This window comes from Python bivittatus, unplaced genomic scaffold (assembly GCF_059951505.1).
Source record: "Python bivittatus isolate LINGU-HERP-01145 unplaced genomic scaffold, Pbiv_v1 ctg000480_np1212, whole genome shotgun sequence".
In the NCBI taxonomy this organism is placed as follows: Eukaryota; Metazoa; Chordata; class Lepidosauria; order Squamata; family Pythonidae; genus Python; species Python bivittatus.
The window spans coordinates 40,005,475-40,149,653 of record NW_028277075.1 but is presented as its reverse complement, the minus strand read 5'-3'; the positions used below and the strand labels follow the sequence as shown (position 1 = coordinate 40,149,653).

At 38.1% G+C, this 144,179-nt stretch overlaps 2 protein-coding genes across 5 annotated transcripts; one reads left to right on the top strand and one right to left on the bottom strand.

Moving 5' to 3' along the window:
- The first annotated feature begins 26,907 nt into the window (after positions 1–26,907).
- Positions 26,908–97,469, top strand: PRR5L (proline rich 5 like). Of its 3 annotated transcripts, XM_088145771.1 has the most exons (10): positions 27,009–27,145; positions 50,901–50,972; positions 51,076–51,353; positions 53,220–53,300; positions 56,899–56,947; positions 64,186–64,243; positions 70,976–71,067; positions 75,084–75,224; positions 76,429–76,555; positions 89,413–97,469. In XM_088145771.1, exons 3-10 carry the CDS (start codon positions 51,184–51,186, stop codon positions 89,793–89,795), a joined length of 1,101 nt encoding a protein of 366 aa, XP_088001897.1. In that variant the 5' UTR covers positions 27,009–27,145; positions 50,901–50,972; positions 51,076–51,183; the 3' UTR covers positions 89,796–97,469. The 3 variants fall into 3 exon arrangements, with proteins under 3 accessions (XP_025026834.1, XP_088001897.1, XP_025026836.1); XM_025171066.2 differs by lacking the exons at positions 27,009–27,145; positions 50,901–50,972 and adding an exon at positions 26,908–26,988; XM_025171068.2 differs by lacking the exons at positions 27,009–27,145; positions 50,901–50,972 and adding an exon at positions 39,323–39,403.
- Positions 97,470–100,648: 3,179 nt separating this feature from the next.
- Positions 100,649–127,932, bottom strand: TRAF6 (TNF receptor associated factor 6). Of its 2 annotated transcripts, XM_088145769.1 has the most exons (7): positions 127,491–127,932; positions 116,425–116,760; positions 113,976–114,126; positions 112,790–112,948; positions 111,470–111,541; positions 107,419–107,496; positions 100,649–103,549 (listed from the first exon to the last, which is right to left on the bottom strand). In XM_088145769.1, exons 2-7 carry the CDS (start codon positions 116,727–116,729, stop codon positions 102,668–102,670), a joined length of 1,647 nt encoding a protein of 548 aa, XP_088001895.1. In that variant the 5' UTR covers positions 116,730–116,760; positions 127,491–127,932; the 3' UTR covers positions 100,649–102,667. The 2 variants fall into 2 exon arrangements, with proteins under 2 accessions (XP_088001895.1, XP_007435082.1); XM_007435020.4 differs by lacking the exon at positions 127,491–127,932 and having other exon boundaries at positions 116,425–118,956.
- Positions 127,933–144,179: the final 16,247 nt, after the last annotated feature.

Genomic DNA, 144,179 nt, shown 5'->3' with positions numbered 1-144,179 from the left:
TAAAAGATATATGTATATAGAGAAGCTGGGAACAGGGAAGAACTCACCTCTTTGTAATTATTCCGTGGGCCCTGTGTCTCTTCTGGGTCATTTTACACCGTGTGGATGTAATATCTGAACAAGTCATTTCTGTTGAACAAATGTGGATAGTAACAAAAGAAAAAATCTTATTCACCATTTCACCATGTCTCCTGCCACTTACTGTGGTTGTGTATAGCCAACAAATAAATGTGCAGAATGTATCTTAATGTAACAATTTTAATCTATAGATTCTAAGATACAGAATAAGAATTTCCCAATGTAAGAGAAGCTTTGAAACTTATTTGTATGAGCAAAATCTTCTTATGTCATACTTACTTCATCATTTCACCATCATGGCACTGGTGTCTTATATTACATATTTCAAAGTTTTCCTTATCTATACAGTACGTAGTTTTGAAATTGTTGACATGCAGGTTTTATTTGTGCTCTCCCCTGAAACAAATCAAACATATAATTAGTTCAAAACCTACCTAAAGCAGTGAGCTTCCCTTTGTTAAACCACTGTTTTGAATTCCAACATTTAGATCCTTTGCAAGAAAAGAAGGAACACCCAAATTGTAATTCCCTTTTCACTTTTTTAAATGAGCAGTATAACGTGGGATTCTTTTTTATAATCTTTGGCATCTTGAAATTAATTAAGATTGATTAACTGTGAGAGATTACTTGTGTAGATTTCTTCAGGACATTAAACAGATTCCTAAGGAGATTTTGTAAAGAACATTTTTTTTGGCAATCTGACAAGAGTAAGGCAAGCATTTTTTTAGGGAGCCTCCCCACACTGAATTTGCTGGACACCAAATTGGGTTAAAATTGATTGGTGGATCTGCTAGCTTCTTCATTTCCAAATCAAAATAGCTTGGGTTGTATTCAATGGTGTCATTCTATTGGCAGAGGCAATTCTGCTGAGGGAATTATTTTTATTTTTTCACTCGGGGAACCATCTGCACTGGAAGGAGAGAGTTCCTCTGAAAAAGATCTGAGGCCCACGTGGCTGAGAAAAATGATGGGGAGCCCCACTGTGCTTGTGGAAGACCACCCTTATAACACTGGATGCCAGCTTTGATGCGGTAGCTCTTCATAGCTTAAATGCATGATTTATTAATTTTCTGAGCTAGAAGCTGTAGATTATTTCATGACTCTACATTGTTCTCTGTCTGGGAAAAAAAAAACAACAACCAAAAACCCTGGGGCTAAAAGATAAATTCCTTGATTGTATTCAGGCAGAACAAGAAAATACATATTTAATGCTTATAGCATATTTGTATTGGTTGTTCTGCCATGAAGGTTCAAAATGTCCTTCAGGGACCTAGTAGACATTCTGATAATTTCTTTTTTAAAACAGCTAACTAAAAACAGTTCCAAGGTGCTGAAATAAATCTTAAAAAAAAAAAAAAATTAGGGGCCACTAGATGCTTGTTGGATTTCAGGGTTCATTATACTTGTGCATATATATCAATCATATTTCTATAACACAAACACAGGATCTTTCTCTCCCTCTCCCCACATGAACTGCTCAGTATTATGACACTCTCACTTGGAAAAGAGTGCTTTTCAGCTCCCTTTTTTGAGAAGAAAAGGGAATCCATTAAACTTCCCTTCCTCTCCTTCAAAAGTGGTTCTGGTAACAAGCAGGATACAGGATTGTGAAAAGCACGCCAAACTTCATAGGTGGCTCAGCCATCTATGCCTTGTCCTTAGAGTAATGGCTCAAACATCTGATTATAATGTGGCTATTCTGAATTTATGAGTAGACTCTGGCCTTGAAGCAGGTCCCATGCAGGTAATTGAAGCTCAGTCTAGTTTGGTTATCTGGAAGGAGTTTGACCCTATTACTCCCAATGAAGTGGACAGGGTTCTCAGGGCTGCTAGATTTTCACATGAATGGGGATTTTCCATTTCTTTTTCTAGATGGAGTTGCACTACCCCCAAACAGAACCACAATTTGGGTGTCCTCCTTAACTTGCATCTCCAGTTCAAGGAACAAGTAGTGGCTGTGACCAGAAAAGATTTTGCACATGTCCATATGGTATGCCTATTTTGCCCTTTCCTGGACCAGGAGGCTCTGCTCACTGTTATTCACACCTTATTCACCTCCTGGATGGACTATCGCAATGTGCTATACATGGGGCTGCCCTTGAAGAGCATCCAGAAGCTGCAGTTGGTACAAAATGCAGCAAGATGGGCAGTTATGGGCACTCTATGCATGTTACACCTCTGCTTTGTGAGCTCCATTGGTTTCCAATATGCTTCTGGGTTCAATTCAAGGTGCTGGTTGTGACCTATAAAGCTCTCCATGGCATGGGGTCAGGTTATTTGCAGGACACTTCTCCCTGATCATGTCTACCTGTTCTATCAGATCTGACAGGAAAAGCATGTTTTTTTAATCAATCAATCAATCAATCAATCAATCAATCAATCAATCACTTTATCACATTTATATAGCTGCCATTACTGGTCCCGTCCATTGAATCAATGAGCTTGCAGAACTACCTTTGTATATAACTGTCTAATTCTTTCAAGGTGATTTAGACTTAGTGAAATGCCACAAAATGTGCAATATTCTTCCAGTAATTATCTGCATAATTAAATGATTATTTATTTATTCCACCCATTTGATGACAAGAGTATGGAAAGCAGGTATTGGTACTAAGACAGCTGTTTTATGATTGCTACTGCTAAACTTAAGTTACACTTCAGAAACAATAAGTAAACAGTGCTTCAGATCTCATGTAAGCACAGTACCTCTTGCTGTTCATTAAAGCAGCCCATCTTTTCCAGGCCTCTGTCCAAACCTGAGAGAAAGGTACAACTGCTTTAAGCACTCAGTTCTTCGTACAACTATTAAAGGAGCCACACTTTTTTTCAGGCTCACATGCTTGAACAAAGATTATTTATTTTAATGGAAAGTCCAAGGCACTGCTTCCAAATAACTTTTGAAGTGTGTGGACCCCTATTACATTGTACTAGGTTCCCAAGATCCAGTTGTTATATTCTTTTACTGCATAATCTTTGAAATGCATCATTTCATTGACTCTGGGTTCCTTTGTCCTCAAACACTTGATTTGTTCATCAAGGATATTGGCTGTCACCAGATTGCTCACCTCGTAATATGATATTAATACTATTATGAAGGGAACTATCTTTCCCTGCAGCCCTCAATGTTAGTGAGTAAGCCACAAGGATTTTCAAGCCATACAAAGAAGCCTACTTAAGAAACTGGCTTAAATGTGTATTGGATTAAAGTTTCCTGCAGCCATAAGAAGAGACTTTGCATTTAGCATTTTAGGATGAAGGATGGTGTCATCCCTGAGACAGATTCATTCATCAGGGTTGGATCATGATACTTCTTTAATCATTATGGTGGTTGATAGAGGGTTTGTGTGTGTGTGTGTGTGCGCATGCACACACACGTGTTTGCCTCAAGATTTTGGTTTTTCCTCCTGCCTCCCATTCTCTTCCTTTTTTCTTTCCTCTTTGCAAAGATAAGTACATTACATTCCTGGTGTTGGTTCATAGCATGTTTTACTTGTCTGATTGTATTTATTCCATGGATTCTTATCAAATGCACACATGAAATCCTGAGCCCCAAAGGCTCCATCTTTAAGGGAGGGGCAGGAGGAAGTGGAGGAGGCAACCACTTTAGATGCCTGATTTAAGGATAAAGGGTAGCAGATGGTTATATCTTCTTGGATATCTTCCATAAGATATAATTCCCATTGAAATTAATAGAATATATGAAGAACACAAGGTACTGTGCATCCTGCCAACCACCCATTTATGCATGCCAGTGGTGCATGTGTATGTGAGCTTTCCAGTGGATTATTAAAGCCAACATATCATTGTTGATCATCTTGTAAAAAGCAGCTATTTCGGGACACTTGTGGATAAAGAGTTGGGCTATTACTAAATACTTTCATTCACATAAATTTGTTCAAAATTGGTATATGAATGAATGAATGAACTCTATGCATATATCTGACAAATCCACAAATACAGATTTCTTTGAGAGAAATGTAGTGCACATAGTAGCTTTTAGGCGGCAATTCAATTTTTTTTTTAAAAAATGGGAAAATTAACTCAAATACACCGAAACACAGATATTTTATTTTATTATAAATGCCCTCCCCCATATTCTTCCTTAGTACAAACTACAGCACTGAATCAGAATACTGTTCCTCCAAATAACAACAGACCAAGAAGAGAAGGTACAGGGAATTACTTTTAGCCAAAAAATGTGCAGGGAGAATCCTAGGAAAAGGATGAGGTGGTGCTTGTAAACGTAGCAGGGTATTTGGGGATCTGGGGCAAAAACTATGCCACAGGAGAGGCAGAATGAGTTTCTTCATTTCATATCTAATACTCTCACCACTATGCAGTATGTAGAAGAGCCTTGAAAATAAATTTTAGGCATCTCTATTTTAATCTTTTTGAATCAAACCCCCATCATCCTTTGGATAAGAAAGTTGAATTAATACTTACAATTGTCATAACATCATGATTCTTTACTGAAAAGAAAGCCACTGCTAGGTTAATTAAGCCCTTAATTGTCTCTGAGTTGGGGAAAATGGGTGTAGCAGCCTCATATCAATGGAAATAGCATAGCTGAATACAAGGTGAATGGCAGTAGGCTTCTGTTTACCTTGGAACATATTCTATAACACCTTTTGCAACTGTGTTGCACTGGTTCTCTTCCCTCCTCTAGGGATGGTTCCAGTCGGTGCGCCCATTCCCAATCCCCAGAGCTGGTCCAGAAGGATACCATGATCGATTGTACACTGAGAGATCAAGGAGGGCAAGGATGGATGCACCACCTCCTCCAGAGGTCCCTCCAGAGGTCATCTACAAGTGTGATCAATGCCATTTCAGTCCCGTGCTCAAGTCTAAAACCTGATCAGATAATCTGCCTCATCTAAACTTCTTTGGAGTGGAAGTGCATCCACCTTCTCAACAACCTTCCGTAAAAAAGAAAGGTTGGAATCTGGACAAAATTGTTCAGCACAGTTGGGTCCAGCAATGGCTTCCTGAGGAACAGAGTGTATCACCATTTCCTTCAGGGATAGTGGGACCACCCCTTTGTTAAGGAAGAATTGACCACTGCCAGAACCGGATTGTAGAATGGAGCCAAGGCCTAAGAAAAGGGAAGGTGAACATTGACTCTGAATTCAAAGTAAAGTTTCTTGTTTGTTTCTTTTTTCTTTTGCAGTTTTGTGAGGTGAAAAAATAGAAAGATGAAGTCAATCAAATAATCTTAAGTTTAAAAAAAAACCAATTTGATACTCACTATAAAAGCTTTCTTAAGATTAAGTACTATTGCACTAGGTCAGTGTTTCTCAGCTTTAGCAACTTTAAGATGTCTGGACTTCAACTCCCAGAATTCCCCAGCCTGCATGCTGGCTGGGGAATTCTGGGAGTTCAAGTCCAGATATCTTAAAGTTGCCAAGGTTGAAAAACACTGCACTAGGATGTACATTCATCTCGTAGCCATGACTATCAATCTAGCCTTCCTGAAACTTCAGTAAAATTTCAAAATAGGAACTTATACTTATTTTCACCCCCAAATCTCAATTCTGAACCGCTGAGTTTCCAATAGTTTGATAGGCATATATGTACACTCTTCCCTTTTGGGTTATGCACCATTATGCAAAGTGCAAGTAGAAATGCTCTATGTATATTATTGTTATTATGTAAAACCTTCTTTTGGATGTTTGAGCTGGAATATGCAACATACAGTGGAAAAAGACCAGATCATGTCATTCCCCTCTATACAAAAATTAATCATATATACATTAAGTGGACAACCGACGCATTTCAATTAATGAGGGAATGAGATTAGCTCCATCCTTCTTAACATGCCACAAATCCCCCAAGACCTGGGTGTGCAATCAGGCCTGGGGGTCCCAGGGAACCAGGGAGATTTTGCGAGGGCTCCCTTGTTAATTTTATCCCCTCCTGTTTTGTGTGCTTTTATCGTTTTTTATTTATAATTGTTATGAATTTATTATTTTTAATTGTTGTATGCTGCCCAGAGTCACTTTGTGTGAGATTGGCAGCTATATAAATATGATAGACAAATAAATAAATAAACAAACAAATAAATAAATGTTCCTCAATTTGAACGGCTTCATAGCAAATAAAACCAAATATATGCAGATATGAGCAAATATGTGTTAGTTTTGTATATCAAACCAATTGTTTTACATTCATGTGTTTCAATAATTGATTCTGTTTTGTGCAAGAACGCAGAAGTTATTGTATAAATCTGTTATTGAATTGTTTGAAACAGGTACAGTATATTAAGAGAAATTAACTGTGAGAAATTGGCTATGATAGTGGATCTGGTTAGAAAAAGGATAAAATAGAAAAGCCTGCTGCCCCAGAATCACTTAAGGTCTTTGAAACAGATCTGAAATGAGCAATCTAAAATGTAGCCCTTGATTGACTGATTGTATTAGTATCCCTGTGTTCCAGATCACCCAAAATATTCAGACTGATTAAGAACTATTTTTGTAAAAACATTTTCAATCTGAAAAAAAAGTAGCCGAATAGATGAAAGCAATGTATGTTCATTCCTTAGAAGATGACCATGATGATGATGATGATGACAATAACAATAATAAGTACTTTGGTTCTACATTGGTTAGAATTTTATGTAATTATGAAAAGCAATAACTAGCCTGTTTCCCAGGCTAATATCTCATGCAGGGTTGCAGGGAAGATAAAGACCTGGTTATGTGCCCAGGCCCGGGGCCCCAAATGTGTTAAGGGCACCGTTTCCTTGCTATACTGATAATTACAGTATGGAATAAATTTTCTCAGCTGCCATATATATTTATTTTGTACTGTATTGTAATTGTTTTAATTGTTTTATGATTGTTTGCCACCCAGAGTCACTTGGTTGAGATGGGCAGCTATAGAAATTAAAATCAAACAAACAAGCAAACAAACAAATAAAAAAAGGAAAAAAATGATGTATGATATTCTAGTCCTCTTGGAAGAAAGGCAGGATAAAAATGTCGGCTATGAAAGTCATACTCATGTTAAACACTAAGGGAAATAAATGAATAATGCATTATACAGGCAGAACTAGATTATGCAATATACTGTAGCCTGCTTTTAAAAATGCTGCAGTTCTGAAAGTTTACCAAACTTATTAATCTCATCACCCCTAGCCTTCACCACTAGATGTCACTGGTTTCCTCCCCCATGGGCCATCCAACCCACATAATTTTGCTTTATAATTAAAAAGAAAATAAAACACATGATTAATCAAAATTGAACAGTATTACTTGGGATGACAAAATGTGGAAACAAACAGCTGGACTTATGAATGAAGGTGGCTGTGAAAGCCTGGGTTTTGAACTGGATGCAACCACACCAGTTGTTTTAATTGCTTTAATTCCCCTTTCTGAAAAATAGCTTTAAAATAGTGAAGTTAGCTGTAGATAACGTGTTTCAGGGCCTCCTGCATCAGTAGACAGCTGTCCCTGATGGAAAATTGGCCATTATTTCATTTGTTATTAGATTTTAAATTTTGATAAGTGCAGAAATTTTGATTCCCTGCTCCTGGCATCAAATTGCCACAGATCATTTAATTGCAGAGCTAGAGAATGAAGACCCCCCTCAGAGGATGTACTTTGCACTGTATACGTTGGACGGAACTGATGTTCTGCATCTGGACAGAAGCGAAAGTGCTCTTTTCAGTCCCTACAACTTTACTGATGAATCCACAACAGAGAATTAGATTCATATGAAGTTCATACTCTTCTAGGAGCATCTAGGAGCATACAGACAAGGGGGAGTGGGGAAGGAGAGCAGCAGACCAGAAACTGAATTACGTCTGTAAAATGTTGGTCAGCTGTTATGGTCTATCAGTACAATGCAGTCACAATTCAGTACTTTCAAGTCTTATGGGTGTCAGTGCGAGGTCATTAGTCACATGCTAAATCTTTTCACTGAAATATCAGTGCTTCTTTCCAGTGCTTAATTGTTTTGCAGGAATATTAACACTAGTAAAAGCTATGCTCCAATTTCCCCCAAGTTTTCTTCCCTTAAGAAAAAGGCTTTTGCTTTCCCCCGTTCTCAGTTTGCTTTAGAATTTCTAGGTGGTGTTTTTGCAAAGTTTTGATTATTTGCTTGCTTTGCTTTATTGTTTCTGCTCCTTGTATTTCCTTCACTCTATAGCCTCCTTATCTATCCATGCTTTCTGATCAGAAATACAAACCAAAAGCCCATTGGAATAGTTCCCCAAGATGCCTTCCTTTGGGATTTAATTGAAGAGTGAGAACCCAAGGAGGCCACCTCCCAATGAAAGAAGTACAGGAAGGAACCCTTGACTCCGGTCATCCAAATGTCATCACAATATTATTCTCTTCTGCCAAAACTGCCTGGACAAGTCCCTGCAGTTTTCTTGGCATGGTTTTTCCACCATAGTATTAATTTAAACAAACCCTGGGCACCAGTTGTTGATGTGTGTGAAAGTTGACCTCTATGGATGAACCAATGAAGTGCAGACTGTGGTTCCTCAGGTGAACTGTACTCCTGAGCTCTTATGTAACTTTGCGACTGAGTCTGGTCAGTGGCTAACAGGCTTCCTGTTTAAAGTAAGCTTTATTTGAGCAACAGGAACTTATATACATGGAATATTATACATGGAATATTACTTCTGTATAAACTTGGTTAATTTTTAGTCCACTGGTGTTGATCTTGGCCACACCCACACTGAATACATGTTGTGAATAAGTGAATCTACCCTTAGGGCAGCCATTCTGTCAGATTGTCTAAAACATATTCTAAAACTCCAAATGTGCCTATTGGTACAAAATGTTACGAATATGTAGATTACAGTATTTTCTATGAAATACTGGAATGAATAGGAGAGACCTAGTCATTCTAGCAAGTTAGTTAAAATTATTAACTAACTTAACTAACTTAACAGTTATAATATTAACTATAATATTAAATAAATTTTAACCTAAAATTAAAGTTAGTTACGTGATTTGTAATATTGAAATTAGGCTTAGCAGTAATAGTAACATTATTATTTTATTTACCTAGGTTTAATCTGTCTTCTGTGCAAACCTAAGGAGATCAGTGGTCCAAAAATCGTCTGGACCCTGACCAAACAGACATGTATAGAATGTGGCAGCAGATGAAACAATTGTCTGTTTTTCAAATGAGAATATGCCAGATGTTCAAATGGATGTTATATTCTAACCATAGATCATTATGCAGTTAATGGGGCTTGCTTAGCACAAATTTATACAGGCATTTTATTTAGTGTGAAAAGCAGTAAATAATTTATTTAGTGTGAAAAGCTGTAACCACCATGTAGCAATTCATTATCTTAATCCCTGTCCCCAAATCAGGAATTTATTATAGTTAGCAATAGCTTTGTCTAAGCTTTCTAAGCTTTTAAAACCTTGTATTGATTTTAAGGCTCGTTAGTGGCTCTGAATGATATATATGAATTAGAAAAATGGGATGATGCCAACTTTTATTTAACAATTAATAATAGGCTCTGGCTAGAGATGAAGAGTCATTGGCTGAGCTTATACCATATGCTTGACTCAATTAAAGTGGGTTGGTAGTTTTGGGTTCTCTGTGTGACGAGAAACAAGCCCTTTTTCTTTGCAGGTTCTGTGGACCAGGCTGCAATGTGGCTTGTTTGGAATTAGCAAGTTAGAATTTAATGTTTTGCCTGATCAAAATGTTAAAGTGGCATAAGAATTCCTGCTATGATTCCTTGACTGCTATATACAATGGAACACTGAAGATGCTGATTCTGAATTGTGTATCCCTTTTTTGGCAGATGAAAAAAAGACAACTCATGCACTGTGATGCAGGAGGTACAGAAGGAAAGAAGAGATCGCATCAGATTCAGGAAATGATGCATATACCATTTTATTCTACAACTTCCATCATTCCAGTTCACTGGCCATGCTGGCTGGGATTTTTGAGAGTTAGGCTCCAAAGCTCCACTTCTTAGTTGGAAGGATCTCTAGTGCAGTGTTTTTCAACCTTGGCAAATCTTAAGATGTGTGGACTTCAACTTCCAGAATTCCCCAGCCAGCATGGCTGGCTGGGGAATTCTGGGAGTTGAAGTCCACACATCTTAGAGTTGCTAAGGTTGAGAAACACTGCTTTAGTGCCTTCAGTAGATATGGGTAAAGAAAAACAGGGAAAACCTACCCCATTAAGATCAGGGAAGGTATTGTTGTTTTTTCTTTTTAAAACTGAGTTCCCATAGCTTACTTAAGTAAGGATTATTTTTATGCAGGAACCAATTACAACATACAAAAGAAGGTTAGCCTATGCACTTCCATTTTCTCTAGACTGCCATTGTCACTGTACAATTTCCACTGTTGGAAATTCCCCTTTTAAAATAGGACTTTTGGAAATACTCTTGAATTTGAGTCTTCCTCAATCTGAACCAGGCCAAAGAGCCTCCTTGGGATGTAGCATTTTTGTTTTTCTCTTGTTAGTACATTGAACAAAGAAGCTGATTTCATTTCTAGTTGTCACAATGAGGGTATTATACTCTGAATGTAATTCAAAACCTTATTCAATAAAAGGGATCTTGTCAAACAGCGCCAGGGCTCACGTCAGGGAAGATCTTAAAGCACAAGTAGTCCTAACGTACACATAATGCTAAGTACAAAATTGCTGTCTAACCATCACACCCCACTTAGGACCTCATTGCTTCTGGTAAAATTGTATGTCCCTCATACAGATTATATTAAAGGGTTCCGGTATATCACACGTATCCTCTAGGTCAACACAACATGAATTTCCCTTCAGTGCATTTGTTTTATGTATTAAATGAAATGGGATATTTCTTTGTGAATTCAGTCTAATCTTACTTGATTTTTTGTTCTTCCAGACAAAGAGGCACGCTAGGCTGTGAAAGTGGAACATGTTTCAAGTTAAAAGCAATATTTGCTTGTAGAGAAATTAGTAATTTATGCAAAGCAAATATTACTTTTACACCTTTGGGGAAAAATGCATTGCGCTGGTTATTGAAGAATGTGTACCCAGGAAATATATGCACCATTTTTGCTGATACGAGCATTTGTGGAAGCACAAATCTTTATGAAACAGCATTATGTGTTGTTTCGTTTAGCTCAGGAAAGCAGTCTCTGATCATTTTTCCTCTCTTTCTTCCTGCTCGGAAATATAAAAATAGCAGGCATCTTGCTCTGCTGCCTACAATGGAGGTGAGAATATGGTCCATCACTTTCCTTCCTCTCTGAACTGATTATATATTAATTCCACCAAAAGACGCCAGCATTGCTATGCAGAAAAAAAGGTGAACTCATTACTTACAGCAGAAGAATGCACTTCATTTAAACTGGCTGGCATGCAAACTAGACTAAATGATACTTTACGCTAGCAGGCTTCTCCTGTCTCACCTTTTTTTGTATTATATACTAAATACAACCATAGGTAGGCAGATAAGTTTGATAGGATATGGTCCATGGATGCCTAGTGCTTTTCTTCCCTGATCTAAATTACCCTGATCTTCTTTGTCTTCCTAGAGCGGCTGTGTCTTCTGTCATATCCATGTTTCCATTTTTGAAGCAAACGTCAGGTGGGAGAGGGAAAATAATGGTAGGTAATGAAAATAATATAGCGGAAATGTTGAAACAGCTACTTCTCCATCCAAATTATCAGCACTTCTGTGACTGAATTTCCACTATCTATAGTTATAAGTTATTTTAATGCTTCAGAAAAACAAATTAAATCCAGTCGATCTGCTGGAAATTGTTCCTAAATCACAGAAGATAGAAGGGAATCTTAATCTTTGCCTTTTATTTGATTATTAATATGGGTGAACATTATAAAATATCACAGAATCCTTCATCTGCAGCAACATGTGTCTTCCCATTACAGTATAGTGCTTGTAAGAACTGCTGAGCCTATGGGGTGGAGAGCTAAAGGCTTCAGACTTACTGTCCTAGAAGTCTTCTGTATATTCACATGCTGGCCTGCTTCTTGCTTTGGAATAGTGGTTTGGTAGTTCCTGCTTATCTTCCAGAGGCTGCTTCATCTGGCATACACTCCCTGACCCTGATGTGTGAGAGGGCTTGGGCTCCCACACCCTGTGCTGCCTAAAAAATAAAATTGCAAAAAGTTCAGTAGTGCATCCTCTGTGGGAAAAGGTACTCTTTCCCCCACAAATTAATATGCTTTTGTTACCAGCCACTGAAAATGATTACTTTTTAAAAAGATTAATTTAAGACTGTTTGGATTGCAAAGAGCATTCGTTTTCTGTTTATTTTTTTTCTTTGTTTCAATTTATATGGGTGCCCATTTCAACCTCATGACTCTGGGTGGCAAACAGAAATTAAAAACATTGCATAACAATATTACCATAAATACAAATTGGCAGCAAGATAAAAAACCATCATAACTATCACCACAGCTATCCCGTGGGCTCTGTCATATATTCCAACCCCTATGCCTGGTGGCATAACTAGGTCCTTAAAGCCATTAGAATGGCCACCAGGTCTGTATATTTACACACAACACTGCAATCTTTCTGGATAAAAGAATGATATAACACATTTAAAATAAATGAAATAAAAACATAGGAGTTGCTATGTATTGTGACAAACTTTACCTCTACAAAGGCTTTGTCTCATCTTCTTGAAGAGCACTATTTGATTTTGCTTATAGTTCTGTAAATTTGGAATAGTCGATAGCTAACATTGAGTCACTGAGTGATTGATAAAGTAAAATGAAAAGTCAAAAATCCACACATGATTATGGATTTAGCTCAACAGATAGAGTACGTATTTTGCATGTCGAAGTTTCTACATTCAATCCCCACAAGCACTTAGAAAAGATCTCTGCTGGAGAACCTGGAAAACCACTGTCAGTTTAGACAATAGGTGAAACACTCTTCTCTTTCAGTTTGAGACATCTTAAATTGGCCATGATGTCTCACATCCCAAATATTCATCTTGGAGTTCTTCTTTCTGTTTCCAGACCATGTAGAGGAGTCCTCAACTAAAGGACATTTCCTATTGTAACTGTTTGGTGTCTGCAGCCCACAACGTGTTCAGGAAAGAATGGTCAGCATGATTAGGTGGAACTGAACTGATGCCCTTAGACAGAGGACAGGATACAGGACAACTATATTATGTCTTGGGTTTCCTGAATGGAAGTCTGGTCAAAAGGGGCGGTGTGCATTCTTCTGGGGCTATTGTTCATTCTCAACCTTAAGCCCCAGCCTTTCTTATTTACTTATCCGGGCTGGCCATCTGCTGACATATTTGTTTTTGTTTGTTTTGTAAACAATGGTATTACATGCACAACTATTATGCATTTCCTTATCTTTCTAAGTTTATTTGGCATGCTGTATGATTTGTGCCATTGCTTTATTTAGTTATCTAGTTTCTGAGCCCTAGATTATGAAACATTATATAATCTGTCTTCTTTATACAATAGTAATAGGAATGTTTCCTAATAGAAAAACCATTTAGATGACGCAAGGATTCTAGAAGGGCCACTCAGTACAGTGTTGAAGCTGACCGTGGGATACCCAGTTCCGCCAGTTGTAGGCAAACTATTCATCAGTTGTACGCAAACTATACATCACTTAATCTATGGGCAGAAACTTGATGGGATAATGTCAGATTGTGTATTTAAATCTTTATATTGAAAGTGAAAAGTATTTAGCTTCTTTCAACGTGATCAAAAGTCTCAGAAGATACTTCCACAGTAAATCCATAACACTGAAACTATCGTGCTTAATAATTAACTATTCCTAATATTTAGCCAGTTATTTAAGGAACTTTCACAATCTGTTCATTTTTCTTTCTCTTCTCTTGTACTTCTCACAATGAAGAAAAAAAGGAAGTGGGGGGGGAGTCCATTTTTAACAGCAAAGTAGTACCTAGATAAAGGTTGTCATGGCTTACATTTCTGAAGACATTTGCTTGAGAAATTCTTCTCACAACAGGCTGGCTCCTAGTATATTGGATAAAAGGAGAAAAATCAATTTATGGACCAGAATTCTAGGATTTTAGAATTTTAGAACTTCCTTCCTGTTCTTAATTATACAATTTAAATTAGGCTGGTCTCTTCTTTTTCACTAAGTAATTGGGCAAATTTATATGTAAAAATGTCTACTATGGTCTTTAGTTTCTAATTTAAAATGAAAATGTGTTTTTTACTCTGAAATATTCTAAGTCTCCTTTAGAGCCACTATTTCAGTGTATTTTTGAAAACAGATATAATCTTGCAAATGCCAGACCATGTGATTTTTCTGTGTCTTATCCCTGAGGTAGCTCTGTAACTAAAACCCCAGAAGAACTATTCACTTGTTGCATGCATAAATTGTTGTACTGGTACTTTTTTTGTGCTATTATAAAGAGGAATATAGCTCTGTTATGAATAATTATAGGCAGCTCTCCAGAACTTCCTCACATCCCAGTCACCTCATGCTTGACTATTGCAATGTGCTGTATGCAATGGGGCTGCCCTGAAGACCACTTGGAAGCTGCAACTAGCTTAAATGTTGTGATGCAAGCAATGTGCCTGTCTTGGCATGCCCATGTGACAACCCAGCTTCGTGAGCTGACTGGTTGCCAGTACGCTTCTGGGAACAATTCAAGATGCTCATTATCACCTATAAAGCCCTACATGGCATGGGGCCAATTATTTGAGGGACCACCTGTCCCCTGAAGTTTCTGTCAGGCCAGTAAAAGATGGCAAGGTGGGTGAATTCTGAGTCCTCTCAATCAAACCATGTCATCTTTTAGGACCCAGGAAGAATGCCTTCTCTGTCACAATGCTTGCCGTCTGGAATGAGATCTCCCCTAAGATCCAGAGGGCTCCCACCCTGATGACATTTGGAAAGGCCTTAAAGACATGGCTATTCTCTCAAGCCTTGGGGTACAGTGAATGGAACCCCCCTTGTTAGAGGTGTTTGATATACGTGTTGATATTAGTTGTCCAGGTTACCATTTTCCCCTTATTCTATTATTTATTTATTTATTTGTATTTTGGTTTGTTTTTGTATTGTGAGCCTCTCAGAGTTGCTCTGGAGTTGGGCAATACCAAAATATTTTTATAGTAGTTTGATTAAAAATTACAATTTACAATAATAAAAACTAATGCAAACTGAAAAAAATAAAAGAAAAAGAAAAAATAGAAAGTGCAGAAAAAAATAGAAAAATAGAAGACAGAAAAAATAAAATATAGTAAAGAAAAAGAAATATATAAAGAAATGACTTCCCCCTTTATCACAAGTATAAACAATTTTAGTAACTTATCACCTTCTCTTAAAATACAACAAATGATCTCTTCTTCACATATCTCATCTCTTATCTATAAACAAACCCTTAAAGCCTTGTTATTTCAGTCCTGATCAGCAAAAGTCCATTAAGGGTTACCAGAGATAACAACATATCTATTTTAACCTTGATCAAATAAACCAACTATATCCCTTCCTTTTACTTCTAACAATCTTGATCTTTAGTCACTTCAAATAATGTCCTAGAACTTGATTTCTTTTCATTTTTTCTTCGTCCCTTCTCACCAAGTTCTTCAAAACTTTAATGAGCCTCTTTTGTAAACCCAATATAGGAAAATTATGCAGGTCACTTTCTTGGTTTGTTATTTGTATATCCCTTTTAATTATTAAGACATCAGCCAGTTTCTTTTGTATGTCCAGTGTAACATCTTTTTCTTTGTCATTCTTATAGCCTATCATTTTTAAATCCACTTTTAAATCAGTCTCAATCTTGTCAGATAAAACTTGTTCCTCTTCCATAGCATCTTTTAAACACAGTCTATCTATAGAGGAAGATGCTCTTAAAATTAAGTTCTGGGTCCATTGTTCAAAAATATTGTTCAGTATGTCCAATGTTAAAATATTTTGCTTCATTCTGTATTAGTATGTTGAGTTTGAATGTTCTTCTCCTTTAATTATAATCTTTAGTTCTTTCTAATTCCCTCTAGTGTCCAATTTTTAAAGTCTTACTTTTTTTTTTTTTTAAAGAATTCAAAACAGAAACATTTTCCCACAGGAAGGACTCTTTATAATTAATTCCAAAATCTTATTTCAAATATATCTGGCAGTCTGTAACTTTTTAAAATCAAAGTTTTAATCACCCTTTTGCTGTCTATTCCAGAAAAAAAATATTTTAAGTCCTTAAACTTGTACTTAAAACTTCTTTTGCTAAGGATTGAAGGAAACTCACCTTATGCTGTAAAACCTGTCAATCCAAAAGTTCCTAATAGTTGAAAAGCAGTTAACAAGCAACTTCTGAAAGTGATTAGAAAAGGAAGTATGCAAACTTAGTGTCCTTTTAAAGGCACTGACTGCAGTTTGAGCAAGATGCTCTAAACCAGCCAGAGACAGCTGTCTTATGATCTCCTTGTGAGGTGCAACTGTATGGAGCACTTGTGGGTGATCTCAAGTCCTCTCCTTGTCCGGAGAGGAATTACCAAGAGCCGGTCTACTCACTGGGTCTTATTTCTGCTGTGGTTGTTGGCTCCCCTTTTCACGGAGCCATCTTCAGTTCACCATTTCTTCCAGGGAAGTTGGCAGCACCAAAATCTAATGAAATTAAATGAGCAAGCAAACAAATAAAAGACAATTTTCTCAGGGGAATGCTTAGGACATTAAATTAAATGTACTAACCCTCACAAAGTTTGTAAAATTATAATAACATTTAATATTTAGTATATAGTATTCACACACTATGATTTAATTCAAAGACTGTTCAAACAAGCTGTGAGAAAACAAAAGGATTTTGAAAGCCAAATTTCCTGAAATCGTCTGTGAAGGTTAAGGGAAGGAGATGCTACCTCACCTGGAATGGCATCAGGTTGCTTTCTTTCCTTCCCTCAGAACAAGATGGTTCTTGGGTAACCTTAAGAAACCAGGAAGCTTCTAGGAAAGCATTTCAGGAAGCCACCTTCTATAGAGTATCTGTGTATGGGGTGAGGGGAAGAAGAGTGGCCTGGAAAATTTAATCTTCCATTCTGCATAGTTCTATATGAAGTTTTCAGTAGCAAAACAGTTACTTTCCAATGAAAATCACACCAGTCAAGGTATGAAAGGCAAACCAGAATTGCTTTCTTTTCATAGCCACTGAAAATATACAGAATGGAGCTCTGAAGTATCTTCTAGGGGATAATTGGAAAATGAACTCAGTTTGATCCTGCAAGTAAAGGCCAGGCTGCATAAGCAGTCATGCTCTCTATGTTGCTTGTACTGCTTCTGCTTTGAGACTACCATAGACTGTATGTTTTACAGTAGTCTTTCTTTACCTTCTGTATCCTTGTATCCCACCGATAACTTTATCAGAGAACCTGGCTTCCACCTTGTTAGAAACAAAACACCCAACATCCAAGAAGGACATATGTTTGCAGACATTGTTATTATGATTATCTTCCATCATCAAAACTGGAGCACAGCCAGCTAGGGAGCTTTAAAGACTTTCCCTGCATCCTACCCAGACAATGTTTGTGTCCCACCAGTGGTATCTATCTCACTGATTGTAAATATTGATCTACAACACCTATAAATGTGAGTTCTATTTTTTGTAAGACTTTGGTGCCCCATTTCCTTGGATGCTATTACAACATCAAGATTTCCAGTAGCTATATTGGCTGGGATGTAACTTAAGTTTTCAGACTTTTTGTTTGTTTTAGAGGAGTTGGATGGGTGTCTCAAGTTTCAATCACTCATAGCACCACTTATCATTCTCCCATAACAGAGCATTGGGGGAGTTTAACAATAACAGTCACGCCCCTTGTGGTCCTCATGTAGGGGAAAAAGAAAAACTGTGACCTCTAGGTAAAACAATGCCCTCCCATGGTCTGGAGGAAGTTGTCTGACAGAACCTAGAAGGTATCAGGTTCTGAAATGATGTATAAAGTGTTCTGAATGTTTTCACTACTGAGAAGTGAGCGATCCTCTCTCCCCACTTCCTATAGTATAGTCCTAAGCAAGGAGTGAATGTTTTGATAATGAACAGTAAAACAATACAAATATCTGAATTCCAGGATTCAGTATTGGCAACTGAAGCACCTAACAACAATGGAAGGAAGGAAGGAAGGAAGGAAGGAAGGAAGGAAGGAAGGAAGGAAGGAAGGAAGGAAGGAAGGAAGGAAGGAAGGAAGGAAGGAAGGAAGGAGGACATTATTACAAAAAAGGGCAGCCACAAAATCAACTTCAGAGGGAATGAACCATGCTTTACTAACTTCAAGAACGAGAATGCAATGGTACAAGGAGAAATCCTAAGTGGTTTCAAACACACTGATATGCAAAGCCCTGAAAAACAGCTGAGGCTGCTTGTAGAGGCTTTATGGTCTATCAACAAGGCTCATTTGCCAAGTAGCATTACTATATTTTCACAGTCATCTCTTGAATGCTACCCACAGAAGGAAAACTGACAAATGTATTTAGAAATTCAGTCCTGGGGTAACATAAATGATTATCCCCTCCTTACCTTCAAAATGTTAAGATCTGATGAAGAGCCACTTTTGATTTGTTTAGATGACTACGGATTATCTCATATGAATTCCCCTAGAGATGGTCATGCTGAATTTCCACTGCTATTTTCAAAAAACAGGTTAAAGAATTGCCCTTTTTTCTGAAGTCAGTGTTATGTAATTTGCCTGTATGTGTCCACATACATACATACATTTAGCTGCTTTTATGTTTATTGTTTCACAAATGTTGTATGTATTCTGTATAACATACAATTCAGTCAAAATCTCTGAGAAGCCAGAACTTCTAAGGTAAATTTCCTTGGAATGAGTTCACTGAAATCTCATAACAATTTTCAAATATAAGATTCATTTATATATAGAAACAAACTGAACATACATTGTAGTATCTACACTAGGGGTGTACATCAAAAAACCCATCAGATTTGGAGCCCCATCCAGAACTCTGATCAGTGCCCAATCCAGTTTAGTTGCTCTTAAGGTAATTCAATCAAACTTCATCCCTGGGTCTATAAAAATGGAGTTCCATTTCTCTATAGATCAGCCTGAAGGAAATCATAAACTTTGTTTTTTGCCAGAATGGAATAACATCAACAGAAAAGCTAATTACCTAAGGAGAAATGATGTGTGCCAAATTTAATAGAAATCTGTGCTGGGTGTTTCAAGCAATGCTGCTTTAAATTCTTTGTTTAAAGTGATAACTTCATTGTTTGGAGAAAGAATGATGAATCTTGCAGCAACAGTAGTCCCTAAAGTGGGGAACAAATTTCAGATTGATAAACTAAAGAGATTATATGTAGGGAGAATACACAAATTCTAGAAAGTATATGACTTAACAACTAAAGTAGTGCTTCTCAGCACAGTTTAAAGTGCTGGTTAAGCTCTATATGACCTGGGACCTGGCTACCTAAGAGGGTGTTTTTCCCTCACAACCCTATACAGGGTTTAAAATCTTAAGAAAACATTTCTTTTAATCACACCATCCTCAGAAAACTTCTAGGTGGCTGTTCCCAAGCTTTGGAACTCCTGATGAAAGCAGCTTAGCCTTCCCTCTTTCTGTTCTCCTTCTACCAGTAGCCCAAAATATTTTATTTAGAGATGCCTTTGATATATGAGCAAGTTTTGACTGCTAACTTGTCAGTGCAGGATGCTGATTATTTTTGTTTTAATTCTTCATTGTGATTTAATGGCATTTTAATTGGGCTTTCATTGCATTTTTAATTAAATTATTTTTATTGTTAATAAAAAAGACAAGAATGTGGAACATAAATCCAGTCAATAAATAAATAAATAAATACCTACTCTCATTATGTATATAATCAGCCAAGTAGACATTTTTGTTCTTATAACTACAAGCATTGCAATTCTTGCTGTCTTAAACCCTATCTCATCCTTCAATAGCTTGTACAGATTGAAATTTATGCCTTACATTTTCTTGGAAGATTGATTTTGCAGGCTGGGCCAGCTTCAATAATTTGATTAATTCCCACACTTTTGACATCATCTGTTTTGGGGTGAAGGTAGCTGTCTTCATGTCTTCTTACTTCTTATCATATTCTGGAGGTTTTATTACTTTTCATTTCTATGTATGGTGTTTATTATATGGTGTATTTGGGAAGATTTTTTAAATGGTGACAGTGGTGGTGATAGTGTCTAGTAATCATATGTCCAAATTTTGCCATAATAGCTGGCCATTGCCAAAAGGGGACAGGGCAGAACCCAAACTTCAAATATGCTATTTAAATGTTGCTTGTTTCATTTTAGGTTGGTTTTTAACATTCTTGTGAGGATTATTATTTTTTTTCATCATAAACTGGCTTGAAATTGATTTTATCAGCCAAAGAGCAGAGATAAATATCGGGAGAGACATGTACCAAAATAAATAATTTTTAAGGAAAAGCGTTTTATTTCTGACAGGCTTCTTGATTTTTATCCCTATAAAATGGAAAGGTTATGAGTGCAGAAGATGTGAATCCTCTTGGTACAGAAGAGAGGGAGTCTGTTGAAATGAGACTCATTTGTGGCCAGGATGACAGCCTACGTGTGCAACAAGATAATAAACAGGAAACCAGTTTAGAGAGAAGGAGGAATTCCCTCTGTTATTCTTCACATCTTGTACAGACCATTAGTTCACGTCTTGCTGAATATCAATCCAGGCTGTGTTGTCCTAACACTTTACAAGAAAGTTTGCATGTTTATGTAGCTTCTGAATGCATCAGCTGTTGAAATTGTTGAGTGAAGGAGGTGAATCAGTTCTACTGCTGCATGCGAATCACTGCTGCAGCTTCCATGCACAAGAAAATCCATGACTTGTCTTCTGCTGATTTTCATAAAAGGAAATGGAAAATAGGTAGAGGCCTTCCATAATGAGAGAAGGAAGAATTTGATATCAGCAAGACAGCCACTTTATATCCAAGTACTACTGCATCTGGCAAAGATGAAAATATCTTGTCCAGAACATAGCCAGAGAGCAAGAGAGAAAGAATGACTCAGGTCAAAGGTGAATATGAGTAAGGGAAGTTCAAGGTGTAATAATTTGTTTCAAATTTTCCTCATTATAGTTAATGTATTAATCACAGTTGTTTCATTCCTGGTGTTTGAATTATGACACTCAACCACAAAGAAATGTAGTGTTATTTATGTTGCTATATTTATATATGTGACATGCCTTTGACACATTAGTTAGATAGCCAGTTTCCCATATTCAAAGTCACAACGTATACTGGTGGACCAAGCAATCAAAAGTTAAAATCTGTTCTATTTAATGTACAATGCATTCGGAAAGTATTCAGACCCCCTTCACTTTTTTCAATTTTGTTATGTTGCAGCCTGATACTACAATCGCTCAAATTCATTTTTTTTCCTCATTAGTCTACACTCAGTACCCCATAATGACAAAGTGAAAACAGAATTTTAGAAATGTCTGTAAAATTATTAAAAAGCAGAAACTGAACTATCACATTGGCATAAGTATTCAGACCCTTTGCAACAACACTTGAAATTTAGCTCAGGTGCCTCCCATTTCTCTTGATTGTTGCTGAGCTGTTTCTACACCTGATTGAAGTCCACCTGTGATAAATTAAATTGATTGGACATGATTTGGAAAGGCACACACCTCTCTATAGAAGGCCTCACAGCTGACAATGCATACTGTATCAGAGCAAAAACCATGAGGTCAAAGGAACTGCCTGCAGAGCTCAGAGACAGGATTATTGCAAGGCACAGATCTGGGGAAGGCTACAAAAAAATTTTGTTCCCAAGAGCACAGTGGTCTCCGTAATTCTCAAATGGAAGAAGTTTGGCACAACCAGGACTCTTCCAAGAGCTAGTTGCCTGGACAAACTGAGCAACTGGGGGAGAAGAGCCTCAGTAAGAGAGGTGACCAAGAACCCAATGGTCACTCTGACTGAGCTCCAGAGATCCTGTGTGGAGATGGGACAAAGTTCCAGAAGGACAACCATCACTGCAGCCCTCCACCAATCTGGGCTTTCTGGCAGAGTAGCTAGATGGAAGCCTCTCCTCAGTGCAAAACACATGAAAGCCTGCTTGGAGTTTGCAAAAAAGCACCTGAAAGACTCTTAGACTGTGAGGAACAAGATTCTCTGGTCTGATAAAACCAAGATTGAACTGTTTGGCCTCAATTCTAAATGTTATGTCTCGAGGAAACCAGGCACTGCTCATCACCTGCCCAATACCATCCTAACAGTGAAGCATGGTGGTGTGGGGGTGTTTTTCAGCAGCAGGGACTGGGAGACTAGTCAGGCTTGAGGGAAAGCTGAATGGAGCAAAGGACAGAGATATCCTCAATGAAAACCTGTTCCACAGCGCTCAGGACCTCAGACTGGGCCAAAGGTTCACCCTCCAACATGACAATCCTAAGCACACAGCTAAAACAACACAGGAATGGGTTAGGGACAACTCTGTGAATGTCCTGGAGTGGCCCAGCCAGAGCCCTGACTTGAACCCTGTTGAACGTCTCTGGAGAGACCTGGAAATGGTTGTCCACCGATGGTCCCCATCCAACCTGATTGAGCTTGAGAGGATTTGCAAAGAAGAATGGCAGAAAATCCCTCAATCCAGCTGTGCAAAACTTGTCATGTCATACCAAAAAAAGTGGTTTGAGGCTGTAATTGCTGTAATTAAGGTGCTTCAACAAAGTACTGAGTAAAGGGTCTGAATACTTATGTACATGTGATATTTCAGTTTTTTCTTTTTAATAAATTTACAGACATTTCTAAAATTCTGTTTTCACTCTGTCAGTATGTACTGAGTGTAGATTAATGAGAAAAAAAATGAATTTGAGCGATTGTAGTATCAGGCTGCAACATAACAAAATTGAAGAAAGTGAAGGGGGTCTGAATACTTTCTGAATGCACTGTATATATTCCTTGCACAGCACCTCTCTCTACAATTTTGTTTTCACAGAGTAGTGTTTGTGTGAAATAAGAAATTTGTATAATATGTTATCAAAGTACATTACCAAAGAAATGTCAGTGAATTGAGCCTAATATTCAGGCTATAATGGATTAGATCAATGGCTGATTACAGCCAAAACACACAATTTCCTTGCAGCAATTCCCTGCCTGCCAGATTGCTGATAGACTTTTCACTGAAAACAGTTCAGTCATACTGTAATATTCCATTTCAGATACATCAAGAATTACCAAAACGGGCAGGAAAAGTGCTTTTACTAGAAAGCTATTAGATGCCACCACATGTGAAACTGGCCTTCTTGTATCACCTTTGCTCCAGTTAGCAGAGCACATAAGCTCAAGTAATAAATAAATCCTCTAATGAATAAGAAGGCACGCATGGCCTTATCTTTTCCTTAGGGTGGTCTTTGAATCGCCTTCACGAGCAACATGAACATTTATTTATTACTTGAGCTTGTATGCTGCTCCAGTGAAAGCAACTCTGGCCAGCTGACAGTTCCCCAGTAAAACATACAACATATAGTCCAACCAGCAACATAACCCAAGGGTGAAACTTCTACAATTACTTTACCCCCAAAGACTCTCCAGAAGAGGTATTTCTTAACATCTTTCTATAGGGATGGGGCCACCCTTATTTCTGAAAGTAAGCTTTTCCAGAGGAGGGGGATGCCACCAAGAAGGCTCTTCCCCAGAGTCCCCAGAGATGATGACATTCCCTACAGACTGGGACCCACAGCAAGCCCTCTCTCATAAATCTCACTGGGTCGGCAGATTCTGCTAAGAGAAGGCAGTCTCATAGATATCCAAGTCGTAAGCAATAATGGGCTTTCAAGGTAACAGTTGCTCCTGAAAGCCCACTGGAAACCAGTGTAACTCCTAATAGTAGAAATATAACTGCAGCAAACCCTTTACTACTCAGACCACTGCATTCCAGATAGGAGTGTCCCCAGCAATGGTCACTGGCTTCAAAATGATAGGTGCAACCAGGTGATTATGCCTGCCACTTTGAAGACAGGGATGGTAGCTGTGGATATCTCTGATTTTGCATCAGCCGCAGCATCCAAGTGGTCTCCAAGGACAGCAGTAGTTAATCAAGAGGTGAGAAAGACATGAGTGGCAGCAGTGCTTCTTGGTCTAGGAATGTCTAAAACTGGCACCCAAGATGGAGCTGTACAAGGCCTCTCCTGGCCATAGCTTTCATCTCCTCATTCAGCAGTGAGTCCAAGAGGACCCCCCCACAAAAAAATTGTGGACTTGTTCTGTGCAATGGAGAATAAACCAATCCAGGACCAAAAGTGGAAATTATTGGAACCCACTGGCTTCTGAATCAATGGCCACTCCATCTTGCTGGGACTGAATCTAAGCCTGTTTCTCTCCCCTCCAGAAAAAGCTATTCTGGTACATGATTCTTGCAGAAAAAGACATTAGAGTAGCTGGAACGGTCCAGCAATAGAACTGTAAGCCAAATTTTTAAAAAGTGGTATGTTTAATTAATCTTTGTCTCTTAATTGTGTTTGTCGACACATTTACCTCACCTTTCTTAAATTCTATAATGCTTCCAAAACTGTTTCAAATATTCAGCTTCAGTTTTGTTTAGATGACAATTTTGTGACGATGGTGTTGTTCTGGCAAGCAACACCGGATGAAGATCTCTTTCAGAGTTGTTTCATCTTAGCAGCTGCTCAGGCACTTGCAGAGGAGCAAGGAAGGACATTCTAAACACATTATACTTAATTCTTAAGAAATATATGCTGGTTTTCCAAAGCTGCTCTGTAGAATACTGGAAAGGGAACTTTGGTTACATGTTTCTTGCATTTCATAATTTGGGACCTGCAAGATTTATTGTGTGAAGCAAACTTCCCTCTTAAAGATTCAAAAGCCTATTTTCATGTATGCTTGTCTCGGTCACTGATAAATCTGTTGTATAACAATCATACTTTATTGCTGACTCCAACTCCAGCTTGTTCTGCTTTTTAATGGTAACATGTCCAAAAGCTGAGATTAAGAAGGATATGTTCAATAACCTTTATCAAGTACTGATAAACCAGCACAATTTGTTGTTTATAATCTTACAGCTAAGTCCTATGCAGGCAATTCTCATGGGGAAGTGAATTGGTTTTATATTCAAATCAGCATGTAAACAACTGTAACTGGAATGATCCTCTTGCCACACCATGTGTGGAATAGCCACAGCAGGACATCATTGAGCCAAGGAGCGATGGTGCTTTTATGCAAAAATATGCAAAAGTGGTGGTCAAGGGAGATGCAAACTTAAGAAGAACACTGAATGGACAAGCACGTCTCATTTCACAATGAGGAAGCAAAGCACCACTTTGGAAGTCTAGCTCAGTATCAGTTCATTGAAACCAGGTGCAAAGAGAGAGCACATTCCTGAGCCCATCATTGTCACTAAAATTCCAAACAGCCTCATAGATTTGGAGTGCTTGTATCAGTTGTACCAGCTCTGACTCTACCTGGACAGGGATAACTTGTGACAGTGACTCATAAACCTTGCATTGGGATTATTGCAATGCTGGACTTTATAAGCTGCCTTTGAAAAAAGTCAGTAAACTTCAATTACTTTAACACTGAGCAGTTAAACAGGAACTGGCTGAGATGATCACATTATGCTAGTGATTTGCCATTTATGCTGGCTGCCAGTTCATTTCCAGGCCAATTCAAAGTGCTGGGATTGAATATATGGACTGAGACCAAATCAACCTGGAAGTTTTCTTCCGTATTTAACTATCTGTCTAACATTTTCCTTTAGGTCTTTCTAATGGAGCCTTTTACAAATGAGACAGGCAGCCACAGTAAAGACCAAGTCCTTCAAATCAAGCTCAGGTCTTTGTGGCTTTATGAAATAGAGTTTTCTTGGCAACAATATAGAAGCAGCATGCTCTTGCTGTCTTCCACAAGTTTTTTTCAACTTCTCAATCCAGTTTACAGTTCTGGGATTAACTAGGCATCTCCATCCAAGTAGTAGCTAGGCCCAACCCAGTTTAGCTTTTTTCAAGATCAACCAAGGTTGGCTAAATCCAGCCATCTGCTATGACCTGATGCCACAACAGATGGTGCCACATTTATGGAATGCCCTCCACAAACACCTATATTGTCTTTCTGGCCTCAGGTAAAGACCTTTATTCTCCCAAATATTTAAGGGGGATAAAATTAAAAAAACAGAACAAAACGCACACATTTGCAGCAGTTTTAAAACCTCAGTTTTCTAGCTATTTTGAAATAATTATTGTATATGCTTCACATATTATTGCTGATTATGAGTATTATGCTATTTTCAATGGTGTCTTTATTATTGCGTTAAGTAATAATAAAGCCACCATTGAAATTAGCATAATGCTTTAACTGATGTTTGATGTTCAGAAAATGCAGTTGTTAGGTAGTTTAGAAGGATAAGAAGTGTAATTAAATTAAAAAAAAAACTGTAAGCAGACATAACTAATCTATATATTGTGAGCACACATTCACTTCCAGAGAACACGTACTGAACTAATTCCCTAGCATTCAACCATCTATTCAGCCCCAACCTCCACAATTCTCACCTACAGTGAGAACTACCTTCTTGTAAAATAAAACACAGTTGAGTGTAATATTCAGTAAATATATGCAGTATTGTTCTGTCAGCTTCTGAATAAACATAACTCACTACTGGGCCTGGTATCGGAAAGTTTTGGAAAAAATACAGAAAGTACTAATAATTTGAACTTTCTTCCTCTTACTACATCTTCTTGGTTTTTTTTTTTCTTTCATTTTTTCTGGTCTAAGGCAGCACGCTAAATAAAACCTTAGAATCCTGGACTGAAGCCATCAACACAACGTAAGACTAGCTTTTCCCTCGCCTAAAAGTGTCTGCCGTTGCGAGTAAAATGCGGGGAGGACCTTCTTCCTCCACGACCTATTAAAACTTCTTTAGTCATCTCTAATTTCCCATTCTTCCAAAAGTGGCGCTCTAGCTCCTTTTAAAGGGGGGTGCGTAAAGCGTAGGTTTCCTCGCGCTCGAGTTCGACTGATGGCACGGCGAAGTAAGGTGAGAACTTCCCCTAAAACTGGGAGTAGGAGGAGCGGCGGCGGCGGCGGCGGCGGCGGCGGGGGGGGGGCTTTGTAAAATTTAGGAACTGCAGCAGTTTCCCCAGCAACGGCTGTAGATTGATTCCGAATCCAGCCGTCAGCAGCATTCGTCTGGCGTAAGGGCAGAGACGCTTACAATTTACAAGGGATTTTTTTTTTCGCTTTACAAGCGGGTCTTTGGATGCGCTATCTTTACTACGGAGAACGCTGTTAGTTCCAGGAAAAAAAAAAAAAGCGTGAAAGGTGGAGAGGGAAATGGATTGGCGCTATGTTTGATTGTGGGGTGGTGGGGGGCAGAAAAAAGAGACTTCTTCTTTCTCTCGGGCTCGAAGCCTTGTTTACACTTTCTGGCGGCGCGAGACACGCGCTGGGTTCTCGCACGCCTGGAACGCCAGGCAGCTCCTCGGTCTTTCTTTGCAGCCCGATCCTGCGCCCGTTACCTCGGAAGTCAAGCCTTTAGAAGGGGAGAAAGAGGTGAGAGCGATTCGCTCTCAAACATCGATGCACAGGTTTGCACGGCGGCCGGGACAGACCGAGGAGTGTCTGCTCGGAAGCGATGGTGTGGGTGATTCTTGCTCCACGGTACGATTTTCACTCTTCAGCGCAACAAGACCAAACCTGCGGGTTTGCTTTCTGATTGTTCTCTCCTAAAAGTATTCTTGTGAGTGATTCGCCGACTTGCACGCTCCTTTCTGGTTTTTTTCCGGGAGGTGCTGCTGAGTTCCGAAACTCGAGTGGGCGGAGACGGCGGATAACTCTTTCTTTTTTTAACCCTTTTCATTTTTGCTAAATGACTTTAATTAAGAGCGTAATCGGCTATGCAGAGGCTGGAGACGTGCGGTTAGGGCGGAAAAATGGTCTGGCAGGCTTCCCCTGTTTAAATTCTCGTCTCAGGGACTGTGTGAATTTGGCTGAGTGATCTAGGGAAGAATGAAACGCTTTTTGTTAACTAATGAACAAGGCGTCCACGAGCTTGGGTGACTTGGATAATTGAGCGCGTTTATTCCGTAACAGGATGATTAATTTTTAAGAACAATCATTTTGCACTCCGATAATAGAGGGACAGATTCTGTCTCCCTTCTCCGATTTCTTTCATTTCTGCCTTGTTTCATGAAATTTCCCCTCCTGCCGCAACTCTCCTAGGGCCCGAATGACTAAACTGACGCTTGAGCCGGTCTCTCATGCATTTTTGTTGTTAGTAACAACTGTGGAGTGTATTTATAGCCAATGCTGCAATTTTGTGGTGCAGAGGGTTTCAATTTTGTTCAGCCAGCATCTCACCACAGAGCCAGGCACCCTATAATGTGCTGATAAGAATAGATGCAGGTTGGGGAGGATGAAGTGCTGGGAGGCCACGCAAAGTTGGATCCACGTTTTAGCGCCCATGCACTAGGTGCTTTCCATTTCATTGTATGGCCTGATTCGTGCTGAGGAGCTGCAAAGCCAGCTGTGCAACCAGCAAATGTGTGTTTTTACTGAACTGCCTGGGGAAGTGGGACAAATTGGAGGGATGTGTTGTGGCAAGCCACAGCAAGTAGAATGTGAATTGGTTGGACCAAACTGTGATGCATATAGTGGCTTGCGCTCTCCAGTAACATCAGCAGTTGTCAGATATGCTGATGTGATCCTTCTGTACTGTGCTGGACTGATTTGTAGGAAGGAACTGGCAGATAAAACTTTTTCCAGGACAGAGACAAGCATTAGTGCACCCTTCAGTAGCGGTGGACTGAAGTTGGAGAGATCCAGGTTCAAAGCCACCTTTGGTCATGCAACTCCTTAATAACTCTGGGCCAGTCCCTTTTTTTCAGACTTTTGGGGAAAAAATGATGAGTGACCTCATGGAACTCCTTGAAGGAAAGGGGGGGCCATCAAAGTGAAATTGCTGCACATCATTTGTTGTTAAAGACAAAACTAACTAGTGGCCTGCTAAAAGATGAGCAAAGCTATTAGTTCATCTGGGGTGTCACTACTGTCTTCATGCTGGCTCATCGTGCCCTGTACTGGATAGTTACACAGTAATGACTGGTGGAAGGCGGGTAGGTTCCTCCATTGCTATATGCAGGAGTTGCTGCCCGTTTGCATAGCTGTACTGTGGGAGCTGTTCAAAAATAGCATCTGATCCCTTCTTTAGCAAGACTTTTCAGGTTGAATGAGGGCTGATCTGCATGACAAGCCTGCTCCAGCGTGAGTATGAGCTATTGATACTCTTTATTTACTTCTATTTGTTCTGTGCCACCAAATCAATGCAGGCTCATGGAAGTTTACAAAACAGCCATAACAATTAAAATGGCCACAGTAAATGCTAATAAACAAAACAACCAGTAGCTAATCAGAGTTAAAATAATACATTATAGATGATGATGGTGGTAATGATAAATAAAGCAAATCATGCAAAAATTGGTAAATCAATGCAAGTAATTCAAGTCTTGAGGGCAGGGATGTTTGATGTTCTCTTCTACCTTCATCCAGCTCACTGGGAAGGTAACCCCAGCCCCTCTTTTTGTAAGCATCAAAAGGAGGTTTTCTAATTTGCCTGCTGTGTTTCATTTCATTGTAGACAAATAGTGTATTGTGGGCAAAAAAACTTCAGTTAGATATTGTGCACTGTGTCAGGAACACCCCTCCCCTCCAGTCACTAGTCGCTGCCCTCCATTGCCATATGAAACAGTGAAACATTACAGAACTGTCTCAACCACCTGTGTTGTAAGTTTAAGAATTTTATTTTACTCTCCATGCTTTTCAACATCTAGAGTCGTCTGGTTGTCTAGCCATGCAGGCTAAAATATCTTTATTATATGGATCTTATCCCACTCCTTTTTTTAATTAAATCAAGTGAGAGTGTGGATGCTGTGAATCACTTCTTGGTTAGAATTGGATGAAGGCCGATAAAGTGAGATTCAGTCAAGACAAAATAGAGATACTGATTAGAAGACTAGTTAGATGATGGTCAACCTTTTCCAGAAGAGATTGCAGTATTCCAAAAACATCAGATTGGTAGTTTAAGGATGCTCTTGGATCCATCATGGTCTACAGAGGCAGAGGTAGTCTCAATGGAATGTCTTGTAGCACATCAGGTTGATGCATGAACTGCCTGGGCAGAAATAGCTTATGCCAGTTAACTTCCAGGGTAAATTATTAGAATATGCTGTACAGAACATTGCCTCTAAAATGGCTTGAAATGTTAATTAGTCTAAAATAGGGTCATATCACCACTTCGGCAAATTATGTCTAGGTGTAGTTAAAAGTGCTGTTCTTAATCTTCAAAGCCCAAAGTGACTGGCAGCCAGATCCCCATATTTAACTCCCATGATCCTGTGGTAATTGGCCATATATTTCCATGTACCCCTATAAATGAGAGTGAAGGAGTAAGTACAAGAATTAAATCTTTTTTCAGTGCATCTAGAAAGGAAGGAGAGGGAAAAAAAGGGAAAGAAAACTAGATGGATATGAGGTGAAGGGAAGAGATAACAGGATAGGGAAGAAAAGGAAAAAAAAACAAAACTCATTAAAGCATTAACAAGGGCTTACTGTACTACAATAGTAAATGGCTCTTCCTAAGCAACAGCTAGACTTTAGGCTAACCTTCAAAAGTACCCATACTTTTTTCATTAGGGATGGTTGCATCCTTCTCCAGTTCCATTAATTTACACCGCTTCCCCTATTCCTAACAAATGTAAAACATCCCTTCCTCCAGGTCACAGTAATAACTGGGTGTGGGGAAACCCCTTTTTTTGTTATGGTAAATATAATCACATTATTTAAAGCCTGCAGTTTTAAAATCCACCACTTGGGAGGTCAGTATAAATTTAGAGTAAGGACTCTCCCTAAAGTTGAGCTTAGCTAAATTTTCAGCAAATCTTAAATGTTCCTGAAAATGTGAATTGCCTTGCAAATGTAGTTCTTCATGTGTATTATTATTTTGTCTTTATGTACATGTTTAAAAAAATCCACTAGTATCCTTAAAACCATTTTTTAAAAATATGTAAATAAGATGTGATGGTTGGAAATTTGACTTGCCAATGAGTGATCCAGCTGACCTGCTGACGCTCATTAATATGAAAAAGTAAGGAAGGAATTTTCATCTAATTTTAAGGGCTTTTTAAAATGTGATTAGCAATTTAGCAGGATGGAACTATATCACTGGTCTCTGACAGAATATCATTGCTCTGTGCATTCGAGTGGCCAACCCTAGGCTCATCCACAAAGTTCCTGAGAATGTTTTCGTCTCATTGATGAGATCAGAGGAAGGTATGTCAGTATCAGAATTGCTGTCCTCATAGCAGTCCTCTTACCCACAGGAACAAGGCTGGTCGAATTGCTGACCTTACAGAAGGATGGAGGTTACTGTGGTTGTCAGGGGAGCCAGGAGCAGGATAGGGGATTATTTTCCTTTTCTGACACCTGCTTTTCATCCTCTTTCGCCTGGCCCAACCAGGATCCTCCACCTTCCCTTGTCTTCTCCCCTTTATTGTACCTTCCTTACCTGCATCCTTTGCTCTTGGAAGGATCCATGCTTGGCGCAGATGCTGTGATCAAGTACTGGTGCTGCTGATGTTGGGACTGGTAATGGTGCTGTCTAGTACACATGAAGGTAAGGAAGGATGCAGTAAAGGAGAGAGGAGCAAGGAAGATAAAGAATTCACAGTTGGCACTGTGGGGAGAGGCAGATGCAGAAAAGGAAAGGAATCCTTTCCCTGTTCCTTGCTCTCCCAACAGCAGCAACCTTTCCTGGGTGCTTGGCATTGGGGAAGAGAGGCAGGCAGACTGGCTGAGTAGAGGCTACCAGTAGGAACAGCGATATTGTTGAAATTGTTCCATGAGGTCAGTATTCTCCTAAAGCAAGCAGGTTGCTTATTAGGGAGGTTCTGATCTCTCTGACGACACAGGCATAGGCTTCCCCCGTGCAACATAGAGTGTTCCTGTAGGAGATGGCTTGTTCGATTTTCTCAGCGTTAACATTAATTTCCTACTGGATCATCTTGCTCTGCAACTGGCTTCAGCAGCAGGCTGGCCTTGAAATGATCCCCTGATGTGAGGATATGTTCTCAATCAACTGTAAGCAGCTGCCTTAAGGCTGGGACAGGGGCTGTGTGAATGAGCAACTTGTCTGTGATTGGAAGCTAAGCAAATTGAGCCTGGTTAGTACTTGAATGGGAGACCACTGGGGAATAGTATGTCTGAAGGCTAGACTAGGAAGTTGAAAAACCGTCCCAGAAGAAAGTAATTATGAACCACTTCCATATAATTGTCTAGACTTAAGGGAAACTTTCTGAGTTAAGTCTAGACACACTTGGGTTAAAATCTCTCTCGTGTGTATATACACAAACATACATAAACACACATACACACACAAATATCTGTGTTGAAAGCCTTCATCAGGAGTATTCAGAGATAATACTTGGATCAAATTCTGCCACAAATCAGTCCTTCAATAAAATATGAATTCCAGGTATCTTCCACAACTTAACTGATTCACTTCATAAGAACATAACACAAAAATCATAACTTGTACTGTACTTGGAGAAAATTAGTTTTGCTTCTCACATGTGTGCGTAGGCAGTTCTCTCTCTCTCTCTCTCTCTCTCTTTTTGGTAGTATCTCTGATGGGAATGTATCAACCACCTCTAATTAATAGCTGTTCCATATATTGGTGCTGCACTCCTCAATGGTGAATGTTAGCATCTCAGAAACATCCTCTTTCATCCACTGCTACAGCAGGGTTATGAACAATCGAAATGCTATGTGGAATGAAGCTTTTCACATCCAAAAACTTTACTTCCCCTAGAGCACCAGAGGGTTTGAGTCTGAATTTGAATGTCAACAAAGCTCTTTCAGGTTTAATGTATAGGGTGCACTAAGTGTCCCATGACCAGAAACTGGACCTTTTTTCTTTTGTGATAAATCTAGAGATTTTAACCTTTACAGCTTCACTAGTTTGGGTTACGTTGAAGGCAGGGTGAGAAAGAAAAATACATTGAGAATACTGGTAAAAGTAAAATGATTCTCTGAAGCTATTGAAAGTGTTTCACTGTGACTACAGTGCAGTGTAATTAATCAAGAGACATATGGCAAGTTAATCATTTACACAGGAGTTCTAATTGTTGTTTTTATCTTAATAACATCCAGGCATTTGATATAACCCTTCTTCTAATCTGTTTCCTGAATTAATTTTATGAACTTCTCTGCATCAGTTCAAATCATTTTGAAATCTAGCTTACTAGTTAAACAATATCAAGAAACATGCTATAATGTAGGAAAATATTAGTAAGTTAGGAACTGGAATATTGGCGACCTACAGACATCTTGTATTCTACTAGACTTATTTTTTTCTCAATTTTTTCACATGAAATGCAACTATAGTGATGAAAATGGAGCTGTATAAATATCAACTGTGCAACTTTGGTTTAGTGGACTATTGAACAATGGATTTTGCACACAACAGATATTTTTGCAATATCATTTGCATAATGTCAAATGCAAATCATGTCTTTTGTGTGATGACATAATTATACAAATGTAAATTGACACATAATACAGTTGGCATCATTTGCATTAATGACATGCATTCCTCCTTGCATTTATTCTTTTAAAATAAGGGTTTGCTGTACTTAATCACTTATTCTGCAAACTGAACTCTGTTAAAGAAATAGGAATAATAAGAAGTTGGCAACTCGGGGAACTGCTGCGCTGAGACTTCTGTGTTCATTATGCCAGCTTCATAACTTATTTATGTTCTATACCTCTTAACAGAGATTTTATTTAGAGAAATCTCAGTGAAAAGTTAGCAAGGGATAACTTTTCTTGTATATATGTATTTGATTTATACTTTACAAGTATAAATATTAAGAGGTTCTGGAAAGCTTACAAAAATAATGATTATCTTTGCAGTGCACTGATTTCTTCAGAGAAAGTTCTGTTAAAGGCAGCAGGGCAAGCTAGATTATGCCACTCCCCCCCCCCCAGTCATCTGGCAGAGCAATCATTCATCCTGAAAATCCTGATTTTTTTTTTTTTTATTGGCTGATCTCTTAGCTGCAAATTTTACTTGACTTTAAGCTTAATTCTACCACAAAACACAGTGATTGCTCATTGTAGCTGGAAATTTTGGAAGTTGTAGCCCCAACCCATCTGGAGAGGACCAAGTGAGCAAAGGATAAACTGATTTCTAGTCCTGTCCAATCTGAAAATTATGGTTCACAGCTTCAAAGCAAGTGAGGATACTAGAGTAACTTGAGAATGTATTAAAATAGCCTTTCTTGTTCCGAGGTGATTGCCATAATTTACCGAATTGATTAAATTAGAAACTTTAGATAATTGAAAATTTCCTGGTTGGTTGTACCTGATGCAAAAGGATGTTATGTGGCCTGTAATCATCTAAGTGGAGACATTGTGAAATCAAGATAATACAGCTATAATTCATACTATATTTTGTGCTTATAGTGTACTGTATATGTATGTGCATGCCAATAGAAGAAAATATGTGTAGCTCAGGGTTGAACTGTGGAGTCCTTGGGGTTCTCTGAGCTTGGTTGTTTTCTTGCAAATGTTTCATTACCCAGCTAGATAACATCTTCAGTGCTAGAATGGGATGGGGTTTGCTCTCTGTTTGTACACAGTGGCATGCCCTGCCAGTGTTGGTGGGAGTGGGGGTTTTGTTTTGTTTTATTTTTTCCCTCTGGTAGTTCCTTGGTTAGGGTAAAACAAAAACAAAACCCCCACGAACACTGGCAGGGCATGCCACTGTGTATAAACAGAGAGCAAACCCCATCCCATTCTAGCACCTAAGATGTTACCTAGCCGGGCAACGAAACGTTTGTGAGAAAACAACCAAGCTCAGAGAACCCCAAGGACTCCACAGTATGTGCACACTGAAGACAATTTCTTGTATCAAACTCTTAGCTACCCTATATTTGCTGTGCTTTTCTTTTAACTGTGTGTGTGTGTGTGTGTGTGTGTATACACTCACACACACACTCTCACACTCACACACATACACACATACAGAGAGAAAGAAGAAGGCAGGAGAGAGCATTTTTTTCATTTAAATTAACAAAAACTGGTAACTTTACATCATATTATAAGTTAGCCCTGGTAATATATTTCACACATACACTGATGAAATCTGAGCAGTCAGAAAAATGACTTTGGGATTGTAATGAAAACATCAGTCTAGAATCTGGTCCTGTGAAAAAGACAAAATTAATGCTGGAGTTTTTTTTTTTTTAAACAAAGCTGCTAATTCCATAATGACTGCATATAAAGCTATGTGGTAACCATGTCTGGAATACTGTCTTGCTGTCTACACTTCAAAAAAGATACTGCAGATTACCAGAATAATGTATGCAATATCTACTTGAACCATGGATGTTGTGGTGCTGGAATTGGCACTAGCAATTTATCTTTCTTGCCTTATTTATAGAGTGGGTGGTGGGGTGAGGGACATTGTTTGCTTGGAGTGGGACACTGAGAGAATAACTTTATTGCATTCTCCTACTGGTCAGCTGGAAGGAGACTGTTAATTGGCCCAAGATGTTTACTACATGTTTTCTGCTGTTCACTTCTCAGCAGATATGAGAACCATTACAGTGAGCTTCAGACTAGTTTGTGAGGGACTGATGAATGGAAATGGGGCAGTATGGAGGGTTACTTGCTGTCCCTTCCCCTATGTTTCTGAACAGTAGTATATTTTCAAGGACCATAGCAAAACAAGTCTTGGACAAACAGTGCATTACAGTAATTTCCAAGTATGAATCAGACATCCCTGATTGTTTAATTAAAATAGTTCTTTCCTCCCACAAACTTCTACCTTAAGAAATCTGGCTGGGAGAGGTGCAGATTTCCAGCCAGAAAACAGATCCATCACCTTCAGCTTTCTGACAAAAGTAAAGGCACGTTTTTGCTCCTTTGGTAAAGATCTGCCATTACTTTGATGAATAATTCTGGAATCATCATTGCTAACACTTCAGGGAACTATGGCCATAAGAGAGCCCAAAATAGCACTCCCATACATCAGTCCTATGCTGGTTCAGTTGTGTAAGCTGATAATGGATGCTGCTGTGCATGAATAAGCCAATTAAGTGCAGATTTGGAAGGATGTATGTATATTACATATACAGTGGTACCTCGGGATACGAACTTAATCTGTTCCGTGACTCTGGGCGTATCCCGAGTTGGTTGTAACCTGACGCAAATTTCCCCATAGGGTTCAATGTAAATCCGGTTAATCCATTCCGCCCTCCGAATTTGGTCGCACCCTGAAGCAAATTTTCCCATAAGGTTCAATGTAATTACCGTTAATCCATTCTGGTGTCCGCGGACCACGTGTCGGGTGGAAAAATGGCCGCAGACCACGTGTCAGGGCGGAAAAATGACCGTACCTCGAGGCAGAGTTCTCACATCGAGGTAAATTTTTGCGGCCGGAGCTGGTCGTTACCCGAAAAGTTCGTTAGTAGAGGCTGTACAGTGGTACCTCTAGTTACAAATGCCCCTCCTTACGAATTTTTCAAGATACGACCAGCTCTGGCCCCAAAAATTTACCTCTACTTGCGAACTCCGCGTCTACTTACGAACCGGATCCGCGGCCATTTTCCCTGCTGCCACGCGGTCGCGGCTTCCTGTGGGCGAGATCGTGGTAGCAAGGAGACATTTGGTGAGGCTTGTGGTGTGTTTTGTGGCGTTTGGAAGGTTTTTGTGGTGTTTGGAAGGTTTTTGAGGTTCAAAAATAAAATAGATATGTTTCAGAACTGTTTAGCCGTATTTACATTGAACCTTATGGGGGAAATTTACCTCGGGGTGCGACCAAATTCAGAGGGCGGATTAGCTGTATTTACATTGAACCTTATGGGGAAACTTACCTTGTGGTGCGACCAAATTCGGAGGGCGGAACGGATTAACTGTATTTACATTTAACCTTATGGGAAACTTTACCTCGACTTGAGACCAACTCGAGTTGCAACCAGAGTCACAGAACGGATTAAGTTTGTAACTAGAGGTACCACTGTACATTTATAACTGCATCATGTATGCAGCATTGGGATTGAATACCAGATTCCATATCCATCTTCCAGTGTGCCAAAAAATATTTTCCTTTGTTTTTCTTTGCTTCTTGTGAGTAGCTTTCTTGCATGCATATGTAACTCTTCAATTCAGTGCCTTGTTTTTTATATGACTCTTGGCTCAAAGCCATAAGATACATTAAACTTACTGATTGGGATAAACAAAGTATCTTTTAATTAAGAAGAAGAGGAAGAATTTATTTTATAATTGATTGACATGCAGTATTATTATGAATGTGGTTTGTGATAAGAGTCCAGATTTTTTTTTCCAGGTAAGATGGTACCTGGTATGTAGAAAGGAGGGAAAAGAGGGCCAGTTGGGGTACTCAAGAAATTTTAGATGTCACTCTAAAGCAAGGGCGGGACAAAGTTTTGACAACAAAGGCTATACCTCTTATTTATTTAGGTACAAAAAGCTATTACAGACAGAGCAATGACGTATTGACTTCATCAAAGGGAGGGTTAGAATTTCTAGCCAATTACATTTCATGTGGGAATTGACATTGTGAAAATGTAAAATACACAGAAGGATGTGAACCTTAAACTGGGTTACTTGGAAGTAGTTCAGTGTGAATAGATGGCATAAGTGTGCTGTTAAATAGATTTAGGATTAAAATCAAATTATCTCAGATAGGCTGAAAAGCTGTTTGTATCTCCACAGGATTGCTTTCCAAACAGATACTTTCCTCTAGTTTCATTTTATATAGACTTCTTTTTTTCTTTGTCTTGGTTTGAGTCAGTCTAAGCAACTGAAAGTTAACCTTTAATATAGGATGGAAATTTTGTCCATCTGTCATAGTTATGTGTACTTCTCAGCTAAAGGGTGTTGATTTGGGGCATAACCAGACTTGAGCTTAGTCTTGCTTGTGGAACAAATTGAACTCTCCATAATTTCTTATCACTGTTCCAGCTCACTTACTGCTGTGCTTGGTCCTGGCTTCTTCCAGAGGCAGTTGTGAGAATAGGGAACTTCTGCTTACTAGCAACAAGTGCCTTTAGAGAAGTGGATCACAACATTGTCTTGCACGGGATGCCCTCCACAGCCATAGGAGGGAATGCCTGTCTCACTTTGTCTCACATCTCCTGTTGTCTTCCTATGGCAAGGAAATGGCATTGCTTCAAAAAAGATCCCAACACAGAGCTGTTAAGTCAGGGAGAAGTCAGCAGTAGGACAAAGCTCTCCATGCTTGCTGAAAGATGAGCACTGATTGGCTAGTAGCTGTGTTCTCTTTTATTGTCCAGGAAGGAGAGCCATGATTAGCTGTTGGTTCTCTGTAAATCAAAAACCCTTTTACAGTATATCAGATCAAGCACTGCACTGCCCCGTAATTGTATGTATTTGTTTAACACATGTGGATAACACATAAATTTAGTCTTGTTTAAAATGTCATTTAAAAATATTGTGTCTCCCTGATTTTTAAAGTAAAATAAAAATAAAATATCGTAAAGATGTGCTAATTGGAACAAAATAAAAACAAAAACAAACAGTGGTTTCAACAGTAATTATATAACTAGAGCTAAACTGGGAACTGAGCTTTACCCTAACATTTGTTTTAGAATAATGATTTGAATGATAGCAATTTGGCCCCTGCCTAAAAAAATAAGAAGAAAGCCAGCCAAAATACTGGAGATGACATTTACAAGGATCTTTACCTACCAGCATCCTGTAAGCCTCCCACAATCTTCAGATATTTTTGGACTGAACCTCAGTCGTTCCTAAATATAAACATCAGACCACATATGCTGATGTTGGTGGGATCTTACACAGCTTTCCTCTCCCAACTTGCTGAGGTTAGCAGCAATGGAGTTCAACCATAGGAGTCCAGATTTCCTCAGTTATCCTTGAGTACACCTTTAACACACTTGAACAGGTGAAGCTCCTTGCAGTATAAAGATGTTGTGATGGAAGAACTTTACCTGTTACCTGGTTGCCTGTCCTGTGTGACTGAAGAAATCCACTTGATTTCAAACAATGACAGTGATTTTGATTTTGCCCATTCCAGTGCAACTTCTTTTCATATTGTGAATATCATTTTTTTCTTGAATATCATAAGCCTGTCCAATTTCTGGGTGCCCCTTGTAGCATTCTTATTTGGAAGTCCAGCCAACTGTAATGTTCTCCTTGTGGCTGCTAGCGGGCATCCTGCTTCTGGTGGGTAACTGAAGAGGGAGGAGTTGTGGAAAGGAGGAACTTCCTCCTCCTGCCTCTTCTCCCTTGCAGCTGAGTGTCTGCCACAGTTGGCTCAGATTGCTCAAGGGCAGATGTTTGCTCTTCAGTATACCATGAAGGAAAGGAGCAGCATTCCCAGTCCTTTAATGGTGAGTGTTAAGAATAGTAAATATCTTGATTTGGGGAATTTTTGTGTGGTTGACTTTTTTTAAAGTTTAATTTTTTTAAAAAAAATTCATCTCTAGCTGATATGTAAATGAAAAAACTTTTTTACGTTCAACTTGGTTTTTTTTAAAAAAAATATTAGAAGTGTTACTTTAGCAGGAGTAAATGCTTTCAACATAAAGGAAGGGTTACATTTTTGAATTTGCCCTTTGAAGTGGAGATTGCAATCCTGTATTTACTTACCTGAAATGAGACATGTCGAACTCAGTGGGACGTCCACATAGACAAGTATAGGATTAGTCTTTTGCATGACAGGAGATTCCACAAATACAGCTTTGAAAAAAAAAATAGACATTTAAATTAATTACTAAGGCAGAGGTACCAAGGGGTAACATACTTAGTTTTGAATATGATAAATGTTTAGGAAGTTATTGTAAGTACAGTCTCCAGGACAGCCTTTCCCAAATGGATGCCTTCTGAATGCATTGAAATTATTATAGCTAATTCATCAAAAATTGTATTTATGATATATTGGACCCCCCCCCCAAAGAATGTATTTGAAAGGGTGGATATCACATTTTTTATGCTGGAGGTGTAAAAAATTTGAAAGCTCACATGATATGGTCATGTGATCATTTAGTCTGTTTTTGGAATTGTGCATTAATGTATATTAGTAGATTTATGGGAAAATCTTTAAATGTTAAATATGTTAATGTTGAATTATATATTAAAGCTCTGGAATTTGACTGGCAGGAATTGTAGTTGTATTGAATATGGGTGGTGGCAAAAAGAATTATATTAAGAAACTGGAAAAGTGATATTATTCCAGATGTCAAGGAATGGTTGGAAATGTGTGATCTGTCTGTTTTGGAAAAGGCAGTATTTTCTACACCTGCAGCAATATGTGTTATTATGGTAGAAATTTTGTGATATCTTACAGTAATATCTTGTATTGTTATAGTAGTGAATTCATTGGTAAACTAGTGACTACCGATAAGTATAAAGTGTAAGATTTTTTTTCCTTCTTAGTTTATATCTTTAGTTTGTATTTTTATTTTTTTAAGTTTCTTTTTTTTTTTAGAAGATTAAAGGTGGTATCGTTATGAAAAATAAAGATATTAAATTTAAAAAATAAAGAAATTAATGTAGCTTTTGGCTACTCCTGTGCTTTTAGTCTCAGTCCCAAAATAAACTGATAAATAATGTAATTGATATGGGAATACTGACGGACTTCTTTATCAGCTACTTTTTTAATTAGTTGCAGTTGCCCGAGCTATCTTTAAAGGCATAATAACATAGAGCACTGGAAATGATGGTGGCTCAACACACCTGGAAAGCAACAAGTTGGTGGAAACAATTTTGGGAAGCATTTTCTCTTGAGCATAGCAGTGCTTACTGTTGAGTTTAAAAAGTTGGGATTGGAACCCCCATTGCTTACTCTACTACTCCAACCTATTCAGTTAAGAAGATAATATTTAACATTTATTAAAGAATCAGCACGCAAAGTAGAACAATTCAAGACATGTTTTGAAGAAAAGACTGGTGGAAAATTAGAAAAAAGATTGTGATAGAGTTATATTAGTGGTTGTTCCTCTAAAATAGGTCATATTTCAAATTGTTATTTAGTAGGGTTCACTTGTACTATGCAGTAAGCCATGGTTTAAACTAATTCATTAATCTACAATTGCATGCGTTCTCTCAATGCTAAATAGTGAGTGAACCATGATGTAGAAACAGTGGCTAAGCCAAAACAAAATTAATTTCATGTGTTCTGTAAGCCCCACCCTGTGTACATATCCTGTGGTGAAATAGTAAGACTGGCAGAAATTATGCTTAAATTTGATGGCTGGCTAGAGAAGTATTGTTACTAATCAAATGGACACTTATTTAAAGAATGCAATTGTGGATTGTGGTGGAACACTTGAAAATAACAACATGGGATGTGGAATTAGATTATAACAAACATCCATGTTTCTTCGCTTCCTAAATGAGCCTAAACATACTCAAAAAGCGTTCTGATCTTTCATAAATAGAGAACGTACGAATCAACTGATTTTTAAATTAACCTTTATTTTTTAATATCCTTACTATATCTAAAGACTATGACTAGAAATATCTTTACGTGGTCTATTAAAAGCTGCATTTTTGCTATACAGTACAACCTGGGGTATTGTTATCTAGAGAGTAACTACAATTTATCTCATTATGGGGCCTCTCAAAATGTTACAGTTTGGGTGGCTTGAATTGCTTGGGGCTATGAAGGCATTCCAGAACATCCTGTGAAACGGACGTGGCAGTGGGATCAGGGTGAACAACAACAACAACAAACATTAATTGATGGCTTTTGGTACTACAAATAGTAATAGTGATTACAGTACTTTAAGGATTAAGCTACTACTCCAGGATAGATGCTCATTAGGGCATTGCTTCCTAATTTGTCGGGCAGATCTAGTTTTTTTTCCTACAAGTTCTAGCCATAAGGGGCTGACAGTGGTGGTCTGGATGAGTGCAAACAAACAATATAGATACAGTGAAGATGATGTTGGGACTTTAAAGATCTGGGTGGCTCCCACCCTTATAATGTTCTGAAAGTTGCTAAAAACCTGGTTCTCCCAAACTTTAGGGTGGCTCTTGAGCCCTGTTTGGTTTAGTTCAGTTTGGTCTGGCTTAAGATTGGCTGCTTGTTCTTTTTATGGTTGCATTGCCTTTTTATGTTTTTTCTTTTATTTGTAAGCTGGTCTTAATTATCAAGGAGTCAGGTGGCCTCAAAATTGGATTAAATAAATAAAGTCTGCTGGCCTGGTTGGAAATATGGTATGTATTTTGGTTGTATTTTTACTTGCTGAGTTCAGGAATTCTTTTCAACCTAACCTATCCTTGGTTGTCCAGATGATGTTAGTGATTAAGTTTTCCTGTTATTAGATCTACACTTGTCAATTATGCCCTGACCATATCTAGAGCAGGCAGAAAGCAGTGCTGAACCTGGAGCCAATTTTAAAGAAAGTTTGGAAATGAACCAGCCTTGCCATTTGGCGGAATGAAGGGCTGCCTCAGGCAACAGTTCTGAGGTGACCTGTAAAGGGAGCACATCATTCATTATGTAATATGTTATGCATTTTTGTTGTGGAAGATGGAGAGAGTCTTGTTTGTAGCATGCCCTGTCTCACATGGCAAAGGTTAATGCAAATGGTCTGGATGCATCAAAATCTATATTTATTGTTTCATGAAAGTAGTAAATTCCAAAATGGTTTAAGGTATGTATCTTTGTATAAATGTATGACAGGCTGTGTCATATGTTGCAAATCCTTTTAACAAGAACCTGGGCAACCTTTTGTGGATTTCACAGCTAAGCAGTGTCAGGCCTGGTTGATGTTTGGAAAAAGCAGGGCTGCAGATTGGGCTGAGAAATTGAAAGATGAAGGCAACAGCAAATCACTTCCGTAGCATTATCAAGAAAGCAGCATGGATGTGTTCATAGAGTTGCAGGAAGTCATTTCTTTATCTTTGCCTTTACTACTTTGTTACTATTTTCCCTTTACCATTAGGTTTGTTTTTCAGCCTTTAAACCTTTTATTTTGTACTTCATATACATTTGCTTTCATACAAATTGGAATGAAAACACAGAATAGCCATTGTATTCTGCTTATTTTAGACCTTTTAAATTATTAAGATATCTTGGCCAATAGCTCCAGTGGAAACGGATGCCACTCAATTGCTTTATCTAACTAGATGGAATTTAACAATCTAATTAATGCTGTTTAAGACTCCTGTTGTTGTTTATACATTGTGTAAGCTTTCCTCATCTGGGTGGTAAATATCTGGATGATTGCTAGGGAGTGACAAAGAGTTAGCTGTACATACAGTTTTATGGTAACTTTATATTCTTAGATACTGTGAATGATTTCATATTCCATATATCTTTAGTCTCTGAAAATCAGTAAGAATATAATGTAAATAGCAATAGCAAATGTAATTATTTGTTAAATAATTCTGACATGGATCAGTTTTCAGACATCCGATATAGGTATAAAAAAGTTGGGGGATGGGTTTGTGCCTTTTTAAAAAAAAAAACAGATCTGATTAAGCTCATTCAAAAACACACCTTTCTGCTCCTTAAGTACTGGACATCTACAGAGTAACCTATTAAATGTTCCCATTTCTAGCTCATTTTAGAATTATATTTAAACTATAGTGCAGTCACTTTGAGTGTTCTCCAGAATTCAGTGGGTGAGCATAATGCTGAATATAGATCTCTTTGCTCTTTCTGCTTTCCTTTTTTGTAACTAGAGAATTTGACCAGAAATATCCTTGTGCGGGAGGAGAAAATAAAAACAAAACTTGGCAATATGCACATTATTCTTGGAATAGATGGAAATGACTTCATGCACATGGTGATGTATAGAAGTGACTGATAGTAAATGTTTAAATCTTCTCATGTTTGCTCAGTGAACCCAAATGGAAAAGTATATATATTTTTAAACCTACATGTTTATTAACCCAACATGTAAATGGAGACTGGAAATTATCATCTATACCTGAAAACAAGGATTTCAATATCACATATCCAGTTAAAGATTGATTAGATTTGAAAAGGAAGCAAGTGGCAGATTATAGATTCTTAACTGTGCTAAATGGGTAGAAAGAATCTGCTATCTTACATTTAAAGATCTATATTGTTGACTGGTTCTTCTTTTTAGTGTTTTGTTCTTTTTTAAAAAAAATGGCTTCTAAATGCCTTTCAAACCTTTTTGAAAATTGTGTGGGAGAAGGACAATCCAGAGGCAGAAGAAAAGTGAAATAGCCATCTGGCTGGTTAAAAATCAAGAGCAGGTGGCCAGAAGATTAAAAGAAAAATGCTTAAAAATGAGAAGGGGATTTACAGTATATACTCAGTCTCATAAGTAAATTACATTAACTTAATTGGGATTAATTGGCATTTGTAGCCTGAATTAGTGAAACCTTGATAAAAATAGTAAGGTCCAGACATACCATTTAAGTATTTAGGGCCATCATGTTTCTAGAAGTCTTTGTAGGCCAATACCTCTCAAGATTTTATTTGCAAAGTTGTTCTAGCATTTTTAGTCATCAGCAAACAGGTCCACAGGCAAAATGACAAAAGCAATGTTACAATGCATGCTCTACTCCTTTCTTACATGCATTGTAACTTGCATGCATGCCTGAAAGGGGCAGAGCTTGGAGTATGATGTTGCAATTTTCTTTTCACCTTTCTAAGGAAAGCTTGAAGTCCTGTGGACACTGCTGATCAGCAGTATTACAAAACCATGATTCTACCTAAAGGATTTCACCTATGGATTTTTAAAAGATAAAAGACACTTCATGGACAGAAGTGCTGTCATTGCCTTTTCTTCAGGATGGTATTTTGAACTTCCCAGCCTTGTTTACAGCCCTGAGATTTCCTGGATGTGTCTCATCCAAGGACTGACCAGACCTGACTGTACATAATTTTGGGGTCCGGAGAAGGTCAGCTAAGTGCTGTGGCCTGCTGAAATAGGAAATGCTTGGCTTAATTAAAAATGTTAAATGTTTACATATTTGGGCAACATTTGAAGCATGACTCAGCATTCCACTGGGAATGCCCAAGGAGCTCTATGTGAGTAGTGAGACATATGACTTCCTTTTCCCTCTTTGTCATACCAAATTATATTGCAACATTGCAAGCATGTCTGAAACTTGATTGGTTCCATTGGTTTATTTTGGGATGATATTGGAAAGAAAAAAAGTTTTGCTATGCGAGGGAAGCTAATATTTCTTAGTTGCTAAAACCCTTTTATCTCTATCTGTAGACATCTCTGTGTCTACACAGAGGTTATAACTGTTATAACTGTTATAACAGGTTATAACTGCTGACTCTCAGCTGGGATCCCAGCTAATGATGAGATCTAACAAGGGCAGTTTCTTTTTAAGTGTCTTAATTCAGATTATATCTGAGATTAGCTAGCACAGGGACACTGTTCTAAATTTGAAGTGTAAGAAATAAAGTCTTGGTAATTTGTTAAGAGAAGGAGAATTTCTTATCAGGATTAGATGGGAAATGATGTGTCAGAAAAAAAGATTGCTTTCCTTTCTCAGCATCTGGTCTAGTCTTGGGAAATTCCTTATCTCTGCACCAAATGCTGTAAAGCTCTGTGAAATCTGATTTAGTTCTGCCTCTAATCTTCAATTTAGTTTTAATTTTTTGAATTCTACCCTTTTGGGTTCCTTGGAGATAACTGCACTGTTAGGCAGCATGTTCTACATACATATGGTTAGCTGTAGGTAGACCTTAGATACATTTTATTTGACCTTGGTAAATTCCAGAAGATAGAGACTTATCTTTATGGTCAATCTCGGATTTAACATTGTTTTCTGAATAAACTAGTTGTTGTTGTTGCTTTACTGTTGTAATGACAGAGTAAAGAAGAGGTTCTTTAAGGAGAAGGAAGTGTATTATCTAGATTTGGACAAATTATTCAAAAGCTTACAGTAGGACCGGCTGTTTGGTTTAGGTAAAAATATTTTTGATGGCTGGTTTATGCCTGTTCCAAATTTAAGGGGATGAGGTATCTGAAAAATAGCAGTGAAAAGTGTGTTATTTGGAAGCTTGTTTTCTGATTTGCTGATGATCAGATATTATAGATTACATATTTTGCCTCTGAAGCTTTTTAATATACTATAGTGCCATGACCGACTTACCCATTAGGCACAATAGGCATGGGGCCTAGGGCTCATGAAAATGTTTTCTGATTTTTTTTAAATCAGAAAGAATAAAAATGAAATAGAAACTATTTTCACGCCTTTAAATAAATAATTATTCTCATGCCTTCTAATTAAAAAACCAGCAAAAAACACACAAACTTTGAACATCAAACCAATGATCTTATTTGTAACCTATAGGCATAGTGTGAATACTAAAATTTAGTAACTTTGATGATTTGGGACAAACATAATTAATGTGCAAGAACTGATTATTACAAAAATGCATATCATGTATTATTTACTATTCCCTGTTTCTCTGTAAAAATAAGGAAATATTGAAAATCATGTGAAATACAATTTTTAATACTATTATTTTTATGGAGGGAGAGGTCCACAAAGGCAAAAGTGCCTAGGACCTACAAAAAGTCATAATGTGGCCCTGATTAGTGCTATGTGCATATCAGTGAAAAAGCGAAGCCTTCCTACAACAGGAACTGAATTAATGCTAATCATTAGAACCACTACCACCCTATCCAACCCAAATCAAAGCCTTCAAACTCAGGAAACCATGTTATTTGTAATTCCAGCATTCAGAGTGAGAAATAACTTTCATTATCCCACCCAATTCTTCTGAACTTAGTTAAACCTTCTAGCTGTATTTGCTTTGCATTCAGGATAATGCTGGTTTGTAAGTGATTTGGAAATTCTTTGTTTTGAACATCAGTATGTTTTCAGGATGATTTGTACTAGAGATGGGGAACCTGCAGGCTGAGCTTGGTCTCCCAGACTTTCCATGAAGTCTTCACCTGGACAGTTGCTGTTTTAAGAAGCCGAAATAAATAGTGCTTCTTTGGGGCCTCACTCATATTTCCATAGGAAAAAGAAAGGGTAAGCAAAGCCAGAGAGAATGAATGAATGAGATGTATGTTTAGGTAAGAAGCTGAAAAGATGGGTTGTGATTTTGCCCATCACTAGCATCAAGGGCACCTTCACCTCCTCCTTTTCTTCCTTCTATTTGTATTCTACCACTCTACTCAGTTATGTAAAATATAAATTGAAAACCAAAAGTAATGTTATAAAAGCCTCATGAAATATGTACATCTGGCTTGGCTGCTGTTCTAAAAGCAGAGAAAGTGGGAGTGTGTTGCCCTAGGCTGTGAGTAGTGGTAGGAGAAGATCATCTTCTTTGTGCTTGACATATGGGTCTCTAAAAACAGGGCATTTTCAGACTGGCTCTTGTATAGGCTTTCACAGTCAGAAAGCTTCAAAACAAGAGAGGCAGCTTGTCAAATAGTTACTGTCTAAATTGTTTATAGCTTTAACAGTTAATACCAAATCCTTACATTGGGCCTGGAAAACAGCTGACTACCAGTGCAGGCCTTTCAGCATGCTTGCCTACAGCCAGTTCAGTGTTTGGTCTCAAAAGAATTCTTCAATTATATTTTACGTTCATGCTTCCTAAATACTAATTCCTATTACCAAACTAGAATTCGTGTAAAGGGAGGGGGAGGAGGGATGTTGGTAAAATGGAGAATTAATTCAGTCTTTTTTTAAAGCATGGAAATACCTCTCGTACATTTTTGTACAGCATGAGAAAATGTTGGGGAATTCTGGGAGTTGAAGTCCATGCATCTTAAATTTGTTGAGGTTGAGAAACACTGTTCTACATATACTTGTTGGTATCATGTTTTAGCTCAAAAGCATTTGCCCCTGCTTCCTTTCTTGGTACCATCTTTGTGTGAATATTTCCCATGCTTGAGGCTGAATGTACTAAATGCATTCCTTCTCTGATAGATATTTTCTTTTTGTTTTTGAGTCAGTTTTTGACTCCTGGTGACTGCCTGGACAAGTCCCTGCAGTTTTCCTAGCAAGATTTTGGAAGTGGTTTGCCTTTGCCTCCTTCCTAGAGCTGAGAGAGAGTGACTGGCTCAAGGCCCCCCAGCTGGCTTCGTGCCTAAGGTGGGACTAGAACTCATGGTCGCCCGGTTTCTAGCCTGATGCCTTCACTACTACACCAAACTGGTTCTCCCTGATAGATATAACAAGTGCTTTTTTTTTTTTTTTTTTTTAAGTCCCTCTTCTCTGGTATCTAGTTGGGCAACTATGAACTATGAATAAATAAAATGATAAGATTCTGCCCATAACATTGTAATGGGCATGGCTAGCAAATTATGAGAAAACATTTTGTACCGAAAACATTCATCCAACTTGAAGGTGATCTGTGTACCAGTTCAAGTGTGGGAAAAAAAAAAAAGCTTGGGGGAATTTTGTCTACAGTTTGTACTTCAGAACAGTTCTGCAACTATTTAAAAGATAACCAGGCTTTCTCTGTAATAGCAGAGGATTCTAGTAACTCTATGGCCTCCAACAAGTTTTGTTTTCTTCTTTTTCTGAACTTGATGCTTAAACTTTGTCCACACCATCAGGAAATGTTTAATAGTCAAATCTTCATTGTACAGAGTGCTGTACCATTTTCACATGTGACACTTTCTTGCATTGTTGGTGTACACCTGTTTATTACCAAAGCTTAATGGGTTGTGAAAGACTGTCTTAAGATCTTCTGAAGTTGAATGCTCTAAACTCCGAGTCTAATCAATACCTGAAGAAAAACCTTGCCTAGAAATACATATTGCCGTGAGATTGACAGAGGGAGAAAAAGTAGCGTATGAATAATAGAAGTAACTAAGTAAGTAAAAATTGTGCGACTTGGTACAACTGATGCTAATTATAAGATTAGCAAGAACGTAGTTAAGGACCTTTTTTTTTTTTGGTTTGTTTTTACATATAGTAAAAGATACCTTCATGACAGTATAAATAGGAATAGCTTAAGCTTTTCTTTCTGCAGCCATGAACTCAGTAAAAAAGGAAAAAAGAAAGAAAACCACCCCCACAGTGATTAGTTGTAAGGGGAAAAAAAAAACAAAACCCTCCACTTGCACCAGGGAGAGGTTTTTCCCGAACTGGTGTGCAGAGGGGGAGAATTTGATTACAATCATGCTTGAAGGAGTAAGGCATAATTGTGTTCTGAAGTGCCAGTGACCAGTCTAGTTCTATTTTGCTGTTTAATTAAAAGAGGCTGGGGGCAGCACTTAACATTTTTATAAGATGGAGAGATTTATAGTTGAGCGAAGTTGTGTTCCCATACGGGTGCAGCCAGAATTGTCTGTTTTTGGTTTTTCTATTTTTGGTGGAGAATAAATGTAGGGTTTTCTTTATCTTTAAAGCTAAGTCAAGTCATTTCTGCAATTGGATTATGAGTTCATTTTCCTAAATTGTGGGAAACCGTGCGCGGAGAGGTCTGGGGAGAATGCAAAAATAGATATGAGAGCACGATGCCTATTCCTGAATTAACACAATATTGCGATGGCTAATTTGTCTTTAGAATAGGTGTTGTTGGATCCATTTCAAACTTCAGCTTTAATTGAACAAGTCAGTAGGAACACTTGTACCTTTTTGATTGCCAATTATGTAATTTTGTAGTATTAAAAATGCTGCATAGTTGTGTCTTTCTTTCTACCAGGATGAAGCAGGACATTTTCTAGTCAGTGAATGAGGAAGAGATTTAAACCGGATCTAGAGCCAACACTTCAGTCTGATGTACTGCATTAGCCTCTTAGTCTCATGAATTTTTGATGTGGTTCTTGAGGAAAAAAAAATGATCCCAGATAGTTTTTTTAAAAAAGGAATTTATCTAGTATATAATCTGTTTAATAATTCCCTAATATTTTGATTTGCAGTCTTTGGACTGGGCCCAAGCTTAGTCATATTTAGAACAAGAAATGGACCTCAAGTTGATCATGATCCACTGAAGCCTCTTTGATTTCAGCTTACTGTAATCCTGATTCTGAAATGTAAATTGTATATGCATGCTTGGCTATATATGTGGCCTGGTTTTGTCAAGATGAAAATTCTATAGAAATGTAAAATATTCCAATGGTTGGCATTAACATTAGGTATGATTATTATCGCTATGAAGTAATATGCGTTATTATCCACGTATTGCAAGATGAGGTAAGTGGAGAGAAACTGAGGTTGAAACAAGCTTCTTATAAGCTAAGGTGGAAACCAGGGATTTCAGCCCATGATCTTAAATACTACATTACTTATAAGACAACACAGAGAATTTTGCTGCTTCCTTTTAAGTCCCTGTCTACCACTGATGATTAAAAAAAAATGTACAGATCTAAAATTATGATTTTCTAGCTTTGGCCGCAGAACTACATTTGAAGTCAAAACAAAACCAGTTTGGATGACACAACAAATCCCCTTTGGGGTGGTGGCAGTCCTAACAAGGCGAGGCGTGTGTCTGAACTGTAAAGAAAATTTCCACTTGTAATGATCCAAAAGCTTGGTACAGTATTACCAGTCTCAGCTTCACTCATTGGTATGCAGTGATTTCACAAGAAATAGATTGCAACATTGCTTACAGTGAAAGAACTCTGAGCCTCTGACCTTTTTCAGCAATTCTCCATTAGATCCAGAGGGGCCTTAACGAAAGGCCTGGGTCTTCTCAATGCTTCTTTAATAATTTGGGATTCTTCCTAGGGGGCTTGGATGTGTTGCTAATGCATTGGTGAGAGAGTATGCCTGCTCTGCTTGGGTTAGGCACGTCGCAATGTAAGAAATCCTCCCCTTAAGAGGCAGCTTTTCTTTTTTATCTGTGGTGTTTCTAGACATTCTAAGCCAGGCTTCTTTCTGTATTTCCCAAAGGATTCTGAATTAATGTCTAAAAACCAGAACATTGTCTTAAGGCTGAAGTTGAAATGAAAGGGTTTTCTTTTTTAGTATGACAGGTTAAACCGTATCACAACAGCGGTGATGGGGAGGATCAGTTTGCATTGGTGCAGCAGAAGCCAAGTAAGCTTGCATTATGACCAGTCTATTTTATTGGATCATGTAGTTCATATAATATGATCACCCTCGATTTTAACCTATTCTTTTTGGTTTCCTCTTTGGACAGGTTGAATTCTGATTCCCGAGGAAACAGAAGCATCTTCTCTGCCAGTTAACCTCAATATCCTTGGCGGTTTTTGCAACTCCTTTTCCTCATCCCTTTCCACCTAAACTGATGACCAAGGATTCTACCATAGCTCTAGCTTTTGCTTGCCAATTTCAGAAGATGGGCTCATTCCGAAAGCCCCGGCCACGTTTCATGAGCTCCCCGGCGCTGAGCGATTTGCCGCGATTCCTGGCAGCTCGGCAGTCTCTGCAGTTCAGCTCTAATTCTGCCTGGAACAGGTGAGAAAAATCAAATGAATGTATATATGATGTCTTGGGGCTTGGATTCAGAGGGGAAAAAAGGTGCTTCAGTGTGTGCAGGGACACTGACATAGCACCCGTTGGCAGCTCCTTTAAGTAATGAGGTGTCCTTCAGGGATAGTGTGGCTGCTGTTTGCAGCTGCAGCAGATCCTGAGAAAAGATGCATTTGGTCTAAGGCAGTGTTTCTCAACCTTGGGAACTTGAAGATGTGTGGACTTCAACTCCTGGAATTCCCCAGCCAGCCTTGCTGGCTGGGGAATTCCAGGAGTTGAAGTCCACAGGTCTTCAAGCTGCCAAGGTTGAGAAACACTGGTCTAAGGAATTGCATGTACGTGTGCACTCAAGAACGCCTTTTTCCCCTTGTATCCAAAGCACCACAGAGCCCTATTGTGTCTTCTAATACTTCCCTTCCAACGTTATTGGACTTCTCTATGTGTTTGAATTCACAAACTATCTTTGCAGTTCTGTGGATATGTCATTAATTGTATGTATCTTGGGGGAGTGGAACATTTTTCCTCCCTTTCTTCTCCTTGGTGTGCAAAGGAAAAGATTTTGGATTAGATCTGGTTTAAACTTTTCCTGAATGCATCAAGGGTAAAGATTGGGTGAATAAAGTTGAGTAATACGTCTGTTTTTGTGAGATATCATTCTGTAAGAACTTGACAATATCCTGGCAGGGATTTGTCACACTAGAGAGATTTCCGTGTAGGTGTGTCTAGGTGATTTTAAAGTGTGGTTGCGGAAAATGCCTTGGACTGTTTATTGAAATTTTGATAGCTACAGTTGATTCTACTTTTATTGTTTGGTTAACCTGAAATGCCAAATCATGGTTTAAAATTCTGTTTAGCAGAAAAGTTCCAAATACAGTTTGTGATTCAGAGGCAGTGGTTATCAGTAAAGTGGCTTAGAGAAAAAACAAAGGGAACTCTCTCAAGGGCGTTTCTCATAGTATCAAACAATGATTCTATGTTGTACATGAATTGTCACTAGATCAGCAACTAGAAACACAGCCCTATTTAAATGGCTGCAGTTAATGGTGCAGAGAGCATTTACAAATTGGTGCAGACAGCAGTGATTGATTCTAGTTTCCTCTCCTCCTCAAACACATGTGGTCCTAGCTGACAACTCTGATTGGCTTAGAAGTGGATAGGTTTGTGCAAATATATGTGTAGATAACTGGATTAGTAAAAGAAAATGATAAATGTTTTCTTATTTTCCTGAATTCTGTTATCTTAGAAAACATTTTTTCATCTTTCGTGGGGAAAAACCCTGGGACAATTTAGAGACTGTTCCAATGATGATTTGACCATGCAGTACCACAGAGATAGAATTTTGTAGTTTGTGAAACATACACAGCACTCTGTCTCTTCTTTTAGATCGTATTCTTTTGTGGTATGCAATGAATCAAACTGTGTTTAATTTATGGCCTTTGTGTATGCCTGGAGAAGTCTGAATATATAATGGCCAAAATTTCCAGGGTGCTTTTTCCTTCCAAAGAAGATGATGCAACAGTCACAGCAGCGCTCTGAATAAGAGCCGCATAAAGGCAGAAGAATACAGTGGAGCTGTTAACTTTGGCTAGTGCCCGCCTGTATTAGTCTCTTGATATCTGTATAACTTCATTTCTCTCTACTGTTACTTCTTGACAGTCATGGGCAAAGGAGCCTGATGATTCCGGGGGGCAGGGGGGGCGGGAAGCAGAAGTCATTTAAGGGCAATTAATCTCCTTCTCTGCCCACCAATATATTTACATGGTTCTTGACTGCAGTTTCATTGCTTTGTGTAAATCAGGCTATGACATTCATTATTTATGACTGCCCTAACCCTCTCCTTCTGTTTGGCAGTGTTCAAACAGCAGTGATCAATGTGTTCAAAGGGGGAGGCTTACAAAACAATGAACTCTACATCCTCAACGAAAATGTCAGGTACGTTGGTTTAACTGAACTGGATTCAACAGCCTTCCCAGGCAGGGGCAAGTGAAATGCTGAGAGCTTTGTGCTGTGACAGTAGCTTGTGTCTTGGATTCATAATCTGCTTCTTTTATTGGCACAATCAAGGAGACTGACCCATGGACTCTTTTTATGATGCCAAGGTGCCAGAGCAGTGCAGCAATTTGCAAGAGAAAAAAAAATGGTCATATATTAATTATTTTACATGGGAAACAGGAAGGTGGATTTATGTTCTTCTTCTTGTTGCCAAGTGATTTGTGGTAGTAGCAGTAATGGAGGGTTGAAATCAGAATTTGGCCCTGCTCCTCCTCCAGCAAATTATTTACTTGCTACAATCACGGTTAAGAAATGGCTATCAAAAAGGGCATCTTTTCAGCTTCTTTCTGCCATCATATTACTAAAGGATGTTCAGGCTTGGGAAACTGCCACCCATAAGAATGACTTATTGGTGGTTGGCTGAGTTGGGCAGGGTTGCTGATGGTGGCAGGTAGATGTGCTTCACATTGTTAGTAGGCAGAATAATGATGCAATCTGGTGGAGCCGTGAGCATGTAAACAGGATTGAGATTTCCAGATTTTTTTTTCTCTTGAATTTTTGGGAAGAATTTGAGGGATTTTGAGTAAGTTTGCACCTTCTAGGGGTGAGAGTGAGAAAGGTTCTGTTTGTCACTGAGTTGGTTGAGTTGTAAGGTGCTGTGTGAATGTTGCTGCTTTGTAAGTTGATACTCTAAACAACTGGCATCATAGAAAGGAACTAGAACTGGGTTTCCTTTTCAAGATAGGTTTCTGTCTCTATATCCTTGTTTTTTTTAATTTTGTGAGGTATGTTACTGATGAATCTGCTTTGAAGGTTGGTTTTTTTTTAGAAGTGGGGTGCAGTAGGTCTGCTCTTTGGAATCTGAATGGAATTAATGTTTTGGTACTGAATTAGTATGTATGAGAGAAGGGGAGAAAAAGAATATGTGTGTAAGAGAGCTACATGCTCTGGGTGTAGTATATTTCAGATTTCAGTGTTCAGTTGTGAATATCTTTGTGACTTGTAGAAGTTTGGATAATTGTGAAAACATTCACTGAATCACACAAGTTTATTTGAACAAAGTCTGGTCAGATATATGTTTGATGTAGTGGTTAAGGCGCCAAGCTAGAAACTGGGAGTTTATGAATTCTTCATGCCTTAGGCACAAACCCAGCTGGGTGACCTGGGCTAGTTACTGTCGCTCAGCCCTAGGAAGAAGCAATGGCAAAACACTTTTGGAAATTTTGCCAAGAAAACTGCAGGAATTTGTCCAGGTAGTTGCTAGGAATCAACACTGATTCGAAGCCCCCCCCCCTTCCCCCCCTCAAGGCATGGCAATAGGTAAGAGTTTGCTCCAGGAAATGGGAACAAATAATGGTTTGATGGTGGCTCCAACTTTGATAAACACATAGAATGACCTCCTTTTCTTTTTTCTTCCTTCATGGCCTTTTCTCCTTTAACTCCATGAACTTGTTTAAACATTGTCAATACCAAGAAAGCTAAGATGTTTTGAAAAAAGGTTATCAGTATCCCTCATGCTTCTGTTTGAGATGTACTCAGTGAGTTAATTAAGAACAGCGGGGACATTTTTTCCAGTAGCACAGATCATTTTTATTTGTCTGATTTGAAAACAGATTTGTTTAAAGCATGCAATTTTGGCCATAAGATCTTGCTTTTAAAACAAATTCTTCATAAAGTTTGTTGCTTTTTATATCATCTCAGTAAGAAGTAGTTCTTCATGCTCTGACAAATGGCTTTATAAATTCCTTCTGGAATCAGACCCCCCCCCCCCCAATTTCACCCTTGTGGATGAAAAATCTTATTGTTTTAATGCATGCTTTAAATAAGGGGCTTGGAAAGGATAGTTGTCTTTCAATCTGTGCAGAGAAACAGCAATGCATTCATTTTGTTCTTTGTAATGGCAAGATGTGTTTCTCCAGCTGTGAAACTGGCTTGCGTGTATCTAAGCAAATCTATCAAAAGAGGCAGAAATTTCAGTAGGATTAGTCAGTTGTCAAAAAAGCCACCTATTCCACTTATTTTGGCATGATTTCCAGAAGTATAAATGTCTTGGTATATCACAGCAAAATGTTTGTAGTTCATTGTGAAAACAAATGAATTTTGTTATGTGGATTAAAGTTCACCTGACGCATTGAATAAATTGGGCTCCAGATCACAAAATCCTTTGTTTAATAAAGCTTGTTTCGGAAGGTTGCCTGATTAAGTTTGTTGAGTGGATTGGTTAATTGCTGGAGTGAGAAAATGAATAGCAAATATATTGGGGGAGTGCCTGGAGGGTTTTGATCAAACAGGATTAGGGAAAGAATTGGGGCTTTTAGTTTACATGTCAGAACATGAGCTCAGATAGCAAATTTGTTAGTCCAGTAAATGATGAGACTAAAAAAAGGAGGAAAGAAATAACATTGCTGGAGAATGGCTACCCATAATTTGAGAAGCACTATTGAATGGAAATTGAGGACAGGAATTCAGAATTCTTATAAATCTCCTGTATTGGATTAATGTTGGTACAACAAGGAGAAAAGTGATGTCAGAATAGAATCTCAGCTTCATGACAAGCTGTAATGGGGAGATTGTGTCATAGTAGTGATATACTGCAAAATCATGATTTTTTAAAATTATTATTATTATTTTGAAGTCATAGATGTCACTTATTTGAAGGTTCCATGGTTTTTGGTTCATGAGTATGCTACATCCTCAGTTTTGTTTTCAGGTATTCAAAACTCAAAATCAGTTACATTTCAATTCTGTTTGGAAATATGTGGATTTAAACTCTGATCTTGTAGTGATTTACTTGGGGTTAAGTTACTGAAATTGGCATTGTGTAATGTTTGTCATTGATCAGAAAGTGACAATGCTTTTCTGTACTGGAATATTGCTGAAAATATTTCTCTGCTAGCATTGTAACTGGACCTTGTCTTACAGATGTTTGTAAGGTTTGAAATGCTTTCCTCATGTCTAGTGTTATTGGACATTAAATGTGCGTGGGATGGAGCATCAAAGCATTATGAGTTAACCTGACTGAAAAGTAGAAAGCATGTTTGCTTTCCAGCCCACTCAAGAGTAATATATTGGAACATAGAAATGGCTAAGTTGGAAAAGTGATCTTGCCTTCTTTAGAAGTTGAACTAGCGCTTGCTTGCCAGTATAAGGAGTTACGTATGGAGACTAAGGCCTTTTGGTCAAATTCTTGCTGCAGAGTTTGTCTTGTACAAATCAGTATTTCTAATCCAGACTGTTACATGTCACAAGGAATGCGTTGTCAAAAGGTGATTCATGCAAGTGGGATAAGTCAAATAAAAAACAAATGAAACTGGCTTTGGTAAAACTTAATGTCCTGACTAACAGATGGTGTTCCACCAACTTAGGATTCTTTGTCTACTACCAGATGTCTCATGGGGAAGCATGAAAGGAATAAAAACATTTGCCTCAAAACACCTTATTAGTACACCTGTACATTGTACAGTTTAGTAAAAAATCTGTTCTTTTGATTAATATTTTCTGGAAGTGTTTTCATGATAAGTGATCCATTTCTTTCCAGGCAGTTGTTGAAGAGTGAGCTCGGATCCTTCATCACAGACTATTTTCAGGTAACATTTAGTCCTTAAGTGGATAGTTGAAACATAATGAAATTGGACTGTCTTTTAGTTCAATCTTTATGCTGGCTTTCCTTTTTCTTGTTGTTCTTTAAATAGCTGCAAGACCTTGGATTTTGAGTGGAAAGCTGGAAAGTGTTTTGAACAACATAGCATGATAATAAAGGTTAAAACAAAGCTGCACAAACGTATTCCCATTTGCTAAGAACTACAAATTGAGAGAGCCAAGGTTTCTTTTTTAAAATGGTAGCACTGTATAACATAAAAACACCTCATTTAAGCAGATAATGCTGATTTTTTTTTCTTTAAAAACTCATGAATAATTGGACAGTGGGTTTCAGAAAAAGGGTCACAGCTAGGGAATTTGAGATCCTCTGCTTCTGGCTTCAAAGCCCCTCTCTGCCCCCAGTAAATAGGACTGTGTGTTGCTTAAGTTGCAATGCTCACAACTAAAGTTTCACTTCTCCCCATTCCCCCCATTATTCTTATTTGCATAGCTTATAAGTGGAAGTGCACTTTACTTCTTTATGAACATTTAAGATAAATAATATACCCAGGATCTTCTCAGATAGTGGCTGGGTAGTTCTCCTGGCAGCCTCTGGAACACCCTTTGATCATTATTAATCCAGACACAGTAAGAAGATTTAATAATAAAGCATCATGAAGAAGTTTTCAAAAGCAGTCTTTGAAAATATTGCCACCATTCAGTAAATACTCAGCTGATCATTTAAGAATTCCTAATTGGTAATACATTATGTTGCTTCTTGCTCCATAGCGTTAATGCATCTCTGCCTAGTTGATTTAAGATGGCTTCAGTGGTCAGTGAGAAGAGACGATTCTTGAAAACACCTTCTTTTGATGAGTTTTCTTCCCTAGGAATTCGTGCTATGACACATAGCCTTCCCCACCTTTTTGAAAGAGCTACCTGAGCAATGACATGAGAAGTGCAGTGCAAGAATACACATTCTTGGCACTTAAATGTGGAATGCATGTTAGATAAGCTGTCAACTCACACAGTTGCAGCATGCACTAAAGTATGTTGTGGTTGTGGTTTTGAAACAGTGAACAAAAATCTCATTAAGCCTTTTAGGGAATTTAACACTGTTTTTTGAAATCTGAATAGTCTGCAGAGCAACAATAATTCAGACATTGGAGGGGAGGAAATGCATGAGTCAGAGTGAAATTATTATGTACCTTTTAACTGATAAACAGCCCTTAAAGATCTTGTATTTAACCACAGAAAAAGTTTGAGTCTTGTTATCTGCAAGAGTCCAAAAGGATGCATGCACGAATTCATTGTTATCATTATTGTAGAAAACAGCCTTGTTAGTGAAAATGGAACATCTGAAACCAGATTATGAACAGGATATTTCTTTACCCACCTCTATATCGGGGACCAGTTAGATTTTTCAGAAATAGCCAAAAGGATTTCTAAAAAGGCAGGCACACTCATAATTCATTCTTTATGCTCACTTCAGTGTATACCGTTATAATGTATTTCTTGTAACAGTAATAACCTGTAAATTTATATGTGTAATATATATTTACATTTCATACACATTTATGTTTGTAACATGTGATATAATTTTACCTATGTACATTTACATAACATGTAAAATATATCGAAGTTGCAGCCATCCCAGCATCCCTATGGTCACATGATTGTGATCTGGGTTCTTGGCAACCTTATGACCAGTTACCAAGCACCCCACAATCACATCTTTGCCATTTGTAACCTTCCATGCCAGTTTTCCCAGAGAGTCAAAGGGAAAGCCGGCAGGGGAGATTGCAAGTTGCTGGGGTGAGTCTCCCCCATCTGCGCGCCCCAGTGCACCCTCCCAGACCCACACACCCTCCCAGATTTGTGCGGCGCCTCTTGCACACCACCTTGCAGACCCTCCCTGTACCTTGCCTCTTGCGCACCTCCCTGACCCTTCCCCAGGCCCCTGCCTACCCCCTTACTCCCTCCCCCACCCGACCGCAGCCACTTATCTGCCTGCAGGCCTGGGACTTGTAACTTCCTACTGGCTTCCTCACTGACTTTGGATTTGGGAAGCTGGCAGGGAGTTGTCTCACCTAACAACCTCAGGATTCAGTTAACGATGGCAACTGGACTACAGGGATTGCTGTTGCTAACCGATACAGTCATGCTTTATGACCACATCACTTAGTGATGAAAATTTTGGTCCCAGTTGCTGTCATAAGTCGTGGACTAACTAGCTTTAATTCTAACCAGCTTCAGTTTGATTTGATTTGATTTGATTTAATTCTAACTAGCTTTAATTCTCTTTTAAACTTGGAAGTAAACTGTCAGCACACTATGGACAGTGTGTGCATTTTAAAGAAATGGTCCTAGTTCTATGAAAGAGGACTGTGGAAGACTTACAAAGAGAGTGGAAAATAGAGCAGTTGTTTTATCATTTCTGGAATTTTTGAGGACTCAACTAGTTGCTGCATTATTTACTAAAATATTTGGAACCAATATGCAATGGCAGTTCATGAGAACAGAACTAACCAGTCTATAATTTTTTTCTCTCAACAGCGAATGTTTTTATTTCTGTAAATAATCATATACTATAGTTCATAGAATAACTACAAACTTCCTGATCATTATTTACTTCTTTGGTTTTTTGGGGAAGCCAGTAGTACTGAACATGAGACCGTGTTCTCTATTTTAAGACAGTGCCAATTCCTCTTTGATAAAACCAGTATGCTCTATACAGATGTATCATTCCTTAAACACATACATATCCTTTTGACTAACTTGAATTGCAAATATGGAAATTGCGTGTTTGAAAGAGAACTTCCAGAAATACATAGATATCCCTGCTCCTTTCAGAGAATATATGAGATATATACAAAGACATGTACATGGAGTATTTGTTTTCATAAATGGAAAAGAGAAAGCTTCATGTTTCATATGAGCAGTCTGACTCAAAAAATACAAATAGAAATGTCTGGTGGGATGCATAATAATTGCTAGCAATCCAGTTTTGAGGAAACTATTCCAACAGACACTCGTCCATATGAAGGAAGCACACTTCTTGCCTTCAGTGTTTTGTTCTAGTATAGCTGGTTAGAACATGCCATTTTTTGAAAATATTTGAGGAGTCTTGTCGGTTGGGGAAGTTTGCAGGATTGATGCTGTTCAACCTACATTTCTAGTGGATTCATCTAGTTTTATTGGCATTTTACAGCTATCTGTGTATGCAGTTTTAAAAGTTCCTAGAATCCTCCCATCTCATTTACAAAGTGGTTTATCAGGTATCACAAGTTGAGGATGCCCACTAATTGTCCTAGATTTTCTTTGGATAAATGGTGGTAGTAGGAAAACATGTTTTTCTCCTTCTGTTGTTCAGAGTTGCACACAACTCTAATGTGCACAGACGTTTTCAACTAAGCCACTGACATCTGGAACATGATGTCCAGAAGAAATGTAAAGTGTTGTAAGTTACCAATTACTGTTCCTGATATGACTAGGATAATTTGCAAGAGTTCTCTAATATCTTGATATTTAGCAATCTAGAAAGAGTCTGGCTACTTAGTCCTTACCCACACCCACACCCACAGTTTCAAGTTTCATTTATTCTATTAAACTAGGAATGTTTAATCAAGTGGTCTACATTTCACACTAACCACCAAACAAACTTACAGTATTATAGTTTCAGAACTCAGCCAGTTAAGATTTATTCAATAAATCAGTTAAGCCACAAACTGTACTTAAAACACAGTTGTTGGATTCACAAATCAGATTTGGCCAAAACAAACAGGCAAATTTATGATTTAGCCTGATGTGTAAATCCAGCCACTGACTATTGTTTTATGGTTGAATTCTGACAGATGAGACCTTGTATTCCCTCCTACCTCCTTGAACTTTTCCTTTTCCTGTGATTCCTCCTTAGTTTTGATTTTTAATTCAAGATACTTTGTTTTCCAATATCTTTACCCCAAGTTCATAAGTCATTATGATGGGGAGAAGGGGGAGGAGGAAGAATACAGTACAGGACCACAATATATCTATGGCATAGATTGTGAGAATAACGTAAGTAACTGTTTATTCTGACATTTTGAGAAACATGATCGTTGACTTTTACCCAAACATATATTTATTGCATCATTGCTAAACTTAAGTAATACAGAGAAAGGCCCTGTCATTAAAAAGGGACACAGATGTCTATGCACCGCATAAAAACAAACCATGAATTATTTTAAACAAAGTCTCTCTTGAGTAATTTTTTTTTCAATTTCAAAATCTGTCCTTTAATTGGGTTGGCATAGTCTTTCTAGGCTTTCAAAATAAATGCAGCTTCTTGGGAAGAAAGTACTCCAAGGACATTGATGCATTTCTCAGAATAAGAATAGCTTCTTCCCCGTGATTGCTATGTATTTAGACTATTTGTACATATTCTTTCTTTTGGCTTCAGTCCTTTTCTTTTGGTTTGTTCTAAGATTGCAGGGAAGTGGTTGTTTAGGTAATTGAATATAATATTAATACTGCTGACGCATTTTTTGTTTTGTTCACTGTTCCTCTGTGTGCTTGCTTACACAAAGATCTTCCATCAGACAATTATTTTTCCATCTGACAAAGGAATTCATAATTATTCTGGACAGTTGTGAATTCTTCCATGTGCATACAGGTGCATACAGGTAGTACATTCAACTCTTGAAACCATGAACACTCCACATACAGGTAGTCCTTGCTTAATGACCACAATAGGGACTGGAAAATTGGTTGTTAAGTGGGGCGGTCATTAAGCGAGTCACCATGTGACCAGCCCCAATTTTACAACCATTTTTACGATGATAGTTAAGTGAATCACTGCAGTCGTTAAGCGGATCATGTGGCCTTTAAGCGAATCCAGCTTCCGCAGTGGATTTTTTTGCTGGAATTCGTTTAATGACTACATGATTTGCTTAACTATGTGATTCGCTTAATGACTGTCATAAGAAAGGTTTCAAATCATGATCACATGACTGCAGAGGGTAGTATGATCATCGTAAGTGTGAGTACAGATCATAAATCACTTTTTCTGAGACCATTGTAAGTTCAAACCATCATTAAATGAATGGTCATTAGGCGAGGACTATCTGTAACTGTTAGAGGAGTAGTTACTTATATGAATCACTTATATGATTCATCTGCCTCTTTTTCACAATGGAAGGATTGCTCATAACCACAGATATATTCTCTTACAGAAAATTCTGCCAGCATGCGTAACCACCAGGCTTAAGCAACTTTCCCAAACTGGTGCCATCCGGATGTACAGGATTTTAATTCCCAGAATTCTTATGACCACTTCGGCTGGGAATTCTGAGAGTCCGGAGGACACCTTGGAGATTAATATATAAAATAATACCACTATTAAATATCATCCTAGAGTGCAGGAAGGCAGATTCTAGCTGAATGTTAGGAAAAACTTCTTAATAGTAAGAATAATTTGACATTAGACCCAATTACGTGGAGAGATGTCTTTCTCATTAAACATTTCTGGTGGGCAGAAGCTGAGCAGTTATCTGTCAGGATGGTTTAACTTGGATTTTTTGCATTGAGTAGAGGGTTGGACTTGATGACCTGAGTTGTCCCCCAATTCCAGAATTATAAGTATTGTAATACAATACATGGACTGCATTTGCTGAGCTCAACCTTTCATTCCATCTTCCCACCATCAAACTTTAGGTTGCCAGTTCCCTGGGAGGCTTATGTGAGTGTACAACCATATTCTGCAGAATAACAGTATTACTGTTGAAGATGTTCTGTGAGTTGGTCCGTAATCAAAAAAAAAAGAAAGAAAAAAAAAATAATGGGCTTTAGATCAATGTCAGTAGTGAAAAATGAACAGGAAATGCCGGTAGATCTCTGCATAAGCATACATTAAAATAACTGAAAAAATGCACAAAATTTCAGTGAAAGTTCACAGGGAATATAGTCTTTGAAGTGAGAAAGAATTGGTGGTACAGCTTCTTTTTCCTTCAACACATCTTTGTGAAAGTGGATTTTCAGCATATTCTTCAACAAAGACTAAATATTGAAATAGGTTTAACGATCAGAATCTTATTGTAGATGAAATATGGCATATGCAAGTCCATACATCCAATTAAAATTTATAACTGTTGCATTAAATATAAAGAAAACGAAAGCTTGTTATTTAAACAGCTTTTTCATTTGTTTTCCTTTTTTTAAAGAAAAGATCTCAGGTGTTCCTCTTTAAAAAAAAAAAAAAAGTTTTGCAAAGTATGGCATGCACTGATATAAAGAGAGAATATTGACTCATTCCTTCTATTTCTGAAGTTCAGAAGTGAGTGACAGTTCTTATATAACACAATTGACACAAGAGGGAGTTGCATCTGGGGACAGCCCCAAGGTTGTAGTTGTACAAAACATCTTTAGGAAACTCCCTCCTTAAAGGGGGGATTCCAAAGTACAGGCAGATTTTATTCAGTGGGCAGATAATGCAATTGGATTGGGGTTGTTACCTGAAAAATGGTAGAAAAGTAAAATGGAATATCATAGAGGAGAAGTTGATATGACGGCTAGAATAGCAAATGATACTGCACTCCCTTAGTGCAGTATGTTGTTACAAGGCCTACTTGTGTTCTAGTTCTTAACACACTGGAAAACCAGTAGGTTATTTATAATATTGTGTTGTCCTTTTAAATTCTACATAGTGCAGACCCAGATAGAATAGTCCCTGCACTAATTTCTTAAGAATTCAGTTCAGTTGGTTTCCTCCAAATACATTCATGCCAGTGAATGTATTTATGGCATTGGACCATCAAGGTATTCACAGTTGAGATATGCAGAGCAGAGCAGAGACTGTTTTTAACTGATCATATGCAGGAATGCCTTTCTTTATATCTCTTTTCCACATTTATATGGCAACTCAGAAATATATGTTCTTTGAGAATTTCCAGAGCTGAGAATAAGATATAAATATAGTATTAAAATGCAATACAATGATTAAGGCACAATAATAGCAATAAAATCCAGCCTGAAGATCTTTTTGGCAGAAAAGAAATGAGTCTGATTAGGAATTCAGACATTGCAGCTACAGCATGTGAAACTTTCATTGGCCATGTATGTATCCATGCCCAGGATTTTGAAAAAAAACATTGCTTGTTCAGCAGGTTGAGTAAATCCATTGGAAATAGCATTTATAAAAATTGAAAGCATCTTTTTTATCTTTGGATTTGTGAGAAAATTCAACCTTATTTTCTTTTTTTCTTTTTGGCAGAACCAGCTTCTTGCAAAAGGCTTGCTGTACGTAGAAGAGAAAGTTAAGTTTTGTGAAGGCAAGTATAGAAATTGACAGCTGTGGGGAGGGCTCTGAGTTCCCAGAAGCTTTGTGAATCATCTTTTGAAGTTATTAAGATGAATTTGTGAAAAAACCAACATGTCTGAGTCACATGGCTAAATATCCCCAGGTCCTATTATGTATAAGCCACACAGTGAAGTCATAATAATAGCATTGAGTAGAGGTGATTTAGAACACAGGGGAAGCTACCTTTCTAATTGAAAAGCATGCTATAAACAGCTATTTATCAATACCATTTGTGAAAAAAAAGGATAGCTTGCCATATGATACATGCATCATAGTAAGTTGTCAGATGCCAATGTTGATCTGTATACTGTACCACTGACGACAAGGTGGTGAAGGGTGTCTAGCAAATGGCTGTACTCAACCTCATAATCAAATCAACATTGTTATGGGAGGCTGTTAAACATTATTCATATTTCTGCAGGGAAAGCATGGCTTACATTTGAGGATTATAGACTCAGATCAGTTATATTATGCCTATAATTCTCAATCTTCATCAGAAATCTTAAAATGTTCCACATGGTTTTTCCAGTTGGCACTGATGGGTACAACTTTAACATTTTGGATGCATTTTGGTGGCCCGTGATTCTCAGATTTTTGGTTACAGTGAAAAGTTTGGAAACTATGGGCAGCATTTGAAAGTGAATTTCCAAAAAGTTTGGGGCGGGGTCCTGGTAATCATGAAATATAGCCTTATTGTAGATTGACATACAGTGGGGCAAAAAAGTATTTAGTCAGCCACCAATTGTGCAAGTTCTCCCACTTAAAAAGATGAGAGAAGCCTGTAATTTTCATCATAGGTATACCTCAATTATGAGAGACAAAATGGGAAAAAAAATCCAGAAAATCACATTGTCTGATTTTGAAAGAATTTATTTGCAAATCATGGTGGAAAATAAGTATTTGGTCACCTACAAACAAGCGAGATGTCTGGCTCTCACAGACCTGTCACTACTTCTTTAAGAGGCTCCTCTGTCCTCCACTTGTTACCTGTAGTAATGACACCTGTTTGACCTTGTTATCAGTATAAAAGACACCTGTCCACAACCTCAAACAGTCACACTCCAAACTCCATTATGGCCAAGACCAATGAGTTGTTGAAGGACACCAGAAACAAAATTGTAGACCTGCACCAGGCTGGGAAGACTGAATCTGCAATAGGCAAGCAGCTTGGTGTGAAGAAATCAACTGTGGGAGCAATAATTAGAAAATGGAAGACATACAAGACCACTGATAATCTCCCTTGATCTGGGGCTCCGTGCAAGATCTTACCCCATGGGGTCAAAATGATCACAAGAACGGTGAGCAAAAATCCCAGAACCACATGGGGGGACTTAGTGAATGACCTGCAGAGAGCTGGGACCAAAGTAACAAAGGCTACGATCAGTAACACACTACGCTGCCAGGGACTCAAATTCTGCAGTGCCAGATGTGTCCCCCTGCTTAAGCCAGTACATGTCTGGGCCCATCTGAAGTTTGCTAGAGAACATTTGGATGATCCAGAAGAGGATTGGGAGAATGTCATATGGTCAGATGAAACCAAAGTAGAACGTTTTGGTCTAAACTCAACTCGTCGTGTTTGGAGGAGAGAGAATGCTGAGTTGCATCCAAAGAACACCATACCTCCTGTGAAGCATGAGGGTGGAAACATCATGCTTTGGGGCTGTTTTTCTGCAAAGGGACCAGGATGACTGATCCGTGTAAAGGAAAGAAAGAATGGGACCATGTATCGTGAGATTTTGAGTGAGCACCTCCTTCCATCAGCAAGGGCATTGAAGATGAAACGTGGCTGGGTCTTTCAGCATGACAATGATCCCAAACACACCGCCCGGGCAACGAAGGAGTGGCTTCGTAAGAAGCATTTCAAGGTCCTGGAGTGGCCTAGCCAGTCTCCAGATCTCAACCCCATGGAAAACCTTTGGAGGGAGTTGAAAGTCTGTGTTGCCCAGCGACAGCCCTAAAACATCACTGCTCTAGAGGAGATCTGCATGGAGGAATGGGCCAAAATGCCAGCAACAGTGTGTGAAAACCTTGTGAAGACTTACAGAAAATGTTTGACCTCTGTCATTGCCAACAAAGGATATATAACAAAATATTGAGATGAACTTTTGATATTGACCAAATACTTATTTTCCACCATGATTTGCAAATAAATTCTTTCAAAATCAGACAATGTGATTTTCTGGATTTTTTCCCCCCATTTTGTCTCTCATAGTTGAGGTATACCTATGATGAAAATTACAGGCCTCTCTCATCTTTTTAAGTGGGAGAACTTGCACAATTGGTGGCTGACTAAATACTTTTTTGCCCCACTGTACATGGGAGAATGTTACTAGGCCATAACAGTTTTCAGTTGCCAATCTTTGTTGTTTTTAATGTTTCTTAATGATTGTTTTGAGTATGTATTAACTAACTTTTTTTAACCTTGTTGTACGCTGCCCAGAATCACTTGTTTTGTGAGATGGGCAGCTATATAAATTTGACAAATAAATAAGTTATGCTGCTCACTGATAGTTCAAAAGGAGGCAGGAACCTAGGGAGAAATAAATCTATCCTAGTTTCTTAACCACAAAAAAGCCATTCAGACTTCTTAATACTTGATCAGATAAACTTCAATTATTGGACCTGTTTCTTCATCATATATAGCTCTCTGGTTTATTGTTTTCTGTTATTTGGATTCAAAATCAAAGAAAGAAAAAAGAGTTTTGCAGATGGTTGTAAAAATTGCATGTAGTATTTCTTTTAGAACTCTTTTTTTTTTAAAAAAAAAAACCGGACATACTCTTAGACATTAACAGGCAGATGTGATGTAAGAGCTCTAGAACCTGTCAAACATATTGTTAAATTCCAACTTTCCAACTAATTTCTAATTAAACTCAGATAACTAGGGTTCTTCTGAGTTTTACAACCTTAGTTTAATTTTTTTAAAAAACAAATACATTTATGTTACAATTTAGTGGGTCACAGGCTGCTAAGACTGCAATTGCAGGAGTCCTTATTTGGAAACAAGTCTAACAACAGTGAATAAAATTTGCTTATAATGTTGCAACATGAGGTTTTCCAGTAACCAGTCTGAAGCCATCAGTGCAGCTCACACAGTTCTTTGGAGAGTGTGCTCATCTGGGTCTTAGGCCATGACAAGAATACAGCAGCTAGAAACTTGTGCTTCTCGATTAGAAATAAAAGCTGAGTTTGACAGTTTTTCAGTTGTGAGTTTCTGAATCACTCAACTTTATGCAGAAAATTCAAATGGTGCCATTTGTGGCTGCTGAAAGTTACTTTGGGAGAAAATGAGTGATTCTTCAGTTCTATGATTACTGAGAAAAAGTGATGGAGATGCTCTTTAGCTTCTTTGGCATGGGGCTTAACAAATATTTGTCAATCTGGAGACCAAAGGAGTTATATCTGTAGTGATAGTGAGAATTAATAAGATGGTAGGTATTCAGCATGACAGAGCTTTCCTTGTTTTGTTCCAGGAGATACTCTATGCTGCTGGTAAAATAATTTTGTGGAAAGATGGGTTCCTGTAGAGAATTCTCAAACATCTACCTCTGTACTTCCAAACTGCATCATGCTTAAAAATAGTTCTTTTTTGTTATACCAGGATGCAACTACAAATCCTGCTAAAAGCCAGTTCAGCATGCAGTGTTGTATTACAGGTAGTCCTTGGGTTACGATGGTAATTGGAACTGGAATTTCTGTCATGAGCAATGCAGTCATAAAGCACGACATCCCATGACCACATCAATTAGTGATGGCAATTCCGCAGTGCAGGTTGCTGTTCTAAGCCCAGGACCGTGCAGGTCATTAAGTGGGAAGAGGCGGGAGTCCTAGACAAGCAGGCTGGCAGGTGAGGGCTGCAGGTGAGAGCTTCAGTGGGTGGGTGGGAGTGCCGTAGGCAGGCACTCCAGGGTGGGCAGGTGCTGCAGAGAGGCAGGGGATGCCATGGCAGTGCTCTGGAGTGTGGGGGGGTGCCATGGGGGTTGCTGTGGAGTGCAGGTGCATGCCGTGGGCAGGCGGGTGCTGTGGGCAGGCGCTGTGGAATGGAGGTGGGCAAAAAAGCGTCAGGAGTGACTTCTGACTTCCAGCTGGCTTCCCCATTGACTTTGCTTGTGGGAAGCCAGCAGGGAACATCAGAAATCACAATCACGCGACAGCTGGTACTCTGAGGACTGGTCATAACTTTGAACAGTTGGTGAACGAGTGGTCGTAACTTGAAGATTTCTGATTTCAAAAATGAGTATAAAGGCACAATTAACATGCTAGGATCTGGGTTATTGGAAGAGGATCCACCCCTCTTCCAGAGAGTTTTGAGTGGATATCTAACTTCATAACCAACTCCATGAGGTAGAGTGAGCAGCAGAGAAGTATTCTTAACCGTATGCATGGAGATAAGATGGTAACAAGGTTTAAAGAGGAACTATTACTGTGTTTATCTGGAAGGAATTATAGTGTTCCATGCACTGCTGACCACAAATTGTCTCCTCGCTTCAGTTAAGAGTTGCTGAAAAAGGCTAGAGGAAGACCTGTTTAATGGGTTTTGAAATATTAGTGCATACTCACTAGCAGATATTTTCCTTATCTGGTAGAGAAAAAGTTTTGATAAGCAGTAACCGTATAGATAGATCCAGTGCCATGTTTTTTGATATCACTATGTAGAATTAGGTCAGTAAACATAAAGGGATGCATTCTATTTGACTGGTTTTTTTTCCCCCAAGCTGCATACTTAATTTAGGGTTAAACTACTACTTTGTTAAAACCTGAGGATGCCTTCAGCAGCTCATGTTAGGACTACTGTACAGTCAGCATCTCTGTCCTTGATCTTTCTGCACTGGGAATTGAAGAAAGGTTCTGTTCACATTTAGTCACACGTAAATAAAAGCCACTGTTTGTGGAACATCATGATAATGCAGGATTCCTAACCATATTGGGATTGATAGTTGTGTTCAAGAAACAGCAAGTAGAAGGTCCCTTGGGAACTTGTTCAGGATGTAGGGGAGGACTATGGGAATAGGTTTGGTGTTCATAAACCCCACCTTGCTTTTAGCCTGCAGATGACTTTATTGTAATAGGATTACATGAAATCTAGAGCTGATTTATACATTGTGATGTTGGACAAAGTATTGCCAGTCTTACCAGTTCCTCCTGCAAAATGGGACTTCTGGTTTTCAGTGACCACTGTCCTTGTTATAACCTTCACATAAGCACTTGCCTTATTAATGGATATATTTGTGCAACTGGAGAATAGAATATTAAAACTACTTGCGCTGAAATCTTTTGGCATTCTGTGGATACTGAGATATACTTTAGATAGAGAGGAGTGGGGATAGCCTATAGATTCTTCTTACTTGAGATGAACAATTAAAAAAAATATTCTGAAAGTTTAAGCCTGCTAAATTATTACTGTTATTTCTGCTTCTCTCTCTGGGAGAATGCCCACATTTTTAGTTAAAGGTTAATGAACTCTAAAACAATAGGGGCTTTCTGCTATGCATATTTTTTTTCTTTTTTAGATAAATCATATTTTATAGTTTTCATATGACCTTAGCCTGAGGCAATATGGAATACTGATTATTCCTCAAAAGAAGTCAACACTATTTTATCTCGGAAAGAAGACAAATAGAAAGTTAGGCATAGCTGCTATGTGTTATAATTTATATATCTGCAGCATTTTTATACTATTTATTGGTTTCATGTAAATTTTTGTCATGGTACACAGGTGCATAAAAACCCTAGAAAGATAATACCATAAAACATACCCTTCCCCAAGAGAAACCTGGCCTCCTATAAACAATTTCCAACATTTCTCAATAATTAAATGCTCAGTTGAAGTGCTTAGCCATTACAATCCTCTGGAAAACTGTCAGGGATTGTCCCATTCAGATCTCCAGAGGTCACCTCTTTCATAATATGGGGACATGTCCCCAAATCCATCATGCCCTTGCTCTCCTCTGATCTCACATGGGAAAGAGGTCCCCATGTGATCCCCATTTGGGGCAAACAAATCAGATGGGTCAGTTCTACCTGCAGTAATTCTGCAGACACCCAGACTCCAAGTCATAAAAGGCCTTATAGGTTAAAACCATCATTTTGAATTGTACCCAGAAATCTATTGGAAACCAGTGCAGGGCCAGCAGAAGCAATTTTAGGGGGCCTGGAGGTTCTTACTCACGATAGGTGGCAGCTAGATTCTGCACCAACTACAGCTTCCGGGAAGTCCTTAAAGATAGCCCCCATACAAAGCATATTGCTGTTGTCATTGCAGTTGCAGCTGAATCTGCCTTTGTGCAAAAATAGGCAGTATTTGGATAAAGGAGAAACCCTCTTCAAACTGAATTCAGCTTCTAGTGACTGCATGAGCACTTCCATGTGGGTTTCCTGGTCACCACATGGAAGTGCTTTGTCCTTGCTTACTTCCTGTGTTTCTTTTTTTCTCCTTCCCACTCTAATCTACAAACCTGGTATTCCTGGAGGTCTCCCATCCAGATACTAACCCGGTCCAATCCTAGTTAGCTTTCCAAGATTGGCTAGGTGCTGCCACTTATCTGGGCCTCTGTTGCTCAGCTAGAAGGCACCTAGCCAACCTCTAGTGATCTCACAAAGCTAAGCAATGTATGGACCTGGTTTGAACTTAGAAATGAGGGATGGGTATCTAATAACAACATGTTTCTTGAAAGTTCCCCAATGTTCCTTGTATTTCTTCTAGGAGAAGATCGTATCCAGGTATTATCTGAAACCTGGGATCACTTCTTCACAGAGACTCTTCCCACACTACAGGCTATATTTTACCCTGTTCAGGTAAGTCTAGTTAAAATATAAGTTCAACAGGACAGAGAAAATATTTAAAGCTTACTGACAGTTGCTTCTCTGTAGCTGCAGGGAGACATGCTGTAAAGGAAAATAATTTTAAACTTTAAGAATCACACATTTCACTAGAATTGCTGCTAAACTTGTTTGTCCTGCTGTCAATATAGTTATAAAACTCTGATTAATTTGAACCACAAATCCTGTTACCCAGTAATTGGAAATCTATGCATGTCCGTTAAAGGATAAGTTATTCTGGATCAATATTTCATGTTATTTTGAATTGACAGGTCAATATTCATTGTTAACAATACATTTTGTTTTTAACCACCCAGAAGTCATTGTAATTGGACAATATACTAATGATAAAAACCATTGTCTCCAACCTGGCACCTTCCAGGCATATTGGAATAACAGAATTTCCGGCCAACCTGGCCTGTGGGTTCCTCAAGGACAAGACTTTCTGTACTTTCTTCACCCGTTTCCCTCTCAATTTGTTGATAATCTTGATTATAGCCTCTTTTTCTTACTGCTGTACCTGAGAGGAAGAATGGGAAAGAAGTTTGGTTTCTGTTGTCAACCCTTGAATTTCAAATGATGATTTGTAAAGAGGCAGCATAATTTTTATGCCAAATACTTGATAAGGATCTATGAGATACATGCAGAGGCAGCAAATTTATAAGCTAAAAATCCCCCCTTTTCTGATTTTAGAACTGTCTTGTTCCTCTAGAAGCAGAAAAGTCATTAAATGTATTTGTGTTGGCCTCTGATTAAACTGGCTCAACCCACTGTCCAACAGTCCCAAGTATTTGCTTGCCATCGTTAACAATCCTCAGTGTTACACCACCTTTTACACAAACCATTTTCACATTTGAGACAAGTGGAATACTCATAACTTCTCTGTGTTCATTATCCCAGTAATTATGTTTGGCACTCTAAGATAAAAAAAGATAATATTTTTTCCCAAGGAACTGAAGGAGCTCAATAACAGAGGATTAATTTGAGAACCAAGAAAATAATGTTATCTAGGCAAGAGAAGTTACTGACTGGACAAATTTCTTGCAGAATGTAATTCTTAGGAAAGTTACATACTTTCTCTGGGCTTTTCCAGAGCTGCCCTTAACGATACAGCACTAGCTGGTGTTAATTTTTTCCTCTCTAGACCAAAAATGCCAACAGGTAAACATCACTACCTTATGCAAACCTTGTTTCAAAGTGGTGTTTTCCATATTACTAGGAGGAATGTAAATACTTGCTTCTTGCTACAGGAATCTTGATTTCCCATGCTGTAATTTTTTTTCTTTTTCCTGTTATCCCCTCCCCCTACTCCTCTTTCTCATACTTGCAGCAGATGATAAAAGGTATGTGTAGCTTTATGGGCAGATGAACTATGCACATTTGAAAAATCTTTTAACTCCTGGGCTCCCAATGATATGCCTATGGGTGCCAGTGTGTCTTGCAATTCCTCTTTTGCCTATCAGGCTCCCTGCCTCATCTGATTTTACTTTTTAATTTTTTAAAAAATGGGAAGCTGCAAAGTAAAGCATGATCTCTACGTTTAAGTAGCAGAGAATGTATGAGAAGGTTAAAAGAAGCAGTTGGGAGAAATGAGCTGAAAATCAACTAGGCTTCTGGTCAATGCTTACAGCATTCCAGATAAGTCTACAGACCCAGAAAGGTAGGGGCCTTAAATCAGTCTGTCTATCTGTCACATTTTTAGGCCACCCATTCAGACTCTGGGACAGATTAAAGCATAAAAGTCCAGTGTTTCTTTATCACGTGTCTGAGGACAGTATGTTTGAATTAAGGAGGCACATCAAACCCACTCATAAGCATCTTTATGGCTTTGGATTTGAAGTGCTGCACAGCTCCACCACATACTACAAGGATTAGAACCCAGTTATCTTTTGAATTCCTTCAAATTTGCACTCTGTTTACACAATGGATTTAAACATGTATAGTAGGAAAATGTTCACTCAAAACTGTTGTGTCTTAATAGATGTGATCTGAAATTACATTCATTTTTTTCAGTTACATAATATTGCTATTGCTTTGTTGATTGAAATGCTCTCATCGATTCTTTTTTATATGTACTACTGCTCAGATAAGTGCCTTCCATCTTAAATAAGTAAAAATAAATAAGCATATTGAAGATTACCAGGTCCTAAGAAAGAGCTTAGTGTCATCCCACTTGAAACCTTCCTCCAGTTTGATAGAGAAATAATTGAGGTCTTCCTGGATTTGCAACCAGCTGTGACTCCACTCGATGTAGCTTAGATGACTATATAACCAAAATATTATGGAAAAATGGAAAGATGTTTCTTAAAGTGCAGATAAATTGATGGAAGCTTCATATTACAAGAGATGTTTTCATGTAGTACACTCTCCTTCACACTCTTCCTCCATAAAGGAACATTAGCATAAACAGCACAAAAGAAAGTTGCAGTTCTAAAATGCAGTTCTAAAATTCTGTTGAAGCTTGGGTGCAGCAACCAAAAAGATGGTGAAGGAATGTTACGATGATATGAAATTGAATGGTAACAAATAACATGAGTACTATATTCTAATAATTCCCAAATAGTTATCTGAGGACCGTAGAGAGAAGAGCAGTTTGAGAAATATAAATATCATTGAAAATGAAAGGGGCATTGACAGAAAAAAATTGATGCTTTTGCTATTCATCTACAGTGGATTGCACAGCTAAAGCCTGGAAATGGAATTAAATTTAAATTATAAAAATAAAGCAGTATCTACAGGTTAAATGAACAATTCTACATAAATGACCATGGTCCAAATGTGGAAGCAAAGCCAATTAATTGTACCAGAACATTTTTCCCAAAATAAATCAGAAAAAGTTTAATATCCTTAAAAGTGAATAGCTAGGCAAACAAAATTTGGCATCATTTTGCCATGAATTGATAGGTATGGATGGTTCTAACCATTCACAGCCTCCCACCCACCCTGCCAGCTTTCCCCTGCAAATGAACAGATATCTGTGTCTTCCTAATGTCTCTGGATTGTGGACACTTGATTATCTTTTAAAATTTGCACAATTTGTAACACAGTGTAAAATTTGCACAATCAGTTGTAACACAGCAAGAATTAGATCAAGCTAAGAAGCTCACATTTCTGTTTCTGCAGAAATTTCATTCCTTTCTTTTTGCAAGTCTGTCCTGCTCCATTTATTTGCCCATAACCACACCCTCTGAGGCTTAGTGAGAGCAGTCCTTTTTTTAAAACAGAAAGACTCTAGCTTCAGAGCCTTTGGCTTGTGTTCTTACTTTGCATTTTGATGAACTTGTTAGTTGTATCATTAACCCTATTATGAATTGATGATTAACATACATTTATTCCCTCCAGCTAGAGTTCTGGTTCATTAGTTGTGGATAGCTATAAAATTCCCATGGAGAGTATACAACATAGCTGATTTTAGCTGTTGAAATAGAAGTTAAAAACTCAGTGCTAAAACAAAGGTGGAAGGGAATTGTAGCTATATAGGCTTGGCATTAGCTTGTTTAAGGTGGTAGCAGATAATAAAAACACATTTTTAGAAAAACTGATCCAGTTCAACTTTATTCAATACCATATATTTTGTCTCTTACAATGCTATTAAATATCTGAAATTGGATCAGCAAAGACAAGTTAATAAATTAAGCCTTGTGCTTTAACAAGTCCAAGGTACACGGTGACATTTTTGCGGAATCCCTTGGAAAGGGTGCTGCCGCTAATGTGCTTTGCCCATCTAGATACACAGTGGTTCCACTCCCTCATTCTTAACATCAGTTTCTACAACTGCCTTTTGGTCCACATATTGTTCATCAAAGGCCCCAACTATTGTATTTCTTTTAATTTATAACATGTTAACTTATGTTCATGTTACCAACTTGTTCTCCAATTCTTTTGTGATAACAGGTGGCATTACTGTCCTAAAACATTGGTGTCAGTCTGCAAATAGGGTTGAACCATAATCCAGTGCCAATGGATGCCATATTTTCTCTGTATGTGCATAGGGCCAAGAATTAACCATTCGTCAGATTTCCTTGCTTGGCTTCCGAGACTTGGTCTTATTAAGAGTAAAGTTGGATGAGATTCTTCCTCAGGTCCAAAGTGACCTTCCACCTTCCATTGTCCAGATGCTGCTGATTTTACAGGTGGGGAATGGTCTGTTCTACCTCTCATTTCTGCTGTTTGAAGGTCTAATGAATGGAGGTAGGCAAAACATTTCAAGGCTGTCTCAAAAACATCCTGTTCCAGCCTCTCATCAGAAGTGTACTGGTGTTGGAACAGCCTGTTTTAACATTACCATGAGAGAGCCTTCCTTGAAATGTATTGTTCTGACATCCAAATGTATTGCACATCTCTGTTAATGAACATTAGACAATTAGTGGAAAAAGCATATGGACAAAATTACTGGTTTCCAAACAGTTAATGAAGCAGAGAATACTAAACAAAAATTGCCTTTGGCCTGGACCAATGAATACTGGTTCCCTATATCACTGGGGTTCTGTCTCACAGGGAGGGATTGATGATACACCTGCCTGCACAAAAGTCTCTATGCTCATGCTGTATGCATGGATGTTATGGGGAAAGTCAACGTGGTACAGCCTTAAACATGTACTGGGCAAGATATTTTCAGTTAGGAGGGCTGGGATTCTGACATTGGGCATTGATAAAGTTGAATCTGATGGAATACTCTAATTGCTTATAATATTTTAAGCTATCTAAAATCTGCATTTATAAATAATGACAATAAGTTTGTTTAAGGTTGCGATATAGTGATTTCCATGACTGTTTCAAGGATAATAGATCTTTTAAAATTGCCCTCTCTGAGGTCAAAGAGCTCTGGCCATGGATTTTCGCCTTCTGCTCATTTCTCCCCAACTACAACTCTCTGACTTTGAGAGACAGAAAAAGGGGAAGCATTAGGAATGTGATCATGAAGTGCCGGGGTACTTTGGACCCAGAGAATTAAAACATCTATCATTTCCCAGTTGTATCCCAAGTCCTTGGGTAGAGGGTTAATTTGCTTTTATTCTTTGACTTGTTGGAATGGCCTGCTTGAACTATCCTGCTGAGGGCGTTCAGGAGAATCTTGTAGAACAGTGTTTCTCAACCTCAGCAACTTGAAGATGTGTAGGCTTCAACATCCAGAATTCCCCAGCCAGCATGCTGGTTGAGGTTGAGAAACACTGCTGTAGAGAATGATACAAATATTGTTACAACTCCCACATCATAAGTAGTCTAACATGTAATTAAGTTTTTCTTTGGTCAATAAAAAAAAAAATGAACAAATGGAATGTGTTGATTTGCATATCCCAGGTATTTGGTAATAGGTGTATTTTGTTTGTGTTTCAGGGAGTCCATGAACCTACAGGTCCCAGTAAGGCGTTTATGCAATTAGAGGAACTTGTGAAACTGGTAGTTTCCCCATACCTTGGTTTGTGTGAAGAACATTGCTTCCCTGGCAGTACCTGTGCCCTGGGTAAGGCATATCCTGCTGAAAAGTGTTGCAAGTCCTGACATTTGGGCCCAGGGTAACTAGAGAATCAATGGTAGACCTTTTTGGGTTTCAGAGTATTGCAGTTTATTTATTTATATATAAAATTTGTCACTACCCATCTCATTAAAAAGTGACTCTGGGCAGTTTACAGAGATGATAGTTAGAAGATAGAAGTTGCATACAAACACAGTATCCAAAATATTTGCTCACATTTCAGTAGTGCCTCATTTGATACTGTTTCCTGCAAAACATGTTTAACCAGAGGCAATACCATAGGGAAAAGAAAAAGTGTGTATATATACACGAGACACCTACCTTTTACAAATTGACTATAAACTGTCCATAGTCAAGGATGTGTAATCAATACTTAAACGTTGGATGAGAGACAGAGATTGAGAGTAAAAGCTTAAATTGTCCCTGTGCAGGTACTAATCAATACAAACTTGCATTTAATTTGTGTACATGCAAAAAACCACCTTCATTTTCTCTTTCTTCTGTCTTACTGAATGATAATGAGACAGTCATTTGCAAATGTTTAACAGCTAGTTGAAATCTGATTTACAAAAATCTCTACCGAGTGCTCAGCTTTTGAGCTGTGTTGTTTTCCTTTGGCTTTTTAATGAACTTACTTAATTATTGTCTTTCCTGTTTTGCATATCTACCCCTTGTTCCCACAGATGCCTTCCTTTGTCACTGAAATAGCTAATCTGATTGTTAGATAGAAAAAAAAAATTCTCTTGTTATATTAAATCATGATCACTTTGGACTGCTCCTCCCAGTGCTTAGTGCTACATTGTGGGCAAGGAATGACTGTAAATTCAATAGAGTCAGATTAATGTAGTGGTTCAGTAAGGTTTTGGGCACAGATCTGTTCCTGTCTCGTCTGAGATCATTTCATTGGAAATAGCTAAACTGGGATCTAGTCACAAAGCATGTGGTTTTCTCAAACTGATTTTCACAGGGGAGCTACAGATTTATTTTAATATGATTTGATATGTAGTTAGTTCAGTGGAAAGAATGTAGGTTGCTTCCAGCCCCATCCAATGTTAACCATTTTTTCCCCTGATCATTCTCTGTTTCCTTGCCTATCTCTTAAGTCTGATCTGAAAGCAAAGTTGCCTATATTATGCAGGGTCTCTGCTTGTGGATTCTTAGCTCCCAAGGTTGGGATGCTGATCTTATATGCATATATCTTTGGTGTCTGGGCTTTCTGCTTAGTTCTTGGCATTAAAACCACACCAGATTAGTTTGCAGAATTGAGCAGCTGTAAATTCATGACTTCAATAAACGAGATGTTCCTGTCACAGTACAAATATAATCAGTGCATAGCTAGCTGTTTACAGCTAATAAAATCATGACCCTTCTCCTTAAGAAGAAAAATAATACAAAGTGTACAGGGACTTGAGTGATACTGAAATTGTTTATTTGAGGTAGCCATGTGACTCTTGTGAAACCACTCTGCTATCTTCCTTTCTACCAATAAAACCAGGGTTTACTGTAATAAAACACATTTTTATATACTCCATGACCTTCAGAGAATTATAGATTCAGAATAATCACATTTGGCCCTCCATTTAGAGAACATGTGGGCCCCACCACTGTGCTTCATCAGTGTACGTTGAGAGCATCCTTGGTACTGTGTCAGCGGTAGGCCTGCATTTGGAATCTGACAGTTGTATAGAAATATTGAAATTACCTCTTTAGGGATAGAGCAGGAGTAGGCAACTTTTTGAGGCTTATTTGAAGTTTTAATGTGTGGTGGGCACATTTACAAAACAGCTGCTGTAGTGAACGTGGCAAGTCACAGATCACCCCTTTATCGTAAGATGACCTAGTGTCCTAGCATGTTCTCATCCAAGTGGGACATTCATGAGACTCAAGGGTATTTCTGCTAATGAATAGAATAGAGGCAGATGCTTTGTTTTGTTCTGTTTCTTTTGCTAACTTCCAATTTTTCCTTGACTTCCAGATATAGTGGGGAGTATAAGAATTACATAACCCATGATCCCTGACTGGTTTTGATAATTACACTCTCATACATTATCTAGCCTGATATTTTACAGCTCTACCGTCTTGTTCTATTTCAAGATGAAGGATAAAGGGAAAACTCAGAACATACCGTTTTTGGATTGATCTGAATTCTGGAGCAACTAAAAATACTTCCCTGAACTCAATTAGTAGCTGATTCTGTTTGTTTACAGGGGCGAATAAAGGATGAGAAAAATAACTAAAAGGATTTTAGTATTTTAGAGGGGATCTGTGATTTTGAAGATTTGGGTGATATTACAGCCAGGATTGACATTTATTGACCTTGAAAAAAAAAATGAACCATCGTATGGCATCTTGTAAGCAATAGTTACTGTTTTTAAAAAAAAAAAAAAAAAAAAAATCCAAGTACTTGATGGATTATATTTTTAGTAAGTGACCAAAGGTTAGCTAAGCAGAATCTCCTGCATTTTCTGGCTCTCTAACTAGCAATTAAATAGGTGGGTAGGAAAGAGAAGACATGAAGATTGGTCCCTTGAATGATGCTGTGATGTATGGAGTAGTGGTGAAACGTAGGACTGCTGTAGAGTTAAAAGTGAAATTGGAACTAGAAAAAGTTATAATTTCAGTGGATTTTAGGGCCTAATTAGAAACTTAAATGGAGCACATTTTGCTTTACAGCTCCTAGACAGTATTTCCTAAAAGAAATATGCTATACAAAGTTCATCGTCTTCACTCCATATAAACTTTAGCCACTGAACCAGAATGGGTGGGTAGAAATGCTGAATATTATGTAATGAAACATGTTTTTCTAATCCTAGTTGCTACTGGAATAGATTAATGGTGAGACATCTTTAGCCCCTTAAGGCTAATGTACGCTGTCTCTGTTCAGCATAATTGCTGACAGTTGAGCAATATCTCCACCTATTGGATATTGAAGAAAAATATCCATTATTTTTCAGTTTTCAATAGCTCAGTGCATTTTGGATGAAAGTGTCAGAGACTTATGATGATGGATGGTGCCATGTACACTGTTCTCACAAGGCCAGACCATAAACATTCTATGGATCATATTTACTTGAGTCTCAGCATGAGGAAAGATGGGTCAGCCAATGTGTGTTCATTATTTCCAACAAAGATGACTAGGAAGTAACAGTTAAAATAGAATAGGGAGCACTAAATGGCTCAACATTGGGAAAGGAGTGCATCATACTTGTATACTGTCACAGTATTTATTTAATTTATATGCAGAACATGCCATGAAAAATGCTGGACTAGAAGAAATAGATAACTAGAATTAAAATTGCTGGGAGAAGCAATAACAACTTCCAGCATGCTGATGATACCAGATTGCCACTGGAAACCTTAACAGTGGAGCTAAAGCTTAAATATTGGGTCACATAATGAAAAGGCAAGTCACTGGAGAAGACTTTGAAGCTTGGGGAAAACATTGACAGAAGATAGGGTGGCTAGGTGATAACACAACATAAGCATGAGCTTACAGAAACTCAAAGAAGCAGTTACTGATCGACAGTCCTGATGAAAGTATGTCCATCAAGTCACTAAACATCAGAACAACTGAATGACTGCACAATAACCACTAAAGGTCATATGGAAGGAATCTGTGGCATAGTGCTCAGTTTGGGTTGTATGCTTCTGTTGTGAGATGCCCAGAGTCACTTAGGTGAGATGGGCAGCCATACAAATCAAATAAATAATAAGTGAACTGAACTATGGAAAGCACACCCATTTCTCTTGAGCATCTTAGGAGAATTTGGCAACATTTCCTACATTTTTGGCAGAATAACCTTTTCCCTCTCTTGTAGCATCTCTTCTATGTTTCATTGCCTTCCCAATTTACAATTCCATTAATTTCCCTTCTGGCCACTCAGCACTTTTTCTGTGGTGTTTCCTCTGGTCTGTGAGCTGAGTTCAGAGTTATTCGTGATCCCTGCTTTTCAGATGCATTTTTAAATTTTTTGCTCTTGTAGCTTTGTATTGCATTTATTTATTTGACCTCTAGACTGCTGAAATCATCACAGTTCTCTGTGTTAACAATAGCATGATTATATACATAGACTTAACATATCCATTTTATAATAGCAAATGTAATACAAAAATTAAAACCAGTGACCTAATCAGAGCAATATAATTATTGGCATTCTCTCATCTCATTAAAAAAAAGTCAGCGCTAATCTCACTTCTAAGGGAAGTCTGTTCCATAATATGGGAGGCATTTCAGAGATGCACCTCCTCCTGGCTTCAGCCCCTCTGGATTCATGATAGTGGGGAACTATGACCACTTTTTCCTCCCAAAAGTTCTTAACAGGTTGGTTCTTGCTGAAGGAGGTGCTCTTGAAAATATCCCTGTGCCAAGCCATCCAAATAGGGCTTTAAGGCTACTTATAATCCTCTTTCCATGACTGTGCAAGGGTGTGGCAGTAGCCCTTTCTTTGGTGAGAAGTGATCTATGAAGTGAATAACCTAGCACCTGAAGCCAAGGCTGCATTCATACACACTTCTTCATCAGATTTCACCTTTGTTTGGCTCTTATCCATTTAGGTAATTTGTTTCCCTACCTACTATTCCATGTTTTTTTCTAATTCCAGTAATGGCCTGGCTGACTTAAAAACTGATGCATTCTTGAGCTACAGCATAAAAGTAATTTCGCATTGCTTGAAGGCTGGGGAAGACAGTAGGTGCTATGGATATCGTGTATCTGCAGACATCTTCCTTGATCACCACTAGGCTTTTTTCTTAAGATTTTTTTTAAATAATCTGCAATCTAGAATGATGCAAAATAAAGTATTAACTTCTAGTATCATATTTCTTTGCAGAAATGCCATAGAGTCCCACTTAGATGATAAAAAACATCAGGGGAGGAATAGTTCACTTCGTGTTAAGGAGGCATTTTGGGACAGACCAAGCCACAAAATACTGCCTAGCTGAGCTCTGGGTGTTTTCTTTTTCCAAGTAGTGTAACAGTTTTATAGATGCTGGTCTCTAAATGGCCAATTAGGGATAGTTCCTGGTACAGAATTTAAGAATGGGATGGTTCTCCACAGCAGTAATATAAGAGAATAATCCAGTGAGGTGAGCTTAATTATACTGGTGCTGGTGAGCATGAGATCAAAGGAATGTGTGGTCCTTCTTCAGTTTGTATGATAATAATTGTATAAACAAACTTGTATTTATTGGTTGTTTTAGATTGGAATCTGGCCACAGCATTTCTGTTGGACAGATTAAAAAAACAATAATAGGCATTTGTTGCTAATGGTTTATCAGCTGATACAAACTCAATACACTTTTTCTTTCTGTGTCAGAGGATAGTGTTGTGCAGTGTTTGTCCATTGCAGAAAATATTCTGGTGGCTAGCTGCAGTAAACAGAACTGTAGAACAAAGCCTTCAGTGTTTGTTTCTCCTGACTATTCCTGTTTGGCCACCATTGCACTTTGGAATGCATTACCTTTTCCAACTGCTTTTTATAGCTACTGTTCCAGATTGGAATGGCTTTTTGAAGACAATGAGTTGACAAATGAGAAATGATTGCTAAATCTAACGTTTAATAGGGGGATCCCGTGCTGGCTAGAGGAATCTATGTATTAGATCTCATGTTTTATCTCAAATATTTGAGATAAATATTTGCAGCTACTTAAAGAAGTCTAAACAGAAAACTTGCAAAGCATAGGAGAGAGCCTACGCTTCTAAATAAGATTGTTCACTTTCCCTTTTCTCTCTCACTATTTCTGCGATTTTGTGTTTCTTACATGCTTTCTGCGTTCTTCTGCAATGAGCAGCCTGATCAGAGCTGCCTACTCAGGGTCCACAAGCTAGACAGTAAACCAGTCTTTCCAACCAGGCAGCCAAAGAGCTGTGCTGTTGGAAATCCTGGTTCACCTTATCTCCACCTTACCAGTGAGAAGGAGAATGCTATTCTCTAGTAAGTACTTAATGTTGTGGGTCAGCCTTCTTTTTACATTATTGGTGCTTTTCTGAGGGAAAGGAATTCTGATCTGGATTCAAGCCAGAGCCTCCTTCTGGTTCAGTGTTCTTCCCTTCTCCATTTGTTTCTGAAGGTGCTGTTTCTAGTGAATAGCACATTCAGGTTAGATGGGCGTAAGGTTAAGTGGGAAATGAATTCCCAGTTTGGAACAGGAAGTTATGTTGTATTAAGGATCCATGCTGCTGCTTTATAGAATATAGAATAAAAGAGGGCAATTTAAAGGGCAAAGAGGAAAGTTGAGGTTGAACAAAGACTATGTGGTAACATTTGATATAGCACTGGGGTCTCAGGTTGTGTACTCCTCTCCTATACCATTGAAATGCACTTTTCCTTTCTGTTGCTGTGTTACAGGATAGCATTTTACAGTGTTTGTCCATTGCAGAAAATATTCTTGGTGGCTAGCTGCAATAAACAGAACAGTAGAACAAAGCCTTCAGCAAGGGGATCAAAGCATCAAGGTGGTGGGTGCAGTCCTGTGATAGAAGCCCTATCGTGATGTTTTCCAAACTTCCTCTGCCCCCCAGTGAATACCCATTGGCGAGGATAGGTGTTCTCCAGATCCATAGTAATGATAGAATGACCTCAGGAAACACTGCTGAATCTGATTGACTGTTAATGTCAAAAAAATAATGTTTTGCTTTTACTATGGCAGTGCAGGCTGTGAGGATTGCATTGATCAGACTTTTCTAATTGAGTTAAAACTGCTCACTGCAATTTCTCTTCCACCCTTTGCCCATTATTTCAGTAATAAGTTAGAGCTAAAAGACCATAGTAGTTGCAGTGAAAGAACATAAAAATGTAGCATAACTCTTGCAGTGATTCTTAGTACAACCCATGTAGATTGCATGGATTTCCAGCTGAAAGCTCTGGAGGAAGAATGATGTGCATGAGAGTGGCAACTGTAAGAATGTCTCCCCCCCTCCAAAAAAAAAAAATAGAGAAAACCCTATCCTCTGGCAGGAAGGCAATCTATCAGCCTCACTGGAGGCAGCCTTTAAAATACCCCAGGGAGATGGATGATGTTTGTTATAACTGTTTTGTATAAAGGCACAATAGAGGGACTTCAAGATTTGTTTACAGCTTGAAATCAAATTTTAATTAGAATTTCACTTCACAATTTGGGCTGGGATCCTCTATTATAAGCAATAGCAGAGGAAAAATATTATTTCCCCCAAAGATTATAATGACTAATCACTCATAGGCCAAGAGGTCTCAGATCCTCTTAGCCTTAGCTGCCTGCCTCTGGTCTATAAAGGGAACTTGAAGTTTCCATAGGACCATGTTCCCTCTCACCTCTGCCCCTTTTCTTGTAAGAGAGGGAGTTTTAGTTGTCCTGGGGGCATGAACCACTGTTGGAAGACACTAGTTGGAGGAGGAATTGAAGGGAAAAAAGAGACCTCTCCCTCATCCTGTGATACTGAAGAAGTAAACAATAGCTATGTGTTACCCAGTCAGAAATTCATTGGCCTGTATTAACATCTGAGACTTAAAAGAACTTGCTGTGGGACTACTCCTATCATTTAAGGCAGGTGTTCTGGGTGTGTTGATCCTTGCAGATTGAAACAAAGAATGTATGTGGTTCAGTTTCCAGGTCAATGAAAGTTTGCATGGCATTTATGAAGTGCTGCTTCACAGCAGCCACCAGATTTGCTCTGTTATAGATTTGGATAATTTTGAGACAAGACTGGTTGATTCAATGGTCTTTAACAACCATAACTACTTATAATACCACTGAAAGAATAAGCTATTAGCTTGAAACTCACCTCAATTTAGATATGAATCCAATTGAGCACAGATTTAATTGGTTGAAAGTGAATCCATTACAGATTACATCTATGAAAAACTAAGGAAGATTTGTTTGGATGGATGGATGGATGGATGGATGGATGGATGGATGGATGGATGCTTTAAGATGAAATCTCTCTCTGAAATCTGGGATGTTGTGCATATTTAGTCCCATTGTCTCTGATACAGCAAGCTGCTATGATTTCTCTCCCACATAAGTGATTTTCTGATGCTTAGTTTTGTGAGATATGTACTGTAAAATTTTATGAAACCATTTCTGAACTATGTCAGTGCTGCAATAATAAATGTTTTAGCAGCTATTTTGGATCAAGTGTTTCTATGAGCAGAACTATCAGGGGAGACGTCTGCTAGAGAAAAAAAAAATTGAGTTTTATTGATGTCACACTTTTCTCTGTGGTGTCTCTACTTCCCAAAAAAATTGTCTAGGAGTATTGGGGAAGTTTTCAAAACAGTATGAGGCAGTATGAGGATGCCAGCATACGCAGCATCTCCCCATTCCCCTTTTCCCTACAATCCTGTGAGGCAGGTTAGGCTGATAGAGAGCGACTGATCCAAATTCACCTAGTGAAATTCAAATGCTGAGGGTGGACTAGAAGGTGAGTCTCCCCAGTGCCAGTCCAACACCTTTACCACTATACCACACTGGCTCTATAAACTTAGAAGAGGTGCTTTGGAACATGTGGGAGCATGAATATAGCACTTGTCCATGACTCATTAAAGCAGCTGTACTTTAGGAAGGTTCCTGTTTCTTTTTTTGAAAATAATTTTTATTAAGAATTTTAATTACAATAGTAAAAACTAATATAAATTGAACTTAAGAAAGAGAAGAGAATGGAAAGAAAGGATAAAAAGTACAGAAATAAAAGAAGAAAAAATATATAAAGAAACTGAATCAGAACAAGTACAGGTAGTCCTCAACTTACGACCACAGTTATTACCTGAATTGCTATCACTAAGCAGTGCAATTGTAAACTGAGATGTCATGTAACTGCATTGCTTAGCGATGGCAGTCCCGGTTGCTGTTCTTAACCGAGAATTGTGGGTCATTAAGCGAGTACCCACCCCAATCCAAGCCGTTCCGGGCTTGGTCCCTCCCAGCCCCAAGCCTCAATAAGGTAAGGGACTGCTTTCAATCCTTCCACCTGCCTATCTCCCACCCATCTCTGCCCTTTTGGCTGCCCTGCACCCTGCTTGCGTGGCAGCTAGCAGTCCCAGAGCCATGTGGCTCTGGGTCTGCTTGCCACACCCCGGGAAGCTGAAGCTGCCCGAGCCCAGTCTGAGCTGCAGTTGCCCTTGCCGCCCTGCACTCTGCCACCTCAACTGACCTTCACCGTCTTCTTGTTCCTGCTGCTGCTGAGGCATGCCTGGTTTGACTGCAGGGTCGGGCTGGAGCTGGGCTTCGTGTTGCAAAAAATATATATAAATAAATAAAAAAGCAGCCCCTGAGCCACAGCACAAAGGGGCTTTTTGGCATGCCATGGTTTGGGCTGACTTTTACTTTGTTTTTCTTTTTGTAGTACAAAGCCAGCCTCAGCCTGGCCCAGGGGGGCACAGCACAAAGGGGCTTTTTGGTGTGCTGCGGCTCTGGGGTTGTTGTTTTTTTCCCACAGTGCAAAGCCCAGCCCCAGTCCAGGCACACCTCATCAGCGGGACCAAGAAGATGGCGAAGGTCAGCTGGGGCCAAAAGGGCAGAGATGGGGGGGTAGATAGGTGGTGAGGGTGAAGCACCCCTGTGGTCATACGTGTGGGCGGGCTGCTAAGTGCCTGAATTTTGATCAAGCGACTGCAGACGCTGTAACAGCTGTAACTTCGGGCATGGGTGGTAAGTTCCTTCATTCAGCACCATCGTAACTTTGAATGGTCACTGAACAAATGGCCGTAAGTTGAGGACTACCTGTATAAACAAATTTAATAACTCTTTACCCCCTATAAAGTTAAAACAGATATCTCTTCATCCCATATCCCATTCCTTATCTATAAGTGAATCCATAAAATATCAACTTTTCAATCTTGGTGTCAGCAAAAGTCCACAAAGGGTTGCCATAACATTGCAAAAAACAAAAAACCCTTATTTTAACCTTGATCAAATAAACCAATTTTATATTCCTTTCTTTTACTCCTAAGAATCCTAAGCTTTAATTCAGTGAAATACTGTCGTAGGATTTGATTTCTCTTCAATTCTTTTTTATTCCATCACACAGATTTCTTCAAGGGTTTAACAAGCTTCTTTTGTAGATCTAATATGAAAACATTTTCCAGGTCTTTCTCTTGATTTGTCATCTGTATTTCCTTTTTAATTTTTAAAACTTCAGCCCGTTTCTTTTGTATACCCAGTAAAGCATTTTTTTTAACAAATCATTCTTTTGATCTGTCATTTGTAGTTCCACTTTTGCTACTTTCTCTGTCTTGTCAGATAAAATTTGTCCCATAACTGTAATTCCTGTCATTACTGACAGTGTTGATATTGTAATTACTAATTTCTGGCTTCATTCTTCAAAGATCTCCTTTATTATTTCTGATGTTACAATGTTTGGTCATTTTGTAAGTCCCAGTATTAACTGACATTGAAAACAGGCTTGTATTTTTTTTTTTCTTCTGCTTAGAAACTTTAGTCCCCTCTAGTGTCCAGTTTCTAAAATCAACACTTATCTTTGTTATGACTTGCAATAACCAGGATAACCAAAATAAGTCTGTTTCCCACAAAAACCTGTTTATTTTTATAGTTAATTCCAAAATCTTACAGTAAAAGTCAATATTTGAAATTTATCTGGACCTTTAATCCATTTATAACTTTCTTAGATTAAAATTTTATTTAGCTTTTTGCTCATTTCAAATTCTTTAATTTCTTAAGCTTATAAATAATTTTTCTTTTGTTCAGAGTTGAAGATAAACTCACCCGATGAAGACTTTCCAAACTTGTTGTTCTGAAGGTCTCTAATAGCTTTAAGATAGTTAATAGCCTTATCTGGAGAGGTTCCAAGGAACCGGTCTTCTCACCAGTAGAATCACTGGTTTGCAAACCTCACTTTCTAATCCCTTTGCTGCAGTCATCAGCTCCGCTTTCGCAGGGTCATCTTCAGTTTGCCATACCTCCTCCAGAAGCAGGAAGGTTCCTGTTTCTGATGCAGCATACACTTTGATAATCATAAAGGAGGTGGAAGAAAGAAAAAGTGGTACAGTCTTGTACATCAGGGGCAGGTAGAAAGTAGAGGAGAATCTATCAGTAGACTTCTGAATGATATGCAGTACATTAGCAAGGATTTTCAGTTCCCAGTTAACAATAGTAACTATAAAATGACTTTATTTAAAAGTATAAGCTTAAATGCAAAAATGTTGAGGTGAGCAGACATGAAAGGATGTGTGTTCTGGTAGTTGAAGCAAATTTCTGGTTTATAATTCTTTAAGTGTTTGGAATGGGCACATGTTTTTTGCTTGGGGGACTTAGGGTTTGACAGCCCCTCCCCCTAAAGTAATACTTAGTTTGCCTGTGCTTGTATTATAAGTTTAGAATATGTGACCTGTAATTCTAGCCCTATCATTCTTGTAATTGAATGTACTAAAAGTTGCTAGTTAGATCCATGTGAATTGCTCCTTCATACGGAATACTGTTGGCCAGTGGAATTGCAAGAGGGCAGTATCCGCTTCTTTCATCCATTATCTCCATTACCTAGATCAGGAATAAAGAATCAGTTGCTGTCCAGCTGTAGTTGAATTAAAGTTACCGCTATCTCTTACCACTGGCCATGCTAGCTAGAGCTGCTGGGAACTGGAATTCAGCAATATCTAGAACCTTACTGGTTCCCTCCACCTACCTTGGAACAACCCTTTTGTCAGGGAGATAGAAGAAATGCCAGTGAACTCAAACTGGGCAGCTCACTAGATCAATGATTGTAATCAATGATTACAAAAGTTTTCTCTAAAATAATATCCACCAGAAGCATTGAGACTACAGCCCTCAGAAATTGTAATCACCATGTGCATTGTAAGGCATCAAGTTGGGAAAAGTTGGGTTGATAGTAGAGATGCAAAATGACTGCTTGAAACAAAATGTATGTGTCCAGACTTTTGAGATACAGAATTTCAAGTGTTCTGTCATAGAAGAAAACCTTAAATTAGATCATTCTGGTCTCAAAATGATGCATTCTAAATGTTACGAGCTTGAAAATGAATATATGTATTCTGAGACTTTGTTCGGACAGAACATAACAAGCTTGATTGTTTCAATAAAATATTTCAAGTGGGGCTGTTTTGTTAGGTCTGCATGTAGAATTGGCAGTAAATTTCCCATAGATAAGTTTGCTTTGCTTTGTCACCAATGCTTATGCTCAGATAATGCTGTTAACTCTGCCCATAATACAGTCATTCTGAACTGTGTGTGATGAAAAGTTGCATCAAGGAAGAAAAGACACTTCTGTGTATGATTCTGGGAATATCCAGAAGGATGAGTCCACACACAGTGCATGTACAGGATAGGGATAAGCTCATATTTAAATACAGAGGACTTAGGGGTGGAAATCTAGCTCACTGCTTCATATTTATCCTTTTAAGTGAAAGACAACTTGAGGGATTACGCTGCAATAATGTCAAAGTTTTACAATGTCATAAGTTCGTTTCTGGCATAACTTGGACTTCTAACATAGGATTACCCTGGCGCAGAAAATTAAGCATTATTTATTGTATAACTTGTATTTTATTTATTCCACATATCCTCATCACTCATATATTGCAACTTGTTAGCAAAACCAAAGATGAATATTTATATGTATACGTTAAAAAGCGATTATGACCTTCCTGTTCATTGAAACATTGCACTGAAAAAGGTAACAGATTGCATTTTAAAATTTTGAATGCAGAATTCATGTAGGGAGATTGTTTGTACAGTTACATATTTTAAAACTATCCCTATTGAGGGAAGCTAATATGCCTTTCACAGAGACAAAATCATTGCCCAAGGATGGTTTTGGAATATTCCCTGAGAAACCAATTCTTGCAGTGGTAAACAATCTGTGATGAACAACATGTCTTTTTCCCCTTATTTTCCAGAGAGACGGTATTACAGATCTCGTTACAAACCCAATGGGCTGAGCATCTCTTCTCACACAGTGGCATCCCGACAGGTCAGTGAGACTGCCTTGACACCCCTGACTGAACAGGAAGGTGAGGCTTACCTTGAGAAATGCGGGAGCATCCGTCGGCATACTGTTGCCAATGCTCATTCTGATATCCAGCTGTTGGCCATGGCTTCTATTATGCACTCAGGCATGCTGGTGGAAGAGCCAGACAGTGGCGACCAATGTCTCCTCTTGCAACCCAGTTTGAACCACAGGCAGTTTTCTAGTGAGCCCAGCATAGCAGATGGACCAGAAGGACTGGGCACCCCAGGCATAGAGGAGCCTGCAGAACTGAATTGCACATCTGTCTGTTGAAACAGAGGAAGAGACCACTCGTGCACAGCAAAGCAAGCCATTGTTCCTTTTCATGTTGCTTGGATCAAGAATTGGATCTACAGGGCACATCCTGGAGCTGATTGTTTTCTTAGGCTCTAATATTATGAGGGGCCTTTCTGCTGACTACAAAGGTACAAAGTTGGTTCAACTGCAACTTTCCAGCACTGTCTCAGAGCAATGGTTTCTCAAAGTTATTTTTTTCCAGCTAGGTTTCCGTACCCACAATTGCATTCACTTTTTGTCTTATCCAGAGGGTAAAGACGGCAATCCTAGTTTTATTCTGCCATGCAGATTAGGAAGATGAACTTCAGTGGTGGGGACAGGCAGGTATCTTTTATCACCTGTGATGTCTTATGGTAAATATAAGGAAGCCAGGTATAAAATCTTCAAGGCTGTTGCAGGGCAATGAACATTCTCATAATTTGGTGCACGCCTAAATTATAAAAAATAGGAATAGTAAAACTGCTTCCAGTCTCCAGTATTAGAGCTGTCCAGAGTAGCCAAATTCTATTCTGGGTGAATAGAATAAAATGGAAGCAGTAGCTGAAAACAAACCTACTGTTGCTAGCATGTTGTTTTGAAGTTTTCTTTTTCATTGCTGTACTTCTCAGGGATTAGTTTCAGAAAACTATTGAAGCATTTTAGGGAAGGTATCTGCCTGCTTGTGTTAGCAAAAAAAAATAAAAAAAATAATAACACCAGTGCTGAGCTGGTAAGCATGTAATAATGGTTTAGTGCTACTGGAAGGATTACCTTCTATAATTTAGTTGTTGGGTTTAAGACTGACTATTCTGGAAGTAGCTTCTATTGATATCAGCAATGAAAAAAGGTGGCTTTGGCATTAGATTATGTTAGTGGTGATAGCAAACAGAATTCCTTCCGCTAGCCTTTATTGTAGGAAACCCTCCTGCTGTGCATAATTTCCATACAGAACAGGGAACATCCATGGCTGCTGTAGAGATTGATTGCTGCAAATATCAGGATCAAGTTAGATGAGTTTTTTGGAACCTGGATAGTGGTGCTGCCTTTAGACTGTTGGCTCCCATTTCTGCAAACATTTCCGTATACCTTTGGAATCCAACCTGCTATTTGGTAAGTAGGACAGGGAGAGAATGTTCTTCTAAGTCTTGTGGCTAGTTGCCTTCCTCCTCCAGGTGCTTGATATTGATGCAGTAACGGCCTTTAATAACTAGAATTGATAGATTATTTTTTTAAGAATCCAATTTCCTAATATATTTTTCATATGTGTAATGCTTGTTTGGCAGTGATTCCCTTCTGAATGGAAGTCATTCACAATCCAAGGAGAAGGCACATTTCTACCTATTGATGCAGATAAAGGAGTGCTATTGGGTATGCTAGCACAATCCTACCATAACTTATTTAGCTGTTAGAACTGTGAAAATAATCTCATTATGCCAAAAGAACAGGGCAATAACATTTGTGTGGAGAATGTGGGATGTGTGCTTTTCCTGTCAGTTCTAAGGCTCCAAAATAAACATTTAACAAATACTACCCAGGTTCTATTGTGTATGCAACTTTCTCGTCATAAAAGGTTCAGTTAATTAGGAAGAGCAAGAACATTTTTCCACACCCACAAGACCTGGAGCTCAACATGTTTGGAAGATGCAAGGTTAGGAAAAACTCTTCTGCTTGAAAGCAACAATTAGCTTGCAAAGAGAGCTATTCTAAATACCTGGTGGAAGTAGACTTAAACCAGACATCACACTATTTTGGGGATGAGAAAATCTGGAATTTTGAGAGGGTGTCATAGTCATGCTGACAAAAAAGCTGCCATAGGGAGTATGGTCTGTCACAAAACACTAATTTTTCAGAAAGCAAAAAAACTAAAAAACTTCCCCAACAATTGCAAATACAAGGCAGAACTAGATCCAAGTTCCAAAAATACTCTTTTCAGCCCACTATTCTGTTTCAGCATTCAAACTGTAGGTAATTTGGCTGAAGAACTGAATGTAAGGGAGATATATGGGCAGAGCCCCAATGCAAAATCATTTATTTGTCCAAAAGCATAACAGAGTTTCAACTTTACAGATGATCAAAGAAATATAGACACAATGGCAGAGTATTTACTTTCATGAAATAAACCACAGGCAAGGCATACGTACAAAAACCCATAAAAATCCCTTTTTTAAATTAAGCAAAAGACATACAGAAATTCTTTTCAGACCTATCAGCTGTTAAGAAACAAAGCTTTGTTATCTTCTTTGACATTTTCATGTGAAACAGCTTTGAGGCTCATTCACATATTTTCTCTTTTTTGCATATGACCAAGATGGAAATTTAACCATCTCTGACAAGTACTTTTCACTTTCTCAGCCTTTCTGTTGCCTTAATTCTCTTAAAATGTGTTTTGTGGCTTCTCTGCACCGTAGCCTCAAACCCAAACAGACAACTACCATTTCCACTGCTAAAGCTGCATGCTAAAAACCTTGGCTCCCTTCCAGGAAATTGTGGTACAGAAAAAAGAAATCAGTAGGCATGTAAGACAGGAAGGGACTAGGGTCCACCAGTAAAACAGACATTTAGTATGCGGTATGGTTCTCCAGTTTTAGCTGGCAACATCCCTAGTTAAAAATTTAGTGTAGGTGAAGATAATCTCCGTAAGGACTCTAAAGTAGAGGTAAGGAACTGAGGTCTTTGTGGCTGGGAACTGAAGTCTGGCAATTTCTCTATGACGGCAGGTTTCCCATCTGAATTCCAGATAGGTGCTGCCTGGCAGAATTGGCAGTATCAGACGACACAGCCAATATACCAGGTACCCAGAAAGACTGATAGATTTGCACTAGCATGCAATAGTAGTTTGCAGTTTGACTTTTACCCTTACCAAAAGTAGAAGGCCTGGAAGAAGTATACAGTAGTAGTAAATAGGTGTATCTGAAGACTTATCTTTGGGATAAATAACTTCTATAGCATTCAGCACGCAGAAAAATTGAGATCACTTCCCCCCTGTTCAAAGATTCTTCTGTCTCACTCTCTAGCACTGCTGAAAGTCTCTGGCCCTCCTTCAGAAGAAGTTTTGTCTGTTTTCAATGAAACATTTTCCACCTCTGCTTCCTAAACTGAGTGCCATAGCTTTTTTTTTTTATCCAGTCATCTTCGAAAAAGCAGCTGATCACCCTATTAATTTTTAATATAGGCTTTTGTTTTTGGTGCATTTGAGTCTGTTTTTGACTCCTGGCAACTGCCTAGACAAGTCCCTGCAGTTTTCTTGACAGGATTTCAGAAGTGTTTGCAATTGCATCTTTCCTAGGACTGAGAGAGAGTGACTGGCCCAAGGTCACCTGGCTGACTTCATGTCTAAGGTGGAACTAGAACTCAGCCTCAACCCCAAACAGACAAGGGCCTCTTGCTTTCTAGCCTGGTGCCTTAACCACTACACCAGACTGGCTTTTAATGGCTGTTAATGAACTGCTATTGACCTTACAAATAGCACTAGAGACTGTTCAGGGAAAAAATAGTATGTAATATTGTTTTACTGCTGATAGTTTTAAATAAATTGGGGGGGGGGGCTACATTGGCAGAGGGTTTCCACTGCAAGCATTTGCTTTCTAAACCAGCAGAATGGCTAATAGTGAGGAAGAGGAGTATGGTTGGCATCTGGAACAGACATCTGGAATGCTAACATAAAATATATGTCCATTTATATGTAGTATTAAAAGCTTTTCAGGCCATCTATACATGCAACTTTGTAAATATTTGGATTACACTGTGCCATTTCCCAGCACAGGAAGCCAGCCGTATCACTGAGATCTCTCATTCCAGCTTTTCTAGCTCAATGGACATATTTGGAGTCTTTTTAAAAAAAAATATATTGTCCCAGTGAAGGGGACTATCAATTGGTCGAAGTGGCTGGTGTGCCTAGTTACAAAATACTATTTTTTCATGTGGCAAATAGGGAGGTAAGAAAAGATAGGTCCCCAAAAAGCATCAGTCAGAGATGGCATTCAAGTTCCAAAGCAGAAACTACTACCATGAACTCACAATTTTTCTCACTTTCTACTTCACAGAAGGCAAGTTGGTGGAATTTAGAAACAAGTAACTTGGCCAAGAAACATTACATGGCTGAGGTAGGTCACCAAGGCACAATACAGATCTCCAAAAAGATAGATTGACAATGCTCAAAGCAGCATATAAACACAAGCAAAATGCCTGTATAATACTACTTAACACTTAGAAAAACAGGCAAAATACACTTCTTAGTCTTCCTAATTTTTAGCCCATTGTTTATCATTCATAACCCATCCTGCATCCCTTTTTATCTGAAAATGATAAACAACAAAAATACTAGGCTTAATACATTATCTTTGCATGAAAATTTTGGGATCTGTATAGTGCTTAAAGATATTCCTGAAAACAAAACTGTATTGTTAAAAAAAATATATAAAACCAGGAAAGGTACAGAACCTAGTTAGCACCAAAGGAAGCATCTGCAGACACATTACTACTCATAGGAATTCCATTCAACGAGTACCTTTAGGATATCATCTTACAGGTACATTATATCCCTAAATAATTCAACACATTCCTAGATATATTTCAAAAAGTTTTTATTTGTGGATTAGTGCAAACTTTCTAGGAGGCATCCCTTTCATATCCTGGTAACGTCATAGGACTTGGATTTCCAAAACTATCTCCCACCAACCAGCATGCTGGGGAAAGCTGACTAGCATAATGCCCAGATGGGATAGCCTAGCAGATTATCATTTTGGAAGTCTTTTCAGTTTATTTTTTTCCCTCCTAACCTGAAGAAGCTGAAGTCTTTGCTAGATAAAATGATAGCCTAAATGAAGCTAAATGTAGAACCCATTTTGCATTTTTTTAAAAGGAGAGGAATCTAGCTAGGTGGCAGTACCTTGGTGACTTTGGTTGATCTCAGAAAGCTAAGCAGGATCAGACATGATTATTACTTGGATGGGAGATTGCCAGGAAACTGCAGTGCTGTGGGCCAGCCTAAGAAGTTGGAAAAACCCTTCAGAAGAAGGCAGTATCATACCACACTAATTGAGGTAACTGAAATGTTCATAGACTTGCTCAGGCTTGCGATAGAAACAGCGGAGATGGATATAGGATCAGAGGAGGATGCTAATTCCAAGGGTTTGGCTCAGAGAGATCAGATATGGAATTTAACCTATGAAATCTAACCTGGCAACTTCTGCATTTGTTCTGTCCTGCTGTTGAAGGTACTTTTAGTGACTTTTGATTTTTGTTTAAAACCATCATCTGCTCTAGATTTAAGTGTCTCTTAACAAGGTGGTGAGGTGTTGCTACTGGAAGGTTCCCTGACATGCTCAGTTTATTTAAGAGGTTGTTTCCTTGTGGCTGCAATGCTTATTTATATCCTCAATAGCTGGATTTCCATTTAGTATTTATCATTAAAGCCTGCAATCTGAACATAAAAGGAAACACTAAAATCTAACTACTTGGCAAATGCTGCAAGGGAAAATTTCATGGTATACAGCAAGTGTGTGTTTAGTTAAACAGGTCTGCAGCTGGGCCAATGAGCAAAATTTTAAAATCCTTTTCTTACAAGTGACTAAAAATGTCATTTGGAGCTCTTGAAAGCACTTATTCTGACACAGCTGGGTTGGACTTAATAGAATAATACTGCCCCTTTGTGGCCACTTTAGTAAAAGACATGCTCATTAAAAAAAAGTTGGCTATTATGTCAAGCTCTTTTAGAATTCTGTAATACAAATTTCCTGCATATTCTGAAGTTAAATGGAGTGCTGGTAATAACTTATTAAATATATTATCTCAGTTAATGAATTACCTTAAGCACACGAACAAACCAGTGTGCAGCATGCACATAGCAGAAATACCTGGAATGGGAATGAAGAGCAACTCCATCTTATGTATTCACATCTCTGATGCCCTGCTACTGACAAAAGATTGCACAAATGATGCTAAACAGCGCCAAAAACTAGAAGTCACACAGCTTGTGGTTAATAATGGTATTACTTCACCATGAATAGCTGAACCCAGAAGCCAAAAGGTGTATTTACAATTGCTAGGTGTAAAATCATTCCTTCCAACATTAATAGCCACTGTCTTGGACTGTTCTCTAGGAAAAAAAGTTGCTAGTTTTTTTATCCTTCTCCATTTATAGGTTTATTACACAGAGTCAGTAGGAATGCAAGCATATGGCACTAGTAACCTTTTGGTTGCACAAAACAGCTGAGGAACATTCTAGCAGAGGTGGGGTTAATAGGACTTTCCATGTGTCACTGGACCACAGTTCCCTATATCGCTCCTCATTAGCCGTGCAGGATAGAACTAGCAGGAGCTGTTAATCTCACCTGGAGAGAGAAATACTATTTCTGTTCTAGAGATCTAACCAATGAAATAAATTTAACTAACTCTCCTCCTGGAGATGCATAAACATCCCGACCAGGGCACCACCTCCTCCCTCCTTGTCCAGCATCACCCTATACTTCCTTTGTACTGTTTGGAATATTGCCTATGAAGTATTTTAATCTAGGACAATAATACCAAATTGGAAAAAAATGTTTTAAATTGAGTAATGGTAGTTCATTTTTGTACCTGAACATAGACCACTCTTGGGGAAACAAGGTTAAAGACAATTACCGCTTTCCAATTCAAGCTACTGTAATCTGTTTGCTCTATAGAGTCTTGCCCTGAATCTGGTACGCAGTGTTCTGTTGGAATATTCTTTATACAGTATCAGCTTTGCCTCCCTCTACAAGCAACTCTTCTCACCAAAGAAGTATGGCATTAACATGCTACACTTAATACAGACATATATAAGCCAAGAAGACCATGCTCGTTTCTCCCAGCTCAGTCATACTTGGATTTGTTGAATGTTGTCTTATTTAATCTCTTGAAATAAGGAATATTTTTCATTATGAATTTTATTTTGAAATACCCAACATTTCTGAGCAGTTACAAATTGCTCATTCTCTCAAATGGAGATATTTGAGATGCAAGGCAAGCAAAATTATCAGTAGCCACTGGGCCTTGAAAAAGGTTTCTAACCATACAAGTTACAGTTAAGCATTTAGAAACACTATAGCAGATGGTTCTCCTGTTAAACTACTGCTAATTCACAATTCCCATTAATTCCAGCCATTATTGACTACAACTGGGGAAGGAGTTATAATCCAACATCACTGAAAATTTACACTCATCCCTATAATACAGCATCCAAAACACTGCATATTCCATTCCAGAACTCAAAATAGTTTTTTATATTTTGCTTTTACTTGAAATAGACTATTTTATACTCAAATGCACTTTATTATAACCAAGCAGGAAATGCCCCAGTTTCTCCAGGATTTCCTTTTGCGTTCAAAACAGGAAGAGGGAAATCATGAACACACATGCATTAAAGAAATCAAGTTGAACAGTTCTGTAAATGAGAAACTAATTGCTAAAGTTAATGTCATTTACCCATTAAAACAAATGTTTGAAATTATTTTGTTCCATCTGTTATTGACAGCCAAACTGTAAGAAACACATGGACAACTTTTGTATATATAACTCACTGATTGACAAAAACATTATGAAAAAGCTGTATGAAAAAATAAAACATTTTAAAAAGCAATTTGCTGACTAGGCATTACATAAAATAATGATCCAGAAGACTTCCTTGAAGTATAGCAAGGAAGATTTTGAGATTTTGCCTGTGAATGTTACAAAAACAGTTTGTTCTGTCTTGTGTTTGGGTCTTTTTAAATTCCTATTTAGTTATCTACATTCAAGTCCTTTTGCACATAAATCTTTGACACAACTTTAAACATTTTCTGCAATAGTATTAACATAATGGATTAGTTTATTATCATCAGTAGTAGTATATGCACATATTAGTGCAATATTTTTAAAAATATTTAATTAAATATTTTGTTAAATATTGTTCTGAGGGATTAGCAACATTGACAGTATGTGATATTTTACTGTAGCTTTGTTACTACCACCTTTAAATTAGTTAATTTAAGGCAGAGACCCTGCATTTTAATTTAAAAGGCACTTCTTCCTTGCAGTCCACTTGCAATGTATGTTTGTATTTGGGTGCCTGGTTCAACACATAATAATCTGAAACCTCAGTGAAACAGAAAACCATATTCCAATCCTCTATTTAAAAAATTAGGTAAGTATTTTGATATTGTATGCCAACAATACCTAGCCTACAAGTTGTCCCAGCCCCATTTATGTTATTCCCAGAGTTCCATGTTTATGCTGAAAGAGCTCTGTAGTAAAATGGCAATTATAAGGCACTTTTTTTTTTTGAATGAAGACTTAAAATAGATGTGTTTAGCCTCCCAGAGTGAAAATACTTCCCCGCTTTCCAAAAGCACATAAAAAGGGCAGAAATCTTGTATCTAGCTCTCTACACTATCTGCAGTTCTCCAGGCTACCCCCCCCCACCAAAAAAGAAAATGTAGTCCCTAAATAGAAAAAGCTTTCCACTTCCACCCTATATTGCAATGCAGTTATCTAGTTGTAAAGCAGTTGTGACAGAGTGTACAATCCTGAAAGAATATATTCACAGAAAATTGACTTCTATAGTAAGCAGCAAGAAACATGTTTTCATAATACTATTCTTTTAATCAGCTATATCTGATCTAAAGAAAGAATAGATACCTTATTCAACTTCTATATATCCTAAGGAAATTAGAAGTTTTTGACACACAAATACAGAGATATAAACAGATGGTGAACAATGGCAACTGCACAATTTTTTCATCATACTGAATGTTTACATGTAAGCATAAAAACTGCTGTTACTACTTTAAATGCCCAAGGGAATGGAGAGGGGGGACTTGGGACTCTTCAGATCTTGCTGGACTACAGTCCTGAACGTACCTGACTACTAACCATACTAGCCAGGCCTGATGGGAACTGGAATTTAAGATAGCTGGAAGTCTGAGTTTTCTGCTCTTCCACTCCATGCATCTGCCACTCCATGTGTCTGATCAAGTGAGCTATAGTTTATAAAAGCTTATGCCTTTTTAATGAACTTGGTTAGTCTAAAAAGGGGCAACCAGACTCCTAATTTCTGCTCCTGTCCTACAACTCCCAATATGTGACAGAATATAGAACACTGAATAAAAACAGTAGCATCCTGCATAGAGCTTTACAGTCATAATAAACACAATATACAATGAAATGGATGGGGAGATGGAAGAAAGGAAGCTAAATACCAATTAATTAAAAATAGAGATATCTAAGAGATAGATTAGACCTTCCTGATGTCTAGTAGCAATGAGTTCCAAAGGGCTCAAAGACATTGATTTAAAAAGTAGGATAAAATACTGCTAGTGATGGAAAATAAAATTGGATTAAATAATAGACAATGAGTGCGAACATTTTAAATAGCAATGTTTAAATGTATTCAACAATTTTAAAATAAATGTTAAGCTGAGACTGCACTCTGATATTCCATTATCTGGAAATGTAATGAGTCTGGCTTCTTAATAGTTGTACAGAAGACTGTACCATGAAACTGAAGTAAACTCACAGATAGTAATTACCTCCTACCTTTATTTTTACTTTATTTTATCACAGAAGGACTAATAAAGATCTGAAATAGCAACTGAAAAAGACAGAATAAGCAATCTACTAGTTTATTAACTAAATGGAATATTATTTCTTAAAGGTTAATGTTTATTGCAAGAAATTACTATTCATACCCACATGCCCTGGAAAACTGGGAAATAAAGAAACTTGGTTGATTTTTTTCCTATCAAAATAGCATTGTAAGTATGCAGTACATTGATAAATTGTACTATATAACACTGCTGTACATTAAAATGTCTTAAGATGACAGTATTTTTTTCTTAGCTTACTAGAGATAGGTAGAAATAAATTCCAATAAGGGAGTGACATTTACTTTTGGATAAGTAAATGAAATATATCACATTAAGAGTTATTATTTATCACACTAAGAGTTATTATTTCATCAAAAAATGACATCCCTACAATTAGATCAAGTTTAAATGAATAATCTACAGTTCTTTTTCATAAGAAAAGCATCAGAATAGAAGATTAGGTACAAATTAGTATTTATAAAGATCTGTACTCTGAATAGAAAACCAATTCTATGAAATAATGCACATTTTCAGTGCCTGGGTTGGGTGGGAGTTTGGAAAAGGTGATGTCTTTGCTCTCAAGTATCCCTTCTACAAAACTGTAGAATACACAACCTTAAGTGTTACACTCATATACTCTGCTATTATGGCTCCCAAGAATACTTTATTTCACTCCCAAATGCTTGGGAAACATTTGCTTCCAATAGGCTTTATCTCCATTCACTATCCATTTCTCTTCATAGGCAGTGTTCTGACAGGCGCACTCAAAATCTGACAGGTCATCTCAAAATTTATGAGTATTTTTCTATGGCTGCTTCATTGCTGTCTTTTATTCATCTGGAAGGCAAGCACCATACTTTGAGTATTCTTATAGGACTGTAAAGAAAGATTAAGCTATCACAGTGCTACAAGTTTACCGTCGTATGTTCACATGGAGTACTAGTACAGATTTTGGGCTACTGACTGTTGCCTTGGTATGTATTGGTATTTTTTTTTTTTCAAGGTAATGGTAAGGCTGCCTTGATTTTTTTTCCAGGCATCAGAGCCATACTTCCATCCATTAATTAAATTTGGCCATGACTCCACAAATTTGGCCATGACTCCACATATCACACAGGTATTATTGAGAGCACTTTCACTAAAAAGATTCTGTCAACACCAATGAATTTTGATCAGAGGTTTCTTATACAAGGTAACAACTTTTACAATTAGCATTAATAACAAGTTTGTGCACCAAAGTAATACATTTCTACATATTGTTGTGTGCAAAAAAAAACAAAAAAAAAAAAAACAACTTTGGTACAGCTTTGTTCAGATCAGCCAATCTGAGGCTGATGAAAATCACATTCTTGAGAATTGTAACACCTATGCTGAATATGTCAGCAAAACAAACTGAAAACACTAGAATGCAAGCACAAGCCTATCAAAAAATCACCTATTGAAAGGGGAATTCCCTTTACTGCTAGCAGACTGCAATGGTGCTTCCAAGTAAAAATGAATCATGTAACATTTGTAGCAGTGTCACAGTTAAAAGTTATCACAAGTGCAAAAAATGCAGCAGGGCAAGAGATAGGATTAAGCAGTGCAAATGACATAGTGACAAGGAAATTTCAGTCAAGGACACCTCAAGATGTGCTGAGATAATCAGGTTGATGCATCATTAACCTCTAGGAGAGATCTGCAATGAGCTTCTAGATGTATCAAACATACACTATCACTATATTATCAGTAGTTGAGAATGGATTCTTAACACTAAATTCTCTGGGAAGTGAATGGAGAATGAACCCCTAATTAAATCCCAAATCTACAAAGATATGAGTGCTGATTTTCCTCCCAGGTGATAAAGAGTATTAAGCAGTTACGCATATGTCATATGTGCATATTGTATCAAGATTTTTGTTGTATACTGTCTCACAATTTAGCCTTAACATCCCCACTTATTAGCTTATTCAAATAATTCATAGAATCATAGGGTTGGAAGGTAACTTAGAGATCTTGCTCAGATGATTCCAGGCAAACGGTTGTCCAACCTTTGCTTGAAAACTCCAGTGATGCAGTACCCATGACTCCAGGAGATACTTCATCCATTAGCTTTTCTCCTACATTTAGATACTGGAGAACAAATCCCTCTTCACTGTGACAGCTCTTCAAGCATTAGAAAACTGATGTCATGTCTCCTTTTAGCCTTCTCTTATTTAGGCTAAACAAACCCAGTTCTTTAAACTGTTCTTCATAAGATTTAGTCTCCAAGCCTTTCATCATCTTTACCGTTCTTTTCTGCATTCTTTCCTGGCTCATGCTTAATCTGTGGTCTACTAGGACACCCAGATCTTTTTCACAAGTACTACTGCTGAGCCAGGTACTGCCTATCTTCTATCTCTGCATCTGGTTTTTCTCACCTAAGTGCAGAACCTTACTTTTTTTTTTTTTTTTGCCATTGAACGGTATTTTGGATAAAGCCCAATGTTCAAGCATATCAAAACTGTCAAACCCTGAGCATGTCTTCTGAGGTGTTAGCAATCTCCTCCTATCTTTGTGCCATTTGCAAATTTGGTGAGTCTCCCTTCCATCCTCTTATCTGAGTCATTTACAAAAATGTTGAAGAGTACTGGGCCCAAGACAGAACACTGAGGTACCCCACTATATACTTGCCTCTATGTAGATATAGTTCATAATTTAACTTCTCTGAGATACAAGTACACAGTTTATAGCTTTAGCAGTCAATCTTCTAATGACAAATAGCAATAGAGTTTGACCCATTCTTGACTATACAGTAGGTGGCTCTGTTTTAATGTACAATTTTTAACACGTCAGCTACTGATAACAGTCAGTCAGTTATCTAGCTCACTTGTAAGAATCAACAGAGTGCACTAGATATATTTTTGTCTTACGACAGAAGAATGATCTCCCCTTTCCTGAAAAGCATATTATCTTCCTGGAGTGGCAGTCTTACTTCTGCTCAAAGATCTGTAATTCTCATGAATCTCACTCTTCATTTACAGTTCTACAGATCCTTCATACAATAAGATAGCAAAACGGCTGCTACAGGCAAAAGATTTTTCATGTAGCAAAAAAGGCATAAAATGCACATTTATTTATTACTGCTGCCTTCTATTCCTGAGCAGGAAGAAAAGGTACTAGCAGAATTTTGCTATCTCAGGTTAATATGATTTTTTTCTTTTTGAAAACAGAAGCACCATTTGCTGTTCCACCTTAGGGAGCCAAATAATTTAAACCAAACTTGGTTATCGCAATTACATAAGCAAACAATCAAGATTGGACAATCGGCTATGATGTTCCATCTGTGCTACGAGGCTGAAAACCTTCTCTTCGGAGACTGGTTAAGTCCAAACGTGTTAAAACTTCACAGCGTACCAAGAGAATATCATCTTTTATGTATGTTCTTTGTTTCAGGGCTTGCAACTGCATAAAAGTCACGTATCCAAAGCCCTTTGGGTTGCGATGGGCCATAGGACGTTGGAAGGCTAGCAATTCAGGCTTAGTATCCATTACTTCTTCGTGATTATGCCTTGGAGATCCTTCTGACTGATCCAAAATTGATAGACGGATGGTGCCTTGGAAAGGCCAAGGCAGATGACTGTCATAGTCTCCTTGCATGGTGTGAACAAAAAGAGAAATGTAGTTAGCACAACGTTGAACACTTGGCAACTGGATATGCAGACGCAAGCAAAGTTTATATCCGGGTTTCCCTGTGTAGAAACCTGGACTGTGGATCACAACAGGCCTTTCTTCTTCCTGGGCTTTCAGATACATACTGAAATTTTCAATTTTCCACAGAAAAATACCATTACACTGTTGGGCTTCAATGTCAGTAATTTTTTCCTCTAGATTTCGGATGGTGCGTTTGAGATCCCCCATCTGGGAGTTTTGTGTCTCCATTTTTGCAATGAGTTCTCTAATTTGGTGATCCTGTCTTACCAAGCGACCTTCCAGTTGCTGAATAGTCTCCTTGAAGTTCTGGACCTCAGGACTACACTCACATGAAGATGGCATGGCTTGAGAGAAGAGTGATGGGTCAAAGGGTAAAGCTCCAGAAAAATTTATGGAAGTTGGAGTAGTAACACTGACACTCCGAAGAGTCTGAGCCATCATCCTCATATGAACCTGAGTAAATTCTTGCATATGGCGTGCCAAATCATTTCTCAGCATCTGCAATTAAATAAAAGTGCATATAACTCTGAATTTCCTTTGAGTAAAATCAAGGGCTGAGTCTTAATGGAGAAAAGAAAAATGCTGCATTAAAAAGGAGTAGCTTTATTGTTTAATGATTAGCTGAAACAAGAAACGAAAAACTGAACAGAACTGAACTGTTAATGCTGTAGGGAGTTCAAATGGTCAGAAGCAGATCAAGGTCTATGAAAATCCTCTAGGTATAAAACAAAATATTTCAGCTACTTAGAAAGTATAGTATCAGTATGACTAAACAGTAATGTAATATTTGAACTATGTCATTACATGCAGTAAGAGGTATTTGTAGAACTCTGTTTTGAAAATCTGGATTTCATGAGAATGTAACCTTTCACATACTAAAAATAACCTTCTAACATTAATGGTTGGGCAAACAGATTTGAAAACATGAAGACTAGAAGCAATATTTTTCTGATTTAAGTAAAGGAAGAACTGCTATTTCCAGCTAATCAATGTATAATTTTCTTCCCTATAAATATTTATTTTTATCTTGAATAATCTTCTCATTATGAAACATTTTCACATGAATGCATGGAGATTACAAAACAGCAGCTTAAGAGAAGAAGCTGAAAAACATTTATGAGAAATTATAAAAATGTATTGATATCTTTTATTTCCATTGTTACAGATCTACATTGATAAAGCACTTTATTTTTTATATACTGGAGTAAAGCAAGGAATATTTTGCTTAATTGTGTAAATAATTTTCTACTGCTATTTTTATTTCTTTTTTCTTAAAAAAAGTCATGGTACTATGATGTTCTACAGAAGTTATTTAACGTTTTAACCCAATTTTCTGGAGCTTGTTAGTTAATTCCCTTTTTAGAATAATCATGAATTTCCATCCAAATATACTACTAAATTGAGACTATCCATGTGATACCTGCTGGACTTGGATGGCCTCAGTTTAATATTTAGGGATTCCAAATGTGGAATCACTACAATATAAAAGTTTTATAACCCAGTGAAATTCTCAAAGATATATCATTTGTAAAATATGGCTTTTGATCAATGTTACTATATATCTTTAACCTTGGAACAGATCAAATCCCAACTGGAAGCCCTCCAGAATGCTTTGTGCTACAATTCCCAGCCACCAATGGCTAGCTGGAATTCTAGTAATTTTGGTTAGAATTTTGGAAGTTGCAGTCTAACGTTATCTGGAAAAGTCCAAGCTGAGGAAAATCATATTAAAGTTACAATGCTAAGCTTGTTCTTCTGAAATAAATATGAGATTTAAATTCTGTATGTGTTATCCAATATTAAGCAGCTCAAGATATTTCACACAGTGACTGGAAAGCCCCCCCCCCCGCCCCCCCTCCCATGGAACTATCCCATCCTGCCAATTTTATCTACAATGAATTATTACAAGAGAGGAAATTAATAATTCAGAACAAAAAAACTACCGTATCGATTAAAAAAAAACTAAAAAAAGCTAGCAGATAGATGAAAAGCACTAGATGAAAGCAAGTTACTTTCATATTAGCTGCTACAGAATTAAGTCATGTACTGATTCTCTGGAAGACAGAATTTAGGTTTTTCACCACCCCTAGAGACTAGATTGAAAAATGGGCTACATTTGGGCAATTTTATATGCTTGATTAAACAAAGAATTGAATGCATGTTTTGCTCACATATGTAATTCTTTTGTTCTTTCTCTACACATGCTCCAGTAAATAAATTCTGATGTTAGTATTTCCTCATTTTGTCTGAACTGTGAAACTATAGATGAATGGAATGGTGTCTTTGGGCAAGTAGGAAATATTTATATAGAAATTCCTACGGCATCATAGCTAATGTTCACCATTTCCCTTTTACTTATTGTGCTTCCTGAAAGAAAATTTTGAGAGTTGGTGAACACTATAGAATACAGGTAGTCCTTGGGTTACGACAGTAATTAGGACCGGAATTTCCATCACTAAGCATGCGGTTGAAAAGTTCAATGTCACGTGATTGCATCGCTTAGGGACAGAAATCCCAGCAGTCCCTGTTGCCATCATTAACAGAATCCCACTGGTTGTTAAGCGAAGACCTACCCTGGTCTAAGCCATTCTGGCTTGGTCTCTCCCAGCTCCAGGCCTTGATAAGGTAAGGGACTGCCTCCTCTTGAACTCCACTCACCCACCTATCTTCATCCCATCTTTGCCCTTTTGGCTGCTCTGCACAGCAACACAGCAGTGGTGCAGTGGGGCTGAAGCAAAGGCCAAAGGCCTTCAGCAGTCTCAGCTGGCTGCTGCCGCCCTTGGGCCTTTATTTCAGCCCCAGCACCATCTTCTTCCTCCTGCTGCTGATGAGGTGCACCTGGCCCTATGCGAGGCAGCTGCTGGCTGTGCCACACCTTCTTCCCAAGGCTGCACACGCCCTTCTCTAAATCACATAATGCTGCTCACTATGCTTCTAGGGCCTTCCAAAAGCTCACAAGGCCGTGTGCACTTGTCCAAATCACACACTGCCTTTTTACAATGATTCTGAGGTGTTCCAAGGCATTGTGAGAAGGCAGCGTGCAATTTGGAGAGGGGCAGGGGCAGCCTTGTCATGAACAGACTTGTCTCAGAAGCATTGCGAGAAATATTGTGAGAAGGCAGTGTGCGATTTGGAGAAGCATGCATTGTCCTCAGGAAAAAGGCCTGGCGCTGCCAGGCTAGGTGTGCCTCAGCAGCAGTGGGAGGATAAAGACAGCAAAAGTCAGCTGGGGGCAGCAAGGCCTGTGGAGCGCAGGGCAGCTGGGTCTTTGCACTGTGGCACTGGGGTAGCTAGCTGCGGGGCTTGAGGTGGCACTCCTTGGCAGTGGTGATGGCATCAGCAATGCTGGCGCTGAAGTAGAGGCCCAGGGCTGGCTGAGACTTCTGAAGGCCCCAGGCCTCTACTTCAGCCCTGGCACCACCATTGCCACCGAAGAGTGTCACTGTACAGGGTGGCCAAAAGGGCAAAGATGGGAGGGAAATAGGTAGGTACAGGGAGTTGAAGTGCCCCTGCAGTCGTACGTGTGGGTGGGCTGCCAAGTGCCTGAATTTTGATCATGTGACCACAGGAGTGCTGCAATGGCTGTAACTTTGGGACTGGGTGTAAGAATCATTTGTTCAGCACCACCATAACTTTGAAAGGTTGTTAAGCGAGGACTGTATAGGGATGTCATGCTAAAATTATCTTAGTAGGATGATTGGGAGAAAATTGGGAAGCTTGCCTCCCAGACACAAAATGTATAGCCATTGTCAGATACAGTTCTAAAACAATAGTATAACATGCTTGTTTTAGGTTTAAGCAGAACAGAAAAATATTAGCTAACTGAAAACTTTCTAGTTTGTATGGTAATTGGAACAAACTTAGAAGTAAAGAAACTATATATGAGAAGCTTGTTCATATCTCTATTTAGTGAGCAGAGATATAATTGTCCAAACTTTTTCATAGCACAGAGGTTCTGAACTATTTCGAGTGCTGTCAATAATGGACACAAACTTTAAATGTTTATGCTTTCTCCACGTGCACACACACATATTAAATTTTTATGACTACAATGATTAGTGCCTTTAAATTTATGAATAATCTGCTTACTAAAATATATCATATTTTAAATATACTGGGTAATACATTATACGTTATGTTAATTTATCAATAAACTGCTTTGAGTACCTTGTTATTAAAACATATAAGCATTAACAAAGTAACAAAAAGGTTTCAAATAAAAGCTCTAAAACAGCTTCCCTAAATTTTCTTTGACTCAGGACTGACCAACTAAACTAAAATTAACTAAGTTAATTTTGATATTGCCTGACAAATATCCTTCTAAGAACAACAAAAATATGAATATATAAAACTATAATTTAAATTACCTTTTCTGGACATCCAAATGCACTATAGGTACATGGTACTGGAGCAGTAGGGCAGTCATTATCATAGTGATTAGGCAGCTAGAAAAAGAAAAAAGGGTGATCTGTAGTTTCCAAAAATCCTACACTAAAAAGTAAATATGTGTCATTTATACCACAACAATAATTATTAAGTATAACTTTATAGTGAGAAAAGTTATTGGAAATTCACAGCAAATATGACATTATTTTTTTAAGCTTACTTTCAGATCATTTTCCAGGCAGCAAATAAAATAACAGATTAAAAAAAACATTGTTAAGACGGTCATCCTATGTCCATTAGCTAGCACTGAAGATGTTACCTAGCCAGGTAACAAAATGTTTGCAAGAAAAAAACCAAGCTCAGAGAACCCCAAGGACTCCATATGTCCACTCACCTAGGAAAAAGCCCTCTGAAAGCTACAGAGACTTGTTTCTATGAAGACATGCATATGATTGCATTATAAACATCTCACTATTAACCTCTAAAATTAAAGGCAGCATAAATAAAGATATAATCTATATCTACATCTACACAGCTATCTTATTAATGCATACCTTGCTGCTTACTGTCTCAAATAAAATATAAAGAATTAAAAGAATTAGTGTTATCATTAACGCAACTCAAAAGGCGAGGCTGATGAGGAGGTTCTTCACTGTTTTCCTAAGAGCAGGAAGGGTGGGCTAATCACAGTAAATAAGACAATGCACTCATTCGTTTGGAAGTGATGCATAAGATCTTCTCCCATCTGCTCAACAGTTTAAGCCTTTCAAAGCACAGCCATTCTAGGAAGACTTTTCTGTTGATATTAATGACCAAACAGATTCATACCAGAGTAAGTGGTACCTTAAATTATAAGATCATAATCATAAAGCCTTAAAGATTAAGGAAACATGCTGAACTGTCGGAAAACAACTGGCAACCAATACAGATCTTTCAACTTAAGGTCTGTATTTATATTCTCAGGACTGTTTGGCAGTTTTATTTTTCTATCATCCAAAACAAATTCTTTGGAAAGTCTTAAAATACTCTGGGAATAGGATCTGGAACTTAATAAATCTCAAAGGAACTTTTGAATTACTTTTATATCCACTACAGCAAATCATCAAGAACATCAAGATTACAGAAAAGATAATTCATCAATGCCATTATACTCCATTGAAATTACATTACATTAATTGCAATACTTCTAGATAATATTGGCAAAGACTTAAACAATTTTCACATATTTTCTTTTTTGACGGCAAGGTCCAGTTAGCCAAAGTTTTGATAAATCTGAGAAGATTTGCAAACAACGTTTTAAAGTAATACTAGGATAGAATTATTGTCTATCCTATTTTTATGTTACATACAATATAGAATTATGCATTAAAAAAAACCTGATTCAATTTCTATTCAATTTAGCTGTCAGATTTGTCACTGTAAAACAATGGAAAACAAAGACACAACTCATTGGATCAATGGTATCCCAAAGTGTAGGAAACTGCATTGAAAAAAAATTAATTTTCCAATTAAAAAAAAAAGTTTGCAAACTCTTCATTTTTCATGATAGATTGTCCCTGCTAGCAAAAATTTCATTTTAGAGAAAAATATTAAATGTTACTTTTTGTGTTGTCAATTTAAAAATTATGCTTTTAATTTTGGAGTACAGAATTTTTAAAACATTTATTTTTAAATAAATATGTAATTTATTTGTAACTGTCACAATGTAGTCACTTCCTATTTTGTCACTTCCTATTTTAAAATGTACCCTGCTTTCAAAATCTCTACTCCTGGTGTAACTTGGAAATGACAAAAAAATTAAACTAAAAATCAAGGTGTCAGGACAAATGAAACATAAACAGCAGGAAAAATAAAGCACTTAAGACAATAATTAAGCAACAAGCTTTGTTAGTAAAGCCATTGTACTTTGTAGCAGAATGAATTTAGCGGACATTTTGAAGTAGAAACAGATCAAGGTAATATTTAATATCTGAAAATGTCAGTAATACTTTTTAAAATATTGGTAGTATAAGATATACAGTTGCAAGAAAAAGTATGTGAGCCTTTTGGAATTTCATGGTGTTCTGCATTAATTTGTCATAAAATGTGATCTGACCATCATCTAAGTCAAGAGTATTGACAAATATAATATGCCTAAAATAATAACACAAAAACAATTCTGATCCTTCATGTCTTTATTGAGAAGAGCCATAAAAACCTCAGTGCTAGTGGAAAAAATATGTGAACCCTTGAGTTGACCTCAAAAAAGCTAACTGGAGTCAGGTGTTAGCATACCTGGAATCTTGCTAAGCCTTGGAGGTGTGGACTAGAGCTACGATGACTGATAAAAACCACTCAAACTTTTTGAGTTTGCCCCGCACAAGAAAAATACGCCTGTGTGAGCCATGCCTCACTAAAAAGAGCTTTCAGAGGATCTATGATCAAGAATTGTTGATTTACATAAAGCTGGAAAGGGTTACAAAGTGATTTCAAAGATCTTAGAAATTCACCAGTCTACAGTTAGGCAAACGATCTACAAATGGAGATACTTTGGGACTGTGGCTACTCTACCAAGAAGTGGGCACCCAGTCAAAATGACCCCAAGACTCATCAATGAGGTAAAGAAACAACCCCAAGTGACAGCCAAAGACTTGAAGGCATCATTGGACCTGGCTAACATCTGTGTTCATGAGTCTACAGTACGTAAAACACTGAACAAGCAGGGTGTCTATGGCAGGACGCCACGAAGGAAGCCGCTGCTTACTACAAAGAACATTGCTGCATGCCTGAAGTTTGCAAAAGAGCACATTGACACTCCACAGCGGTATTGGTAAAATGTTTTGTGGACTGATGAAACAAAGATTGAACTATTTGGAAAAAACATGCAGCACTACATCTGGCGTAAAAAGGGCACTGCATATCATCATGAAAACATCATCCCAACCATAAAGTATGGTGGAGGAAACATCATGATTTGGGCCTGCTTTGCTGCATCAGGGCCTGGCCAGCTTGCAGTCATTGGGGGAAGATGAATTCCCAAGTGTATCAAAAAATTCTTCAGGATAATGTGAGGATGTCTGTACGTCAGCCGAAACTCTGTAGAAGTTGGGTGATGCAACAGGACAATGACCAAAAACACTGGAGCAAGCCCACAACAGAATGGCTTCAGAAAAACAAAATGCACCTTTTGGAGTGACCATGTCAGAGCCCAGACCTCAACCCAATAAAGATGCTATGGAATGACTTGAAGAGAGCCATACACATGAGACATCCAAAGAATATGACAGAGCTAAAGCAGTTCTGCCAGGAAGAATGGGCTAAAATCACTCCTGAACAATGTGCAGGTCTGAACCACAGCTACAGGAAGCGCCTGGTTGAGGTTATTGCTGCCGGGGGGGGGGGGGTGTCAACTAGTTATTGATTCCAAGGGTTCACTTACTTTTTCCACTAGCATTCTGAATGTTGAATGAGTGTGTTCAATAAAGACATGAAGGATCAGAATTGTTTTTGTGTTATTATTTTAGGCACATTATATTTGTCAATACTCTTGACTTAGATGACGGTCAGATCACATTTTATGACAAATTAATGCAGAACACCATGAAATTCCAAAAGGTTCACATACTTTTTCTTGCAACTGTGTGTGTGTGTGTGTGTGTGTATAATTTGTTGTAAAGATTTAAGAGTGGCTACAGAGACAGCCTTCCTGGGAAAAGCATTCTGTGATAGTCAATCAAAAGGATTCATCTGCTTAGTATAAGGTGAGGTTTTCAGATACCCAGGTCCCAGGATGCATATATTTGTGCCTACACACACACACCTTTTGAATCTACTTATAATATAGATCTAAAATCAGGTTACTCAATAAGAGAACCCTCTGATGGACAAAACACAAGATAATGTTCCTCCCTGGCGTTTAACTCTATGTAACAGTTCACACTATCCCTTTATGCTTCTTAATAATGTTGACTATCAGAGATATGAATTAGCAATTTGTACAATTGGACTTTGAACAAAGTAATAAATAAAAAGCAAACAAAGTATGTCCCTTACCTGTTCTCTGATTAGCATTGTATCACAATATTCACAGAAGACATTTGCCAAAAGGCATATTTTGTCATGAACCTTTATTACAATGAAAGCAAAAAGTAAAAGAGAATCACTTTTCATGAAAAGGGAATGATAGATAATTAGTACTAATAGATGTTCTACAATCTAGGACATAGCTTCTCTCTTTCTCACATTTCAGAAATGTGTTTGGTTGCATAAGATTAGATTCTAGTCTGCCTTTCTGCCAGAATAAGAATTTTGATTTAATAGATGGTACACACTCAGACCAAGCCAGAGGGATTCTGAGCATTTTATAAAGCCATGCTTCAAGAACAGAGCTATTATCCCTTTTCCCAACTCTGGTATGTAGGCATGTACACTCAATTCTTTTTATCCCTGGGGGTTACATTCTTAAAAATCCCCCATGGAAATGGAAACCGTGGTTATTGAAGCACTGATCCTAGTGAGAACACGTGAACTAGTATCAGAATGGCATGGAGATTTGTTAACAAAAACTGTGAGAACAAGAACACGGTTTCCTTTAGTATAGCTCGTGTCAATGTTGCACGCTAAGGCTTTCAGACTTTTCCCTACTGCCATGGCCATGTATAGCCGTGATGAGTCCACGTTTGACGAAAAATATCACTTTTATAGAAATGTATAAGTGAATCCACAGAAACAGAATGTGCAAATAACGAGGACTGACTGTAGTTTATGTGCAATTATACATGTAGTTGTTTTAAACATGCAAAACAAAATATTTTGTTCAAATCGCATAGGTTCTATACAGGGATATACAAAATTCATTGTACCAGGAACGGAATGTTCTGGAGAATAACAGAAAACTCTGTTTCTCTCTGACCTTCTTCATGTTGTTCCAGGAGCAGTTCAATAGTTTTCAGAAGTAAATCCCTAGCAGTTCCAGTCCTGGTAAAAGTTTGGCAGGATTCAGAGGAAAATGGTGCATTCTACTGTTCTCCAGAACATTTCATTCTTGGATCAGTGAACTTTATACTTCCCTAGATGTATAAAACTTTCTGTTCTGACAATTATAAATACTGGTCTACATCCAATATTATACAGACAGAGTTTTAATTGTTCTCCTCTAGACCAATATAATGAACAGGTAGGACCGGAGAAGAAAGGAGGAATCATTTCCACAGAAAGATGCTATTACCTCAGTAGACACTGAGGAATAAAATATTCTATTTGATGGAATATACAATTTCATATGAGCTAACAGAAACCAACTTGGAAATAATCAATGCATTATTAAAATAAGCTTATTAAGTATTTATGAAACAGTTCTATTTTGGACTGTACCTGCTTTTCTTCATAAGGCATACACATAGCACAATTTGGGCAGGCAACTTGCCGCCGTGGACACTCTAGCTTAATGTGTTCTTGCAGCTGGTTCTTCTGGAAAATCCCTTGGCACTGAGAACATTTCTCTGATGCGAATCCACAATGTACCTGATGGTCCTGGGGAAAAGCCATTAGAAGAATAGGCACCAGAAACAAAACAAAACAAAACAAAACAAAAATCTGTATTGATTTTTTTACACAATTCCTGAATATACAGGATTTGACTATAATTACTTGTAATATTAGCCGACCCAAACATTATAGATAACTATAGCTTTAACTACTATAGAAGTAAAAATCTACAGGGGATTTCATATAGTTTTCTCAATGGTGTTATAGAAATATTGTCATATTTAGTGACCCACTGATCTATTTTTTTTTGTTTAAAAGCAATCTATGTTACAAAATCAATAGTATACTTAAAATATAATAAATAAGACTAGCTGCTGCAGTGGAAGAAGAAATTTGTGGGATAATAGCTGAAATCCACCTGTGAAGTACTCATTAGGGCACGGCCTTCAAAAGTCTCTTAATGTTGTTACAGTGGTCCTTGGTTAACTACCACTTGTTCAATGATCATTCGAACTTGTGACAGCACTGAACAAGTGGTACTTACGACCAGTCTTTGGAGTTCTGGCTGTTATAGCATCCCGTGGTAACCATTTATGACCTTCTTTGCTGACTTCTGAGAAGCAAAGTCAATGGGAAAGGCAGCAGGAAGTTGCAAATGGTGACCATGTGATGTCCTCGCTTAATGACCCATGGTGATTCACTTAATGACAGCAAGTGGGAGTGCCAGAATTGCCACTGTTAAGCAGCACAGTTACATGACATCACGCTTTATGACCGGGTCACTTACCAATGGCAATTCCAGCCCAACTGCTATCGTAACTGAGGATTACCCATAGTTTATTCTGGTGTAACAGATTTAACCCCAGATTTAAGGAAAGGGCCATAATCAACTAATCTCCTTTTATTCATTTCTTTCAAGAGTAGTTGTTGTTTTGCATATCACAAGTATCTCTTTGTACAAGTCCTAAAGGGATAATACATATATTGCTGATACTGCTCAAAATAGTATAGAACTGAACTGTAATTCTGGGGGGGGGGGGAGGGGGAGGGAACGGGACCCTTAAAAGCCTACCTCTAAATGTCTTAGTTCCATCTTCTGACTGCAGCCTTTATTGGGACATTTCACTGTCAGTGAGAGGATTTCGCGTTTTGCAAAGTTATCAGGAAAGAGTTGATTTTCTAGTAAGATTTCATTGTCTATTGGACATTTATGACCTGCATCTCTGTTGAAAAAAAAAATGATAAATTTTTTAAGACTATGTACTATACATTTGGCTGTAGTAAGTTTCTTCACACTAAGGCAAACAATCTGCTTCGGATCCAAAAGCGTCTTGTGTGAGCTGGAAATCATTTTTATTCCTGCTTGATTGTCCCTCCTCACAACCAGTCTGCAAATGTCTCCATCTGACTACAGCACCTTTTACATTTTACAGCAGATTAAATACTTTAGGAGTGAGGGGAGTAGAGGATGGAGTTGGCAATGAAATCAGGAAAAAGCCAACATTCCAGATTTCCCCCCCTTTTTGCTTGCATTTATCTGTGTCCCAAATTCATTCATTCATTCATTCATTCATTCATTCATTCATTCATTCATTTTCTTCTTTCTTTCTTTCTTTCTTTCTTTCTTTCTTTCTTTCTTTCTTTCTTTCTTTCTTTCTTTTTCTTTCTTTCTTTCTCTCTCTCTCTCTCTCTCTCTTCTCTCTTTCTTTCTTTCTCTCTCTAACACAAGATATAAAAACACTCATTTCATATATTTACTACACATAATGTGGCATATTTATTTCTCAGACAATTCAATTCCAACAATTCTTTTTTAATATTTGAAACAGAACATACAAAAGGGCAGAATCAGTGGAGAAACTTGTGGTTTGATGCTGAAAGAGATTTCCCGGATGTGCTCATATGTCTAAGGCCTGGACTATTTACATCAGAATTTAACATATTGAGCTTCTAGTTCTAAATGGATGGATATATTTATATGTGGGATCCACACTGCTATACTATTATTTTAAATAGATGGTAACCAATTAAGATATAACTGAACCAACAAAAAGGACCTTTAATTTTTAGACATTAGTTTAGTAAATTCAGACATGATGTAAATCAAGAAGTGTGTTTTTTTTAATTGAGGAAGGGAAAGAGGAAGCTTATATTTAAGACTCAGTCAGCATTACAGATATTGAACCTCATCTGTAGGAGAAGTTTGTTAAAATGATTTTATTATTTTCAGTGGAATAGAAGCTAAGGCCCATGATTCTAGTACTAAAAGAATGGGGAAAAAAAGTAATTGAGAACTTGAGATCCCACAAGCTCTGTCACACTAACATAATTTATAATGCAGCACAGGCAACTGCTGGATCTCAATTCCCTTATCAGTAACCCAACTTCCAATTATAAAATGGACATTGTAACTTAACTTCCATTCATAGTTCACATTAACATTTCAACCTTTAATTAACACAAAAGCAAACCAGAATATTGGGAAGTGTCCTTTTGTTTTTAAGCAAGATAGCTTTCATTATGATGGAGACAGTGCAGTGTACATGGAGGAATGAGACTGATAGATTGTAAAAGTAAAGATACACTGAAATTGTTACACTGCATTTTCTTATCTAAAGTTGTTATCAAGTGCTATGCTTTATTTTTATCTGTAAGACCAACTGGTAGTCATGTATCACATACCAGTCATTTATTCAAGGAAATAAAATGCCATACCATTTATTTGAGCTTTCACTGGCTCAGTTTTAGAGCCTCTTCTTCTATGTGGGATGATTACCAACTGACTGTCAGAATTCAAAGAGTACCATTAAAACCCGGGCTACCTACATATTTTGCACTGAACAACCATTAACAGAATCTTAGGAACTGTATGATACAGCATTTGATTCTTAGGGGAAAAAAAATGGGAGACGAAGGAATAATGTGTTGTGGGCTCCTGTTGTGACTGTCTATTATCATGATGGTTGTTTTAGATCGGGCTGTTGCATTTTTTTAACAGTTTTTATTGTTTTTGGATTCTGTAAGACACTCTATCAGAGTGGGTGGCTATAACAAATTTAAAGCAATCCATCAATAAATGAACAGTAATTATGCAGTACTATATTTTACTTATTGATATTTAACACACCTATCTAACAGTAACAAAGGACTATTTTATGATCAGCATATCACAGTTTAAAAGAAATCAACCAACAAACCAATCATACATAGAGAACTGTGTCATGAAAGACCAAAATTAATTAGTTAAGGACAATTTTGACTTTTTAATGGTTTGTTAAATTATAAATATTTTTGGAAATGGTTACAACAAAAAGACCTTAAAAGAAGACTATATGAACTTCTCTCACATGATACCTAATAAACTTTCCCTTGATACCATTCATTTCATTCACAAGAAATATTACTTTTAATTTTTTGAAGGTTACATAAGAAATCTGACAGAGCAATCAATGGAATGGACACTGCTAGCAGACTGGACTTAGGGCACAACTGATTACCTTTCCACAAGCTCACTGCATTACCTTATGGATTTGACAATGCAAGCTTTGCAAAAGCGATGTCCACATGGTGTCTGTACTGCTTCCCGTAGAGCCATTAAACAGATAGGGCATTCATATTTACTTTCCAGTGGTGGGTCAAACTCCACATCGTAGCCTTGGGTTTCCTCCATGAAAGAGTTTGAAAGTGTCCCACCAGTACCATTACTGATGTTGGCACTGATGCTTTCCTCCTTGGTTCCAGCACTGCAAGCACTGGCCATGGCTGCACAGCAGCCACTCTCTTGATCACTGGTTTCAAAGCTTGTGTTACTATGTAGTAGACTCATAGTAATTTAAAAGGTAGCAGGATAACCTTCTCTATGAAAGAGAAAAAGAAAATAATAACTTGTCATACATACTTAGATATTTATCACATTATTCCCTTTTGGAACATTAGGAAAAGTCCAATTTACACAAGGAAAGGGAAAGGGAAAGGGAAAGGGAAAGGGAAAGGGAAAGGGAAAGGGAAAGGGAAAGGGAAAGGGAAAGGGAAAGGGAAAGATTGTGGAAATAAAAGGGATGGGAGGATGAAAACTAAACACTGTTTATAATGATACTATTCTATACCTTTCCATATCTTTCAATCCTTGCTTCTAACATGTCCAAGCACCATTTCATACACTGCCTTTCATTACTTTCATACATTGCCTTATCACCTATTTTTTTCTTTGCGAAACCTCATCAACTCCATCCAACCACAACTATATTTCTACTCAATCTATTCTTCCTTTGCTTATTTCTTCTGTGATTCAATCCTCATTTATCTCTATATGAGCAAACCTCTTCAACATATTTAGTACCAATCACTTGCTTTTTTATAAAATTCACATTCTTTCACCATCCATTCATTCTTGATCCTATTTCTTCTTGTTTAACATACATACTTCATTTGGAACATTACATTTATGATATTGTGACAATTTGGAGCCTCCAGAGGGAAATCTGCTTACCAAATGGTGTTTTGTTTTTTCTATAAACTATGTTCGTAACTGCAAAAGGCAAAATAATTAATGCTAAAGGTAGAATGTCCTAAAACTACGTACAACTCAACAAATGTGCTTCCTAATAGCTTAATATTGTTTCATTTTCTGATTTCTATTTTTTAACAAATAAAAAGGACATTTCCGTTTTTAAAATTATATTAGAATATTTTCTAGTATCCCTTCCCAATTGCTTTCACAATCACATACAGGCACTGTGATGCAAATTATATATTTATTTTTTTATTATTTTAAAAAATCAAAATCACCATAACCATGGTATCAAAAAAACAAACAAACAAATCCCTTATAAATTCCAGCTGAAATACACAAATCACAGTCAATAAATGTCAAAGCAAGAATGAGAATTACAACTCAAGCGTAAAATCTGTAAGTCGCAAGCTAAACTGCATTCAAAATATGGCCTAGTTAATAAATAATGCTGAATTTTGCAACAGCAAATATTTACATGATGGGATTATGAGAGTAAGGACATATAATTCTACTATCGTAGAATTTAAAAAATGCTATACTTGAGCTGGATCCATTGCTATTCAAGCAATTTATATTACCAGGAACTATTCCATATTTGTTAGAAGTTACAAGTTTCTATGAAATGGAAGTCACGAGTAATTTCTGTTCAGGTGTAACATGTTTAATTTTGAAATTTAAGAAAGCAATTCTGCCTAAGCTGAAGGGCTGTACAATTTGGCAAAATTCCCCTTTGTTCAGAATTTTTAATGAACAAAGTAATTACACCCTTCTTTCACTAAACTACTCCCTAGACAGTGGGCATTTTGCCAGCCAAACATTTAAATCAGGATGAAGCTGTGGACAGCCCAGAAAAAGAACACGCTTAAGCTGTATTTACATTCCCTTAATTCAAGACTTTATGCCTGGCCAAGTCTTGGTAGAAAGGATTTTTCTCTTACAGATTTTAGGGCAATTTTTTAAAGTCCTCCATATGCTAATAACCATCCCACTGATGCAGCAACAATAGAGTATAGGATATATTACACCTTAGCACAATGTCACTAGTATACGAACATCACAGAATAAGAAAAAAATGATAAGGGGCTATCCTTCTTTGCCTTCTTGTTGCACACTAAAGAACTAATAAAGAAGGACATTATAGATAGAATTGCTTTTCAACAAACATGAAAAGTGGTTTGATAAAAGTATTAAGTGAAAAACTATATTTTGCCTAAAAGATGGGTTTAAGATATTGCATTATTTGCTAGTACTCCCAAAATTCATAGTCCTCCAAAGCCAGCACCACAACTGCTATTTCCTATTACAGAATTTCTCACCAGCGCAGGCTTCCAATTATTTGATAAGATTTTTCTGCCTATCAATGAACAAATAACAACCACCCCATAACATTCTAAGTTCCACCTGGGTTCTCAGGCCATGGGATAAACAGTATCAAAGGGATGCCATTTAGTCTACAGAAGTTGCCTCAAAAATGAGAGAGGAGACGAAGTTTTGAAAAATCCCCACCTTTCTGCTAGAAAACTGCTATTAAGAAAAGATGATAAATTTTGAAAAGACAGCTGTCAAATAAACTGACATCTGGCTTGCTTCAGAAAGCTTTATTAAAAATATAAAAGAGAAATATAATGGCATATTTAAGGAAATGGACTGCAAGTTTCAGTACAAAGTGACATACAAAGTTGCAATCCATTCAGTCTTCAATGTTTTGCTTTGTTGAACCTCAAAATTTGATTAAAAAACCAGGACTCAAGAATTCTCATACAGAGAATGAGTTAAATGCATGACAGAGAGTGAGAGAATACTTACTTGAGCTGATCCATACTGACTGAGTTCTGAAAAGAATTCACAAAGACAGTACTGTATACGCTGGAGGCACGGTTGCTCAACTTTCACTGCTGCTGCTGCTGCTGAAACACCTCACCCTCCAGGGGGAGGGAGAGGGGCTGTGTTCCTTTTCCCTTTTTCATTTTCTGTCCTTTTCTTACAAGGCAAACAAAGTGAAAAACCTAATCTCTGTTTGCTGAGCAGAATCTTCAGCAGAAGGCATCAGCATACCCAGTAATTTAGCAAAGGAAGTATAGATGTTGAAGCCATTAATGACTTTAGTGGGTAACACAAGCACATTCAACTGAAATACAAATCAATTTTTCTCAAGATGACAGAGCACACTGCAACATTTGGTGCATTTCCAAGCTGGTGCTGTTCTATGTCAGGCTACTATTCTCAGAATTGCCGGGCACCTTGGTCATATTTCAGATATGAATGAGAATTTGGTGAATCATAGTATAAGATATATGAAGGATATCATGTTGTGAACTACATTAATAAGAGCTGAATATACCAAATTACATAATTCTCATTTAGGGTTCTACTTTTTTACATACTGTGGCAATGGTGCAATTCCTTCCCAAGAACATGTGCCAAGAGAGGAACTACAGCTGGAGCAAAATTTTGCTAGTGAATCACACTGAATTTTTTGATCCCTAAAAATAATATTTGGACAGTACAATTCAAGATTTATAGCTCAATGGAGTAAGCCCCCACAGATACCATGCTGGACTACTAGGGACAAGCTAGTCACTAATCTATTTGAATTAAAAATCCATACTTCTCCAATGTCTTTCTCATCTATATCGACCATCCCTTCCAGAATTCTTGTAACTGGCCTGAGGATTTTGGGCCAATTTAATGGTGAATTCTCAGAACACAGGGAATGATGGCTGGGAAACCATTCAAATAGTACATGTATACTGAAAAGTGCAGCTACTATAAAGGAAATAATGTATTGAACAGTACCAAAGTTCTTATTATGGAATTTCTTGTCAGTTTCCAAATAAACCTGTGTTTTTGAGAAAGATAGCATCAAAAACTTCTGATCTTAAAAATTATATATAAATATTAAAATGTAATTAACCAGGGCATTTTAAAAGCCATAGTACACTTTGGTATAAGCAGATAACTTACACTACTTACTTAAAACTTAACCTGTATGCTTTCGCTCTACCTTTTGCCTCCTTGTGCTAGTTGAGGACACTACTGGTGGTGTATAATAAAAAGTATACTAATTTTTAAATTCTTAGTTCTCATAAGACTTTGCATACCTGTATAGCTTTTCTTAAGCTGCAAAACACAATTCTATAAGTTACATGGCAGCTTGATTTACCTGTTTATTCTCCTACTGGGAATAATGAAAAATATTTTATGCATTATGACATAGTAATGAAGAAAATATGTAAACCTTTGTATTTTATCCTACATAAAACTAAATGTCACAAACACTTAATACAAACATATACACAGGATGTTGCTCCTTCTTTTTCTAACTTATGGATATCAGTTACTTTAAACAATTTTACCTTTTTTTGATACACATTTTATTTTGCATTGATTTTATGCTTCTTGAAACCCTAAAATGTGTTCTCCTTGAAGCAAAGTGTCTGTTTCAAAGGTGCTGACAGAAAGTAGCCACACTTCTATTGTTTGGAAAATGTGTTTGATTTAATAGTTATTTTTAATAAATATGCTTTTACTTCTTTACAGTGCAAGATATTCAAAATGATCATACACAGCTTTTGTGTTCTTTAAAATTACAAGAGTTTGAACTGGTTGCTTAATGGGAACAAAGACTATCAAAAAATGTGTTTGCTCATTACTACCTAAATGTATAAATTTAGTTCTTCTGAATTATTCTTCCCAGAATAAACTGTTTCTCACTATAAAAGTATAATGTCTCTCTTAAGAGGTTATCGATACACACTATATGTGAACCCAGCCAGTAGAACTAAATAGTTTAAAAATCTTTAATTATATGGAAATGTAACCTTACTTTCAGAAAAATGGGATGTTGTGAAATTATTTGCACTGTTAGCTAAGAAGCAGTGAAGCTTTTCTAGAGGAACCAGACCAGAAGAGCAACATGCCTCACAAGGAGACTATTTTGAAAAGATAAATCTCATTATCTCTGTATACCACTGTCTAAGAAACTGTTAAAATTACTATGCTACATACATAAATTATATAATTATACTGCTCTGTCTCCTGCCTTTACCAGTGAGAACTATCTGTATATTTAAAATAAGTAATAACCAAAAGAAATCTAGAACACTCTGATTAAAGGATATTATTTTCATGCACCTTCTCAATACAACAATATTGCCAGTTCTGAATTACGCATTGCTTCACAACAGCAGCAACAGTTTGCTAGTTGAGATTAAGAAGAAAAAGAGGACACTCATATCTATCAAAAATAAACAGTAATAAACATTTGGCTTAGAACTACACTTTCAGCTATGCAGCTGCATGCAACTATTTTTATTCATGGAAGTTACCAGAATAGGATATTTTAGTTTTACTTTAACTAAAGGAAAGTTTATTTTCATCATTAATTCTACTCAGTTTTTCTAAGAAATTAGAAAAATCCCATTCTTGCGCCCACTTTATCTTCTCTTTAGGAATGCTAATTTTCTCATAAACACCACCTCTGCTTTATTAAGTATAACACTACATGCTCAATTTAACGAACATGCTTAAAGCATCTTCTGCTGCTTTAAGAATACTGCCTTCATTTTATTAGACTCCAAAGTACAAGTAGTAAGACACAGTAAGACACCTGTTTCAAAATATATTAGTGGGCTAGTTTTTAATAATTGGTAAGTTGATAAATTTAAGTATCATGAGGACTTCAATATGAGCTTCATTTACCTGATCACTGAATACTTTTTCAAACTTCTTTTACACACAGTTTCATTTATTAGGACTAAACGTCCCTCCTCTAGAAGTCCTTCTTTGTTTTTCAGTCAAAAGGAAGTACTTCCCAGAAGAGGTACTAGAAATTGGTCCATCTACATTGTCTCTCAACCCGACCACCCTCACAGGGTGGTTGTTGTGGGGAAAGCAGGAGAAGCAGGCATTAGGCATGCTGCCTTGAGTTGTACAAAATAAAGGCAGGATATAAATCAAATAAATACATTTCTGAAAACTGAAATTTTGATTTTTCCTTTTTCAGATTTTTGACTTCCTCTTTTTAAAGTGCTGTTTTGAGATATGCATTCTGATCATAAATGAAGGCCAGGAAAACATTTGTGTGAAAGGAAATTCGTTGCTGTCAATGGTGGTTAATACATGCTGGTATATTAATTTGTGAAGGGAGTATGTTTGTTTGTTTGTTTATTTATTTATATTTCAAATTTAGATACAGCCCATCTCACAAAAAGTGACTCTGGGTGGTTCACAATAAAACAGCAATAAATATTAAAATACAATAAAAACAATATAAAATACAATAAAAATAGAATAAAAACCAAACAAATACACAAATAATATCTTCCAAGATGTTGATGGTCAGTAGGATGTTAACATACGGAAGCATGTTTAGATATATTATTATTATTATATTATATTATTATTATATTATATTTTATTATAATATATTATTATATATATAGATTTAGATTTAGATAACATATGTTATCTAAGTATCATCTTTGCTGTTTAGTTTAATTGCACAGTGACACTGTGTACTGGTAAGAATATATACTCAGAGATACTTGATTTCTACTAGTCTGTCATTAATTACTGACTTTGGGAAAACTTTAAAACTGCATGACTACCTGGATTTGAAGAGAAAAAACACATAAGTAAATTACATTTGCCAGCAACTCTTTCAAAAAGCTGTATCTTTTCCTGGCTGCCATGCAATCCCAGGAAAAATCAAATTCACTTTAACAAGGCACCAACAGGTATAACCTCTCTGCCGAGAGCTCCAAATTGGGCTTCCTCATTAAATCCAGATTGCTGCATGGCCCTTTCTCTGCCTTTGCATACCATAGCTAAAAACAGGATAAATGTACTTAGAATGACATGAGTGAAAAGTAATGTATATCATTCTCCTATCATGTTCACCTACTTTTGTCATCTAAAAAGTGCCTGACCACTTAACCCACTACAGCACAACCAACACAAGCTATGAAAAGGATAACACTGCCATACATCAGAAACATATCAGAAACAACCAACAGACTATTACAACCACATGGCATCTCTGTAGCACACAAACCAACTAAAGCCCTCCAAAACATCTTAAGTAAACCAAAAGACCCAGTAGCGCAAGAAGAAAAAACAGGAGTCATCTACCATATACAGTGTAAAGACTGTAACAGCCATTATGTAGGACAGACAGGCAGAAGACTAGCAGACCGCATCCATGAACACCAACTAGCAGTCAGAAGACACGAAAACTTCTTAATCTCACAACACATGGACAGACTTAACCATAGTTTCAACTCGGAAACTGTCAGCATCTTAGATCAAGCTAAATCCAAAAACACGAGGGAATTCTGGAAGCTTGGTATTCAGTCAAGGCAGCCATCAACAGGCATGTAGAAATAAACAACATTTACACACTATTTAAACGAGACAATAAAAAGGAAACAAAAAAACCAGAACACCTCCTCACCAGCAATCAACACCCAGATAAACAGGGATTAACCCAGAATCAACACCAGACAAACAATCAAGCAGTAAACAATATCCTAATCAAAGAACTACCAACTCAGACAGACATTCAAGCAGTAAACAACAGCCTAAGCAAGGAACTACCAAGGAGAAAACCACACCCCACTAACACTGACAGGGCAACCTACTGTATATATACAGAGAGCAAATCCCACTCCCTTCTAGTACTGAAGATGTTACCAACCAAGCCAGGTACTGAAACATCTGCAGGAAAACGATCAAGCTCAGAGAATCCCAAGGACTCCACAATGCAACCCTGAGCTACATGTATTTTTTTCTAAGACATTTGCTTCCAGATAGATTTAAGAGATCACTTACTATTTGTAGTTTATCTGACTCTGGATTTTGTTGGCTTCATCCTATCTAGCAGACCATACCAATAGATTCTCAAATCAATTAAAAAGCCACAACATTTCACTACTCCAAAATAGTGAAGAAATAGTGTACAGAACTACATTAAAGGATCCTCAGTGTATACGGTACTGGAAAGTCATTTAGTGAAGCTTCAGTTTCTGTTTATAATCATTGCCAATTAAGGAAAGCCCATTTTTGTTAAAAAGGAAAACAGAACAGGTTGAATAAATTTCAATTTCTGTTTCAGATAAACAAAGGAACACAGAGGAGTTTTAAGAATTCACATCTTGATCCATTTGCTTTATGATATTAATGTGATTATGATATTAATGTGATTATGGCATGTTTAACTTTTAATTTCAACCCTGAAAAATTTATGCCAACAAATTCCTCTGTTAATCCAAACTGTGGAAAAAGGAACAAAGTATGCTCATTGTCACAATTATTTAAACATGAACAATGCATGGAATATATCTGTCATCATTACCTGATAACTAGAAGTTCAAAAGAGCTGCTTTGCAGACCAGTTTAAGTATTTGAAGAATTATTCTAAAACAGTATGGTGTCTTCCTAGACAGAGTAGGGAAAAAAACTTTTTCTTCCAAGCCACTAAATAACAATAATTACATCAGAGCACATTCAATTCTAAGGCCAGTTCAGAAGCTAGGTTTCATTATGCTAAACAATGTAACTTCATTAATCAAGAAAAAAAGAGTTGAAATGCTAATCACAGTAACCGGAAAGCCCCCAGTTCAAATAGCAAGTGACCTTTAATAGTCACTCTTTTTAACCTTTGTCTCAATATGTGGTCTGTCGGATAGAGAGAGACCCCTTGTTTTATTCCATCTGGACTGTGGTGCTTGCCATCTTTTATTTTTTATTGATTTTACTGTAATTTCTTTGATTGTTGTGATCTGTCCAGAGCCATTGGGGGGTGGGCAGCATACAAGTTGAATAAATTATTAAAATATGGGGTCAATAAATGTGAAGTAAGACTACAATGTTCAGTGCTGATAGATACTGTAAGATACATGGGACTGGTGCTGTTCTTATATGAGGCCTGAAACACTTCTTCCAAGTTCTTTTCAAAATATACAGGTTTCTACCATATATATTTTTCAGGCTATTCCAAGTGCAGACAAAGCCTACTTTGTTTGCTACTATATGGCACAAAGTCCAGGTTCCTCATCCGTTCTCTTCAAAATGTGTGCTGTTAACTTTGACAGAGTGACCCTTCTGACCTCAATTTCAAGGCAGATTTTACAGCTGGTTTTTTAACAGTCTGCTACGACTTCATTCACAGTAAAATATCAGTATTTTGGGGGAAGACAGTCAAGACTCTTGTTTTCTAACCAAGTCTCTTGTAAGTTCATGTTGGCTTTTACACCACTGTCTTACAAGACATTCTTCTGATGGATTGACAGATATTGTATGCAACACTGAAATAAATAGCATCTCCCATTTCACGTGCTTTAACTGTGAATCTGTGTTTTATGCTGTATGATAGTTATTATAATTAGATTTTAAATTACTATGAAGTATCTGTTTCATTGTGGTATATAAATATTATTAATAAATAAAATGGCAATACTAGGCTGGCCCCACCATGCCTGGACCATCTAGCAAGGGCATTCAATCTCTAGTGGCTTTTAACTGACAAGATTAAGCAGAGGTGACATGGTTGTCATGATAAGCACAAACAGAACCAGATTGTTAAATTTTTCTTAGCAACTGAATTAGAATTTCTCAGGTAGAAAAATCAACCCTTTGCCGGCACATCATTTAAATATTCTCATCTAATGCATCTGGTTAAACCTGAGAAAGTAGGCTTTCTGAAGCAATGTGAAAATTAAACCTGCTATTTGAGAATTAAAATGTTAAGGAATTCCACTCTGAATCTTTATGAAAGTGGCATAAGCAGAACTGCCCATCCACAGCAGCCAAAGAAACTGAGTGTACCTTTTTAAAACTTCTAGGGCTAATTTTTAGTAATAAGGTGTTTCAGTGTTAGGCTTGTGTTGTGGCTTCCTTCATTTCAAATCAGACCTTGATTTTGGGTAGTTATACTATGTAACATTAAATAGGGTAGCAAGCAGAGATGATCTCACAGAAGATCCTAGAATTGCCACGTAATTGAAACCATTCCTGCCTCCCTTTCGGTGCCAAGGCATTTATTTTTGCTTTGATAAAAGGAACTAGCCTGTTTTTTTCTACAGCTCCAACCCAAGAAATATACAGGAGAGAGAGAAAAAATACAGACAGCCATAGAAGGAGAAGGGATGACAGGCAAATGAAGAAACTGACAAATAGCAAGTTGGGCATATGATCCTCAAATACCAGGGAGTGGCAAAGGGAGAGCAGGAAGAGTCACACACCTCCTAGTTCTGGTCACTTCTTAACTTTTCAGCTTCAGAAGTGGTTCTATTTATTGACAGAAACAAAGAAAATGAACACATTTTCTATTTATTAATAGAAAATCAAGTATTCGAGTGGGAGAGCATCGACTCTTCCCCCCTCCCCAAACCCTTCACAATTTCAGGTAATTCGCAGATCCGGAGAAATTGGATTTGTTACCCGCCCAAGGAACAGTAGTTCTCTCCATACAGAAATAATAACAACAATTCCAGTGACCCGTCTGTGTGTATAAAACACACGCGCGCGCGCACACACACACACACACGAATCGAAGTAGAGCCCCGCCGAAGCAAAGATTCCACACTAAGCTGGAGGGAATAAAAGTATCAATTTCTAATGTACTCTTCAGATGCGCCGCAATGTAATTCCTAACATAGAGGATACGAGCGGTGAGGAAAGCTACGGCCCCTCTCAAACCGGAGGCCGCGACGCGGGGCAAGGCTGTTGTAAGTGCGGAAAGGTGGGGATTTAGCACACGCGCGCGGCTCTAGCCCGGCGCCAAGGCCTGCGCAGGCGGCGACGACGATGGCCAAGCTCTCCGACTGAATCCACGCAGAGCCCCACGAGCGACTCCAGACGGTCCTGGAGCTGGAGGCGAGGGCGCGGGCTTGGGAAGGGGACCAGCAACGAGGGCCGCGGGCGCCAGAAGAGAGGGAGAAAGCCGGCAGAGAGCGCCACTGCAGCCAACGAGCCTTCGTTTGAACAGGCGTGCTACGGCGCCGCACCAAGCGGGCGAGTCTCCCCTTTCAGGTTCCCCGGGACCGAGGGGAGGGGAGCCGGCGGCGCGCTTACCTCAGCCCACGGGTCACGTCTGTCCGCGACAACTCCCCGGCCGCCTGTGCAAGCGCCCCGACCGAAGCCGACTGACGACGGGAAGGGGGAGGCGGCGAAGGAAGCACAAACGGAAAGACGCTTCCGCCTCCGCCAGTCCTGAACTCGGCGGCCTGAGCAGGGCGAGCCAGAGGGGAAGGTGTGCCACAGCGCCCCTCGGCAGGCGGTGTTCCCACGGCCGGGCGGGCGAGCGCTTTTGCACACCCAGGCGAGGAAAGTTACCCTTTGGCTCGCTCAGCCGCGCTCTTCGCTTGGAAGGCTGTCGGGGTTCCCCTCCTGGCCAGCCTCCTCCGGTCTGATGCCCCGCAGAGCGCGATCGGCGCGCGGAGCCCCTCCCTCTGCTGAAGCGCCCTTCAGCCACCCACAAGGGCCCTGGGTCGATAACGGGATCGCATGCCCCGTTCCTGGAGGCGCAGCTCGATATTTTCAAAAACCCAAAATGTAAACCTGGGCTTAATGGCCCTCCGTGGAGGGGAGGGGAGGGGAGGGGGGTGAAACAGCTGTGGTCGCTGGGTCTTCCCTTGCATCCTATCTCATGCTTTACAGTGGGACTTTCCTAATATATAAGAGGGGGGAATACAAACGCTCAGTTAAGACAAGGAATGAAACTGATTGGAACTTTTAAAATAAAATTGATACCACGAAAAAAGATACTTCTGCCTTTTATACGATTTAATTCTGTACATGCACATTTTAGTATTTTTTTTAACCAGATAGTTTTTATTCATCCGTTTTCAAACAAATGTAAAACAATGCAAAATGAAATAAATATGAACACATTTTCGTATTTAAGTTTTACTTTAAAATCGAACGTCTGCTTGAATTACTTCCTTTTTGGGACTTGAACTTTTATGTTATTTTTGCTTTTGTTGTAATCAATTCCTCTTCCAAGATTTTTTTTTTTTCTTGCAAGTACTACTGTTAAGCTGGGTGTCTCCCATCTTATACCTAGACATTTTCTTTCTGTCTTTTAAGATAGTGGCTTCCTCATCTGATTGTTTGTAATCTGCAAATTTGATAAGCTTTCCTGCCGCACTCTCATTTGTCATTAATAAACACATTAATGAGAACTGAACTTTATGGTCTGCCACTTGATACCCTTCTTCACTTTGATGAAGAATCTGCTGATGAGCATTTTTAGCAACTTGTTCAGCCACATATGCATCCACTTACAGTAACTGTTAAGCCATCTAACCCAGAACTTAAGTAACTTCCTAAACACAACATTGTGGGAAGCTTTATTAAATGGGCTGAAAACAAAATATATTATGTGGACAATATTTCCACATTATCTATCTATTTATCTATCGATATATAGATACCTATAGAGTTACTTGATCTAAAATAATAAGGATAATCTGGCAATACTTTTTTTTTTTTACAAAGCCACGCTGACTTCTAGTGATTGCTGTATTGTTTTCAAGACTGTAGATCAGTCTCTTTATGACCTGCTCTAGAATCCTCCTAGGAACTGATTGTCAGACTGGTTGATCTGTAATTTCCTGGATCTTCCTTTTTCCCTTTTTTTTTAAATAGGGACATTTTGCCCTCCTTCAGTCTCAATGGCACTTCATCAGTTCAAGATAGCTCAGTTTTACTCCAAGCATGCTCACACTATTCTATACAATTTTTAGAGACAATCTTGCAGGCAATGTATGGTTGCCTCCTTCTCATCAGTTAGCAGGTCTATGCAGTGTCCTCACTCATAAATCAGGTTATACTAACAGGATGCAGTGCTGGAGATTTAACCCCATTCAAAGTAAACATGGTATCTGATAATGTTTCTGTCCTGTTTCTTCATATTGCTTATCACAGTTGCTTGGTGAAACCTTGTTAGAAAAGACTAAGCCAAAATAGATCTTTCTTAGATGTTTCTTTGTTGGGCAGCTGATTTATGGATTCTTTTCTCTTGTTTTGAACATTTTTTGTATACTTAGCATTCTTTGCCAATTTTAGCTCATTTTCAGCTGCAGACACCTTCCATCTGTGACCACTGGGACCAGGAGCAAATCCTTGATCCTTCATTGTCTTCTTTAGTTCTGCCTTTAACAACAATATATAGCTGATGTCACTGTTGTTTCATTGGTAGTTGGTTAACTGCATGTATACCTGCACAAGAAAGTACGTTTTAAAAATACAGCTGATGTGCTTAAGCCAGTTGTATAAATATGTAGTGAAAAGTAACTTAACAACATGCACCCATATATACACATACACGTTGATTTTTTGTGTGTAAAGCACTTCTGCCATCAGTCAAAGTAGACGATGGAAAAAATAGGGAATAGTTGCATATGAGGTGAAAGAGCCAGAAACCACAGTATGGTAATTTAGTTACCACACTAGGGTATCTTAGTAATTTCCTAAGTAATACTGGAGAGAAAGCTCAGGAGTACCACAGCTCCCTGTCCCTTCTCAGCTGTTTTTACAGCACGGTTCATCTTGTCTTGTTCATCTACTCGGTCAAGACCATGAACTCAATACTCAGTCTCCAAAAGAGTTTATTTGTAAGGGTCTGCAGAGCCTGATCAGTTACACATAGGAAACATTAGCAGTGCTCCCAAGGTGAAAGACCTCTTCCCATGGCCAAATACTGTACAAGTTGTATTTATTTTACAGGAACGAAGAGACTCAAATTACAAAAAACCTATTGTTCACAAAGTAGTTATCAAGCAACTCCGTACTTGGATACAGATGAAGTGGTAAGATAAGCATGTATATTAGAAAAATATGCACTAAACAATTAATTTAGTGTTATGTGCTAGAACATATCAAGTATGCAAATTTCTCTAGGTTCCTACAGCAATCACCCTAGTCATTTGTTAAATAGTGTTGAGTCCTCTATTTTCTAGCTAAGAATGATGAAAATTATAACCCAGCATTCAGGAAATCTGAAGGAAAAAATACAATAAATCAATAGGCTTTTAATGTTATATACAGTTTAAGGCATCAAAAGAAAGCAAAATCACCATTTTCAGACCCTATTTTAATTGTTCTTTAATTGTTATATTAATTTATAAAAAATATTAAACACCCCTTTTTAGAGGGTCACTGAATTCAGTATATGAATGAAAGAAAGATTAGTAGACCATGATTTGCCTACTTTTGTAGGCCAGCAATTGGCAATGAAAAATGAGACTTTGGAATTCATTGCCACAATATCTATTGGGGCTACTATCTTAAAGTCAGATTACAGGTTTACAAGACCCAGTTTGGTGTAGCAATTAAGGCACTAGGTGGGAGATGGTGAGTTCTAGTCCTGTCTTGGGCACAAAGGCAGCTGGGTGACCTTGAGCCAGTAATTCTCTCTCAGCCCTAGAAAGGAGGCAATGGCAAACCACTTACAAAAAACCTTGCCAAGAAAACTTCAGGGTTTAGTCCAGGCAGTCGCCAGGAGTCAACAGGACTCAAAGGCACTAAGTAAAGTCAAATCACAAGTTTACTTACATTAGAAAAAGTACATATAGTACATAAAGTTATAGAATGTACATAGAAAATGAAGAAAAAGGAAACAGAACCAGCTAACACTTGTCAGTGAGGAGAGGTGACCAAACAGTAAATAACTTCCTTCCTTCCTTCCTTCCTTCCTTCCTTCCTTCCTTCCTTCCTTCCTTCCTTCCTTCCTTCCTTCCTCTCTCTTTCTCTCACAAATCCCACAAAAGAGAATAAGAAGCTGGGAATTCTCAAGAAATCTGGCAACCTCTTCCTCTGCGCACTGCTGTTCTGGTGGGCTTGGAAGGAAATGAAAGCAAAAAAAAGGCTGGCTTTGTTCCTGATCCCTTGCTTACCTTTTGCAGGAACTGTAGCAGGCTGAACTTGGCCTGCCATGCTGTCTAGGGCAGAGCTACCTCATCTGAGCTGCAAAAATGGGTAGGCCCCTAGATGAAGCATAGAGTTGGCTGCTGCCTAGTGACTTTTGTAGCTCAGATGTGGTCGCCCTGGCCTAGACAGAAAAAAAGATATTCCCATTTATTCTCTGGCCACACCCAACAGCTGTTTTGCTGTCCGCCCCTCCTGTCCCAGAACTGACAAAACCCCAAAATGCTCTGAATCTTGTTGCCTGCACTGCACTCTTATTATATACTCAGAACAGACCATGCAACTTTAACATGCAATATTCTAAGGGTTGTGACTGGTGGTTCCATCAGCTGAAATTCCAGCCCCACCGACTATATGAGAAGCCTTCTTCAAATGGCACACACAATACTCTGGTTATTCTGTGTAACGCCACTGAACTTTCAAAAAATAATTCCTTGAAACAATGGCTCATCATTGAAATATTTCACCATTAGGTGGCAGCCAAGAGTTAGAGGCACTGGGAAGGGAATTCCCCGCTAGAGGGCTATAGAGATAGAGTTACAGTACAAAGATGACCTGGGAGAAGGAATCCAGAAGCTGCTAGGGAAACACCAGGTGCAGAAGAAACATGTGTCTGGTCCAGAGAGGTGGGAGAGCATCACAAACAGACTCAGACAAGCCTCCATCCCACCCATGGCTCCCTGGAGTATAAGAAGGAGAGAAGGGATGACACAGACAGACTTGCAACATTCTGTAATTTTAGCTTATCTCAGTAAAGCTTAGTTCTAGTCTTCCTGTGGAGTCTGTTTTCTGATCAGGTGTCATCTCTATGCAAGAGATGTCCTTTCACAATTAATGAATTAAGCCAGAGGCAGGCTAGCAGATTTCAGGAATTCACCCTCTTTAGGTCCACCACTAGAACAACCAATCCGTTTAAAAAAAAAAAAAAAAAGTAAAAAGAAAGCAGTTGTGGAAACAGGGTTTATGGTCTCCCTCACAGCACAAATAGGATCAACAGAGGAGAACAGGTCAGGGACTGGATGGAAGGAAGCAGTCCCAATGGAAACCAGCAGAACCAATGGAGCTGCTATAGTTACCAACATTAAACGTATCATTTCATGCTGCTTTCTCTACATGCATCAGTATGCATGCAGTCTTTGGAAGTGGGATAAGAAGGAAATATTACTTCCAGAGCAGAGCACCTAAGCCTGTCCTTGGGCTGCCACTGCTTCAGGTGGACAATGAGCTGCAGCATGCTCTTTGGAAACAATGGGGCACCTGTGCACCAGGACAGTGAGACCCTGTGGGTTTGCCCTCTCACTGGCTCTGCCTGGTGTACCATGAACAAAGCAGTCACTTCAACTACACTCTTCCTCTGGTGGTGTGGACAGTAGGCCCAATTGTTTCATATAGTCTGGAGAACCATGGCCATACATTAATTATAATCATTATGGAGCTTCTTTCACTTTGGCTCAGCATGTTATATAAACACGTTGATTGTGGTTTATAGCCTTGTGTGAATTCTTCCAGATGTGATTTATTCAACAAACCTGGATTAGGCCAATCAATTAAGCCAGCTTTTTAATTCTCTGAGAATGTGATCTGAAGGAAACAAAATCATGAATAATATACAGTACCTAGTGCTGCTAGAGATTTCCTCTATCAGAGGCCTGGGGTAGAAAGATGCAATGTTTCTTATCATATGCCTTCAGGAAAAAAAAAAAAAAGGACCTTTCTTCACTGCTGAATTGAAATGCTTTCAACACCTTCTTAAGGCAGCCGGAAAAAAATGGGGCATGAAATTTTCTGTCCTGCCTTTCTTGCTTCTGTTTCTAGTTATTTCCAAACTAATCAACTTTAAATACTTTGTGGCCTCCCTTGAACTATATTGAAATAAAGGGGAAAGCGCTACTTTAACATGGGTACAGCTGAAGACAACATAAGCCTTTCTCGCTTATGGGGTAGGAATGAGTTGAAGGCCAAGTCATGGGGACCCAGCAGGAAAAAAAAAGATGTTGACAGAATATGTTTATACCATGATTAGTGCAAGCGAGGAAAGACTATTAAGCAGCCTAGTCAAATTTGCTTTTAAAGGTCAAACTAACCATTTTAAAAGATTTATCTGACAGTTATCCTCTTTAATTTTTGCCACCCATTCCAAATCACTTTTGTCAAGTACTCATTGTTACTTTTTGTGATGATGCATTGTATGAGGCCCTTTCTATGATCTCTCCTGATCCTCCTTATTTTTTCATTGGTTGATTCTAATTGCTAGTTGTACTTCACTATGCTTCGCCTCCTGTTTTTTTCCTTTAACAACCCCCATGATGGAATTTGCTTTTGTTGTTGTTGTTGCCACTACTTACTGAAATGGCATTCAACGTTAAGATGATCACCTGGATACATGCACACCCTGCAGAAAGCCATAACTAGTATTGACTTGTGCACAATGTCCTTCTTAAACGTATGATTTTTTTTTTTAAGTGCATATTCTTATGTATCTGCCATGGATGCTAAAGAACAAAACAGAAGTGACTGAAACTGACTCAAGAAACCTGATGAAAAGGAACATATTTTACTGTAGGAAAGTTACAATTCAGTATAATGATAGTGCCATTACATCACCATCTTTTGGAGGAAAAAAGATGCTTCAGAGACTTTCACATTTTAGGATCAGTGGATTTGGGTATAAACCATGGGTGACATCACACATTCACCTAGTTTTCTTGGTAACAGTGCAGGAGTGATTTTCCATTGACTTCTTCCAGAATATGTTTCAACTTCCCGGTCCAGCTTATTGATCTGGTATTTCCTGGTGATCTCCCATCCAGGTATGAATCAGATGTGAATCCTTTAGTTCTTTGAGTCCATCTTAGGTGAGCTAGGTGCTACCAAAAAATAAATAAAAGTAAAACAAAAAAAATAAAAGTAAAGGACACAGATACAAACTTGGCTGTCCAATATCCATATAGTTTCTTGGGAAAACTATATGGATATTGGACATCATGGAAATAATTTCCCTTTGCTTTCTTTGGGATGTACTCCCCACTCTTGTTGACAGCCCATGAATCCCCCTGTGGTCCCCCATCCAAGAATGAATTGGAGTAAACCCTGCTTAAGCAGGATTGGCTAGACCCTTCCAAATCTAGAAAAATAGAAAAAAAATAAAAAGCTCCTTTGATAGAAACTGATCTGTGATTGGAGTTAAAGATGGAAAATAGGGAGAAGATGAGAGAAGAAAAAGAATATTTGATAATTATTCATTCTTTCCATCTCTTATGAATGTTCAAAGTGCTTTTTGGTTATTACAACATCTCTGTACAGAGACTTGACCCAAAAAAAATCAAATATGTACTCCAGTGTCACAAGGCAAATGCCAGTCTTTCATGTTGCGTGGCAACAGTGGATACACGTCTGTATGTCACATGGTTTATATCCTGATATTACAACAGAAATTTCATCACTTGGGCCCCTGTTGCCTGCCCCACCCCACTCCCTGTACTTACATACTTTCAGCTCTTCAAGGTTAGCCAGATCAGGAAACAGACGCCCCAGGATGAATGGGATGCTTCATTATTGAGATTTGTAGCTAAATCTTATAAGCCTGGCTGAATTCCTCCCCCTCTCCCACTTGTGTCCCAGGGAGTCAGGGTGGAGCCAATGCTTTCCCCATTTCCTAGGCTTAACACATGTTTTGGCACATGTTGTTATAATTGTCTTTGAAAAGTTTGTCCAAGATGATGTCAGGCCAGCCCAAGAACAACGATGAAATGGTCCAGTCGAGTATAGTTCCTTTATTTGCTTACACCCTATAGACAAAATCTTGCCAAACTAAATCTATACTACAGCAACTAGTGGATGTACCCTGGGAGATTCTAGGGAGTGGCTATCCTGAACCTCCTTCGCTTCCCACGCTCCTCCTGCGGACTATGCTGCCTCTTGCCTCCTCCCCTCTCCTGGAATGCCACCCCTCCTTCCTGATAGTCTTTATCTCCCACATCACTTTCCTCCTGATAGATACATTCCATCACAGATGATCACCATAGCTCTGTACATATATAGAGATGTTATAATACAGCTCATAGGGAGGACATTTATTAAACCTCACTTTCACAAGCAGCTACGTTGTTTTTCTTTAGATGATATAGTTTTCAACTTGTAGCATCCAGGTCCCTCTAACTGCATGCAGTTGCCAAAAACTGGTGGAAACAGAATCCTCTCCCCCTCACAAAAGTAATGTAACCCCTACTATAGATATAACAGTATTTAAAAAAAAAAAAAAAAACCCAGAAAGATTCCTCTCCAGTTCCCAGGCTTGTGCACATTAATGACTTGCTTTACATAATTCATTTCAGCCCTTTGACCTTTAAAAAAAATGGTTCCTGGATATCTCTGCTTTAGGGAGTAATCTTGTCATTTATTTTGTGTAAGTGCCCCAAACAGTATGGAAGTAGGAGTAATAAAAATAACACAACAGAAAGAATACAAATAGGAGTTGTACATTCAATGATAAAAGAGAAATAATACAATTTTTACAGTAGCAATTAGCAAGATTTTACTGTAATAGACATTCCTTAAAATAGCAAAATGAATATCTATATATTCAAAAACGTATAAAAGTTATCTATAAATAGGAAGAAAACTTTCTTAATTTCACCTATAACCTTGCTGCTGATGAGGAGACCATCTCCTCCCATATTTAAAAAAGAAAAGTAAATCATGTCATTTTGTCTTTTATGTTTTGTGAAATAATTTAACCTTCTGTGAAAATTCACTTTGTTGAATTTCCACATTTTGCCATCCAATTTTGGCAGTACAACCTGGGGACTGTATGGAAAAGATGGGAGGTCATAGGTCTGCTCTGGTACAATTCTTAATGAGGAGAATAATAATACTACCATAATACCTCATCACTGAAAGCTGACTGGGTGACTTTGGGCCATTCACTTTCCCTAAGCTTGACCCACCTCACAGGTTTGCTATAGTGGGGAAATAGGAGACAGAAGTATTAAGTATGTTTGCTGCCTTGAGTTACACATATAAAAAAGGCAGGATAAAATCATCATCATCATCATCACCACCACCACCACCACCAATAAGGCACTACCTTGACGTAGTTGTGGGGCTTGCGTGCAATGAGGAGAATGAGAACTATGCCAGAGGTTCAACCGTACTGGACAGGTCTCATCAGAGAAGTCAGACAAAGAGTGTCTCTCCATAAACAATATGATGAGATGTAATTTACAGAAACCCAGGTCAACAAGGATTGTGCTATGTGTTCTAGTTCCTGGACATCTGGTGACAAATAGGCTACAGGACTCAGGACTGTTTGGCTGAGCAACCAGGGTGAGTAGCTGCAGAAAAACTGGAAGAAAACTTGTTTACCCATCACAAATATACAAAGATTGAAAACAAAGAAATAATGATATGCTATTACAAATCAAGTCCAAAAAGAAGAGGATATCAAAAAGAATGCACCAGTTCTGGAAAGAACAAGATCCAGAATCAGAAATAACAGAACAGAGGCTAGCAGATCAATGTCAATTTATAACACAAAATAAAGTATTCACAGAAGTAGAATTGGAAGAACTGCAAAGGTCTACCCAGGGCAAAGAAATTGAAGCCTTGCCAGAAGTAGCTCAGGCAGTAGAGGCTTCTCCTCAGAAAGAACAAAGCCCTCTAACTAAAAAACAAGCGGAATTGAAACAAATAATAACTGAGCATCTAGAACAGCACAAAAAGAACAGAATAAGGTTACCTGCATTGAAGCTTGTTACAAAGAAAAAACTAGCACAAGTATTAAATGATGCCAATACTGTAATGTCAAATATAAGCACCATCTCACTGCAAGAAACAGTCCAACTAATGTACAGCACTGCTGCAGTTATAACTTAATACCTTCGATGCAAAATCAACAAACAAGAAAAAAAGCCAAACAGCGCACCACCAAAATGGAAGATCAGGTTGAAAAATAAGATCAGCATGCTAAGATCAGATGCAAGCAATCTAGAACAGTTCAAAGAAAATAAGCTGAAAAACAAAAAGACCAAAGAATACCTGATCAAGAAATATCACCTAGAAACAAGGAAGATCAGGGAAGCACTGGAAATAATAAAGGAGGAAATAACAGCCATAGCCAAGAAGATCACCAGATAGAAAGTTCAAATTGCACACTATGTGCAGAATCTCCAATTTCACTTGAATCAGAAACGCTTCTACCAATCCATCAAAGGAGACCCTGCAATGAATCAATCAACACCTGACAAAGAAGAAACAGTGCAGTTCTGGGCGCAGCTATGGGACAACCCAAAGAAATAAAACACTAATGCAGCTTGGATAAAGGAGGTGGATAAGAATAAAAAAGAAGCTAAAATGAAAGAACTTGTAATAACAGTAGAAACTGTGGAGAAAAGGGCAAGGAAGATCAAGAATTGGTCAGCACCAGGTGAAGATGAACTGCATGGTTTTTGGTTGAAACATCTGACTGCTCTGCACCCACTCATTGCCAAGCAGTTTAACAACATACTACAAGGAAGTGAAATTGAAGATTGGTTAACCTCTGGCAAAACCAACCTGATAATGAAAGATCCAGCAAAAGGGGCAGTACCAGGCAACTACAGGGCAATTACCTGCTTGCCAACAACTTTCAAATTGCTAATGCTGATGCAGTCCAACAGCCCCTAGTTGAAAACAAACTCCTTCTATCTGAGCAGAAAGGAAACTGCCCAAACAGAAGAGGGACAAAAGATCAACTCCTAATTGACAAGATGATTTTGGAAAACTGCAAGAGAAGGAAGACCAACATGAATGTAGCTTAGATTGATGAGAAGAAGGCATTTGACCACCTGCCATATGACTGATAATCAAGTGCCTAGCAATAACAGGAGTCAGTAGAAACATCAGAAGTTTTGTGCAAAGATCAATGGCACAATGGAATACATAGTTACTGGTCAGTGGTGATAGACCGGAAGAGGTTAACATCAAGAGAGGAATCTTTCAAGGAGACTCACTATCACTGCTACTGTTTGTCATTGCAATGATTCCTCTGTCAACAATATTGAATGAGTCAGGCCATGGCTATCAAACATCAAAAACATCTGCCAGCTTATCCCACCATCTTTACATGAATGATCTGAAGCTGTATGGAAAAACACCAACTGAAATGGAATTGCTGCTCAACAGTGTCCAAATATACAGACAAGATACTGCAATGGAGTTTGGACTGGATAAATGTGCCACCCTTACCATCAACAGGGGAAAAATAGTGAAAACTGAAGGAATCAAGATGCTCAATGGATATAACATCAAGAGTCTGGATAAAGAAGATTGCTAAAAATACCTGGACATCCTTCAGACTGACAACATCAAGCACACTGAAGTCGAGAAGAAGGTTAGTAGTGAATACATCAGAAGAGTGAAGACGATCTTAAAGTCCAAACTCAGTGGTGGAAATATCATCAAGGTGATTAACACTTGGGTAATTCCAGTCATTAGATATACAGCTGGAATAGTGGACTGGACTCAAGCTGAACTAAAAGCCCTGGATTGGAAGACCAAAAAAATAATGACAATGAATCATGCCCTTCACCCACACAGTGATGTTGACAGACTCTACTTACCAAGGAACATAGGTGGGCGTGGAATGCTGCAAGTACACCAAACAGTTGAAGAAGAAAAAAGGGCACTGGAAGAATATCTGAAGGACAGTGAAGAAGATGCACTGAAGCTAGTACACCATGGAGGCTTACTGAATACCAAAGAAACCAAACTGGCCTATAAGAAAGACCAAATAAAGAATAGAAAAGAGACATGGCAAGGCAGAGTGTTACATGGCCAGTACACACACACACACACACACACACACACACAAAACTAGCAGGCAAAGCAAAACAAGAAGACGTGGCAATGGCTAAGAGCAGGAAAGTTGAAGAGAGAGACAGGGGGCTAATTCTGGCTGCACAAGACCAAGTGTTAAGAAAAAATGCATTTAAAGCCAGCATTGAGAAGACAGCAACAAATGTCACCTCTGCAAAGAAGCTGAAGAAACTGTGGACCACCTAGTCATCTGCTGCAAGAAGATCGCACAGACTGACTACAAACAACAGCATGACAAAGTAGCCACACTGGTGCATTGGAATATCTGCAAGAAATACTATTTGCCTGTAAGCAAGAACTGGTGGCACCACAAAACAGACAAAGTAATAGAAAATGAAGAAGCTAAAGTTCTCTGGAACTTTAGAATTCAAACAGACAAGCACCCACCACACAACACCCCAGACTTAACAATTGTTGATAAGAAAGACAAAAAAGTCTGGGTAGTGGACATTGCAATACCTGAAGACAGCAGAATAGATGAGAAAGAACTGGAGAAAATCAGAAAATATAAAGACCTGCAAATAGAAGTAGAATGACTGTTAGTAGAAAGCAAAGATGATACCAATAGTTATAGGTGTCTTAGGTGCAATCCCAAAACATCTGGAGTGCCACTTGAACACCATTGGCATTGACAAAATCACCATCGGTCAGTTGCAAAAGGCAGATTTACTTGGAACAGCTTATCCTGCGATGATACCTCTAATGCCATCAAACAACAACATCTGCCTATCCCAGGTCCTTGGGAAGACTTGATAGGTGGATAAAAATGCCAAATCCAGTCTAAACTTCTGGCTCACTGTGCGACTAACCATAATAATAATAATAAGTAATGGAATTTGACCATAAGATTGAAACAAAAGTTTAGGGTTAGCATTACATTTGGCTCAGGTTTAGGATGGCATCACAAGATGATACCTCCTCTTCCAATCCAACCAAATAATCAAGAAATGAACAAAATCATGTTTGATCAGAAAAGCAATCCACGAACCAGGACAATCAACAAATTCACTCTTCCTCTCTGTCTTTCCAGTGAAAATCAATGCACGATCAGTCCACAGAGGTGGCTATAAGCCATTTGGAAAGAGCTCAGAAAAACCGAACTGTTGAAGATAAATACATTTCCCATCTTCCTTTCATGTGATCGTCTATCTTTAAGAAAGCCATATGCTTCTATCCATGCTACAAAGATGCAGCCAGTTATTAGATATATGCAGCGGGTCAGCTATGCCTGTTTTCTTGCTGAAAGGTCAGTTTGATGTCAGTTCAATTTGGTGGCAATTTTTCTAGGATCTGATAGCTATTCAAGGATATTTTATGAATGAAACTGGCAATTTTCAATGCTTAGTTCCAACTGGCCTTTTATTTGCGGTGCAAGCAGAAGTATGTTATGAATTGGGTAGACTTAGGGAAAATGTCCCCAAATTCTTCCTTTTAACAGCAGATCCTTTTAACAGCAGATTCTTCCTTTTAACAGCAGTATGTAAATGAAGCAGCTTGTCTGGTAAACACAGATTATTCATAAAGAAGTACCCATGTCAGAGAGATCCTTTAACTGATGAAAAAAAGCAAGAAAACAAACAAGCACTTAAATACAGCTTTTTTGTTGCATCACTTCATGAAAAGAGGTATTCAGCATTCTTCTACACTGGAAGCCTGAGGACTCAAACTTGTTCAGCATCTGAGCCTGTTGGCTTTACATGTTGAGTATAGAAGGAAGGTCATTGCCAATATGAGAGCTAAGTGAAAATAATCATTAAAAAATGAGTCAGGTTTGTTTTATGGCAAGGATTTATGGTGTAGTGAGTAAGAAAAAGGCAGGAGGTCGCAAAGGGCAATCATGTGACCACAGGACCCTGCGACCATGCAGGATTCACCTAACAATGAAAACTGGGGCTGCGTCATAAGTTGGCCTGGTCATGTGAAATTGCACCCTATGACCTCATGACTTAGCAATGGAATTCCTGGTCCCAATTACTTTCAGTAAGTGAGGACTACTTGTAGATCTAGAAGGGGCCATGATATGGACAAGCCTAGTGGTAGTGGTTAGTAAATAGTAAACCAACCAATAGTAAACCAAAAATAGTAAATAGAGAAACTCTCCTAAAACCAACACATATTTTTAATTTTTTCCCATAGGGAGATTTTATGTATGGGTTCTCTTCACATTTGTAGCCATCACCATCATGTTTAAATATCTGTGAATGCAGTTGATAACAAGACTGCTGTACCCTGAGATAGTTATTCCAAGCTTCCCAATCAAATATTCTTTCCATTAGATTATTTAACTAAGCAGGCTGTATAGGAAGGCAGTATTGGGACTTTTGCTGCTCTCGTGCCAAACTCTTGATTTTTGGTGGAGAGATTTGTAGAAATTTAAGACCACGTAAACAGTCCATGTTCCCATGCAATGCTTCTCTCTTCAGACAAGTTCCACTTCATGGTTAGCATGTGGCGAGGCTCTTTTTATTATGTGGAGAGTTTGTTCCTCAGACTGAGCTTAGCACTTTATGGACAATCCAGCTGTAATATCCTGCCCCTTAGTTATTTTTTTTATAGAAACTATATGATAGTGCAGAAGATATTTGTATATAAAAGACTGTATGAAGATTGTATCTATGGTATAAAGTCCTTCAACTCAAGCTCAGCTCCTGGTAACTTCACGGACATGTCCACAGTTCATAAGCAGCTGTTTATTATCTTCTTCTGGGAAGTTCTTTGAGCTTCCAGTCTGGGCTGGTATTCTATGGAGATGTCCTGTTCAAGAACGTACCGTACCTGGTTGATGCTTACTTTTGGATGATGGTGCTTATTTTCTGAACCCAGGCAAGGTCCTCTATGCACTGTTGCCTGCTAAGGTAAACCATTCTCGCCATGAAAGTTTGTCCGATATTCCTAAAATGCTGTAATAAAAATCTGCTTGTTTCTTAAATGCAGATAACAAAGCAATTGAAAAGGAAAGGAAATCTATTCAAAATCACCATTACTGTAATGTAACATGAAACCAGGAAGAAAAACTTTGAACTTTAATTCCTTAAAATATAGAGTGACATTTCACAATGCAAAAATAATCTCCACCACATGATGGTGCTGGCTGAGCACAAAAAGAATACTGTTTCATTGACTCATGTCTTTGTGGTTTGACTCAAACCGATGGCTGAGTAACAAAATACTGAATCATGTAAGAGAGACACCCAAACTGACATTAAGTGAAAGACAATCCTATTTCTGCAGGGTGATACGTTCTAAGGGAAAAGAAGACTTAGATCTTCTGGAAATATTTGGCAGGTATAGTTTGTCCTCACATCAATGTAATTCTGCAGTCAAAATTATTCTGATTTTTTTCTTTTTAATCTATCTATTAGGGCTATCCAAAGCATTCAAAAACTTTCCCTGGGGGGAAAAAATGAAGTGAAGTGGTTGTTTATGCACCAGCCTCTGGAGACAGCCAGAAGCAGTTTTGAAGCAGCTGCAGAAACCTTGTGTGATGTGGTTTCTTTAACGATTAGAAAGTGGTTTTGATTAGTTTACACAACTGTGCTATTATCAAATGAGTCAGAATTCTGGATAATAAACAGGGATAATCTGAAGGCTGGGTTCAGTCCCAAGTGCTGAGAAGTCCTGGAGTGTGTGATATAATCATACCGATGATATTGTGTGGCTATGTTCAAAGTGTATTCAGTACTGCAGGAAATGTTAATCTGACCTCCAATTCATGGAATTATTTCACTTACTGTTTCCTGCATTGATTACTGCATTTTATTTGTTCATGTATTTATTCTCTTTTATTTTTTAAGGTTCCTTTTAATTTATTAATGCTGCTGCCTATTGGATGGTTTCTACTTATCATTCTAATGATATTAATCATTAGCACTATTTTTCTTCTGGTTGGCTTTTTCTTCTCGTCTTTATTTGATGTTTTTTATACTTTCATTCAGTCTTGTTCTCTAGCATCTTTCTGCATAGACTCTTACTTAGATTTTTCTCTATTGCTGCTGGCATCCTTCAGATGTGTTGGGACTACAACCTCCAAATTCCCATCCAGCAGCTGTACTGCTCATAATCTCTGAGTGAATCTAAATTTACCACATTGTTCTTTGCCTACATCCCTTTTCTGTTTCCTACCATTGGATTTCCCTCCTGACAGCCAGAACAGTTTTCTACTTCTATTATAATGGTCAAGTGAACACCCCACAGGCTTGAAGGTAGATTATATTCAGATATATTTTAGATACAGCCAAAGCCCATTTTTTATTTATATCCTAAGCTTCTATTTTCTACCCCAAATTGCTAATCCCAGCAGCTTTCCTCTTACATGGTTTTAAGAAGAAAAGCAAGCTGGCAAGGAAAAACCAAATTGAAACCAGTTGACAGTTATGTGAAGTAAGGGGCAGGAAAAGGGTCATGAATTCCACTGCAGTGCTTCCAAAGAAAAATAACCATTGGTTGATTTAAGCAGTGTAAAGTTCTACCTTCAGGATATCAACCAACTATCTTTTGTACCCAAACTTTATCCCTGGATTGCGGAAGGGGCAAATATAAATATAATTTCATGTTACCCAGCAGAAATAACACTAGTGCTAGAACCATATTTTAAAATATATTTTTGAAAGCAGTAGGCAGCTGACAACAAGAGTTGGCTGGATCCAAAGTTGAAACATTTTGGCCTGTCTTGGAATAGAATACAGTTTTTCAAATCAGAAGGATTTGTATTCCGATTTCTCCCAACTCCAGATTTGTCACCAGTTGCTATAATACAGTGTATCAATTCAATCAAATTAACTGTTGTATTTAAATTAAATTCAAATGATTAAATGTTGCATTTAATAATATCATAAGAGAATATATAATGATGTCTTCCCAAAGTGCTTTATGTAAGATTACTGAGTTAGACAAATTTGTATTGATCTACATTTCTTTCCCCATAAGAAAAGGGAAGAAGTGACAAACCCCTAGTATGTAAAACTGACTCTGCGCTGAAAG

Coding starts and splice junctions, on each gene's coding strand:
- PRR5L (XM_025171066.2), top strand. CDS start 51,184: ATGACCAAGGATTCTACCATAGCTCTAGCTTTTGCTTGCCAATTTCAG. Junction 56,948..64,185: donor TCATCACAGACTATTTTCAG/GTAACATTTAGT, acceptor TCTTTTTGGCAG/AACCAGCTTCTTGCAAAAGG. Junction 75,225..76,428: donor AGATGCTGCTGATTTTACAG/GTGGGGAATGGT, acceptor TTTGTGTTTCAG/GGAGTCCATGAACCTACAGG.
- TRAF6 (XM_088145769.1), bottom strand. CDS start 116,729: ATGAGTCTACTACATAGTAACACAAGCTTTGAAACCAGTGATCAAGAG. Junction 111,542..112,789: donor TGCCTTATGAAGAAAAGCAG/GTACAGTCCAAA, acceptor ATTGTAATAAAG/GTTCATGACAAAATATGCCT. Junction 107,497..111,469: donor CAATGCTAATCAGAGAACAG/GTAAGGGACATA, acceptor TTCTTTTTCTAG/CTGCCTAATCACTATGATAA.